The sequence below is a fragment of the Caloenas nicobarica genome, chromosome 2 (assembly GCF_036013445.1).
Source record: "Caloenas nicobarica isolate bCalNic1 chromosome 2, bCalNic1.hap1, whole genome shotgun sequence".
NCBI lineage: Eukaryota > Metazoa > Chordata > Aves > Columbiformes > Columbidae > Caloenas > Caloenas nicobarica.
In genome coordinates, this window is record NC_088246.1 from 53,381,507 (window position 1) to 53,525,685 (window position 144,179).

General features: G+C 41.9%; 3 protein-coding genes across 3 annotated transcripts; 2 read left to right on the forward strand and 1 right to left on the reverse strand.

The window, feature by feature from the left end:
* Nucleotides 1-27,987: 27,987 nt before the first annotated feature.
* On the forward strand, nt 27,988-69,477 carry SUSD5 (sushi domain containing 5). The gene is made up of 5 exons (XM_065629929.1): nt 27,988-28,087; nt 36,738-36,915; nt 49,482-49,600; nt 58,412-58,600; nt 68,195-69,477. The coding sequence occupies exons 1-5, from the start codon at nt 27,994-27,996 to the stop codon at nt 69,475-69,477; spliced, it is 1,863 nt and encodes a 620-aa protein (XP_065486001.1). The 5' UTR covers nt 27,988-27,993.
* A 5,538-nt stretch (nt 69,478-75,015) lies between these two features.
* Nucleotides 75,016-98,457, reverse strand: CRTAP (cartilage associated protein). Its single transcript, XM_065629613.1, has 7 exons — nt 97,891-98,457; nt 94,792-94,941; nt 94,175-94,346; nt 92,234-92,362; nt 90,637-90,782; nt 88,168-88,251; nt 75,016-78,665 (listed from the first exon to the last, which is right to left on the reverse strand). Exons 1-7 carry the CDS (start codon nt 98,329-98,331, stop codon nt 78,606-78,608), a joined length of 1,182 nt encoding a protein of 393 aa, XP_065485685.1. The 5' UTR covers nt 98,332-98,457; the 3' UTR covers nt 75,016-78,605.
* A 7,665-nt stretch (nt 98,458-106,122) lies between these two features.
* Nucleotides 106,123-112,064, forward strand: LSM5 (LSM5 homolog, U6 small nuclear RNA and mRNA degradation associated). Its single transcript, XM_065629165.1, has 5 exons — nt 106,123-106,191; nt 106,627-106,722; nt 106,956-106,983; nt 107,631-107,703; nt 109,498-112,064. The coding sequence occupies exons 1-5, from the start codon at nt 106,146-106,148 to the stop codon at nt 109,528-109,530; spliced, it is 276 nt and encodes a 91-aa protein (XP_065485237.1). The 5' UTR covers nt 106,123-106,145; the 3' UTR covers nt 109,531-112,064.
* Nucleotides 112,065-144,179: the final 32,115 nt, after the last annotated feature.

Sequence of the window (144,179 nt, forward strand, 5' to 3'; positions counted from 1 at the left end):
GGGAGCCTGTGTGTGCGGGAGGCCGGTGCAGCTGCCGGGGGGCACCGGTCCCGGCTGCGTGCCTCCTAAAGGTCTAGCCGGGTGTTGCTGGTGGGGGCGCAGCTGCCTCCTGCCCCTCCAGGTTGCAGCTTTGGCACAGCGGCCGCTGGCGACGTGTTCAGTCCCAGGCGCTGCCTCGTAAACCGGACGGGCTGCCACCTGAGCGCGCAGTCGCCCCTGTGGCAACCACCGGTGTAGATAGCTGGGGATGACGGCGTCCTAAATTGCTACGGAAAAATCCACAAAAGCTCGTCTGCCGGAGAGCCGAGCGCTTTAAAGCGGATGCGTGCTGTCAGTAGGAGCACGGCTGGCTTCTGCAAACACTGCGTAAAACCGCTGTCGAAGCCAAGTACAATATTGCTAACAGCGCACTTGCAGGTTACATCTGTTCAGCGGTCACAGTACCACATGCAAAACCGACGAGGTGAGGAAAATTGGGGAGGAAAAATTATCCCAGCAGGTATTGTTTTCTGTTGATTCAGTCCTTTAGATTTCTAAGAAACGTAAGCGGCCGTTGTAGAATAACGGGAGTTTGCTATTTGGAATGGGCTGAGTTCATTCCTTTAAGGAATGCAACATTCTGGTTTGATTAACAGTAAAAAATAGTTTCTTACGAAAGTGTCCTTTCTCAGAACCCACACGGAAATAGTTGGTACACGCACATACCATTTGTTGACACATCTCTGAATCTACTGTCTTATACTCTCCAGATTCTGGAGAATGACCTGGTTCATTCAGTTGGTCTGGTTTGTATAGTAGGGAAGAAAGCCTCAGAAATGTGAAATATGTATAAACAATTTAGACATGTTCAGCTGAATTGCAGAAGGCCCAGACTAGCAGTTCCTAAATTCTATTAGTTCGCATTAAAAAATATATATATATTATCTCCCTTTTTTTAAAGTTCAATGCAAATCTCTGGACTGTATTATAAAGGTAGCGACAGGTTTTCCTATCACTACAGTAAAAATAAAGAAATTTAGGGAGCTAGAATCAGCTCAAGTTGCAGCAACCTGAAGAAAAAGAAAAAGGAAAAAAAAAATCTGTTTTTTCAAAAAGAAGGGCTATTGCAAAATAATAACTGTGCTCAATGAAGAGTTCAGGATAATTAGCCCGATTGGGATCTGTTTGTACAAAGGAGGCGAGACAGGAGAAAAATGTGCAAGTAGGCTCTCCGTGGTCTAATATCAGCTCTCATTTGATTGAAAACAGTCTGAAGGAGTGGAACACTATAGAATACATTTGAACAATATTTTATGTATAAAAATACTATAGGAAAGCAAGCTCCTTGTTTCATCCCCCAAGAAAGAGAAGACAGCCATCTATTTGCCACCTGTGTACTTGTTTAGGATGTGAGAGACCAAAATCCCTGTCTTTGGATCTGGACCAGCTAATGATGTTATAGTGCCACATTACTGACTTTCTGGACTCCTTTTTGTCTGTGTTATGGTATCACTCGAAAATTCAAGAAAGCCTTACTCAGCCATCTAGATTGGCTTGAGTTTTGTCAAATAAGCAATTAGTTGTGGAAATGAGACTTCAAAAATATATGTACAGAAGTGTATACATCCTCGTCTGTCTTCTCCATTTCTTGTCTGTGGAATGTCTTGGCATACACATCTGAAGTGTTATGAGAATATATCTATGTTTAGTGTCCTGTTTTCAACCAATCCACAGCAGTATTGTGTGATGAAAAATTTTTCTTCCAAAAATTCCCAGCTGGCTTTAATTTTAGCATACTTTAAAAATCAATAGGTTTTTAGATAACACCTTTGCACTGGTCATTTTAGAATGACCAATTAAGTAGGTTATTACTGATGCCTTTTTATATTTTTTAAGCTGCAGAGCTATGTTCAACAACTTGACCTTTTAACTTGACTCTCTGAAGTTCCTCCTAATTGTTCTAGGCTCTTGTTGAATGCTGACCCAATTCCCTCCTTACTTACCTTTTTACTGAACTTAAAAGAAATGAAAAACAGCTTAAATACTTGTCAGAGAAAATGAACAATGCCACCCACAAGAGGATAGGTTAGTAGTATGATTCTGGATGTCTTTGCTCTTGCTAAACAGCAGCTTCAGGGCCTCTGGGCTGTTAGGTCCCAGAGCCAAGAAGAGACTTGCATATTCCAGAAAGCCATCGCAGGGACTTGAGTAGCCCAATCTCACAAAAGGCGTTTTGTTCTGGATTTCACCCATTCATGCTTTCCCCAGCTTCATTCTATAACCAGGGGGATTTCCCCATGAATGTTGTTACTGAGTGATGCCAGGCTGCAGTAAGTGACCTTTTTCAGTGCAGGAGAACACTTGCCATGCAGTAGGTTCCTCTACAGTGGTCCTTTGATTGTTGAACTCCCTAGAGTCTAGAGTTGGTATTCTTAGCAGTGAGCCTGTGCTTATAAATCTACATGAAATTTTTTTCCAGGAATTTGCCTCGCTGGCTGAAGGAATTTAGTTTGAAACAAGATAGTTGCTAGACCTTTCCTTCCCTTTTCCCTGTCTCTCTTTATGTAAGTCAAATTAAAGTATGTCCCAGAGAACGGGCACAATAAATTTAGGATGCTACAGTTGCCAGCTGTTTATTCCAGCTCTCACTTCCACAGCATAGCAGAAGCTCATGAAGCTTGGTGATGCTTCAACCTAACTTGCACCTAGGCTGATGAAGAGCTCTCTTAGGGTCGCGTTAACACAGCTCAGCTGTGAAGGACTTTGACTAGAAGTGTGTAGGTGGTTAACTTTTTAAACGGCTACACTGGATCTGAAGGAGCTCATCTTTCCTTAAGTTCAATGATTGTGACAAGAAGGTCCACAGCTGCTAATTGCCATTATGAGTCAAAAATCATCAAGGGAGTACATCTTATTTCTAGGTTGCTTTTTTAGTATGCTCTGCATGTTCACATTAGAGCATAGATAGGTGATGTTTCACTGTCTGACACAGCTTTTCATGTACTGCCCTGTAAGAACAGATAGATCAAGACTTCCCAAACTGTTTTTCTTCCCTGAGCATGGCGCCAGCACAGGCTAGCTTCATGCCAGGGTTTATACTTCTGTGGTGCTGTTGCCTTTTCAAAATTTGCTTTTATACCACCAGTAGTGCACATAACCATAGGCTGGGGATATCCTGCCCTACCCCAATAATTTGTGAGCGTCCAAACCAGTGACCTGACAAAGTGACACCATGCATCCTCAGCCACATCATTCCCGGATGGTGAGAAGCGTGCATCTTGCTGCCAGGCAGGGCATCCATTCCGAGGGACCTTGGCAAGCTGCAGAAACGGGCTGACAGGAATCTCAGGAGACTTAGCAAAGGCAAACACAAAGTCTTCCATCTAAGATGCAGGAACTCCCCGCAACAGGAGCACTAGAGTGTTTGGGGGCTGTAGCACATGCCAAGCAAGGAGAAACTGTGTTTGTTTAGAGAAGTATAAGACTAGGTGGGATATAATTGCAGTGTTCACAGAATCACAGAATGTCAGGGACTGGAAGGGACCTCGAAAGATCGTCTAGTCCAATCCCCCTGCCAGAGCAGGAGCACCCAGATGAGGTTACACAGGAAGGCGTCCAGGCGGGTTTTGAATGTCTCCAGAGAAGGAGAATCCACAACCTCCCTGGGCAGCCTGTTCCAGTGTTCTGTCACCCTCACTGTGAAGAAGTTGCTTCTCATATTTAAGTGGAACCTCCTGTGTTCCAGTTTGTACCCATTACCCCTTGTCTTATCATTGGTTGTCACCGAGAAGAGCCTGGCTCCATCCTTGTGACAGCGTCCCTTTGTATATCTATAAACATTAATGAGGTTGCCCCTCAGTCTCCTCTTCTCCAAGCTAAAGAGACCCAGCTCCCTCAGCCTTTCCTCATAAGGGAGATGCTCCACTCCCTTAATCATCTTCGTGGCCCTGCGCTGGACTCTCTCCAGCAGTTCCCTGTCCTTCTTGAACTGAGAGGCCCAGAACCGGACACAATATTCCAGATACGGTCTCACCAGGGCAGAGTAGAGGGGGAGGAGAACCTCTCTCGACCTACTAACCACCCCACTTCTCATACACCCCAGGATGCCATTGGCCTTCTTGGCCACAAGGGCACAGTGCTGGCTCATGGTCATCCTGCTGTCCACCAGGACCCCCAGGTCCCTTTCCCCTACACTGCTCTCTAACAGGTTTTTCCCCAACTTATACTGGAACCTGTGGTTGTTCTTGCCCAGATGCAAGACTCTACACTTGCCCTTGTTATATTTCATTAAATTTTTCCCTGCCCAGCTCTCCAGCCTGTCCAGGTCTTGCTGGATGGCAGCACAGCCTTCTGGCATGTCAGCCACTCCTCCCAGCTTGGTGACACCAGCAAACTTGCTGATAGTACACTCTATTCCCTCATCCAAGTCATTGATGAATATATTGAATAGTACTGGTCCCAGAACTGACCCTTGAGGCACTCCACTACATACAGGCCTCCAACCAGACTCCGCCCCATTGACCACGACTCTCTGGCTTCTTTCCTTCAGTCAGTTCGCAGTCACCTACTACTTAAAAGGGGGGTTGCAGAGAAGCAGCAGCCAGGCTCTCCTTGAAAGCTACCTTGTGAAGACCTAGAGACTATGGTTACAAGTTGCAACAAGGGAAATTCTGATTGGATATAAGGAGAAAATTCATGGCAATGAGAGTGGCTGAGCACTAGAACAGGGCCCAGACAGACAACAGAGTCTCCAATGTTCGAGATTTTAAAAACATGGCTGGACGAGGCCATGGGTAACCCGCTCTAACTTGAAGTTAGCTCTGCTTTGAGCAGAAAGTTGGTCTAGGTGATCTTTGGAAGTCACCTCCAACTTTTATTATTCTGTCAGTTCCAAGGTGTAAAATTGTTTGGCAAAATACATACATGTGGCATTTCAAAGGAAGCCACAGGAAGTGCAGACCTCCTTCAAGCTCAGAAAGCAGGGAATATATGCAAGTCTGGACGTGCCCAAGCAGTCGAGTGGACACAGACTGTCACGTCTGTGCAGTCAATCCAGTGTTTCTCAAAAGTCACCAACTTCTGTGCATACGTACATTTGTGGGTATGTCCCAGGTTATCTTAATGCATGGCAGCCTAGTTGTAGTCCCTGTACTGTGACTCTGTGCTGCCATGCATCAGGATATCCCAGACAAATAAGAAAGTCTTCTGAACCACTGTCAGACAGTATTTTCTGTGGGGGACTATGGTGGGTCCATGGATTCCCTGACAGAGCGCATGGGAACAGAGATCAGCCTTGAAGATATTAAGGCCTACCCATGAGAAACATGGGAGTAAAGGAATATCCAGAGATATTAAGGTGTACCTGTGAGAGAGAAGGGATGTACCCGTGAGAGAGAAGGGAGTAGAAGAGTAACATTGATGATAGCAAAATTAGCCAATGAGATGTTACTGCTGTAACTTGTAACCAATAGTGAAGAGATACATGAATTGGTAAATCTGTATAAAAATGCACTTGTGACAATAAATGGCATCTACTACTTTCATCCTGGAAGAACTTGGTCTATGTCGTTTGTCCGTCTCAACCACGACAATTTTCAGTCAGAGAAAGAAGGTATGTTGCAGCTCTGTGTTTAACACATTCCCATAATACCCATTTTTCTTAGTTTTGAGAGGCCAAGGTTGGTCCTTCCTTTGTTACCATTATTTCAGAAAAATTCAAAGAGGTGCTTTTAAACTCAATTCTGTATTAGTGAATCTTTGTGCCAATGAATTACTTTATACAAAGAACAAAGATTCAACCAGGTAAAAGTCTTTGAACTTGATCACATTCACTCAAATAATCATGAATTGGCAATGTTTGACAGTTATTTTCTGCAAGTGAGAGTTTGATAAGCCAAGGCACCAGTCCTGTAAATGCATACGTGGTTGGTTATCCTCACCTACCAAAGTAGTTCAGTAAGCACGAAACTAGAGAGCTGCTATAGAAGTCCCTCTGTATCCAGCTCCAGAATTTTCTGGATATGTACTTCCTCTGACATAGTACGTTTTAAGTGCATTTCAGAGCACACTTTCATTTGGCAGGCAGAAGGATCTCTGCTCAGGTGTTTTGAATTTGATTTCTATCACATTTGCGCTTAGAAGATATTTGTTTGGGAAAACTAGTTTGATAAAAGTTTGGAAAGTTGACTTATATTCCTGACAAGGACAGAGTACATATGTTTAACTGCTGTTGCATATATCTTTCAGCAGTACACAGATACAGACTAACTTTCCATGTGGTACGGACTTGTGGTAGCAGTTTGATCATGTATGGCTTCCCCAGTAGCCTAGTATATTTGGCTTAGAGCTATGTTCAAAAAACAGAAGACAAAATTAGAGAAATAAAAAGTCACTGTAGTAAAATTTGTGCGGTTGCAAATACAAATAAAACTTAGGTTCACAAGTAGAGTGGTATTTTATTACATGTCCTAATCTTCTTCTTGTGTCAAAATAAATTTCAATAAAACTTACTCATTAATGCTTCTTTGAATTAGTTCCCATTTCTTGCTTTCATGTGAAACATATTAGGATGACAGAAGCAGTGATGGAATAGGATACCCTTTACAAAGTACAATAAAATCCTTTGCTTATACAGTGTGCTGCTGTGCTTTTGTCTTGTTTTGTTTTCTTTTCTTTTTACTTTACAGAAATTCGTAAGTCACTCACTAGCAGATACAAATATAAAGTCTTAAAGATATTTTGCAAAGATTTTTGCTTGAGCTTTGTGTTTGGGGGGAATGTGAGTGTATTATTTGCATGAAAGTACCAGACAAAAATTTTCAGATTGTTGCACTCAAATTATTGGTGAAATTTAGTAGATATAATGTGAGTTTAGATTAAGTGTGTGGTAGCATCCAACAGTTCTGCAGTTTGAAAATCATATTTTATAAACCCATTCTACATTGTGCATGTTATCTAGGAATTTTCTAATTATTTTAGTGGCAACTGTGAAATAAAAACCTTTTAATGTGGTTAGTTGTTGGTCAGGTAAACTAAAAATCATTGTATCTGTGTTGTTTTATCAGGTAGAAACCTGAGTAGAGTTTTGTTGGATAAAGGCAGAAGATAAATACTAGAATTTCAAATGGAGAATGAAAATGATTGTGGTCACATGCCTTGGCAGCATGTCTGCTTTCTCTAAACTTGGAATACATGTTGTTGCTTTAACAGAACAGATATTTCATGCCTCTGACATTTCCATTATCATATATTTCTTGTTTGTGATTTCTCAAGTGTAAAAGATGTGCTTGATTCTTTGAAAAAGGAAACATTGTGAAACACTGGACTTTTGGTTAGACTGAAATGCAGAGAGGTCCTTCTCATCTGGCTCACCAATAGAAGGTCGGAGCACAGCAGGGAACTTAGATGAAGAGATAGCACAGATACCTATTTTATGCAGTCTTCTGGTTAGTTTACAGTCATTGCTCCTTTCAGTGAAGATTCCTTCCCAAATTACCACTTTGAACTGGATGCCTGAGCCTTTTGTTTTGTTTTCTTTGTACTCAGTTGCTTCAATACACAATTTTGGACACAGTTGAGTTTTAGGCATTGAAATTAGCTCCTTAAATTAGAAAAAGAGATTCCCCTTACAATGACTTGTGAGAAGTCATGGGGAACCTGAAATGTGGTGCCTCAAGATGTAAATGCAGTTATATGGACAAAATGAAGCATAAATATTAATGTCATCACGATGTTCTTCTGTGGTGTTTAGTGTAATGGGCCCCTGAGTGGGACCACTAGATACCACTGCTACAGCAACGGTGTGTGGGAATTACAGATGTGATGCCCATGTAGAAATTAAGGGCAAGGTAAGATCTTTTTGAAAATTTTGCTTTTCATGGACTCTTCAGATGGCTACACTTCCACTGAAGACCTCAGTGTACTTTTGTCACTGGCAGTTAGTTCTCAAACTACCTAATGAAGTGTTTTGTTCCCAAAGACAGGGTTCGTTTCTATTTTAAATCCAGGTAAACTGAAGTATGGAGGCAGTATGGCCGTGTTCAATGATGTACAGCTGATCAGAGGCAGTGTTAGAACTAGAAAGCAGGAGTTACAGAACATGGAATACACTTGTAGTGTGAAACATGGGTTGCCTGAATGTCCTCTCAAAATTAAATGAACATTTGCAACCTAAGCCTAAATCCTCCAGACTCCCGTTAGTAGGCAGAATACTTGATACTTGGATTTTACAAGAACTATTATTGGTAGCAAGCACTGCCTTGAATAGCAACTGTTTGCAAATGGATCCCTAAATTGCCTTCTATGGAATAAAAATGAGAACTAGAATCTTGAGAGAAGTTGAAACAACTGCTAAACCTATTAATAATGGCTGATTGGAAATACTGTAACATATCCAAAAAAGCGTGCAATAACATAGAAGAACATGCAAAAACAAGGCCATGACCATATTTCTAAATAATTTCCACAATATGCATTTTTATGTAGGAAATATATTTTAAATATTGAATACATGTGATCTAAAAATAGCTTTCAGTTTGGTTTACATCAAATGGTGACAAAATCCTAATGGCAGACTGTCAACTATCTGTTGTAATAAGCACATTAGTGAAGAGAATAATAAATCATGAAGGGTGAATCATACTTACTTCAGATTGGATATGTTATTAAGACAATATGTGGATCCATACAGAATATATTTTTGTGTCCTTTCATTACTAGAAAAATAAAGGCAAATTTAAAAAAACCCCTGTAGCTTTACTTTAAGAGCTTCTTTCCTCAACAGTCACAGAACTAAATTAATCTCCACTGTAATTCTAGTGACAACAATGAAATTAGTTCAAGAATTCATACTGGGAATTTCACTTATAATTTTTTCTTTTGATTATACTTCATACAGAAAGCAGAAACAGCCAAGCAATCCCAAGGGATTTCTAGAAATTCTCAGTGGAATGCCATCTGCTTTCACAGAGGTTATCCATTGCAGTACATAATTCTTTGGTACATCTACCATGATTCTCTTGATTTTTGGGAGGACAAACTCTTTGCAGGAATAAAGATTTTCCAGAGTTACAAAAAATACACACAGCGTACCCCAAATAGAGCAAATCTTTCAAAGATACAGAACGGGACATGTACTTTAATTAGTCTAAGGACAAGGTCCCAATTTCATTATGTCCGTTAGAATGTTGACACTGGAATCAGTGGATCAAGAGTTGGCATGGTTCAGAATTTCCTCAGGAGTCCACGAACATTTTGCCTTCAGTGCTAAGTGGTATAATAGCACATAGCTTTTGTGTGGAGAGGCCCTCTTCTCTTGAATAGCTGCTGTTGGTCCCATCTGACACTGAAGTGTTGTCCCATGACTGAGAGAAGGCAAACAGAAGTCCTTCGGGTTGGTCCTTGAAGAGCCTGAACATCATCTGCCACTAGGAGAAACATGGCAACCATGGACAACATGGACAACAGGTACAGGCTCTCATAAACATCCTGGATTTCTGGCCGTTCTCACCGCTAGTCACTTCTCCTTTCCGACATCGATTAATGTGTTATTTAGGATCACTTGCTGGAGCAAGCCTTACCTCATATGTTCTTCATCTATAGCAGTATTACCAAGCCTGTGTATTTTTGCATCCATTGTGTATGTTTTCCGCAGCAGCATGAGTGGCCTGATGTGTTTTCCTGTCAGTCACAGTCTGGCTAATACTGAAGGCAGAAGCCAGTCAGAAAATGAGCAGGCTTAGAATCTCTGAAACTATGGGAGGAAAAGTCAGAATTTGGAGGAGAGTGAGGATGGAGGGAAAACAAATGTTATATAGAGGCATCATGACAGCTGGGTGAAGCAACGGCAAGTTTCAAGCAGAAAGAATTAACGTTGTTTGAAGTGTAAGATCGATGCTAAGCTTCAGGTGGGTGGAATGTGCCTGTTGCAAAGGTTCTGTGGTAAAATTTGCAGGAGCATAACATTGGGAATTTGAAAGACACGGATAAGCCAAACCAACATATGTGTTTGCACTGTTTAGAGTAGCATTTACAACACAGGGTAGTAGAACAACCTCATTTCAAAACAAACCAGTTCTCCAGGCACCATGTAGATCAGCAGGAAATTGAAGCCTACGCTCAGAAAAAGGCCAGAAGAGAAACTAGTACAGTCTGATGGACAATGCAGCACTGTGCTAGGGTTGTGACAGGAGGTGGCAAGGTAGGAGACGCTGGAAGAAAGTCCTGCTCTTGCAGTACAATTGCTTTTAGATCCCGTGTTAAAATTTTTCATCTACTAAAAATGTATTTTTCAGTAATATTACATCGAAAATGGTAAGTTATTGTGGTGAAAAAAAGTTTATTTCCTTTATTCAAGTTACCTCCTGACAAAAATAAGGTGTTCCTGTTTATAGTAACCAAAGAATAAGTCAGCTCTGGACTGGCACTTGACCTGGTCTGATGTCAGGGTGTGTTACACTTCAACTCAAACCAAGTGTGGTCAGAATCAGGTGTAGCTGTAATATTAATTGGATTTTACCAATTTAGGCTCACATAATTTGGAATGATACATTGGCATCACAGTAGCTGTTTAATTGCAGCGTTATTAAAAAAAATGTGTAGTCATTCAGTATGCCACAGCTTTATACTGCATACTCACATTCTCAGAGATACTATTAAACTTGAAAGTTGTTAATTTCCCTGTAGTTTGAAATAATACAGATAATCCAAACTTCTGCTACAAAATATACATTAAATTACCTAAACCTGGCATTCAAACATCTACAGATCCAAGAGTTGTAACCAATTTGTGCCCAACTTGGGGCACGCGTACTTACCCATAAAATTGCACATGTAACATGTTTGCATGGACATTTAGGCCTAAAGTTTTAGAAGAAATTGCAAAAAAAAAAAAATTTTTTTTTAAATATATATCTATATTGGGACCTCTGAAGTCTGAAAACAAGGCCAGTAGGTAACTGAATAAGTACTGACTTGTGAGTCAACTTTCTGACTCCTCCTGCACATTGTTAGAAAATGGTAATTATGTGGCACTGTAAGCCTAGGAAGGTACAATGTTGATTTCCCAGCACCATTATTTTCTTTCAGAACTACTATTTTCATTCTCTTTTTCACTCTTTCTAATCTGCCAAATTGATTTTTAATGACACAGCTTGTGCGTGTGTCATGCTTTTCAGCCAGAACAATGCCGAAGTGCTCTACGGTCTCTGTATTGTATTAGTGAAGCTTCACAACAAATGCGTTTTTCGATATTGGCACTCTCTGGAAAGAAAAGGACCCTGTGTACATGACAGAAAGTACATGAAGAAGATGAGAGCATGTATATTCACATATTATATAAATTGTTAGACGGAAAGTGAAGATTAATGTGGAACATCCAATACTATCTGTATTAATTTTCCTTTTAATAGTTCCAGTATTTTAATGGCATATTAATTAAGGTTTCATGATTTGTAGGATATTCAGTAGATATTCCAGGCTTCTTCTCTCATAGAAGAAAATGAAGTAGGAAACATAAAATGTACTACAAAAAACTGAAGAATGTCATTCTGAATTCCCCATATAAATCAAGTTTTCGTTTGCGTTTAGCTTCTTTTCTTTTTCTGATAAACAGATGTGTACAATGCTCCTCCTTTTTTTCTGTAATGGGGAAAAGAACACAATTTTCAAATGATTGCTTTGTAAGTGTAACTATTATTGAATACTTTTTTGTTTTGCATTTAACATCCAAAACATTGCAGGAGAATGTGCGTTGTAGTATTGTAAAAGCATATGGTATTACATATAGGTAGGGCTTGCATTTGAGATGTGTTACGTATATTTTCTCATAATTAGTTATGAACTTTGCCCTTCATAAGTCCTCTGTGATATAAACCAGTTGAACTTTGCAGCTATTTATTGTCTCTATGGGGGTTTAAATAAAAATTCTGCATAACAGTCTCTCAATTTGAGGGAATTTCAGTTCTAACTTTGACCCCTGCATCTCAGCAAGGTCTAAACCAGCTTGATTACCTGTCTCCATAATTGCGGTATTTAAAATGCAGCTCTGTATCCTTGTAATGGTGTGAAAGTCTTCCATCTTTGCTTGAATCTGAAATAACAGAGCTCTGATTTGGTAGGAACCCCTGAAGAGATCTACCTTTTCCAAAACTGTGGGGACCTGAAAGTATAGCGCCTCTGCAACTTCCATTTCAGCATACAACAAAAAAGTGGTGCGCACTGTATTTCATTTTCCTCTTTGAAAGGATTTCTGAGCTCTGGATCTGTTTGTGCATCACCTCCAGTAGTTCTTGCGTACCTCTTGCGTCTCTCCCTATGCCATCGTGTGCCCGTGAGTATCAGTTGTTGCACGAGGGACACATTCCCACATGGTCATTGGGACACACCACAGACTTAAATAGGATCTTAACAGCAGCCCTATCATGCTGGAATGAATTTCACCAGCAGTGCCTAACACCAGGCAAAACTCCGAACTCCGTATCAAAAACGGTAGCCCTACTGACACAAATACAAGGTCAGGCATTCAGCATTGTTTCCTCCTCTCCCATGGACAGAAGTGCTCAGTGATATAAGTTTAAATTCCCTGCCACAAGTGTGACAAAACTGGACCGAGTGTACTGTTCTTTGCCTTGTGGTTTTGATTATTTGCTCAAAACTCTGGTGACATTTGCAATGGTGAGAAGGTGCTCTACCATGACACAATGGCAGCCATCACCATCATCCTGCTTAGTGGTTTGCCTGGAAATTGCTTGCAGTTTAGAAAAGCTTTCCTTTTAATTTAGTGCATATGTGAAATAAATTATACTATGGAATGGCGCTGTCAAATATTTATTTAGTATCTCAGTACTTGAACTCACTTGCCAATCAGATAAAATTAGTTTTGAATTCTTTTATACTGACATCATTTTCCTAACTTACAAATTCACTCTCAGACACAGAAGTAACGAATATTTACATTGGCCTGTTGTGAATAGCAGCGATGTTTAGGAATTTTAATGTACAGTTTAGTGTTTTTATAATGCCACTGTGAATCAGTGCTTTTATTTTAGCTAGAGACAACTTTGTCCTTAAACCACTTACTTTGTGTATTTTCCTATTTTCTAATTCAGCTTGAGTGTTAACATTGGCTCCTTTTAGATGATTTGCATAGAGTTTCAAAGGCATAGGATTTCCCAAGACATTACTAAGCAGCATCAGTGGCTGCAAAGCCAAGTGTATATTGCTGGGTCAACAAGATTGGCTTTTAACAATCAAATAAAAAACATAATTGAGAATAATGACTAGTATTTTGAGAATTGTTTTACTATATGCGTTGCTTTGCCAACATCTTTCCACATAATCCTGATTATTATTATATCTCATAAAAATAGCATATTAACTTGTGAAGTTCATGAAAATAAGGTCTGCTCTAAAATTTGTTGGTCAGTACAACTAGTTTAAAAATAGCTTTGCTATAGGATGATAAGATGTTGTGTTATACTGTAAGCATAGCTGAAATTTTGTACAGAATTACATTAACCATGTAGTATACAGAAGTAGCATCTTATTTGGTTTCATTTTGTATTGCTAGAGGTTGGTCAAAAACTAAACTCAGCCAAAAATGAATCTATATCATTTTACTGAATTTGCTTGCTGAAATGCAGTAAATCCTGAAAACATGAGAGCTCTAATAATAATGCATTCCCATTGTGTATTTACCTCTTCTCTTTGTGTTTTGCATGACTGAGAATTTTATCACAGTCAGTTTTCAGAGAATAGAGCATATTTGATTAAGCTTTGCGCAGGTAATGTTAAAAACGAAGAAATACCAAACAAACAAACCAACTCCTGTGCATAAAATGATGGAGAACAATTAATTTTGAACCTCCAGTTTTTCAGTTTCTGGTTGGATTGTGTTCCTTAAAGTCTTGTCTGTGTGGTTGTGTTACTGATGCCTGTGTCACTAGCGAGGGGTCACCAAAGCAGCCAAGTTCTTGGGAGCACTGGTGGGAACGTTGTTGAAGCTGTCAGAGGTGAACAGTAGAAACATGGAAAGGTGAAAACGTCTTTGCCAGGAGAGAAAGAGAATCTCTCTGTATGCATGCTGACTGCCAAGCGTAAAACTTGGAAGAATGAGGTTAATTGGGCAGCTAGGAAAAAAAAGAGAGGTTACTTTCTTAGGCGTTGTCATTTTTCTTAGGCAGAGGCATCACAACAAATCCGTAATTCTGGTGGTTATTTTACTTTTTATTGATGAAAACCCCTAACTGGGCTTTTATAAGGACTGCTTCTGTTTTGAACTGAGTAATACCAGCTTTTTACTAGAAGTTATAATGTAAACAGCAATTAGGTGTAACTGTATACAGTCTAACTCATTAACAGAGTCCAGCTTCTCTGGGGCCATTTGCATCTGTGATCATACAGGACAGTTTCTTACAAGATTATGCAAGAACAGAGGGAGCTCAGGCTGAAGAAATCCCAAAGAGTACTTTTGTACTCAGAATTTCTCAGTCATAACCAAGTATGCAGCTCTTTTTTTCATATTGTGTTATGCACAACCAGACCATAGAACGTATCGCTTCCACCATTTACAGTGAAAAAGGCCAAAAAGAAAAGGCTGAGGAATTGAGGATCTGAAACTGTGGTGTGTGGATGGACTGCAGATCTCTTTCTTGTGGTTCACTGGAAAAAAAAAAAAAAAAAATCCAACCAACATTTTAGAACTATAATATGGTAGATTAAGCTGCCAGCACCAGAAGGGAATGGGGTCTGCAAGTAGATATTTTCCTTACAAAGTGGTCTGCTGACTGAAAATCTGGAGCACCATCAGAGTTCAACTAATCGAGCCAGACAGCTTGTTAGACGGTCTTATAAAAGCTGGATGTCTGGCTAGATAGCTTTTTGGCACTTCGAAGAATAGAGAGGCAGATTTATGAACTGGACAAATGAGCATTACAGTCAGGAATTTTTCTAACAGTTTGGCTGTATCTCTGAGACCCTTTGACTTTCAAAAAGATGCTGCTTCAAAAGGCAGCTCCTGCCAGCTCCTAAATGCACCATTCAGCTGCAGATATTGCTGCTCATTTTAAGCACCTTATCTCCCTGCGCAGCTCACGAGAAAGCCAGGATAAGTTTAGAGTCTGTTTCATCCCCATTTACCCAGTAGCACAACAGCTTCAAAGTGGCAAGAAGCTTCAGGGAAGAGACAGGTGTGCCTGCACATAGAGGAGGAACAGGTTGATGTTAACACACAGAAAGAACACGATGCCCCCCTGGAAAGGTGAACCTGAATGTACATTCTCCTAGCATTGCTGAGGCTTTCGAAACATTCAGCTTCCTCATGACGTACATATACTCACAGTGGGCACGCATCTCTCCCATACGCCCGTAAAACCCTTGCATTAGGTTCAGTTTGGACAGAAATTGCTGAATACCTTTGGTCACTCTCAGCAATTAAGCCCTAACTCAGCGTGTCCTGAACTACACTGTTGATTAGTCTCCATGTCCTTGCCACCAGCAAACAGCCAACAGCAGCACTGCCAAGGTTTCTGCACTTTTTTCCTGCCTCTTCTCTGTTGAACATCATTCCAATTCAGATCCATCAAACTGTGCACCACAGGAACTGAAACATCGTGGGCAGAGGAATACACAAAATCAGAGTTTCTTGGAAAAACCCCAGTTGCTATAATTGTAAATAGCTGTTTTTCTTCTTTGTATCCTATTTCCTTTACAGATTCCACAGTTTCTGATTTCTGACCTTTAGATCAGCTTAGAGTGAAATAGATGGATTCATGCCATAAAATGATTGAAAAATAAGGTAGTAGCTGCACAGAGAGGAGCATGTCATGTGGTATTTCCAGTACAATTTGTGTTAACCCAACCAGAAATACTGTGATACCTACCAGCGTGCCAGACACCTTAGCTACACAAACAGAAGGAAAAAACTGAGAACAGGGAACATCGTCGCACTTTTGTAATTTTTTGGTGTTGCTGCTCCCTCTCCTAATAAAAAAAAATAGAAAATACGGAGCTAATAAGAGTTAAACACTTTTTCATCCATCACAAAGGACTGGTCAAGCTTGGAGAAGATTCTTGTTTAAGCTGAGCCCTTACTGAGATGTCCTTAAGGCTATTAAAAGCAAAGCAAATCAGAAGAAACCTAACACCCCCAGACCCAAGAGGAAAATGATGCTGTGGCTTAGCACGTTCCCTTCTCACTCCGGGAACCTGAGTACAAACAATGCTTACCACTTTCCTGCATTGTCACACTACCATTTACTTTTGTCATTATTTGCTGTCTGCGGTCAGGAGAGGGCACGTGGCCTGGTGGACCAGCCCTAGAAATGAGGCAGAAGAGCGCCTTGGTTTCAGAGCCAGACTCAGAGCCCATCCTCATTTGGGATCCGAGAAAGGAGGAAGCACAGAAGTCACAAATCCCTCTATTCCCCGTTTCGATCACCGTTGCTTCTTTTCCCCAGTTTTCAGGGTGCACACTGCCCTTTTGCTAGTTCACAGGCAATAGGAGAGGAAACAGACTTGTGGAAGAAGCTCAGACTGATTTTTGGCAAATCCTACGTTTGATCTGTGTTGCAGTGTTGCCAGCGCTAAGTGTTCCAAAATCATACATGATGAGGGTGGCTTAAAAATAATCAATTTGGAGTTGCTTTTTATTTGCCTTCTGGCTTAAAAATAATCAATTTGAGGTTCCTTTTATTTGCCTTTGGTTTCTTAGCCTTCAGTGTGTGCTCAGATAATGTTTTCTCAGAAACCACGTGTGCTAGAAAGCTGCTTTTTCTTTTCCAAATAAAAATTACCACTTCTCAAGTCAAGCCCCAGCCCTCTGCTAAGGCTTCACATACCAAATCCCATGGAGATGTGCAATAAGCTTACCATAGTTGCAATCCTTCATCTTATTCCCCACGTATTTTGTTTTGTTTGTTGTTGTCCAGGGTAGGATGACAGAGAAAGAAAAAGTGGATAGGTTAATATGAATAAAAACACAAGAACAGAGAGTTAGTGAAGGAGGGGCAGCAACTTAATAGATGAAATAGAAAAAGGAAAGCAAGGAAAGGAAAGAGAGATGGAGCAGGAGGATAGCAATATTCACAATGGAGAAGGTTTAGGAGGAGAAGGCGGAGCAAGCGGAGCAAGCGGAGCAAGCAAAGCAAACAGGATATATCATTCTGCATATACCCATCCTTCTAGCATAGCAGCTGCTTTAGGGCCTTGGAAGCAATCAGGGCTACAAATAGCTGTGTATTTGTATTTAATGATTGGAAGCTGTGCCGTTATTTAACCAAGGATTAACCCTACCAAAGCAAATGGGCAGCAGCATGTGGACCTTTGGAGAACGGGCGTTTTCGAGATTTAAATGCTGTACTCTCAGGTTCTTTTCCATACATGTGACTTCTGGAGGGTGAAATTAACTTGAAATTCAGAGATCTTTAAGAATTTTGGGCTGGAGGCATACTCTTAAAATTCTTAGGTCTGAAATGAAACCTCCAAAATTTATTTTCTTTAGCAGGTATGTAATTCTGCTGAGAGCTGTCGCAGCCTGCTTTTCCATAGCCTGAATAATTGTGATGCCTGACTTTCAGAAGGCTTGAAGGAGTAATTCAGCAAAACACACTGAAGCCTGGCTATTTCTTCAAAGTAGAAGGTTGTTCTTGTTTTTAGAATTTCTTCCACTTTTACTCCTCTGCGCGTTTTTTGCTAGTGTGTCTCCTGTATCGTTCCTATCCCTTTCATTTGATGTAGAATTGTCTTTTCACTGCTCTCTCTTTTATTAGACCTTTTTACTGTTTCTCTCTCTGCTCTAAAAATCCGAGACATCCTAGTTAATGGACATTGAACTGCCTCCCATCTCCTTTTAAATCTGTCACTGAATTTGCAAGATTTCTGGCTGTGACATGCTCTCTTTGTATCCATCTACTCTTTCTTACAGCTTGTGAAATAGATGTGTCATGTTTAGTCCCTGTTTAGCCACTCCATGTAGTCTGTGTCTCTATGGAATTAAGAGCAATTGATAAGTTATGTAGTTCAGGAGGTTGGATTTGCCTTTGTTGTAGTTGGTGAAATAATGAATAACTAATGAATAACTAATGAATAACTAATAATAATAATAATGATAATGAATAATAATAATAATGAATAACTAATAATAACTAATAATGAATAACTAATAATGAAGTAGTTATTTAATCTAGGGCAAATGGCAGGAATTTTTTCCCCCTTCAAATGCTTCATCATTCCCACTTCAAATGCTACGCTCAAATTAAAAGGTGGTTCTTTGTATGGTCTACCTGGATGGAAGTGTTTTCACTGAGGGCTGAATACAAAAACAGAGAAGTGTGGGGATAACCATGGAAACACTGATGCTATGACTTGGATGGGAAGCCAAGATTGCTCTTGTGGTACAACTCAGACCAGCAAAGAAGGTTGAAACACTGAGAAATTAAACTTCCCTCTATTGCATTCAGAGACACAGAATATTTGCACTTGCATTCATATGCGAAGCTCTTATGCACTCATCTCACCACCCCTAAGACTGCTTGTCTTAGTAGTGAGAATCTGTTGTGCTCCACAAGGGCAACAAATAGACTGAGACCAAAAAAGATCAGTCAGATAAAGAGAAAAGATGAATTGATAAATATGCTATGACCATAGACCTAGCCAGAATGAGCAGGCCTTATTTTAGGCACTGTCTGTGGGTCAGTAATTCGTTGTTGATGTAAAATTGGCTTTTACTGAAGTAGCTTGGTCAGCAATGCCTCAGCTACCGATATTAGGTAATATTTGTTATATAATTAAATACTGTTTTATTTATTCAAATATTTTATCAGATACCTTACTAATTAACCTTCCTATCCGAAACCTTTTTTAGCAAATATTGAGCTTTAAATCTAGCTTCATTTCATGCTTTAGAGCATCTTATTCATATATTTACTGAAACATACCACGTGTTCATGAGGAGCACATAAAAAATACCAAAGTTCTCCAAGTGGGAAACCTTAGCCACAAATCTAATTTTGGAGGTATCACCATATGATTAGGTCTGCAACATCAGATCCATGTCTGGAAATCACCTATTGCCAGATCCTGAGTTGCAGAAATAAAAAAGCAAGGAAATTTTTTCTTTGTTTCTCTTTCTCCCTCTTTCTCATACACCCGCATGAGCACACCCAACCACACATGTGTGTGCCTGCACGTACGCACAAAAAGCTTCTGTTTTGATTCAGTTCTCCCAGCTTCTTTGTTCAATTACAAATTGCAGATGTTCCAAACTTCAGGGCATGGTTCAATTTCATTTGCAAATGAAATATATGATTTATATATTTTTTTTAAAAAAGTCATCTTCTCAATAGTAATATTCAACCCACAGACTGGCCTGGGAATACAGAGTTATTACAAATTTCCTTCTACTTATGGAGCTAAAATGATCAATTCTTTTAGTACACACTGTGTTGATTTTTCTTTTACCAAATGATGGAGAATACTTTTTTTCCTTTTTTAAGTAAATATTTAATATCAAAAATATCCTGGCTACTTCCACTGCTAAGAGTGCGTGTTTGGATGTCAGTTTAAATTTAATGTAAGAGCATATATATATAATTTTGGTATTTTTAAAGCTAATAATATTCCCGTTCTATTTTGGTAGTAGGTAATAAAAATTGATGGTTGCAATGTTAGTGGCCTTGCATTTGTGGCTATACCAATTTCTATTTCTCATGTTATTCAACTCAAACCTGTTTGCAAGAGCTCACCAGTTCAAGAGGCTGACATCAACTCATAGGCTGTTAAGACCAGCTACTGATTTTGGTAGACAAATTATGTTGTTGCCCAGCCCCGGTTGTCATTATGGCTTGTAGGGTGTATTTTAATGCCTGTTTAAGTGTTAGTCAACTCCTGATGATTGGACTTACAGCAAGGACGGTAGTAAACTTTAGATGTCATGGATGGTATTTGATGGGTAGAGTGAATATGGTTTTAATATTGTTTATCCACTTTCCCTGACACGAAGTGAAGTGTTGCATTGAAAGAGAGAAGATGCAAGGTGGTGTTCCCAAAGTGTAACCTAGCCATTGTAGAACTGATGGCAGGTGGGTCTGCTGTTGTAAGTTGCTTAGGTATTCGGTCTTCTTTGAAACAACATTTTCAATATCATTGTACAGCCCAACCCAACTGCCTCCTGCTCATACCTCTAAACGTCTGGTAACCATCGCCTTGCACAGGGCCCTGAGAGTGGCTTTGAATTGACTGCACTTTTCTTGACCCTGTGTCTGTCCAGCAAATCTGGTTCCACTTCTTCAACCTTCATCTCCCAAGGAAGAGCCAAGTTTCAGCATGAGACTGAGAAGCTGAGGAGTTAGAGAAAAGATGCAGAACAGATATAGGAGAAGAGACTGAGAGGAACCTGATGACCATATTTTCTGAAAAGATGGAAAGCCACACTGTGAGCAGGGATGTAGATGGGGGATTGGGAAAACAGAAATCAAGCCTCCCCAGCCTAAGACCTCAAGAGCTTCATCTTTTTCTTTCTGTCCTCCTTCTCTCCATGCTTCAGTGCCCCAGACTCCCACAGTAGCTGGGAATCATCTGCATCCATATTAACTTTTCTGTTCTACTCTCTGTCATGCTAATTCCTCACGTGGTCTTTGAATAAAACCCAACACACATCACCCAGCAGCTTTACACTCCCAGATGCTCAGTTCCACTCTCCTCAAGTACCTGCATATCTTGGAGAGATCATGGAGAGGTGTGAAAGAGGTTGGACTGTGAAAACTAAGTGCGCTAACTGGAGGAAGGGAAGACGTGGAGTGTGGAAGGCTATTTCATTCCCAAGTATGAATGAGTGCATATGACAAGAAAGACTCAAAGCTTCTTCAGCATTTGACTTTCTCATGTTCTCTATTGTCTTACCAAAAAGTTATAGAGACCTTAGTGATGGCAAGCTTGGCTTGTGCAAGGAGGCAAGGCATTTCAAAGATTGATATCAACAGCCATGCCTTCATCTCCCTGTACTCAGTTCGGCTGAGTTAGGAAACATGATAATGTTATCTGAACTCTCTCAGTGTGTTTGTCCAGTGCCACGTTTCCCAAGAAGAACCGGAAAAATACAGCATTTTGGAGTTTGCATAAAACTCTGCTTAAAAGTACTACTGTTTAAGTGCAAAGCACCATCAGAAGTGCTTGCACATACTTTGCAAACTGCACAGTGTCCAGGCCTAAACTCACTTACGTTTCATGACTATACTGTGTCTGGTTACTGTGAGAGCCTGCCATAAAAACCTTTCACTTCAGCAGAGCCCTGTGCTCTCTTTAGCTCAGCTGTTCGTTCCACCTTGACCTCAAACTCCACGTGCTGAGGTGAAGAACTTTCTCAGTTGTACCTCACTCAAACCAGCACTTGGTCACATCCCCAGCAGCTGAGAACCTGTGGGGTGGATCAGAGCCACAGGTTGAGCTGCACAGGCAGTCAATAAATAAGTCTTTGTTGAACCAGTTGGTATTGTAAACCGCTGGGGTTTAGATGGGCTGTATTTCAGAGGTCTGTTGTTTAAATGACTATAGCTGGACTGGTAACCCGCTCCCAGAAGGCACAAAAAATGCCAAGTGAGTTTAGTCAACATGCAGATTTTTGACCATTTAGCATCTGACCGGTCAGATTTTAAACACCAGCTGGGCTTTATGGCAAAGCCATGGGTCTATAACGCAACATCCAGTTTCTGTGTAGCATGTAGCACTAGAGGGCAGAGCTAACAGCTAATGAGAAATTAAGGGTGCCTCAAGGTCCAGGGAACATACCTTATAATGAAGTTAAACAAACTTTTAGGAAATAGCTGAAGAAAGAGGCTGAGACACAAAAGCCGAAATATTAGGTGACTGGTAAAATAAATGGCAAATTAATTGCTATGCTGGAAGCATGACAAACACTACAACCATGGCCTTGCATATTCCCCACAGCCCTGTTTGGGCACGTTTGCAGCTCTGGGAGATGCCGTTTCCAGCTTTCTGCATACTTCCTTCACATGTATTTGTAAGGGTCTGTTTACAATTGGAAGGACCAATTGGAAGGTTCCCTTTGAAAACCAAAGCTGAGATACTGTAGCACAATTCTGCCATGGGAATACAACTCCATGCCAAGTGCCACATGCCAAAGAGATGGCACCTTATAAATTTGCTGGGGCTGAACTCTTGCTGCCACAGGTGCTCTGGCCCTGCAGTATTCCTGAGTCTCCATGCAATGGGGCTCACAGACAGCTGGAGGGACGCAAGGTGGGGGTGGATGGAGAAAGTGTGTGATATTTATCTGTGATAAACGCTGAGGTTCAGCTGTTGCTTGTTGGTCTATGTTGACCCTGTGTGTACAGGTGAAGTATATGTCAGAGCAATGCCTGCAGGGTGGCACCCTGCTGATGCAGGTACAAGTGCGGGTGTGGGCACCCTGCTTCACAGGAGACTCTCAGCATCAGTGAGACCCCTAGAAAGGGACTGTCTTTTCTCTGGTTGTTGCTCGGGGACCGTGAGAAGATGAGCCACATCTTGCTCATGCTGCATGTCCCCAGCATGAGGCAGTCAGTCAGCAGCTCTCAACTAAGTAGAGGTAGGTAGCCTTGAATTTAATTTAATTGCGCTGTCTCATCTAACTGAAGACCATGGCTGATGAAGGTTAGATGGTGTGAAAAAAGGAGGGGGAAACTGTGAAATGGGAGTGGTCCATCTGCAGTCTGCAGAGGGAAATCCAGGCAAGGTATTGCGTTCTGTCTATACCCAGACTTTTACAGATGCCCACGGAGACCAAAGAGAAACCATTTGGCTAAACTTGAATACTTTTTTACACTGCTACATAATTTTCATCCATTAAACTACTGCAAAGTTTTAGAAAAAGAAGAAAGAAAAAATTATTGCACTCCCCCTGGCCAAACAACACCTACCAAAACCAGCCAGATGTTTGGTTCACTTCTGTTCATCAGGAAAAAAAATGAAGTTAATTTTGTATATATCACTAATATTGCAGCTGCTGTTTTATGGCCAGATATCTTCATTATTTTCTTGAGATTGCACAGTCTTCAATAAATGAAGTGTGATTTTTGCAGTTTACATGGCAATGATTTATATGGGGGTCATGGCCTGTCCCATGACAATGTCTGACCCCACGTAATATGATGTAAGTGTAAGAATCACACTCTTCCTCAGGGTCAGCAGCACCATGGCACAGGTCCCTGTGTTTGACAAGCCGCCCACAAAGTGGGGCATATATCTTTTCCTTTTTTTCATGTGTGTGTGGGGGTGTGTGTGTGGGTGTGTGGGTGTGTGTGTGTCAGCTCCCTGAATTACTATCAGGTAGTCCTGCACATTTCTACTTTTTCATTTAATTAGGTGCAAACACCCTGAATAAATAAAATAAAAAGTTCCCTGCAGTTAGTAGACTGTTGCAGACTGCCAGACACTGAAAAATGTTTGTCTCTGTTACTGTTGCTTAATAAGTCACATTTTATAAACAAAGAAATCTTTCTCTCCCTCTTTTTTCTTTCCCTTTTCCAGTTGGCTTTTGGGGGTTAGAAGCTTGGATACAGCTGCAGAATAAGTTTGGATCTCAGTATACAGTAGGTGTACTATCCATGAGTACAATAGGTGTACAGTACTGCCAAGGTTTCCTGCCTGCCTTTCCGTCATACAGGCTCCATATCCTTTAGGAGATGTCAGTCATTGCAGTGCTTGTATGTAAATGCTGTATTGTCTATCAGATGTTGCAGATTCAGATTTCAGCCGAGCCATAATTCTTTATGTCCTTTTTCTGGCAGCAGCTCAAGTCACAGACCTCAGGAAAGCAGACGTGCACCACAATAATGATATGATACTACAAAGATATCTATAAAGAAACGTATGTTGATTTACTAGGAGTATATCAGAATCATGTGCAAAGTTGGTTATCTCCATTTATATGTGAAGAGAAGGTCTGAAGAGGTTGTGCAGACTTACAGGTTAATGTGTTAGTGAGCTGCAGAACCCAAATCCTCTTGGTTTCCACAGTTCTCACTGTATCTAGGGAGAGTCATCACTAGCATGTCTGGCCTGTAGGAAATCAACTCTTTGACAACATTTACATATATCAACTGGTATCTGAAACTTTGGATATGATAACTCATGCCTGGGAATGGATCATCACAAATGGTTATGGAATTATCCAGTAATGCCATCACTATATGCAGGCTCTGCAGCTGAGTGTAGGGCACATAGCAAGCTCTATGCCTCAGTTATTTCTGCATTTATCTCCTTTCAACTTCATATGGAGACAGTACTTCAGATGTTCCAGACTGTACAACAAATTCTAATAATCATGCTAGTTAGAGCAATTTAGTCACCACCTTGCTTGCATATTAATGTAGATCTCTTTCTTTAAAAGAAAAGAACTAAAATTTAGGATGATAAGTAAACCTAGAGTCTATATTCCATTTAAATGCAGTTCTTCAAGCTAAATTATGCAGACTGTCAACATCTGAAGTTATTGCATTATGCAGAGAAACAAGTTAAACAGATTCTCATGCTTTAGTGACAGAGAGGTATCTTTTTTCTGAACAGAAACTTTATTTGTATTGTGCTTTATTCTGATATGAAAAGTGACCTTTCCTATGACTTTCCAACATTCTTCAAAGACCAGATTCTTTGCCAGCTGCAGCACTTTAACAAATCTGCCAACATCTGCCCAGCTTGGCTGGAGATAGTAAGCGTTTCTGAGAGTGTCTATTTGCTCAAGGCCTTAGATTCCTAGGTCCTTATCTTGCAATGACTTAAGGTCATGTGTTAGAATTTGCAGAACTGGAGCCTGTACATCTATAATGTTTGTAGTATACACATTTTTAATGGCAGAAAGTAAGTATTCCTAGTCGTAGATATGAATAGACCAAATACAATAATCTCTATTGTAAATACATGGTCCTATTTTCAAATGTGTCTTTGTTCACCAAGGTGTTTTATTTAGTATCAAAAATCCACTCTAACCTGAGTGACATATTCCAGATGTCAACATATAGAGATGCTCTTCAGGTACTAGATGCCCAAACCATTATTGTGTGCTTCACAGCCCATGAGTGTTTTGCATGTGTACATTCTTACGTGTATGTACGTACTTTATGGCCCAGTGCCTTCACATACCTTACTCTGTATGTGAAAGTTAGCATATAGTGAAGCACTGTTTTATAAAATATCACTGTTGGCACATTCAGTACTCCCAAGGAAGGCACAATCTATGAGTTGTGTGAAGCTGCACATACAATTAATCTTTTGTAATGTGTCATAATACATTGTACATCATACACTGAATAGTTTGACCAGTGTGTTACTGTAGTGCTATGAATGCCTGAGGTTCTGAGCAAAAGGTTATATCTGTTTCTAACCATCTTAATGTCCAGATCTCATTGAAGTTTTGGTTCCAAGAAGCCCGAAATCTAAAGGCAGGATTAATGTTGATTTCAATGCAAAATAATGTGGACATCGTTTCACTACAAAACCTAATCTGCTCAGCTTTATGTAAGTCTTCCAAAGTGCACTAGGAGCAGGGTTTTTTGCCAATAGAAATATTACATTGCAAGGACAACAGTTTGGCAGAAAGGTACTTACCTTCCAGGGGTTAATAATAACTGGTCATTGTCCTTACCTTTCCACACTTACAGACTCACTTTACAGTTGAAGTGGGATGACAAGAGGAAGACAGGTCATCTATGAACTGTTCATGCCTTCAAAAAGGAACAGATCCTCTGGTCTGTTGTAATTCTTTAAAATCAGTAAGATCTTCAAGACTACAAGCTGAGATTTTCCAAGACAGAAGCCAGAGTGGCAACATGCCTTTACATATATCAACACGCCTTTACATATATCAACACAAGGAAGTGATCCAATTATAGCAAAACTAATCCAACAGGCCTTTGGAATTTTAGATGGAAATCTGGAAGATACTGTCCTTGCTTCCAACTGTTTTGGCCAAACTCATGAGGACAGCAAAGGGCCAACGAAGTCATCAGCCCTATGACAAGTGTCAAGGAAACCTGGAGCTATTGCTGTGGTCACATCAAGTGTCTGTTAATGTCTGTGTGTCTTGCTGTAATTACTTGCTCAGTTTCACAGAATCTCTTTGCTATCTCACTAAAAGTGTGTAGATTTAACATTTTCTCTCACCATTTTGTGTCCACTGATTTCTGAAATAGGGGTAGAACTATTGGCCCATTGGAGGGTTAAAAATTTTATGCCATTAGCTACGTCACTATTGAAAAAACACAAGTAAATTCAAAGAATGCTACAATTTTCTGTTTCCTTTTCTGTCATTCATATGCTAATCTCTGTTGTATAAAGCATACAGTTCCTGTTGAAGTAAAATGCAGTTATGTAGTTACATGATGCCAACCATCCCATGTTAAGGATGGAATGAGCAAGAAACTGCCCGTCCTTCTAATTCTGTGGTTCTTAAAAGTTAGGCTGGCAAGGAAACGTAAAGAAACCTGCTGCCATCCCTATTCTCTGGATAAACAGAAAATTCAAAGCTACTTGTCTGAAAGCTTCCAGCATGTACATTCACGTGCCATGCAAGAGTATAAAGAAGGGGAAGAAGCCTATGATTCTTTAAAAGTCAGCAGGATCAGAGCATTATCTGCCCAAATTGATCAAACACAGGTGTTTTTAAAGCTTCAATTATTATGGTATTATTTGCTTCCTTGAATACCATGTACAGAAGTTCCTGAGCTTGAGTCATTTCAGTCAGAATGAAAACAACATTGGGCAGGTTTGTCACTATCAGAGGATGCCTGCAACAGCCTACCAGCACCTTGCCGTGTCAGACACTGTGGCCTCTGGCAGTGAGGAGGGCCAGCTCCTTTCTACTGTTCCTGGTGGCTCAGAGTTTCTAGCAGACTGAGCAATTTTTGCCCAGCTTTGTATTTCTAAGGGAAAAAATTTTAAGAAGCTGAAATAAAAGCAAAATAGGATGGGAATACGAAAACAACATTTCTGAGCCCTGCTCAGTTCCAACAGCAACACAAAACTATTCTGTTTATATATTTAGCGAAATAAATCCTGGCATCACCACCAGTATGCTCCCTTTTATTGTGGGGGTTTCTTTTGAGTTGTGTTGGGACAAATATAGGACAAATGAGAATAAAGGATAGATGTCAGTGCCGTAAGTGCTAGTGGGAGCTGGAAACTCCCTTCATCAGCTGCTTTCAGAGTATTCAGACCTGACCAGCACCTTTTACCTGGACCAGGAGTGCTGACAGAGATCAGCTGGTGGACTCCTGCTTCGACCTTCAGTTCCTCATGCCTGTCCTGAACCTGGGATCTGAAATAGCAGGATTAACCCATCCCAACCCCAATCTTCAGGGAAGCTCGGCCACCAGGGTCCCATGCCATTTGTCACCTTTCCTCAGCTCTTACCTGAAGACCGTCACTCTTGCTGCAGCAGCCCCTGACCTGCAGCCCTCAGCTGTCTCATTTCATGTTGCAGAGAGAAAACGCTCCCCACGTCTGAACCCATCCCTCTGGAGATGTACAGCTAAGCCCACAAACTCACCAAGTACCAGCACCAGCATCAGCTATCTAGCTGCCCTTCTCCTCTCAGCCAGGGATTTCTTCTGTTCGTTGGTTGTCCTTTCCCCGCCTTTTCTCTCCCTCCTGGCTTTTACGTTTTCTTCCACTGTGATCCATTGGGTATTTACCGACGGGGTAATGTGACTTTTCACACCGGCTCTCTGCGTGCACTGCCCTGCAGACCGGTCTGGATAAAGCCTCTCCCCAACCCCAGCTGGCTGGACATCTCCCCCCCACCTTCCCCTCCCCTTCACACTAGCCAAGCCAAGGATTCCTCTCTCCCTCCCTCTTTCTTTTTCCACCCCTCCCGCCTTCAGTGCAAACCCAAGACGCAGGATCCTGCCGAGGGAAAGTGCTCCTTGAAATCATCACCGCAGACCCTGCTGTGAAAGTGCAGAGGAGGAGAGAGAAAAAGCCTCGGCAGCCAACCTCCCGCGGCTGAGGGCTTTTGCAAGCAGGGCAATGGCTTCAGCCTCTCAGAGATCCTCTCTCACCTTTCTCCAGGGCTTGGGATCTGTCTTCTTCATCCTTCAGATCATCTCTGTTCAAGCTGATGGTGAGTCCACCGTTCAGTTTGGGCTGGGTTGCTATGGCTGGAATGAGAGCTGTATGTTGAAATGTGTTATTGCAAAAAAAAAAAAAAAAAAATCCCACTTTTTTTTTTTTTTAATAAGAAACTTAAATACACGCCCCAGTTTGGGTTAGGAAATGTCTGATTCAGAGGTTTTTGAGACTCTACAAATATCCCAGGGTTAAGCAGAGAAAGGAAATAAGTTCCCAGAAGGCTAAGATTATTTTATTACAGCAAAATGACAGGATAGCGAACTTTTCCAGAGGAAATAAGACTAATAAAACAAAGCCAGAACATGAATAAGAAGACAGCTATATTTTAGGAGAGCTCTCCTTATAATTAGAAGTATCTTTTCTCCAAAGAACTTCCCCATCCACCTACTTCATATGCACCCCCAAGCTGATTTATATAGGCAAGTACTTGAGGAAGAGAAGTCAAAGGCTTTTGTAGCCTTTTCTGCTCAGTACCATACATGCTAAAGATGACTGCTCACCTTTCTGCATGCGAGTTTCATCTGCACTTCACTGCCAAGGGATGTGATCAGGACACGAATTTAGCTGAAGCACCAGCTACCCATGAAATGGGACATTTTACTTGCTGATGATAATCCCGAATAGCTGCACCCCTTGAAACTTTCCCGTAGCCTATTGCCCTTTTAATGATTAAGCCTATAGTAATGATGACCAACTTGCTTTAGCAAAAACACAATTTATTTTTAAAATGACTGTGTCTTTTCCTGGGAAAGAATGCTGAATGGCCACATTTTTTCACTTTCACAGCTGTGATAGATTTATGCCTGATCTCAGGATTTTTTTATTTTGGTACACTAATCCTTTACCATTGATGTTTGCTGCATTAGTCCAGAGAACAGCTCTTAAATATTATAGGGCAATAAAAAAACTCTTCTTTTTTGTTCTCAGAATATTTTTCCTCTTTAACCTAAATTTATTTCAGCTGATGACAAAGTATGGCAAAGGAAAGGGAGAAAATTAATCTTACTTCTATCTTTCTACCACTTTGTGTAAAATACCATTTATACAAGAGAACCCTGTCTTGTAAATTTGAAGAAAATTACTTTTCATTAAGAATAAAAGAAAATAAATGTATCAGGCAACTGCACTGTGTTTCAGTAGACAAAACTGCTATTCTGATTTTAGGAAATACTCGTTCCCTAGCAAAATGACTGTGAAATGAGGGGAAAAAAATGCATACCCGTGAAAGAGGTTTCTCCACAGAACTAAAGAAAAGGGAACAGGACAGGAATCATTAATCCTTTGCTAAGAATGCTTCATCTGAAGAATTTTCTTATGTTTTCAAGAGCATCTCCTAATTTATATTATTTCTGTAGAATTAATGGCATCATTTTGGTTCTTAAACGTCCTCTAAAAGAGAAGGGGAAAAAAATGTCATTTTAAGGCAGAGTTCGTGACAGATTTTAGTTGTCATTCAACAGGTTGTCGAATCCACACATGGTAAAGCAATTATAAGAATTAAAGGGTAGAATATCTGAAGTACATTACAGTTGTAGAGTATTATTATAATGCCATAGTTTCCATTTTAATTTAACTTCTAGTATCATTGTGAAAAACATGCCAGTCCTCTACTATCATGATCCTCAGTGTGTTCTCCTAAAATTCATATTCAAGCAAACAACTGTAACACTGTCCTATAAACCATCTGGCTTATTACACAGGGTGTTTCAAAAAAGATGGGCCCAATTTCAAAGCAGAGAGATTTCAAATTGGGCCAATCTTCTTGAAACACCCTGTACATTGATACAGAAGAAAACACTTCATGTGAACTTTAAAATTCACCACTATATGTAGGCTTACATATTTAAGACAATCTGAGAGTGCGAAACAGGATTAATACTTTTTTTATGACAGATTCAGGCCTGATCCAGGTGTGAAACCACCTTCTAGGTTCTCTAAGTTGTAGGTGAAAATACAATTGTGCTACTCTCTAATACATGCAAACGTCACTTAAGTGCAAAGGACCTTTTCTGGGTAACACATATGTATGTATTTGTTATTTTTAACTAAAAGTAACTGACTGTTTTGCAAACCGCCGAAGGGATTTTCAATTCACCTTGTAAAAACTCTGTGAAATTCAGACTGGCCCCCTGTTTGGAAGCAAACCTCTGAAACTGGTTACAATATATGTCCCTAAGGAAGACTTTCGCTTTATTATCTTGCACACAAATAATGATAAAGAATAGGCAATAACGCTGGAGACCAGCAAGGTCTGACGAAGGCGTAAAGCCTCAAAGCTTAATTGATCTCTTTTGACTAGTATTTACCACAGCACATATTGCTGTCGTGCGGATAGACTCCAGAAAGACCGAAGTAAATGGTGAAATCAAAGATAGCTTTGTTTCACTTTGCAGGTTTTTTTTACGGTGGAAATGTTCTTGCTCATAGCTGTTGAGGTCAGGGTCAGATGGACAGAAGGCTTCTCAAGGGCTTATTCCTGCTTTAATTTACGATAGCATGCCACTACTGATAATGTAGTTACTGGAGAATAATATAGGTTATCGTGACGGGTCTCAATTATACCAGTGCAAATGCAGGCTTTTTGGGAATTTCTTTGCATTTGCAGCTCGAGTAGGAGAAAAAGGGTGCAGTTTCATGCATGCTGCACAGGAGTGCCCTCCAGGGTTTTTTTAAACTCCTTTGGTCTTTTCATGGTAGCTAAAGTATCCATGTGTATGAACCATAGTTTTCTTCAGAGTACTTGCTCTGAGACAGAGAATGTCAGCAGAGGATGATGGCGATTAGTCTGCCTTATTACGACCCTCCTGAGCTTAAAAAAGCCCTAATTGCAAAACTTCACTAATTGTTCCAGAGTGAAGTTGGTCTGTTGACTAAATTTGGGTTACATGGAAGACTTGTAGGTCAAGCCAGTCATCTGCTGGTGACCATCTGTAGTGACCGCAGAGGTTGCAAATGGACAGATCTTGAGTCCAGAAAGCCAGGCACAATTAGGTGAGGATCTGAGCTGCATACTTCTGACCTAGAACCAGATATATCTGATGTCAAAGGTAGGATAGGATAAAAAACCCTACTATACTCTTTCCTTTGGCTTGCTTTGCACTTTTTTTGTAAAGAAGAGGGAAGAAGTATGCTTTTTCTCTTCTGCTCTCTCTAGACACTTGTATTTGAGCAGCAGGTGTCTAAGCATTTCAGGCTTCCACTTGCAAAACAGCACATATTCTTTTATGTTGCAAGAATGAATGCATAAACAATTCCAAGTATTTTATCCTAAAGTCTGTAGTAAAATTAAAATCTAAGCTCAAACTGAATTTAGCTGAAGAGGAATTCAAAGGTGACCTTCCAATTTTGCTATTTTTCTGATGATGTAATATTTTAAGCAATTTGAATTAAATAAGACATCTTTCACTTTAGTTTCTCGCAGAAATAAACTCTACATTCGTGAACACTCAGCAGAACTGGTAATTACCCAAATCTCTGTCTGTAATTGTACAGTTTTACTGAATCCTCCACTGTTACTATTACAATCAAGGCCATTGTTACACACAGCCATAGAAATGAAAATTAAATTGCTCTTGAAGTACAGAAGTGACCTTCCCTTCCTCAACTCTCTTTTACCTCAATTTGAAGTTTTTAACATTTAAGTAAAAATAAATTAGGCTCCACATTCGCACATCTTTCACCACATTTATTTTGTTGAAACTGATTAGATTTTATCCTTTGAACTAGTAATCATGTCATGAGATCAGCACACTGGACATGCCTTTTAAAGTGCTTTCATTTTATATTATTTGTGAGAGACATTTTTGTTTCAAAGTATATTTTGCTATACAGTTCTATGTTTCTTTTTCAAGCATGATGCAAATCCTGCTGAAGACATCGAGAACTTTGAACTCATTTCAGTGGGGTTTGAGCCATGCCTATACACCTCAGAAGAACTTAATGTGTCTGTTACTGTATTAAAATCAATTAGCCAAGCTCTGTCTTCTTGGTAAGCAAAAAAAATCTTCCAGTTCCGCTGAGATTCTTTAAAGTATGAAGAAACACATTTTGGACTGGTTTTATCTTTGAAGAATACCTTTTTTAGGCTTCTATATATCTGATTTTAGATGGCTCTTCAGTCTCAAAAGCATAATAAGGTCCAGTTGTTAGAAGCTGAGTGTAGCAAAATTTGAAACTGGAAATAACGTGGAGTGAGAGTAATGAACCATTGGAACAGTTTACTGTAAAGTGTGCTGTAAATTCTCCATTACTTGGAGTCATTGAATCATGACTGGATGCCTTTTGAAAAGACATGCTCTGGTTCAACCATGAATTTTTGGATTCGATGGTGGAATTACTGGGGGAAATCTACAGTCTAGTTATACAGAAATTAAACGAGGTGATAAAAACAAATCCTAGAAGACCTGAGTGCTATGGTTCCATGGGTATGTTTTCAATCAGAATATATTGGAGTACTCGTAAGTAAAATCCAAATTCAGCTATAACTTGTTTACAAAGTTTTAATGCCAAACAAAATTAAAAATTATTTTTATCAAGATATAAAAATATAATCAATATTCTGTAATAAGAGTTATCAGATGATGTTAGAAGTTAGCGATAGAAGCTAGTTATTAAAGACTCTTTTGATTCAAGTGTGAATTTTTCTTCAGAGCTATGAATCCAGCTGTTAATGAACAGTTGGAAGAATTATGTCTTATCACTTATGTCTTACCATTGAAGTTAAAACTTTTTTACTGATTTCAAGGGGAACCTGAAGAACCTTACTGTTACAAGGACATTTTTCATTCTGAACCTGCTAAATTCAAGATGTGCATTAAGCCTCCTGGGAGAGACTACTTTGCATGGATTTTTAGCTTGATCTTGAAACCAAAGGGATTGGCTTTGTTTAAAAGGCTTCAGAAAAGTATGTAGAGTTTTGGGAATAAATGTCCACACCACTTGTCCCATCACCACTTCATGGGAAACAAATGTTATGGGACAGAAATGAAGGGAGAGAGTTAAGAAGGAGTTCAAACATGGTGGCTGTTCAAAGGTACCACAACCGAAGGCATACTATGTTCTTCACACAAATAAACATGAAGATATGCTCCTTCATCTTGTGCCTTATGGAAATATAGAACAGTCTCATATTTAAAATTATTTATTTAAACCAGAATGACAATACATCGCTTGATACTATCTCAGAGAGAAAACTGATTTCAACTGTTCCACATTGTCATAATGTGCTAGAGAGAAAGCGGATACCATTTGAACTTTTCACAACTGCCATACCAAAAATGACTGTGATATCAAGTATGTGAGAAAAACCTTTTTAAAAAAAAACTTTCATTACAACTAGCAATGATACAAATTTTACAAATATTTAACCAGGACCCTTAGATCGCCAGCTTGAAAATGATAGCACTTTTGTGATAAAAAGTGAGAAAAATTCAACACATTAATGTCTCAAGCATGTTAGCCGTGCCACTGTAAGATTCAGAGTTCAATGTCAGTCTTGTAGTCTTATTTATTTAAGGGAATTTCCTGTTTTGATGTGCTTTTGTATTTTTCCTGTCACTGTGCAAGCACGTCTCCTGCATTTTTTTTCCTGTAAATGTCCCTCAGTAATGTAACACAGCTCAGGAGACTGGGGATCCAGCTATTCCATTGGTCAAGCATCTGATAAGTGAACCTTACTTGCTATTATATTTTCTAAGTAAGAGATGAGGCAAAAACATAGGACACATCTTAAAAACTGAGCAGATAGCCATAGAGCTTCTAAAGCTTTGGAGAAGATTCCTAGGTCAGCCTGGTAAGCAGGTCAGCCTTCTTTATCCACTTCTGGCTAATCAGAATTTCCTATAAAGCAGTTCACTGTAATTTTCCCAACCAGTAAGTCCTTCCTAGCTTACCCTAAAACCTACTTGTCTGCATAATTTGGACATCCCAGATACCTTTTTGAAGGACATGACCCTGTTTTGAATCAGCATTTTCATAGTTTCTAGCAAAAAGTTAATTTATCTTAAGTACTAGCAAATGTAGTTAAGGAAAACTGTTTAAGCCTCAGTCTTGGCTAGCTAAACACCTCTAAAAATGTAATTGTTACTTTCTCATAAAAAGACTAAGTGATGAGCTTAATTTCTTCTAATTATATCTAGATGGAACTCAATCTTTAATGATTTTCTTTCTTTAAGTCTTCTAACTGAAATACCAATAGCTGGAAAATAAGGGCTACTGCCATGTCAAACTAACATTTATGATTTACTTCAAATGCTACACAAACTTGCCCTATATGTCTTCAATGATACATCTCAGTCCTGGCAGTCAAATAGTGAAACACAGAATGTGGACAAGTTTTTATTTGGGACAAAGCCTCAGTAAAGAACTACATTTAATCCCTGCTTACCTTTAAGAAGGGAAATTGTTCCGCAACTTAAGAATGGTTCTTTAAAACTATCATCTTTCTGCTTATATTATCTGTCTCCCTACACCATACATATTTCACTATTCATGGCGTTGGAAACAGCAGTCTGCATTAGTCTCGTGTCCATTATTCGGGACATTTTGCAAAGAATCTTGATGTTTTGGTACTTAGGACTGTAGAGGTTCGCTTTTTTTACTGCTCTGTGTAAACTCCTCTGTTCTAATTACAATTCATGATAGTGATTATAGTTGAGAATCAAGAGACCGTGTGGTCTAGAGGTTAGAACACTGATCTATGCTTCTGAGTTGCATTCCTTGGTCAACTGCTGTTAACTTCCTTCTTCATCAGGATCCATCTGTGCTTGCTAGCTAATATAAACACAAATGACATATTTCCTTGAAAGAAACTTTGCATTCTTTTGCTGTAAGGACTGTAATATTTCCAGTGGGTTAAACCGTGCACAGGTGAGAACAGAAAGCTGTCAGGTACAGACCTACCCCATATCAGTTCCCTATATTTAGGATTAGATTCAGATTTATCCATTTGTTGAAATAAGAGGCAGCAGGGGTGGCACTTGTTAGAGAATCAGGCTGAAGCAGTCTGAAGGATTCCTGATATCCATCAATATATCCTGTGAGTGTGAAGCTACCTACATAGTGAACACTCTGTATGTGCTGGAAGCTTTGTGTTCATATAACCACTTCCACTAATCTACTTTTTAATAATACATGGTGTTTCCAGGCATTTACTGAATTTATTCTGTGTTCAGTTTTGGGCCCCTCATCATAAGAAGGACATCGAAGTACTAGAGAGAGTGAAGAGGAGGTGACAAAGCTGATGAGGGGTCCGGAGCACAAGTCTGATGAGGAGCAGCTGAGGGAACTGGGGCTGTTTAGCCTGGAGAAAAGGAGGCTGAGGAGAGACCTGATTGCTGTCTGCAACCACCTGAAAGGAGGTTGTAGCATGGAGGGTGTTGGTCTCTTCTCCCAAGTAGCAAGTGATAGGACAAGAGGAAATGGCCTCAAGTTGCACCAGGGGAGGTTCAGATTGGATATTAGGAAAAACTTCTTCATGGAAGGGTTGTGAAGCGTTGGAACAGGCTACCCAGGGAAGTGGTGGAGTCGCCATCCCTGGAGGCATTTAAAAGGCGTTTAGGCAAGGTTCTTAGGGACATGGTTTAGTGCTAGAGTTAGGTTAGATTATGGTTGGACTCGATAAACCTGAGAGTCTCTTCCAACTGAAATGATTCTATCATTCTATGATTCTAATAGTGTTTAAAAGTTGTCCTGTGCCTGCAAGAAACTCAGTCTTTACCTTTGAAATCTGGAAGGTATTCTGAGGATTGTTATCTTCAGAAAGAAGACACTTATGGCGATTTAAGTGTCGGCACTGTAAACTGTCTCATTGTTTATTTCTTTTTCTGTAGACATCTAGCTAATATGTTTATTCCATAACTCAATAACTTCTCAAGCTTCATTGCCAAAACTCCAGCTTCCCTATTCCCGGTTGCCAAAACCTCTAACTTTCATCCTTGCAGCTTTCACAGTGCTAGATACATTAAAGTAAAATAAACTGATCTGAAAATAAAAATAAAACAATGAATTTTTATGCTAAATACATTCTCATGCTCATTCAAAAAAAGGCCTTCTATTAAGAAAAAAATTCTGTCTGTCTTTCCAGAAAGATATGAAAACAAAGTGGCTTTGCAGCAGCATTTAGGCATACGTTGCCATGGAATTACATAATTTTGGGGTTTGAGAATAAGTATAAATCTATTTCTGACATGGAAGACTGGGTTCCAATATTGTCTATTAGATTTGTGCTTACTTTCTAGATGTAGTTGTTATGAATGTAATCGTAAAATGCTTAGTAATGAATTCCAGTGGCATAGCCTACAGGAGATGTTCTGACTTTGATTATTTATGTGCATATGAGAGAATGTTGTGCTTTCTCTCTCCAGATCTTAAGCATACAGAGGCAAGACAAGCTTCTCATACGGGCTAGGAATGAATAGGGGCTTACTCATATTTGCTTTTCTGTTGATGAACAAAATGAAAAGCTAAGATAAAAGTACTTACAGCATTGATAAAATTACTCATTCTGAGAAGTAGGTTGCTCATTAAAATGAAGTTAGTAAAAGCTGTAAGGCTTGACTTGGTGATAATTTGCAATATTTTTTGTTGAATATGTATTCAGTACAATACCATGATGAGTGACATGTCCTTTCTTGGTGCTGCAGGGAAAGTGTTTGCACTTGAGTCCAAGAACAACTCTCAGGGTCTGGATTTAGCTGAAGCTGAGAAAGCTTGTGTTGACCTGAGTGCTCACTTAGCAACTGCAGAAGAACTGAAAAGGGCTGTTCTGGACTGCTCTTTCGCTGGCTGCACCACGGGATGGCTTGCCGGTGGCTCCTCTGGGTAAGGACAACAGTATAATCCTTCCTGAGAAGTATGGATTGACAGCTGTCAAGCAAGTTTTCCTCCTTGACTATTACTGAAAAACACTGGCCACACTTCAAGCACCATGTCATGTAGCTAAATATGCAACTCTCCCCACAAAATCAATTTTGTACGGCTAATTTTGCAGGGACGCAAATATTTATCAGTCTCTGACCGTGTATTTCACAAATCTTAAGCGATTTCCTCTTTCTCTTTCCTTCTGAATTATGTCATTGTGGTTCCTTTTCACTTGGTCTACAGATGGGTGCTGAGTGCTATAGCAGCCTGCAGGCTGAGGACAGGGTGCTGGAGTTAGTGTTGGTGTTCCCACTAATTCTGTTATTCTCTGCTTCATAAGAAGCTCAGTTTGCTGAGCTTCTCATGGAAACCAGGTATCTGGCTCAGGTATTTGCACATATCGGAGTAGAAAAAAGGTGTGTTCAAATAGGTATGACTTTAAATGTACTTAGATATGGTATGCACACGTGGTAGAGAGTTTGTTGAGAAAGCTCACCAGGGAACTGAGATTGTCACTCAATATACTGTATTGTGTTATTCAAGATAGCTCAGGTCACTTGATGCAGCACTAGACTGAGTTTGCCTTGCATTACAGAAAGTCTTGCAAGTTGTACTGGCCTGGCACAGCCTCTCCAGGAAGCATCATCGCCTCCGTAGACACCAGTTTAAAGCAGGAATGTATCAGTGTCCTGTGATAGAAACTGCTTCCCTCTGTTGATCATAGTTCCAGGAGGCAAGAGTCAGCCTTCATGAGTACTCCAGAAGTCCCAATGGCTTTCAGTGAAATTTAAGATTTTGAGAACGTATGGCCACAGAGGTGCTCGCTATATGGCAGAAGCAGCATGGTCCTGCCACCATGCCATTCTGCTGTGGCTGATGAGGGCTTCCCGAACTCAAGCTCATTCAGACTCATTCCAGTCTTGCACGGGTCCAGCTCTGTGGCACTGCATTGGGCCTAGAGCCTACAATCCAACTGCTCAGTCTCTTCCAAAATGAAAATCTTCACGGCATGCCTCAAGGTGTTGTAGACAGGCTTCATATTTCACAGAGACCAAATCACAGGAAACTCAATTTAAAAAAAAAAAAAAAAAGAAATGGAGGAGCTGAGGGTTGACATGAATTTCTTGTGTCACTGAAGCTGGGACCATACAGGAATTGCCCAGAGGGAGCATGAGTAGATCTGAAGCCCCTTCTCTCTTGAGTCTTTCCTTCAGCAAACTTACCAGTCACAGCCATAGCATAATACATATATTCATTCCGTTGAGGTGCTTTACAAAGTTCTCATGAGTTAGAGGGTGATATCTAATCTACTGTCAATATTCAATGGTGATAAAGTTTTGTTTTATCAAGATACTGTTTTCAAGTTCCCAAACTTCAGTGTATTATTGGGTTTTGTGACAGTTATCAGTTGCTTAAGTAAAAACTGATATTTATGTATTTTTAGTGATAAAGTTTCCAAACAACACAAAGTTGCTACTATTAATGAAAGGTCATATTTAAACAACTTCAAGCAAAAGCAACTAATTCTGTGGCGGGTTTTTTTGTTTTGTTTTGTTTTTCCCCAGGCAAATGAGTGTTTGAAAATTTGTTCGTATGTACTTTGGTCATTAAAAAAAAATTCAAAAATCCCTCAGGATATAAACCAGTGACCTAAACCCTAATTTTTTTTTCTCTGTTATGGAAGTAAGGAATGATGGTGTGTAGGAGAAGAAACTGTCCCTTTTTTATCTAAGCAAATAAGTAAGTCCTGAGAGATCCTCAATTTATTGCTGCAGGCACTGGAGCTACAACTATTGATAGACCAGTTGTGGACCTGTCCCTGAATATCTTCAATATCAAAACTGGATACAGTGATAGTGTTGTACACATCACACCATGATGATGTGAGAATATACACACCATCATATCAATGGGATGGGGAGGAAGGGAAGATTTTTCATCCCTTCCAATTTTCTGTACTCTATTCCTCCAGTAAACCTGTCCTTAACATAGAAGTCTCTATTGGAAAGGATATTGTGTGGGCACATCAGCATGCCGTTGCTGTGCTGTCACCACATCTGACCTTCACTGGAGAGCTTCTCCAGAAAGCGAAGTTCTTCAGAGCTGGAGCTTGATAGTTTCTTCTCTGGGACTATTTTACCCATGGCTGGGCAAGCACTAGAATGTATGTTACTTGGTTCACTGAACTGGATATTTTTGACTTTGGGGAAAAACAGGAAAAGTATAATGCCTGAAAAGGCTATACTGGTTTCACTGCTAGCTAATGCAGCTCTGGAGAAGGAAATTAGCAGCTGAGTGCAAAGGATGCAAATGAGAAAAAGTTATTCAAGTTGGGCAAGCTCAAGTAGAATATAAAGACTTTCAGAGGCATTTAGAGATGAGCAGGCAAAATGATAACAAATGGACTTCAATGATAATATATGCAGGAGGAATATGCAATCTACCTGAAAATATATTGCAGGTTCTGCTTTACCTCTGTCAGCCCAGAAAAAAATGCGAGGACATCACTATGAACAGCACAAAGAAAACTTCTGTCAAACTGCAGCTGTAGTTAAAACAAACAAACAAGCAAGCAAAGAAGTTGCTAGAGTGCTAATGGAAAGGGATGGAGAATATAAAAAGTATATACAAATATACATGCACCTATAGGTCAGTGTAACAGCCACCTTTGGAATACTATATATATCACTGATACGACATCTAAAGAAAGGTACTGAAAGAGGCTCAAAAAAGGGCTCAAGAATGATTAAAGGAATGGAAAATATATCTACAGTTGCCTATCCAATACTTTGGGCCCTTACTTGATAAATGGAAACATGACAGCAGGGATAAAGGATAGCTGGTACACAGAAGAACCTCAATCCACATTCAACTGATTTAACAAAGAGAGGGGAAAGCAGGCTTCACAGCATGCCCAGAAGGTTACAGAAGTAGGGAAAATTATTTCCAAAATAAAGGACGGTTTGCCAAGCACACCTTGTGTTATTTATCTTGATGGACCTCCACATCTTTCAATGTGACGGCCTGGCCCAGGGACAGAAGTGACCTCCCCACGTTTGCCAGGTCCAAAACAGTTCAGGACTTTATAGGCTGGATCTAAAACCTTGGATTCCTCCCAGCAGCTGACTGGCGTCCAGTGCAGATCACAGAGCTTTAGTCTAATATTCTCCCATATCCTCTTGGACCATGCACATCAGAATGTAGATGAATAGGAGGGAACATGATAAAAGAAGTTCCTACTTTCAGGAAGAATGCAGTTTGGTTTACTTCTTTGGTGCCTGGAAAGTATCCTAGTCTTTCCCCTGAAGGAAAATGGATTAGACATTGGCAGTAGAAGTAAACACAAACAAATGATGTGAGTAAAGTCATTATAGTGTTGCAGATTTTCTGACACGGTTCAGTCCTCCTTCCACCACATAGACTTAAAACTGAACAGGAGCTCTAGAAAAGATGTAAGAACCTTTTCACCTCTAGATCGATTTTCCAGGTTTTGCACAATTCAGTGATTTGTTCACTTCTGATGACTATTTTATGGTCTTAGTGAACAGTTACAATCCTACAATCCTACAATCCGAGTAAATATATCCATCACTGTTGGCGGTTGTGTCCTTATTATTATTTTTACAACCAAATAAGGGCCTGGAAACCCATGGGAGTTTCTCCTGTTATGACCAAGGCACATCACTGAGCTGGCATGAGTGTGTTTACACTGCCTGCTCTCTGGGCTATACCTCTTATATGGGCAAAGAGGAGAGTTCAGTCTGAAGAACTAGACCAATTTAGGTGACTGTCAAACTTCTGATGACTCATATGTAAATATGGATCCATATGTAAATATGCACACATTTTGAGATTATAATGGGATGTCTGCTGTTGGATCCAATGAGGTTGTGGCCACCCAGCTCACGCCAGCCTGGTTCTTCCTGACCCACTGCAGTGACTGTTGCCTCCTCAGCTGTGCTGGTAGAGCTGCTTGTCTCTTGTCTATTTTAAGTCAGAAGTGAGCAGGGTGAGCAACCAGCTGCTAGTTAGGGTGTTAAAAACCATTGTTCTGCAGAGAGTGGTGCTGGTGGGAGAAAACACCAGTCTGCTGGTGGAGATGGTCATGTTATGCTCTCTTATCCACTTCAATCCCTACAAACTCGGTTAGCCCAAGCAGCAGGTCTTGACAAATATGGTTCACTTCAACTGACGTAGGATGGAAATTGCTTAAACAAATAGATCCTTGCCAGCAAATCCAAAGAGACAATAAACTGGGTGGTTTTGTGGTTCGAGCAGCCTGGGACAGAACCTCTTTCACAGGCATAAGGGAATGTTTTTGTCTTCTGCCTTCATTTGTTCAGACCAACCCAATTCCAAGTTCAGGGCTCTTCTCACAGGCAAGTCACTGGCAGGTCCAAAGGCTTGGGAACTTTTAGAGAAGAGCCACTGACAAGTAGATAAGGATAAGAGGATGAGGAGGTAATTTCTTCCAGCAGCCCAGAAGTAAACCATTTACACGTCAGTCCTGACATGTGTGACTTATAAGGCATTACACATTGTTACATTTCAGGAAATGAAATGTTGTTAGGCAAGTCTCATTTGTCAGATGAGCCCTAATAGCTATTTATACTAAAAATGAAACTCTCACAACTTATTTGCATGTCAGACAAGTGAGTCAGTAAAACCAGCAAGCGATCTGCCAGAATATAAAAGAAAAAAGGTGGCAGAGTTCTCTGAAGGGCTCTCACTGCTATCTTTTGAATTCAGATGTCATACTGGAAAACCTCGTGTCAAGTCCTGTAGGGTCTTACGTTCATTTCTGGGGTTTTTGAAATTTGGAAAGTGAACATGACGCAATTTTTCTCCTGATCAGCCTCGTGCACAGAATATTGGAAAGCAGCTATTTATTTGAGAAATTGTAGACATCCTCAACAGCTTCTATTAAGATTTTCTTAGCAAATTTACTCATTTCCATCACTTTTCTAGGACTGAAAACTGAAGCTGTCCTATTCCCTATCCCACTGCCTATTTGTCTACAAAAGAATGAAGCCATGTTTCCCTTCTATAAGGGCTTTGAAGCTCTGCATAGACTTTCTGTTCTATGATAGACCTCCTGCAGGGCTGTCAACCTGTTTATTTGCATGAAATTTCCCTGGGCTGGTTCATACCCAGTCCCTGGAGGGTTTATTTCAGAGGGGAGTGAGCAAGCAGAGTCAGCTAGAATAAGCCTTGCTGTGAGACTCAGAAGACTGGGGTTCTTTTCTTGGCTGACCACAGACCAGATGTTTGCTGCTAGGAAAATTACTTCATTTCTATTTTTCCTTCCTTTTGTTAGCTCTTTGGGTTTTGCACTGACTCCTATTAAATGCTTCTATAGTGTCAAACAAAACAGGGCCCTCACTGCAGATGACACGAGTGGGAAATATAATAACAGGACTCAGAAATGACATTTCACAAGAGTACTTACTTCTTTTTCTGCCTACTCTGTGGGACTTGCCCAACATCTGGCAGTAGGGTAATAACAGCACATTTCTTGGGAAAGACAAAAGCAATACACAAGGAATGAAACAAGGGTCAGTCACTAACCCTTGCCAGTCCTCTCATCTGTGTGTGTGTGTAAACCCTTGGACTTGTGGGCCCTGTGAAATCTGTGCAGGTGTACATGCTATAACAGGCCCACTTGCTTATTTGCAGAGAAGCAGTCCTAACGATATGTCAGTATGGCAAGCTCTCTGTCTTATTTTGAGGCTGTGCCCAAGCTGCCTGATGATAATACATACGAATTTGCTCCCAGACATGTGGATGAGATAGATCAATTAATCCCTTTCAAGACAAAAATCCAGACATAGCTGACAGGACATGGTCCAATTCAAAGTGCTAAAATGGCTTATGAACCTGTCTGAGGGGGCCTTGCACTTCATGTCTTCATGTCACATGCCTTCATGTCACAAACTCTAGTCCTGCAACCCACAGCCGGTGTCATGCTCTGATAGAAGATGACTTTGTCTTCTCATTGTTTCTTGTCGATCATCTCAGAAATTCTCATACAGAGAAAAAAACAAACTAATTGTGTTTCAGGAATATGGATTTCTACAAGGAGTTCAGTCAAGAGATTTGAATTTAATGTATGGACATGGCCAGTTTACTCCAAGGAATGATATCACTGAGTAGTGTGGACATGAGCCACTTTGCATCAGCTTTGGGGGGGATGTATATCTTTTCTTGGCACAACCTGAGAAGACAGCCTGGGCAAAGTATGACAGACATAGTTCTTGTAAATCAGACATCCCAATAACTGAAGAGTTTTTTAGAAAATTTACTTTTTCAGGAAAAGCATCATACAGAAGGAAATACATTTTGATGGATTTTCTAGGAAAAGCACCCAAAACACCATCTGCTGAACTGTAGCATCACAGTCCTCAGAGTAGCCATTTATTTAGCTGAGACTCACATTTTTACATTGTATCTTTACTGGGAGGTTCTTTTTTAACAAATTTGAGGGCTTTAGCAAAACTTCAGCAAACTTTGGCACAAAACGTAGGGGTATGCTAGTGAAATTCATTAATGCCAGAGGGTTAGAACTCATTGTTAAGACCAAGGAAAATCACAATATTGAACATGAAGGTAAGCCTGACTTCAGAGATGGAGTAACAGAAATGGGGTGCAATGTAACAGTATTGCACGAAGTCTGAAAGAAATTTCTGCCTTAAGCTTGCACTTGGCTGGAAAAGGCAGAGCAGGAGAAAGAGCTGGGTGTAGTCAGGACAGCAATGAGCTTGTAATAAAATAAAATAAAATAAAATAAAAATAAAATAAAATAAAATATAATAAAATAAAATAACTCACATTTGTCAGTTAATTGTGAGTTCAAATTTGTGAAAAAAATGAAACGCAGTCCTCCTAAAAGACATCCGGCAGCTCTTTCAGAGACAAGGCAGTACTGAAGGGCCTCAACAAGGCACTGGGGAGGCACCACCTGCAATAGTGCAATGTAATAATTCTTGGCACCCAAGCTCAGAAGGGATGAGTTCAGACAAGGATCAGTCCAAGAAAGCACCTCTCTTATCAGAAGTTATTAAAGGCCATCGGTTTGTTTAGCGTAGCAAAACGATGACAGAAAGGGGATATGCTCACTCTTAGCAAATGCACAAGAGGGACTAATACCAAGATTTTAACTTGCCAGTTAGTTCTAGCAAGGTTGATTTTCTAATTTTCAAAAGAACTTTTCATATTTTGCCCCTTTTTTAGAATCTCTGTAATGTTTTGTCCTATCTGAGAGCTCTCTGTCTGCGCATTGATCTTCTTTGTAAATTAATAGCATTCAGAATTTTTTAAAAATTTTTTTAAATGCTTTGGTAACTAATCAATAACATCTGTTATGAAAGCCATGGATTAAACTGGAGCTCCTAAAATCAAATTGGGTAAAACCAACTTTATAGCGACACTTGAGGTGTCTCTGAACACCAAACTAGTCCAGGCCAGGAAGCAACATGATTCTCCTCTACATGCACTAAGAATGCTCAAATTATATGTACATAGTGATATTATAGTAAAATGGCTATATAAAATATTTCATACTAAGCTACAGTATGAAAATCTGCATGAATGAGCCATATTTATTTAATGAACAGAGGCCTTACTATTGCAGTAGTCATATGTACAATTTTAAGTACAAAAGGCTGCATTTTGGTGTATATTTTTAAGAATCTAAAGGATATTGGTTCTGCCTGGGTAAGACCTCATTTTGACATTTCCAGTGGCAGTATTGCTGTTGGAATGTCTTCATGTCACACTTAGCAGCTGCTTTCTTTGGGCCACATCCAGCCAAAATTAGCCTCTATAGTTCCCAGTCAATGGACTTTCCAAAGCCCACCTGTGCTCCCCTTCATGACTTTTCAGGGAAATTTTCTTCCCTTTGGTAATCGTGAACATGTCATTTATGTTTTATTTCTCATCAGAGCCAGCTTTATAATTTGCAGTTTCCCAAACTACAGAAGGGAAAGACTAAGAATAAAAATCCTCTAGTTTGGCTTCCAGACTACTGTTTTTTTTTCTCTCACCTAGTTACTGAAACACAAGTGGTAAAGCTGACCCATGAAAAAAATTAGCATAGGATGTCAAAGATTTATCTTGACTAAGAAAAGTGATGAAGTTTTTAACTTTCTAATTAGGGAAGTCTTGTTATATTATGTTGTGAATCAGACTTTCACAGTGCTTCAGCTAACACATTGTTGATGATGTTCTTCTGAGTTGAATATATTAATATGCAAGATCATACTACTATGAATAAATGTCATAAGACCATTCTGACTCAGTTCAGTGAATTTATTGACTAAGACTACAAAACTCGCCATCAACTGGCAGATAAAGTAGCGACTACAAAGCTTCCCAATCCCACTTACTGGTTTCTGTGCTGATGGATCACACTATGCCATATAAACTCAGCTGTTAACACCATATGTTTTAACTTGGGTTTACTGAAAAATTTTCAAGTATTACAAAACTGCAACATGATTATCTTAGAAAGTAGAAGTACCAGGGGATACTACTATTAAAAATGTATAATTTATATAAAAATATTATGTGTTTATTATATATATTTATTGTAGATGCGTATAGACAATACATAAAATCGGATATCATTATATGGCTTGAATGTATCATTATGATATATTTAATAACATATATTACATAATGGCATATTATGGCATATTGTGAAATAAACACTATTCATGCCAGCTTTTCTGCTATTTCCTTCTTTGAATAGAGGAATTAGGTGAAGTGTGAAATATACCAGTTACTCATTGGTTACATAATGGATTAGGAAAAAAATTAATGAGTTGAAGGAAGTCTAGTTCATACCTTATTGTGCTATATAATACATTTTCTCCTTGTGTGTGCACATGATAAATGCAATATTTGAGTTATGTCGCAGGAAAGCAATGATAAGCTTGGCCACTCTCCGATCTTTCTTTCAGTGTAGGTACAGAGGAAGGACTGTTAATCGTTCTTAGTTGGATGAATTTTATCACACTGTAGGAATTAAGCTGAGGTTCAACATAACACAGAGTCTCTGTGATCTCCTGTTTTCTCACTTGGGAGGACAAGAGGCATCATGAAGCAGGTTGTCCTGCTAGGCTGGGTAGCAGTGGACTGAGAATATTTGTGGTAGTTTTTGGCTTGGCTTGTCAAGGAACCAAAGGAGACACCATCAGGCACCCTCCCACTTTCCATTAGAGAGCAGGGGTTCTTGTCAATGCCACTAAAACCCCTCCTTTCCCAACTATATTTTTACCTTTCTGATAGTGTATGGTATTTACGTGGTCTATAGTGACAGTATGTGTGACTGATTTTTACGAGGTGACAGTGAGTTCATGGCCACATAAAAATAATTTTCAGGGAAGTGTGGATGTTTCAAGATGTGTATTAAATAGACAGGATTATTATGGATAATCTGCCTTCTGAAGTCAGTATGTTTCTTCTCAGCATGTGTACTTTCATAAGAGATCTCTACAGAAGGAAAAATAAAATTGCATTTGTTTCTTAAATACGAGGTACAAAATCATGCTCTACATTGCTCTAAACATCAGATTACAATGAATGCTGAGTAATGAGCAAGGCTGTTTAAGTTCAATTATTACATGAAAGTAGCAATAAATAGCATTAACATTCTCTGCATGACTACATTCTTCTAAATGGCTGGGTAGGTGGTTGTATCCCTAAAATAAGTACAAAATCTGTGGCATTCTCTCAACCATGATGCATGCTCCAGTGCAACAATTCAAAATAGTAAAGAAGCGAACTACACAATACATTTCCACAACCTCTCAGTGAGGTGCTGGAAAGATAGGAAAAATGTACGATTTTTTTTTTTCAGCATGGCAATGCTGCTGCTGAAGAAGTTTTAAAATATATTGACTTCTGAATTGATAGCCATTTTTTGGTCCTCAAATGAAAAATGTAACAAAGTTAAATGCACCAAAACGTACCTTTTAGAACTGAGACAAAAGTGTATTTATGTATTCAATCCATAATTACATATGAAAACCTAGCATTTTAGGATTTAGCGAAACATATACCCACCCTCAAGAACTCAGAGAAAATACTATTATTGTGTATTTTTAGTCATACCTGGAGTCCTACTGGCTGAAAAGAGACTATTTCTATGCCAACGGTGTTGCAGATCTGCTCATTAGACCCACTACTGAGAAATGCTGAGCAGTCTTGATGCTCCTTTCAGCAGCAGTAATAACAGCTTACTGAAGATGTTTAGAGCTTGCAGGATTGACCTTGTGGTAGGAAACTACTGACAGAGAAGGAAGAATGGGAGAGATGAAATTGATTTTTTTTCTGATGATTTATCTCATCTCGGAAGAATTACATTAGAACATTTGCAGTTTTAATCAGATCAATTTTAATATGACAAAAATCCAAATTAAAGTCCTAAGGAGAAGATTAACCAGGGTCTAGTCTGTTGTAGGAAAAAAAGGAATAGACAGGAGGAACAATTTTTAAACTTCATGTACAAAAAAGTTTAGTGAGAAATACATATTTTAATAGGGATACAGAATACAGAATTTTAAATAAAATAAAAAAATACATAATTTTAAATAAAATATGGAATTTTAAAAAATCTTATCATCATTTAAAAGTTTTGTATATAACATTAAATCTATACGCAAGATACATCTTTGTAAGTCTGGTCTCATTAGATAGCTGCTAAGAAATGCTCTTAAAATTAATTAACTAATCAATATATTCTGCTAACTACAAACTTGTAATTCATTGTACATGTCAGTATCTGTCTATTCAGTGTTGTCAGGCATACCTGATCTGGGTACCTAAGTGAGTGAGCAATTATGGGAAAGATTAATGTTGGTAAGTCACCTTTTGAAGGGACACATAACTGTTGCATTCACTTAAGCCTTGTAAGACCTAGTGGAACAAGATGTGAATACATAAAAATATTTTCTAATTGATGGCCTGATTCTCCCAGTCATCTGAACTCACTTTGGCAGACCAAGTCACTTTTGCCTAGGTGCCTGTGCCAGTAATGACTTAGAGGACTCAGACTTTAAATGCATTAAATTCTAAGAGAACTTGATTTTAAACTTGTGTGGACAATATTGTCCTTCAAGTGACCCCCTCCCCCCCAAAAAAAAATCAAGGGTTGTTTTCCTTACAAAAGAAACATATTTGATTTGAAATCGTAAAGGGGCTTTGGTAGGGGATGACATCATGTCGTTTTCCAGAGCGCAAGTGTGGTAAGAACCATTCTTGTACATATGCGTGACCACCACCATATGGCTTGTTTCACATTGCTTTTGTTTGTTTACATTACATGAACATTAAAGTTGCATATTTAACTGCTTAAAAGCTAACACATGCCAGAATGAAGATCGTCTGTACAACTGTAGTTCAGCACACTTGTGTAAATCAGTGGTTATTTAGCAATTAAGTGCATTATCAAATACTGGTTTTTTATTGGATCTTTTCCATGCTCAGTAAATGGGCAGTTAGTCAACATTTGTTTTATTCCCCAAATTGAGTGCGAGACTGACAACAAAATTAGTTCAGCCATTGCACGATACATAATGATGAATTTCCTTCACTGGAAAGATTCCTCTGTGGAAAGCATTTTTGTCTTGCTTTTGCTAAAATAGCTGACCGTGCAATGCTTCTACAAACCTGCTGTCCACAAAAAATAAAACCCACACCATTAATATCCAGCTGCAAAAATTTGGGCTGAAGTAGCTTTTATAGCCTTTATAACCTTCGATGTAACTGTAAAACCAGTGTTTTCTACAACAAACTGTATTCTATTCGTTAGTTTTAAGCAGCCAGTATAGACGAGAGAAGAAATAATTAGTAATCTCTTCCTTCATGTTTAGCATCTACATGGTTGTAAAAGCAAATACAGATTTATTACCCTCATTTAAGCCTATGAAGGGCAACAGGATGTATTAGGTACTGCTGAGTATCAAACTAGAAGAAATAGAGTTTACACAAAGGAGTGGAATTACTGTTTAAAAAAATATAACAGTGTTTCTTCCAAGAAATCAAGATGAATTTTCTGAGCTTGTATGAGTTAGCTTTTGACCAGCTAAATATGCAACCTTAATGGTCTTTTAATGTAAAATGCTAATGATTTATAATCTTTCAGACCAAATCTTGAGTTTTCTAATAATTTTTATCCAGGTGTCATTGGTAGGAATATGTATTACTGGAATGCGAGAGCAAAATGTGGCCTTAAATACTTCAAGACTTGGTCTGGTGTTTAGAAGTATTACAGAATATATTTAGATAAACATTTTTTATTGCTTCATATATTGTGAACTGATCTGCAGCAAACATTTTTTTAAATTACTTCTAATTCTCCATTGGCTTTTTTCATAGATCTTCCCACACTAGTGCCTTATGTGCCAACTCTTAAACAGTTAAGATGAGGCTAAAGCCTGACTACTATGATAAAAGATCTCCAAATTTCACCTGCATGTACAACTCCAGAAGATTTCTGATTATTTTTTTCTTCTTCTTTATTTTAGGACAATTATATGCAGAAAGACGGGCAGCAAACAGCAGAGCGTGAAAGCCATTGATGTTAAAATTGAAACCGATCCCTTTGTGAATGACCAATATGATGCTTTTTGTGTAAAGGATGAAGGTCAGCACTGATATACTATCGCAATAATGCACAGTCACTGCTGTCTTGCAACATTAAAAGTTTTGCCTTCAATTTTTCTACTGCTGAGAGGCAAAGAGGGAATGTTAAGGAGCAAATCTTTATAGTAATTGCCCGCTGAGTGAGCCAACTGCTGCAAGACATTGGTTACAGGAAATAAATTGCATTATCTTTCGTCTTTGCTGCAGTTTAGCAAGTTTGAACAGCACTACTGATCTGGAAGAACCCATTTTGGTGTTCACAGGACATACTTTATGGAAGAGAATATATCTGGCACCAATATAACTGAGATGCCTGAATCATCTCCCATACTCAGCAGCGTAACTGAATGTAACTCAGAAAGCTGGTTTCCAAACACAAAATACCATGCTGTTGCATGCATAGGTATGAGTACATAACATGCGTACGCAAATAATTTCATTGTGTCCTTTTTAAAAATTTTTGTTACCAAGTGTAGATCAACCTGCTAGGGACTCTACATACCATGGATGATTCTGAAAACTGAATTACATCCAATTTAAGTTGATGCTTAAACTCTTTGATATTCAAATGCCAGAACCCACAAGCAAGGATGGATTCTAAAGGCAAAAAGTAAATTGTTACTGACAGGCAGGATTGTGTAAAGAAGTTTGAGAACCCCTAGAACAGATTGTTGATGTCTACAGTGAATCGCAGAACGTTAGGGATTGGAAGGGACCTCGAAAGATCATCCAGTCCAATCCCCCCGCCGGAGCAGGAACACCCAGATGAGGTTACACAGGAAGGCGTCCAGGTGGGTTTTGAATGTCTCCAGAGAAGGAGACTCCACAACCTCCCTGGGCAGCCTGTTCCAGTGCTCGGTCACCCTGACCTTGAAGAAGTTTCTTCTCATATTTAAGTGGAACCTCCTGTGTTCCAGTTTGTACCCATTGCCCTTGTCCTATCAGTGGTTGTCACCAAGGAGAGCCTGGCTCCATCCTCCTGACACTCACCCTTTATATATTTATAAACATTAATGAGGTCACCTCTCAGTCTCCTCTTCTCCAAGCTAAAGAGACCCAGCTCCCTCAGCCTTTCCTCACATGGGAGATGCTCCAAAATTTCACATCTCATTTCCAAGGAAAGCAGGAGCAAGTAGATGGCATTTACAGAGAAACAATAAGTTCACAACACTGAGGGGCATTTTGATAAACAGTCAGTGGCAGCAGTGGGAATGAAAATATGGTTGAAGCAAAATGTGGAAGAGGTGATGCATATTGGATGTGCACCCAGCTATTCAAAAATCACAGAGTTTGACTGACCATTCTCTCAAGTAACCCTCGTGATATCAACTCCAGGCTCCGTGCTGCTATGGGCGATGCCAGCTCTGTCACCCAGTTGCTAATGTTGTCACACAAGCACCTTTGTGCTTTCTTCCATGCTGCTCCTCACATAAAGGAGCAGCTCCCTGTAAACATCAGCAAAACTGTCTCATTGTCTTCCTTCAAATCTCTCTTTTGTCATCATCCCCCCCCTTGAGAAAAACCTTGCAGTGGGTGGGACAGCTGTGGGATGCTGAAATCATGGCACTGGCCACTATTGTTCCATTGTGCACTTGTGCTCCCCTGTGTGTCTCCACCTGCTGCGTCCAAGCTTACACGTAGATGCTGGATCTTGAGGAAGAAACTGTGTTTGCCTTTTGCATTGTGGGTCATGGTAAGGAGGCGGTAAAGATGAAGATACGAACATAGTCTGGCCATGCTTGTTGGAAAGGAGTGCTACAGAGGACTCAGAAACTGCGTAGTTAGAACCCGGGGGAAAATTTGCATTGTTTGCAAAGAGACAATTTATGAACAACTTGTTTTGTACAAGGCAGGGAGTTTCCTGATGACAGAATGGGACCATCATGCCAATGCACTCGCCAAATAGTCCTTCCACACAGAAACATTTCTGGATGACAATAGGGTCCCCTCTCTTTTGAATATATAAAAAAAATTGTGGATGCAGAGTCGATATTTTAATACAAAGACTTAAGTGAAGTTGCATGGCAGAGCCTAGTCTGTAGCTAGCATGAAAAGAAAAAAGTCCAGAAAGGAAATAACCTTAACATGCAAGCGTAACACACAGTAACACTCAGGCCAGCACAAAGCAGTTGATTGATGAAAGAACATCCTACACCTCAGGGATGCCACTTTAAGTTTTGGGAAGTAAATATCCAGTAAGAAGTATCAACAGCAAACCTGGCACCGCAGCCTCAGATGTAGTATATCTGTTCTGCCGTTTTGTACATTTGGCTAATAACAATATACCTAAGTTACAATTAATGAATTGTTTCTTACTTGAAACCTCCTATTTTTTTTTTTCTTTTAGAGAAGTAGATATTGCTTTTAATTGATATAATTTCAGTTATAATACAGTATTACATTAGTAATAAGACCTATAATTGAAATCAAGTACAAAAAGCCAGTTGTTTTGCCCCGCTGAAAGTGATCAATCCCAAGATTCTTACACTGACACCTGTGTCGCCGTGCACAATAACTGCAATAATTTAATTTCTTCTGTAGCTATCCAACCACCAATCTATAGTCCCATGCGAAATTAATCTTGTTCTGTCTCTAGTATTTCTTAACCCCACCCTCTACCCATCATCTCCCCACCTTCAGGGCACTGTCAGTTCCTTGCAGGTCTGGGCATGGCTGGCTAGTCAGGGGGCCACATCTGCTGTGGGAGCCGAGTCCTACCTATGCCCATCCCAATGGAAAAGATGCCTGGCTTTGGCTCTTTCCTTCTTTAATCTTATCTTACCAAAATGAGCAGACACTCAGCAGCTCTGCCTCTTTGTCAGACTTGGCTGAGAGCAGCCAAAGGCTCAGACAGACTGGCAAGTTGAGGACGGACAGAGGGAACAGTCACATCAGCCTTCTTCAGAAACTACATTGATGATAGTAACTCTTCACAACTCTATTTTCAGTTCTTAGGGTTGTGCAAAGGGCATCTTGAACCACGATGAAACTTCTAGTACAAACCATCACAAAATTCCCTTCTTAGGCCTTGATATATAATTAATCATCACTTCATTAACATTTAGTACATGAATGAGTTCTGTTGAATTGCTTAAGCATACACTTCAGCATACCTCAACTGCCAGGGCAGTGGTCAAATGCCAACAAGTTCTGGATGTGCTTACAGAATCAGGCTTCTACAAATAAAAATTATGAAGAGACAGATACCTTTTTTTTGTGCTTCTGAAATGGATTTCTTTCTGTACACACGGAAGAATCACAACTATCTTTGGTACTAAGCGATAAGTTTTACACGGAATTGATACTAAGAGTTATGTTAGACAGGGAACAACGGAGCTGTAATGTTTTATGAATGGTGTGAACACAGCTGCAGTTTTCTCAGTACAGAGAAATGTGTCTTCTCAGTTTCTCATAAACAAATGTTTTATGCAGCCATTAGAGTCAACAAGACAACTCTGAACCAGCTCAGGATCTGCTGAGATCAGAAACTTTCTCTCCTAGTCGTAAGTGCCAAAAACTACCTAAAAATATATTAGATTCTGCCTATTCTGAAAATGGAGTATTGCACGTAAATCAAATCTGGCCCACAGAGTGCGTATTTACTCTCTATCAAAGCTCATAAGAAAATGCCTCAAAGTATAGAAAGATAAAGGAAGAAAAACAGAAAGGTGGAATTTTTTTCTACCAGTCTTATTTTTCTTGTAGGACCACATACCATTTGATTTCGTATGTGTATAATTCTCTCAGTTCTCTTTCTTGTATTTTTTTTTTTTTAATGCAACAAAGGAAAGATCTCTTTCTTAATAGCTCCCAAGTTTTGCTGGTTCTTTTTTCCAGTGACCCACTGATATTTACAGGCAACAAGTAAGATCTCTGTTCCATAAGGCTTTGATTTGCTGCCACCATAGAAAAACTAAACAGGCAGCAACTTGTAAATGCAAATCAAACTTTGTTAAACATGACTGCTGTCTCCAGACAGCCATCAAAGCTTGATGGCTTAGGTACATATTTCAGCTTGCCTGTTTCAGCAGTAAGAAAAAAAATAAATTAGTGTGTTCTTTACAGCAAATACAGTAAATGGACTTTACAAGAGCAAGCTGCAATTTGCTTTATGTAATATTGGAACCATTTCTTTGTCATGGTTTGCTGTGGATATGAAGTTTTCCACTTTTTCATTGCTACAGCTTTCTTTTCCAGAGCTTTGCATATAGTTGACAGTTAATTTCCAGCTACCTGGAGATGTCATTTAAACTAATAAATTCTGACAAGCCCTATCTGATGAAAGAGCTATTGGCATGCTAACATTGGTAGCTTACAAGCAGCACTTATACTGTTGAGTTTTGGTTCTTTGTACTCTATTTGTACTCGGTATTTTTACTCCAAACCAAAAATTCCATATAGTTTACAGTCTCTGCAATCAGGAAGAAAAACAAACATCCACAATTATCTTTCATAGGGCTGAGCATTAGGAGTTGCATTTTCCAGTTTCTTAATGGTGAGATGACATCCTATAAATTCCAGTGGTTCCTCTGGAAAAACTCCACTGAATTGGATGGTTGTAGCAAGGGGTGTTTTATGTTAAAGAGGATGTTTCATGTCGGCTTTCAGAGCATGGTACACAGTTAAAGCAGCAATTGTAGATAATCAGATTTTGGTAGATTCCTCGTTCTGCCAGGTGGCATGGAAGGAGAAAGCTGCATGTTTTTCATGTTGATGGGGGGTTTTTTGCATTGATCTTAGGCTGTCCTTGCTGTAGACAGTATTTTATCAAGACATCTCAAAAAATATTTACAAATTGACAGGATGCTTGTAGCTTAAATCAAGAAGATGCTTCTGGAGGAAACTGGATTGGGGAGGAGGAGTGCTGTGTTGTTAAAGTGACTTGTGTCAACTCTTTGCCAGGAACCACCTGTCACAAACCCCTTTCCATACATGGTTTGGAGTTGAAGTTACTCTTCAGAGGGGCCATAATTCCTAAAAGCCAATCACGACTGAGTGTGTTAACTCAATTAACAAAGGCCATCTTCAATCTCTTGTAAAAAATAGTTACTGAGTCTCCAGAAGGTCTGTAACGAAAGTCATCACTAGCCCAAACATTTCTATGCTCAACACGAAGCTTTGCTGCACCACTTATTCCCACTCCATTGTAAGATGTTGACTATATCCTGATTTCTACTAATGTATATTGAGTTCTTTATTGACTATGGTGGCGATTTTCACTCCAGGAAACAATCTGTGCCCAATTACTGCTGACATGAGGTTCTTCTCTGTACTTCAGCATTGCCTTATATCTGTGCTGTGCTGTCTCGCTGTGTAAACCAGTCCATCCTTGCTTACTGGAGGTCAGCTATCAATATATGGAGCCTTGTTAAGTGTTTGACCTCACTGTCAATATGTGGCAAACTCAGGAAGGGTCATGATGTCCAGGACAGGATTCCACATTTCCAGGTTTGAGATGTGATCTCACACACCAGCAGGCAGAGCATGGGATCTGCTGGATAGGGCCTGAGTATATTTGGGATCTTATTTATGCTTATAAATATCTCAAGCGTGGGTCTCAAGAGGATGGGACCAGACTCCTTTCAGTGGTGTCCAACAATAGGATGAGGGGCAACGGGCACAGACTGAAGCAGAGGAAGTTCCGTCTGAATATGAGGAGAAACTTCTTTACTTTGAAGGTGACAGAGCCCTGGAACAGGCTGCCCAGAGAGGTTGTGGAGTCTCCTTCTATGGAGACATTCAAAACCCACCTGGACTCATTCCTGTGCAATCTGCTGTGAGTGAACCTGCTTTAGCAGGTGGGTTGGAGTAGATGATCTCTAGAGGTCCCTTCCAATCCCTAACATTCTATGATTTTATGATTCCAATCCCAACCATTCTGTGATTTTGTGATTCTGTGATCAAGCACATTAGGCTCTTCTACTAGCAAACATGCACTGGGCTAATTTTTTAGCAAGCACTAAGAATGTATGCTGGTTTGTGGGAGGATAGATGAGGGGGAAAGCAGTGCTCTAGATGGAGAGTTCAGCACTGGAGGAGCCCAGTCCTCATCTACCAGCATCACCACTCTAGGCAATCCCTGTGGTCGCCCTGACAAAGAGCACTACTGTTTCTCTACGTGACAAGCTGCTGCCAACACACCCTCTGTCACGCTTCATGGCCCAGATCTGCCTCCTCTCCTCCAGCAAGAAAATGGCCTGAATGCCAGCACTGAGCACAGGCTCTTGTTCCAAACAAGCCCATGCTTCGCCAGCTCCTGGTATAAAGGCTGCAGACAAAAACCTGAAGCCTGTCCCCAGAAGTGGCTCAGTCTGATGAGCTGCTGCGCCAGTGTCTCTTCTGTACGTGTACCAGAAAGAACAGGTTTGGCAAAAGACTGAGCAGGAATTGTCATAGCAGCTGAGACCACAGCAGGATGAGGAGCTGTAAGATGCTGCAACCTGGAAAATTCCTGAACATCTTACACAAGAGAGGACAGCAGCAAAATGGATGTAGGAACCTGAGTATGTCTTTGCAGGGTATCAATTTTCACTTATGCTTGTCTGTGCTGTCACTCAGTATGCTTTGCAGCAAAGACATGACATTACAAAGTCTCATTTGAGAGAGTCAAAAGTTCCCCATACAGTCTGTTACCACGTCTGTTGCCAAATTTTACAGTAAAGCTCCCTTCAGATTTCTTCTTTCCTGGAAAGTTATAATGTGCTTTCTGAATGTGTTTGCCATATTTAACCAATGTGTTACTTCTCTGCTTCCTCTGGCCACAGGATTAAGAAGCAAGGCTTTGTAGATAAGAATAACCTCTGACATATAATTGTCCCATGTAGGCCTCGGATCAATACTTCCCTCAGAGCAGATACACAGCTCCCATTTGTACCGATGGAAGTGGCTACATAAATAACGTACATGAAATGCAGAGGTCTGTTGCCTTCCTACGAGGCAATAAAATATTTTTCTATCCCTTTCATCCACATCAATCTCTATTCATTGGACCAGTTCACAGGAAAGGCATTAGCTGCTAACTGCTCCTCACTTCCTCGGATGCCAAACCTCCATAAGACTGTACATAAACTGAGCTTTGTATAGCCTCAAGAGCTTATTTTTTCTGTCAGTGTGTGTGTGCATAACTCCCACTAACTTCTGAAGGTGTTAGACAGTATATATGTATATGTACAGTATGGAGAATAGACTTCAAAGCTTTGACTTCAGTAGCATGTCCCTTAAATTAGTGGCAGATGTTTTTCGGCATACCCGGTTGAGAAGTGGTTAGCCAGGTCTGTCAGGCAAATTCTAAAAGAACTTTCACAGAGTGTGGATGTTTATCGCAGGATGTTAATTTCACTATGGGTTAAACAACTGGCAGCATGAATACCTCTTATTTCTAAATAAACAAGTATTTACCTATGCCTGGGTCAGAAGTGGGTAGATGATGCGAAAAGCTGCAGCTGGGACTTATAGGGATCTTGCAGAATGTCCCTGGGGCAGAAGCAGGAAAGCCTGAGATTTTCCAGAAAGCAGATTTAAAAAACCCTCTTCTGTCAAAACTATTGCCCATTGAAAACCCTGGACATGAATCGGTGTCAGTGGAAATGTTGTTTGTAATATCTTGTGCTGAAGCTGTCCTAAAAGTAGATTTTAGCAAAGTAGCAAGAGTGCTCTCTGAAGATGTTTCTCCTTTTGCATGCTTAGGGGCATAGTCTTGGAGGTCACTTTTTCAGCTTCCAAACAAAAGTCTTTCTAAGGAACGTAATCTAAGTAGCTAGATTTTTGTACCAAAGCAAATCGTTTCAACAGGAGAGATCAATACTAGAACACAGACCCTATATTTCCCTTATCCTATATAATGTCTATTCCAAAAGGTACTGTAAAAAATCTGGAGGAAAAGGGGACAAGGCAAATCCCTCTTGAAGAGCCCTTCTGAGAAAGGAAGACCTTTGAGAGAAAAGAAGCTGCAATGCCTAGAAGTTCTCTGGAAGATCTTGACCCACCTTGTTAACAATAACCAAGATTGTTCAAACCTGAAAGAGGGAGCTAAAATTCAGTTTACACTTGTGTTGGTGGTTGGTTGTCTGACTCCTCTCTGCACTTTTTTCATGCAATGAAAAACTCAGATCAGTTTTGTAACTTTAGCTTTCTGAATTTTAGTGCTGTCAGCAGACGTATTATTAAACATCTTGTTAGATTTTATATCCTAACAAATTTATGTTACCCCTGGGTGTTGTTAAGTTGAAGAGCACAAGTCACCATTTATTTTAGGATGTGTCTAACCTAAAAGAGGGGAAATCTGAGTGTCTGGGAAGAAACTTTTGATTTTGAGAAAGGCTAAAAGATTAGAGATAGTCTGAAAAGTAAACTGGTGCTACTTGGACTTTTTCTTTCATGAACATGGGTCATTGCTCAGCCTCTGCCTGTTTGCTGCAGTGTAGTAGACATTAATTGCCAGTCTTAAACAATTTCGCAAGCTTTTCTGCAGTTAAGGAAATGACTGTATCCAAGCTTTTTCTTTCCAGTCCCAACCTACTCAAGCCTTAGTTAGTCTTTGTAGAAGCAGGCAGACAGCTGTATGTTCATGTCCTCTGCCGACTTGTTGGAAACAAAGCCCCTCTACATGTATCACTGTTACACATCAATAAGTATCATCCCAATTACAGCTGAAAATAGTTATGAAGGTCGAGAAGGGCATGGATCTGATGATATGTATTTGTTCTGTGGATGTGAGAAAGTTTATTGTCAGGGTAACTCTTTTAAGCACTGCTGTTAGCACTGCACTTGAAGACTATTGCAAGGTCTCTACAATCTCATTTCTTCCTTTCAGATAAGCCCTGTGGGGACCCGCCATCCTTCCCCCACACCATCCTGCATGGCCACACTGGCTTTGAAATGGGGGACGAGCTGCTCTATGTTTGCGCACAGGGATACGTCATGGGCAACAAGGAGACGGCGTTCACGTTGCTCTGCGACAGCTGTGGGGAGTGGTATGGACAGGTCCAGGCCTGTGTGAAAGGTAAGCAAACCAGCACATGGAACATCCTTCCAGGAGGTCGCAGTCTTCTATCAGCCCAACCAAGATGGTTTCAGGCTTACAGGGGTGTCTCCTGAGCATGTGCAGTCCCGGTGAAGGTCTTGGTGACAAGGTTGTCGGTGTCTTAGCTGGCCCAACAGGGCTTTTACAGCCCGTTGGTAGACATCTCCAGTAAACCACAGGAAAAAGTAACTTATTTGTACTTATATGAGCATAAAGTATCTTTCTGGGTATCAGAAACCATTCAAAATAAAAAATTTGAATTTTTCATGCCATATTCATTTTTTATGTATCTGCTAACCCCATTTCAGGAATTCACTGAGTCTTATCTCAGGGTTATCAACCAGCTCCTGCCTTCCAGTCCACCATCTTCCTTCTTTTTCCCACAATATCCTTTTTCTTTAGTACTGAGCATAATTTTTAATTACTGGAAAATAACCTTTGGGAAGAGGGTTTACCTGTGTATTTAATATCAGAATCAGCCCCTTTCTGGAAATCAGCTGTTCATAATCTTGTATGTGCTCATTCTATTACTGAATGAGCTTTGTAACTTCTCAATGTCTGTGCTTTGTTTACTCAAGGAAAGAGATTAGTATGTACGTTACAAGAAACACTGGAGATATTTTTTTCAGAGTAGTTCAAAAGCCATGCCTAAGCAACATTAGTGAGCCAAAGACATTGTTTACCAGATAGAATGTGCAATGTATGTTTTGTATGCCTTCTGCCTTGTTTATTTTCATGTCAAGCCACAGAGTTGTTGCAGAGCAGTCTACTGAAATGAAAACTTGGTGTTTGTTCTCACCTTTGGGAACCTAGATAAAGTACAGAGAAAAGCTGGTGTAGGCATGCATTAAGCATGGCCTGCATGCAAATAACATCTTTCCTTACCATAGATATGCTGAGGCTGTCCACGGCTTTATCACCCACTCACCAGCCTTACATCTATATGTGATGCTACACCCTGAGATAGAATCCTCCTTACAGAAAAGACACAATGCCATGGTGATACTGTGCCCCGTGGAGACAGGGGTCAATACCTCTCAAGGGCACAGCAGACTCATATGAAACTCCTCTCCTTCTTTATATTCCCTAGGTTGACTTGAGCTGGCCATCCTTTAGGTGTTCTTGGATTTTTATTTGAGATGCAAAATGGGTAATACAACAGCTGTCCATCTTTTAAGACCCAGACTTTGTAAACTGGCATGTAAGAAGCTAGTTTGGCTGATCTGAGCTTTTACTAGACCTTTCCTACTAGATGCTTTAGCACTTTTGAACTTCTGGCCTTACGCATATGATAAAGACTGCTTCCTTTTGGTAGACTGGGAAAATTAAAGACCTGTGTAAGTTAAGAGAGCTGTTCAGCCACAGAAGAAGTCTGTGACAGAATGGCAGAAACACAGCTTGGGTTAGAGCTAAGCAGTCAGATGGAAAAGTTTAAAAAGAGTGTATTATTTTTTAATTTGCCCCAATAAAAAGGCATACGGTTTTTATCTTGTACCATGCTTTTAGGATTTTTGTCTACCAACGCAACAGTAGCTACCCAGATATTTACTCCATTAAAAGGAATGGAAGTGCATTCTCTTACGAAATAACTTGACTCAAATAATCAGGCTTTTATTTAAAACAAACTAACAAACAATAACAAATGGAAACATAATGTAAAAGCTCTGGAAAATTATAATAATGGCATGTCCTTAATTTAAACCTTCAAGAATTCTGCAACAAACTTTTAACTTTCCCCTTGTTTAAACATGAGCTAAATGGTACCATGATTTCAGATGTGCTTTCTCATTCTCTTTCTTATGTTACCATGCTCAATCCATAAAGCTCACCATTTTTCCCATATTTAAGAAAAGTCATCAGAGTATCTTACTATTTTTTTCAGAAGGATATCACACCTTTAAGATGATATTTCTGGCAAAACAGATAAATTTTAAGCAAAGGAACGAGCAGCTGCTGTGTAGCCGAGCTATCTATATGGGCTGGAGTTAGCATATCCATTTCAGAATCTATATATTCCTTAATGCCCAGGGGCTTGCAAGGAGTTATTTTTACCCATGAATATATACCACCAGGCAGTGGATAATCATAAGGAAAGGTCAAATTTGTTCTTAGTAGAAATGGGTCATATCTGTGCACCAGGGAACCAGAATTTCAAAGCCATCCAAATAGGATAGAGATTAAAAAAAAAAAAATCCAGCGTCTTTCTGAACCATTTCAACTTCTAGAATTGTTTTTACAAGCAGCAGTTCAGATGATTAAATGAAATGCTGCAGGGAGTGGAGGAGGAACATGGAGGGAGAGAAGGAAAAAAAGAGTATCTACATCTGATAATCCAGTGGGTCTGAATCTTCCATAATCTGCACCAAATTGACACTTCTTTTTCCTTCACTGAGGTTAGTGAAAAAGATAACTTTATCACACATAGAAATAAAACTGTATTACATCAAAGTAAGGAAGGGAAAGAATCAGGCCATTTAAGTTGTGTGTGTTTCACTGTTTTCCCTGGATAAATAGTCTATTTCCTCTCTTTTGCCTGAGCCTTTCACACAGCCGCAGGGGAGAGAAAAATATTTTTAAAAGAAATAGGAAAGTGTGGCTGTAAAATCACAAACATCAACACTGGAACTTTGGAGCAGATGTAATATTGTGGATTATGATTTTTTAAATGATTTAAATGTAGATTTCCTGCTGAGGGGCTTCCTTTGATTAATGTTTTTCAAACACTCTAAGCAGCTGAGATAGAAAATACAGTATGTGTTCAATTAATAATTATGTATTCAATCCTCATGATCACAATTCTTTAAGAAAGGAGGCTTTATAGGAAGACTGAAATGTACAATGCTAGGATTCATTTTTTTTAAAAAAGTAAGAATTCAGTGATAAAGAACAAGAAAATGGAAATTAATTAAAATAAACCTGATTTACAGTTGACAGATATTTTTGGATCATAGGAGAGAGGAGAATAGTTATTAATTAAGTACTCCAGAAGTTAGCACATACATTGCTTTTTAAGTGCTTTAAGGCAAGAGAGTAACTTCCCTATCATGAAGGTTAATGATGGGACTTCATGGAGAATTTATATCCCTGTTGGCAGAGTGAGCCATTGCTGTCCTAACTGGCTGACATCAGAGGAAAGATGGTCGTGAAGCCACTTCAATGAACATTTAAGTGCTATGTTTAAAGGCTGGTAAGATGATACGGCTCCCTTGCTCTGCATCTGTGCTGGGTGAGCGACTGAAGTGTGAAGTGACGCCGATGCTCTTACACCAACGCAACTGGACCACAAGGACAAAACTCTGGTCAGAGGATTAAAAGACGTAAGACCTGTTCCTACATCTTGCACTGTTTCTGAGACCAGGGGCAAGTCAATATACTGCTCTCTGCTGCTTACTCCACCTCATCCATGAAAGAGCGATGACATTTATCCAGCTTCATAAAGCCTTCTGAGATTTGCGGATGTTACAGCTGTGTATTACTGACCACTTGTTAACTGCCACATTATAATGCTCAGCTGCTCAAGCAGAACATCAAGTTAACAGCAATAACTGGGTTTTTCTCTTGTTTGTGTAAAAGCATTGGGCCTGCTTTACATTCCTAGCTGCTCACCCAGAGCAAGTACAGAGTCAAAGAACTATCATCGTAGTAATGTCTAAATATAGCACTTAAATGTTTTTTGAAGTAGCTTTATGATCATCTTTCCTCTCTCTTTTGTTCTGGTTAGAAGACATAACAGTCCATTCTGGCACCCAGGATGTAAGTGCACAACTGTACAGTTGGCAAATTCATAAATTAAATGAAAAAATACATTATGCATCAATACACATAATGCAATATATGTGGCAAAACTTGGTTATGGGCATATCTGAACAAAGCCATTTCAGGGTTATATTAAGTGGATTATGGATACAGTAAAGTATGTTGGAAATTAAGAAAAGAGTACATTACAACTGCCTTTAATGTACATTGCACAAGCCAGGTAACAGACTGTAATTTTTAATCAAGATGCTTTTTAAGAAAATAAGTGGCTCGGTATAGCTAATGTTTCCTGCAACTTCTCATCATGAAAAGACATTGTGTTCTAACTGGAAACACAGGGATATTCAACCCAACAAAGCAACCTTAAGCAGAGCACAGGAAAATACATTTTTTTTTCAGTTTATTATTTTTTCTGTTTCTGTGGAGAGAACACATTTGTTTTACAAAATATATCCTCAAAATTGGCATTGTAGTAAGGTCTGGAAGCAGATGCATATGTGCCACACTGTGGCTGTCCTGCAGCCACAGAGACTGAAGTGACTGTTGCTAAATGACCTTTACTTTTTTCCTGAAATGAACCATAGGTTCAGTATCAGAAGCATTAATACTAACATTGCAGTGGAGGGGTCAGGGCTGCATTAGGCTGCATTCTCAAGAGTTTGCTCCTCAAAGACAAGGCAGATTAGGTGGCTGGGAAATCATGTCACATCTCTGCCCTAAAACTGGCTAAGAAGAATGTCATATATTTATCCTTTTGCCTTGGCTGCTTTGGGTTTTCCAACTATAAGCTTGTGGTAGGGGAGGTCGTATCTTCTGCACATGTAAGGAAAATCTCCAGTGTCAACACTTGGATACTTGTCAAGTGTGTTCAGAACTGGTCTAACTTTTCCACACTGAGGACCATACTTCTGATTTCAGTGTAAGGAGGATTTGGCTGACTTTGACCACTTCTGAAAGCTTTATCTTCAGCTCCCAGTCTTTTCGCCTGGTTTAGCTATTCTCATTACTTCAAACATTGCTTTCTGAGTTTTCAAGAATAGTATTGATTCACATTCATGCAATCTGTAAGCATGACTAGCCAGTAACATTTAATTATTTTCCTTTATGTTTTTAATCAGGAGAGTAAAGCAAAATGTCTCTGGCTTTTGATCTTATTTCGGAATGCTTTTTTTTTTTTTTTCCCTTCTGAGAGTGCAAAGGGAGAGTTGCGACAGACAGCAACAAAATATGTCCATGGCCTGTCATAATCATTGTCATGACAAACTTTGGTTCTCTTTTCATATCTGTCACTGCACAGTTGTAGTAGGTTAATGTAAAGTATCGATCTGGCATGAACTGATTCTGCCAAATCAAATTATTTTTTAAAATTATGATGGGTTATTTATTTATATTAGCAGGCTTTCTGCTAGAATAAAAATAATCCTCCTTCTTGTAGCTGTTGCAAAAGACAAAAGGCAACACAAATTTGTCTAGCATACTCTGGTTGATTTGAGAGGTGTGTTCATGTGCCTGACCTAAGTCAAACAGATGATTCTTTGAGATGCTGTAGTTCACAAATCTGATTGATCTCAGGCAAATTGGCCTACATGCTCTTTTCCTTCCCACCCTTAAAGACAGATGCTGGCTTGTTAATGTTTGCTGTAACTACTTTGAGATTCTTAGAATAAAGGTGGTTTTATACAGTAGAAATGTTTTTTGATGATGGTCTACATAGAATCAAGTTTCAACTTCCTGTACTCCAAAATACATCCACAAAGTATGCGCTGCAGTTTATGGTTGTCCAAAATAGCAACACTCAAAATAGAGCTCAGATGCCAATATGCTATCTAGAAGAAAAATTAAACTGATCCTAGAGTGTGGAAAACCAGGCTCTTTGTTTTTGTCTGTCTCTATGTTTGGTCACTGTTTTCTCATTAGGATCAAAAGTTGAAGGAGATGAAAGGTTTTTAGGACTGCATGCTTCCCAGATAGGACTAGACTAAATTAAAAGGCTTTTACCTTTTAATTGAACTTTATATATTTGGTAATATTCCATTTCAACATCTGTTGCAGTAAAATGTTCATTTCAGCCTCAGTAATCCCTCAGACAGTGAATCAAAACTCTTGAGTCAAAAATCCTTGAGTCTGCCAGAGGAGGGTAGGGGTAAGATGTAACAACGACCAAATATAGAAAGATTTTGGTCTTGGACTAATTAATATCAGTGCTGGCTCTTCTTAAAACCGGACCTGCCTGGACAGGAAGATGCAACCACTGTTAAATCAGTTGCTAACTGTTTTAAAAATGTGTATAAATAAAGGTTACAACTATTTGGATAAGAGGTGGAGCTGAAGCTACTTTAGTTGCTGCTCTTCAGAACCAAGACTAAAATTCAGGGAGCTGGAAAGCTCAAGAAAGTACTGAGGAGGTGAGCAAAAAGAAGTGCAAAAGTTGTGCAATCTGTTCCTGGAAAATCAAGCTCACCGCTGGCTTAAAAGATTGTCATGGTAACACAAACTCACTAAATACTAAGTCCAAGCCCCATTTGAAGGTCTGAGGCCCAGAAGAAAGAATAGAGTATTATTACTGTGTAAGTCAGTTCAGGATCATATAAATCAAAGCTTCAGAGTAAGGGGGTCTGTATTTCCTTTGATGGTTAGACAGCTCAATAGTTGCTTTCATTCTGGCATCTCATAAGCTAACATTAGTTATGTTGATAGTCTTTGCTATGAACTATACAAATATGGGAGATTGCATATGAAAATACATTACAGTAGCTTTACAACTTGGGCCACAATCTGATTGTCGGAAGGAACAAGACTCCCTTGTGCAGTGACGAGCAGTGCATAATAAGCTCCAATCTCAGGCTCTCTTTAGACAACAATGGGCTTTTCTTTCCTCAGCTGAACATTTAGAAAGCACCAATTCATTTCTATATGTGCAGGATTGGGCTCAAAGACAGCAGGTTTGATGGAGACTTGATTGATGGTTCAACAGACTCTTAATATGTTCTGATAGACTGAGGACTCGTATTTTCCTAGGAGCACATGCCCTTTTCTGATGTGCCTCCATAGGACTTTCTTCTCAAGATCTGAAAGTACACAGCAAGAGAGGCACTAACGGGGAAGGGCTTCAAATTCTATAGAAAGTGTATTGATACTGTTGTCAAGCATTCACAAGTGATCCATATTGGTCAATAAGATGAATACTAGCTGCCCATTCATACTGCTAAGCAAATTATAGGTCTGGAGGAAGCAATACAGGCATATGACTGTAATTTTTGTTCATGGGTGCACTAGAACACCGTAATGTAAAAATCCGTGTCCCACCCTCAGCTGGATTACTGTAGTCTGAAAAGTAAATGAGTGGAAAAAATAGAGGTACGGGAGGAATACAGGTCAAGACAGACTGGTGTGATGGTTCATCTCAAAAAAGAAAATAATGACCACCACATTTGGTAAACGGTGAGTTCTTGCATTACATTATGTTCCAGTTCACATATATCCAATAGACACCTATGGGCTGTCCTCAGAGACACTGGACTTTAGTGAAGCAGTCATGCCATATATCAACCTGTAGCAGGAGTCTGGATGGTAAGTGGACAAAATGGCTTGAGGAACAATTTCCATGTAAAGAGAGAGACAGGTAGAAAAACTCTTAAATGGAAGTGAGACAAGGGACAAAGTGAGATTTGCATTTGATGGCAATTGTAAGTGCTACATAGCAATGGCCAGTGCCACACAGAGCTTCACAAATATGTTGCTAAAATTCTTTGGTATTCAGAGGCACCCTCCAGTCATTAATGAAAGTCTGAAATACTGTTGGAAAAGATTTTAGGATGACTTAGAAAAGTGGGACTCCTACCAGGAAGCTTTCCACTCTGAGTCCTGGATTCTCCAGTTTGTTAAGTCGCCTTTGCACCAAACAGAAGTTTTTTCCTGCTTTGGAGAGGATGGAGAGGACCTAGAGGATTACACAAGCAGATGAGGACACCAGGACCAGAAGGGAGAGAGGTCTATGCTGGTGCTATGGTATCGTGTGCAGGTCTCACCCTACACCCTTGCTGTGAGGTGAGAAGACCTGCTGAGAATAACAAATTCTCCAACACGATAGCTTTCACAGGGATATTAACTCTCCACAGGCTATGCCGCACATTTTGGTTTCCTCAGCATAACTGCTTTGGATTATGGTGGACCCGGACACTATTCCAAGAAAAATACCTTTTGCTAATACTCATTCTGTTCTGGCAGCTGGCTTAAGCTGTTCTGGCAAACAGTAGGTTGGTGTGAGCTGTATCACCACTAAGTGTTTTTGGTCAGACTGGTTTGACAATATTTCTAATCTTTCTTAAGAGTAGACCAAATATGGCTCTGCCAGAAGTCTGGGAAGCAGTCTCCAAGGAGAATGTGACTCATTCAGAAATTGAGGTGGGCTCCAGATGAAAATGTGATTCAAATTTGGTTGAGTGTAAAAAGGCAAAAAAAGATAAGACTTTTATAAATGCATTGATTTGTAACACAGTTTCTCCTATTAATTTATTCTTTCCTGTGTCATGCCAGGTCTATTGCTTCACTGTCTTCACGAAAGACTAAACACTCTCTTAAAAAGAAAAATTCTCACCATGATTCCGTTTGTTTTATTTTCCATATCCCAAGGCACTCTTTTCTAGGACTTTTAATGCCAGCATAAATCTCAGAAATTACATGAACTTTCTATTGAGTAAAACTTGTGTGAGCTGAAAATCAACCACCCTGTCTAGTTTGGAAAATTTTTCATTCAGCTAAGGTTTTATAAGAGTGGAAGAAATATAAATTACAGTGCATTATTTCATTCAAATTCAAACATTTAATTTAATGCTTTGAGTCAAATCTATTTTGTTATCAGTGGTAGGTTGTAGGCATGGGCAGTATTTCTAAATCAAATTCAAACTTTGTGATGAATCTGCCCCTCTATTGTAAACAGTTATTTTTTTTCTGGTTTGGTTGGTTGGTTTGGGTTTTTTTTCCTCTTTTCTTTTTGTTAACATCTTGTTTCTTAAAATTGGATGCCTGAGAGTTGTTTACAGACAGTATTATCTTGATACCCAGGCTTTAAGTGTTGGAGACAGTTTTCTCTCCTTGCCATCATGGATGCATCTTGCTTTCTTCAGAAGAAGATGAGCAGAACTCAGTGTCAGCTTTGGTGGGAGGGGTCTTTCTCAGGCAGCTCTGAAGAGCTCCCATGGAACAAGAAATACCATTCAGTTCACCTGGCCCCAGGTGTTGTATCATTGCAACATCAAGGTCATTGAAGAAAAGTACTGTAATGATAAAATATTGAACATAAGGTACTGAATACAATCCTTCAAAATAGCTGGCTCAAAAGGGGTGAAGTTGCTGTAAAACTTGTAAGTTTGTTGGGTTTTTTTTTACAGTCCAATTAGTAATTGATTACTTTTTGCTTTATATTCCGCTCCACATCCATTTCTTGCTTGATTATGATGAAAATTTCCTCAAGTCTGGCAAAAAGAATCATGTTAGGGAGAGTGAAGGTTTGAGAAAAAAAAAAACAATTGAAGGAAGTTCTATAACTGCAGACAGTACATTATTTATATACATTTTTAAATTTGGAAAAAGACGCTATTACCAGTTAGCATCAACACCTCTCCTGATGTTTTTTTAAACTTAGTATCGACTATCAGACTCTGGTGTACCATCCCCTTCGCAAATAAACAATAACATGGAATGGAAAACACTGTCTAAAAGTCACTCCTCATCGCGCCTTTCTTCTTGGCTTCTTGTAACAAATGAGCTTTTCTGGAGAAAGTAAATGTTGGCTTTTTTTTTTTTAAACTTATCTAGATGAAACTGAGGCGCACATTGACTATGAAGATAACTTTCCTGATGACAGATCGATACCTGTTGTTGAGAATGAACATGTCAATGGCAAAGAGGAAATCGAGCAGGAGCAAGAACATCTTTCCTTCGGTAAAAGTTCAGAGGAAGAAAGAACTGGAAGTACCAAAGTTGTTACTCAGGACACAGACACTTCTGAAAAAGGAAGCAGGGCACCAACTGAGTCCCCTGTGTCACTCCTAAGCCAAAAAAACTTGTTCTGGTTTCCCTCAGAGGCTTTCAGTGAGCCGGAACCAGAGAAAGATACAGATGATTCCACTAAAGCACAGTTTTCTGAAGGCGATAACCACATTGGAGTGAAGACAGCCTATGATGAACCTAGTGCCAAAATGTTTTATGACAGTGAGGATTTCCCCATTGGACCCATTCTCACAACTAATGATACAAAGGCAGAGATAGATGCAGTTGCCATTACTGATGAGTCGTGGTTAGATGGCTACCCAGTAACACAAGAAGTGGTAGAGGATGAGGAAGAGGAGGGGGATAAAATTGATGGATCAATGGGAACAGAAGATGACGTTGTCCTCACAACTGACCAACCAAATCACGTTGAAGTAAGAAAATCAGGCAATGGTAGCCCAGCTCCAGAGGAAGGTTTAACACAGATTGTGGCAGAAACAACGAGGATAGATGATGAAGGGGTGATAGAGATACCAGTACCACTTACGTCAGCGAGTGTTCTAGAGAACTTGAGCATGAGCAGAAGTTATGACGATGCCACATGGGACCACCTAACTACATCTCCAGAAACTGTGACTCAGGAGCCCAGTACAACGATGCTGTTTGATGTAACCAGCTTAAAAACTTCCATGTCAGAAACCTCTGTGATGGTCAGCCCCTCCGATCACACTCCGTATGCAGAACCAAAAGAAACAACTGCCTACCCAGCACAAGTAGCAACCACTGCACCAGCTCCAGATATCGTTACTGACACGTCATCCCAGGAATTAGCTGAGCAAGAAAATCTCACTCAGGGCCTTGGAGAAAAGCCCATCCCCACTTCTGAGCCATGTGAGGGAGAGGATTGTCCCAAGTCAAGTAAAGGTGCTATCATAGCAGTAATTGTGATTCTTCTCTGCTTGTTAGTGGTTGCAGCTGTCCTGGCTGTGTGGTTTTTCAAAAAAAGGCAGCAGAAAAATTCTGTCTATAAACTAAATGGAAGGTGTCAACCCAGACATCACTGCTACCACCACTACCACCACCAGCACATTGAAATGCAGAAAGTCTAACCAGGGATCTTTTTGGTAGAGATGCTGGAAATCAGAAAAAAAACCATATTGATGCTAGAAGGATCATGTGACTCATGGATGCTAAAATCCAGCAGTGCAGAAAGCGGAAGAAAAAGAGAATGCTAAAAGAACATAGAAGACAGAAAAGATTTCATCCTTTTGAAATCACAGTTTAGCATATTTGACCTTTCAGAACTAAAGAATCTTTATGTTTTTACCACAAAGGTCTTTTGGAGACATCAGCAGGACACAGTATGCTTGGTAGTACATCTACGATTTGTTCCGCTTTTAAATTTTGCTCATATTAATAATAAATTAATTGATTAATTTCTGTGTTACCTGGTTATAATGTAGTGGCAGGGCTGGTCAGGCCTTCTTGGTCTATTCTCAGTAGAAGAAGGAAAGAAGGAAGGAAGGAAGGAGGGGACAAGGATGTTTTTGGAGCAACCACGCATTTGGTGTTTGTTCCTTTTTTAGAACCTGCCCAAGCTGGTCAGGATAAACCACCATAACAAATTATTACCTGGCATGTCTTAAAAACTATTTACTACCATACTTTAATGGACAGTATTGCAATGATTACTAAGGTACTTTTCTTCAACGTTGTGAATTTAACCAGCCACAAATGTTGGATTGTTACGCTATTTTTCTGGAAGGTGTTCTTTTAGCCTTAGTGAAGAAGTGCCATTCTTATACTAATCTTTTTATAGAAATCACTATGTCTCCCTGGAATTCAGAGAATACGGTAAGTGCCATTTTTCCTGGAGTCTCAGCAGGAGAGGAGTCAGAGCACCTTTGGTTCAGGGTGTTATGATGAATAGCCTCCTGTTACAGAGCCAGAGAGTGATGAAGCACTTTCCAGGGGAACGCCATCTGAAGTCAGTTGCTTTACTGGACACGATACGAACTGACCAAGATACTGAATTTTAATTGACAGCCAGTGGTACCACTGGCAACTGAAGCCATGTATATAAAACTTCTGCCATATGAACTCTGTAGGAGGACTGATTGTCATCATTCTGCTCTTTCATCAGCAGCTGGAGGGTGTCTGGGGTGGACATCAGGTATGGGAGATGGATATCCATTTTCAGTGCTGTTTATCGTGGTTTTAAAGATAAAGCAATCCTGGGAAAGAGAGAAATTGCATCCAGTTGATAAAATGCAAATACTTGGCTTGTAGACTGGATGTCTGTGTAAAAACACAGAGGCTTTTCCAACTGCATGTTCCATTTCAAATGGTTTTGAAAGAAAAGAGGGAGAGAGGCGAAGATGTTTTCTAGAATCCCTTAACATAGTTCTGGTGCATTGAGTATGAAACACTATTCCTTACCTTTCTGAATGAACAGGAGAAAGACTGGCAACTGTGAATAATCTGCAGGTCAGAAGTAAATTCATCTGCCACTCTATTATATAGCCTTAGCCAAAATACACCAGTTGTTCAACACATCAAAATATTGGAGTAAGAAAAGGTGATCAGGTGGAGTTCACCCCATTTTCATGTTTTGCCTTGAGTCACAGAAGTAACCATCTCTACCTTCATGGAAGGCAGACTTTATGAAACGGAGTGCAGGACTGTGTCCGTCATCCATACAGCCATCAGTCTTAGAGCTGGTAAGGACAACAAAGCATTGTTAGATGATGTCTATACGTTATCTTGGAGAATTTGACCTCAGAGTGGTAAGAGTTGAATCTAATTGTCTGGCAAGAGCTACAATAAATAAAGAAGGATAGAAATTGTACAGATTTGTAAATATTGTGTCCTCTGACATATGCATGACTTTATGCTTTTAATGCATTCTAGACTATGAAATAACCTAGAATTTCTGTTGTAAACTATTTTTTATGCAGTAACTTTAAAAAAAAAAAGACACAACATATTTCACACTGCACAACTTTATGGAGATTGTTAACTCAACTAAACCATACCATTTGTAATCTCATGAAATATGCTGAAAAATAAACACAGGAACATTCATTAAATGTATTGTTTAACTGAAAGGTACAAGTACATGTTACAGTTCTGTGTAACGTCATTCAAAATGAAAAGTCAATACAATTTTGCTCAGGAACTGAACATGTGAAAATGAGACTCAAAATATAATTACAAACATAAACTGTACAGGGATCTTATTTGAGACTTAGAAACACTTGTTATTCATGAACCAGAAGAAAATGTACATTAACATAATGCTTTGGAGGTATTTAAATAAAAACAAAGTTACAAAAAAAGGGAAAGGAAGTGCCTGTGTGTGTTCTTGTGCAAATCATCCAGTTTTTTCCACACATTTATGGAGAAAAGATAGGTCTGTCACTTGGATAATTCTTGTAGAAGACACTTTGATATTAAAAAAATTAGGTGAAAATAGTTTAGCTTAGGCTACTCACCCAATTCTACTCAGAAGACCATTTACATCCTTTTGCAGCAGCATCTGTTTGTACTCATGGTTTTCACTTTACCAGAATGATTCAGAGAGTTTGGGAAAACTAACAGAAAGATGGAGATAAACAGCCTATGAATGATACATTTGAATTAGGCCCCCTTTTGCGTGCGAAACTTGGCTAATCAAAGATAGTAAGGATGGCAAACAATAAATATAGTACAGGAAGTACAAAATCTGAAGATGATAAGGACAAAATACAGGGAGGGATGAGTTAGTGTAGGAATTAAGAGCAGACAGAGCAAGCTGTGCGTTGAAACTAGGAAAGAAAAAAAGGAAAGGGGAAATATCAAGAGTGATTTTGTGATGGTGACATCCAGTCATTAAGAGATTGATCTGTTGCTCTGTGATAAAAGTCATGTATCATCCTCTTCTGGGGAAGCCACATGTTACAACAGCCTGGCCAGAATCAGCTCACAGGTGTTAAGGCTGAGATATGATCTCTCTTCCCCCTCCTTTCCATTATTAACAACTACCTATTAACTGGGCCTCTGTTTCACATGGACCACATGGCGGAGCGTCTGGGCAGAGCCCTGCATCAGTTGGCTGCCAGGCAGGCTGAGAAGTGATGCTGTGGGGTGTAACATCGAAGCTTCTGGCAGTGTTTGGGGGCTCAAGCCCTTGTGACCAAAATGTGTTTGCTTCCCTTCATACAGGAACAACGTGACCACAGATTTTAGGTAATCGGTAACTTCTCAAGTCTGTGCTTGTCCTCCCATGTGCCAGCTAGATGACAGTATGTGGTTCATTGTGCTGTACCACCTTATTGCATGCTGTACCGGAAAAGCTATTATTTTGAGATTTAATAGATTAATTTTCTTTCTTCAGTGAAAAGAATTTACATGGGTTTTTTTTTTTTTCAGTCTCAACTCATAATGCAAGGATACAACATAACACGTAGCTGTGAAAGATCAGAATGTATAGCTATGAATGAACATTTTAAAAATTAGTCATAACAAGAAATGACTAGATAGTTGTAAGACTTGTAAAACTACAGGCTTACCACCAGCTCAGGATCATACTTAAGTGTTTAATCCCTTTTCAGATAAGTCATAGTGAGAATGGGGCAAAGGGAGAAAGCCCCAATTATTTCTTTAAAGTTAGCAGTCACATAAAGTTACACCTCTGACTGCTGTGTTACCATTTGAAAGTAAGGAAGTTCGATTACCTTGCAAAAGAATTAATCAGGAAAAAAGCACATTTGTTACTTCACGCCACTTAAAAGGCCTACCCAAAAGAGACATCAAAGGGAAGAAAAAGTTAAAAATAATCAAAGAAAACTTTGAATGTTTTTTTCTACAAAAAGGTTAGCATTTATAAACTCAAACAATTCAGAACTCTCTGCAGAATTTCATTTCCATATATCATTGGTTCTCTAAGGAGAGAGAGAGGTGAGGAAGGAGAGATGGGTGTCTAAACCGCTGAATATTTCCTTGCCAAAAGTAAATAAATAAAAAGGTATCTATTTATTTTAATATTTTTTCCTAGGCACTGAAGAGGACTTAAGATACAAACCCCTGATTTGCTGGGGTGTGCAACCCAACTTACTTTGGCTATTTCTTGCTTAACTTCTTTTTTGTATATAGCTTAAACTCTCCACACTAGGTCATTCAAGTCTTGAGTCACCAGAAAAAAGAAGTCGCTGTTTAAAGTATGGCAGACGACCAAAAGTTCAGACAGCTGCAATGAAGGATTAGTTGTGGGTTTTTCTCACTGCCTTGCTACAAACTGCATCACAGCTCTATGTTCAAACATTATTAAATGGGAATGTTTTCTCTGGCACTGACTACCTCTCCCCACAGTTTAAGTATTGAATTTTTTTAACTGAAGTAGCTTTGGTTTACAGCTCACATTAGAACTTAAAAACATATTTCCATAGTAGCTGGCATATGCAGGCAACTGTTTATTCTCAGTACCAGCCATAATAAACACTTGTCCTTTTATAATCCAACAAATCTTTGTCTAATCACAACTCCATTTTCAGAGCTGTAAAATTTGCATGCTATTTAACCCATTTTTCATGAAGACTCTCTAGAAAGTGAGATTTTCTAAGTCTGATTTCATCATCAATATAGACCAGTAATTCACTGTAAAGGATGTGGAGATCTGTGGTGGACATTAATTGCAAGAGTGTATTGAGAAAAAGTTTTGAAAAGCGGGACACACTACAGGATTTTCAGAGGAATAGCTTGTTTTGAGGAGACCCGCCTTCAATTCTAGCTCAAACTTATTCTGGCAAGTATGAAAAAATCATTGGACAGACTTTCCAGGTAAACTGAGAACAGCATCCCACTAACTTTTTGGTTTACATTTTAGCATTCCAAAGCAGTAAAGCTCTGGAAAATGGAGAAATTTGAATTCGCTTTTGGCTCATGCATTATCAACAGAACTAATGAGGGTCTGCTTTCAGAATCACTACGGTCAATGAAGGAGCCCAGCAGGACATCTGAATTCCTGTTGAATTTACCAGAACTTATCACTCTGAAAGTATTTGTTTTTCATAGCTGACCTTACTGTCTATTGGAATTGCTGAGACACAGAAGTATGTAGCCTGTAATGCTGTTTTATGGGAACAGAATTAAACTTTGAGCAGAAAAATCACTACCACCCTTCTTCCTTTTTTAATGAATATTGCTATTTACGAGGATTCATTAGTAAGAAGCAAGTACACATGAAGAATTACTATCAGTAAGAGCAGATGTAATTTCAGAAAGATTATATACTTGGCACAGTCTGTCAGATACACTGATTTCCAACCTGTGAATCTCTTCCCTTGCCCAAGCTTTGGGGTTTAGATACAAAGGATTGTGCTGCCAGCCAGCTACCTTGTTTTTCACGGAACCAAATATCCACTTCAGTGTACCAGCATTTGTGACTCGGTTTAATCTTCAGCTTTCAAGCAGTTCCCCTGCATGCAGGACCCCATGCAACAAGAGATCAAGCACAGGACTTGCACTGCATGCAGAGCCTTGTGCCAGCCATCTGCCAGAAGATGGACTTCACCCACCATTCACCTCTGAGTGGTGACTGAACGACATGCTCAGAATTATTGCAGACTTGATAGTGGGCAGCAACGGAGGATCAGAAACCAACAGCAGCTATGCAGATAGCCAGATCTGTTACTAGAAATATGAGCAATTATTAAAAAAGTGTCATTGTACAGCTCCACAACAAGCAATACTACCACCGAGGTCGATATGTATTTCATCTCCAGGGTCTGCCCAGGATCACCAGACACATGATACTGATGCTGCAGTTGAGTCAGTCACATGAATGTGGTGGCTTCATCAAAATGACACTTTCCTGAGCATCAGCATCATACTGGAAGCCTTGTCAAAAACAAGAAATGGAGACAAAATCTAAATATCCCATCAAGTTAGGCAGAAACTGCTAATGTCTGAGGCAGACAACTCAGAACTGCAAGGATTTGGGGGTGGCAGAAGGGAAGCAAGAACCATATTGCCACAGCCTTCCAAGAAGAGCTGGCAAGATCAGAGAAGTGGAAGACAGTAATTTATTGCAGTCATATGTAAATGTTGGCATCTAACAACAGCAGCAGCAAAAGAAAAATCAGTTAAAAGAACCTGAGAATGCTGGAAAAAGCCACAATAAACACTGAAGAACTGGAAGAGGAGCTATTTCTCATTAGAAAAGAACAAGGGTTTGAGAACTACTTGTACTTAATAAGATTGAACTGGCTTGGGACCATATGTAGTGGAAATTAAGCAAGCCAGAAAAAATCCACAGACACTTGAACAAAATGAAAAAGGGGTCATGGTGCCACATTTCAGGAGGCCACAAGAGTATCAGTTGCCTCCTCAAGTTAAATGGAACAGTAAAGGACATCAGACTTACTTAATGTAGGCCTAAGAAAAATCCATCACTGGTTAATGGACATCTTAGCAAATCATGAAATCCCCACTTGAGAAGGCACAATAGGAGGGGATTTTAGCTGTAAGGCCGAGAGCCGAGGAAATGACTGAACATGAAAAAAGAGATAAGCTAAGGAAGCCTGAAAGACAGAATCACAAGCTTACCAGAAAATTGATATGTGGGAGACTTGCGATGATTAAATAACTGATGAATTGGCAAAATTAGGGTTCATAGATGCTAAATGTATGCCCAGTGTAACCCATTGAAGTCAAACAGATCACATAACAGGTTAATTCTGGTGCCTAGTGTTTTACTGGTGGAATGAAAATATTACAATATTGTACCACATACTTTGTTCTTTAAAAAAGATTATAGCAATCTCCAACTATTAGTGCTGGAAAGGGGAAAGGAGTTCTTTAACTGGAAAGAAATCATTCTGGGTGGCAAACCAAAGAGATCCTGGAACTGATTTTCTGTCGTCTCATAGCTACTGTAGTCTATGCTACTTGCTTCACCAACAGGCAAAATCTGATTAGAAGCTTTATGCACACACGTTATTTCCACACAAGGTGTATAGTTATGGAAAACCTCAGGCCCAGGAACTTGAATTACAAGTACCTCTCTCGGAAATCTTTAAGGTTTTGCATTGCAGTACCTACAGGCAGCACACAAGAGCTAGGGTGCCACAGAAACAAATAGGCAGACAACAGAGCACCAAAGTCAGTTTGGTAAATAAGAAAAATGTAAATTACAAATGTCATAAAAGGAAGGCAATGTAGATTGATACATCCACCCTCAACCACTTCCGTGCCATTTAATGGTGGGAATTCTGGGTTTGAAAGCTGGAGTAGCAAAGATGAAGTTATTAGGACATACGATCTTAACATCAATGGTGCAGTTCCTGTTCCTGAGGAGAAAATCTAGAGTTGTCCTATGCAGGCTGGAAAGCAGAGGAACAAGAGAGGCCTCCAGAGCAGTACCCTCTCCCTTGAGCACACACACACTTCCAGCAAGAGAAAACCAGGGACAAGCTGGAGAAGCTACCCCAGCTGGGTACTATTATACATGAATTTAATAGGGAAGTCAGTCATGGTTTACAATCAACGGCTTCTAAGTTTTAAAAGCAAAGTTAAATTCTCGCATAAAATTACAACAAACGGAGTGCTACTATTGTGTGGAACAAAAAGCGTAAGGAAATCCAATGCACCCTCTGTATGTTCAAGGCATACAGCAAGGCAGATTCTGGTCTTGGTACCACAAGTGGAGCTGGGTAAAGCTCCTAAAAGTTAAAAGGCTCTTGATAGATCTTCATTTTGAGAATAAAACAGTCTGCCCATCAACTTCAGTGGATTAGTTGTAATTTATATTAAAGAAATTAAAAAAACCCAACCTGATCTTCCAAACATCTTTCACACACAACTTTAACATTTTAAAATGTTTCATTGCTGTCACAGGCCAGAGGACACTGAAACCTGATCCTGTGGATTCCCCTTCTTGTTCTCTGCAGACACTCAGTAGTGTAGACACTGTACTTCTACAGCATACATCAGCTACAGCAGCAACTACTCAGCAAGGTAGTGTAGATCATGTTTTGCCCTTTTGAAAACCTAAAGCAGATTTTGGTATTGCAATTCACTTCCATTCAACTGAATTAGGGTTCAGTCATAAGGGCACTGAATGCTCTTGTCTACGCTTGACGTAAGCAGGATGAAACCACTTGCAGGACTTGGTCCTTAAAAACAAAGGAGGAAAGCAAAAAGGATGAAATCCTGGATCCTCCTCTGAGGTCAATGGGATTTCTGCTGTTCAGTAGGCTTGTGCACTAATTCACTACTCATCTCTAACATGGTACTTCTGTGGCCTTCAAAGTATTTCTGTACAGGACTCTGCCATATAGCTAATAAAAATGTAAGGAATTCATATGCAAATATTTTTCAACAGTCCACTTAAAATTGCTTCGGTCTCCACCTGTACTTAGTTTTGGATAAAAAATATGCAGATAGTCCCACCAGACTGAAAAAAACCCATGCAAACTGTTTCCTACAGAAAAGAATACTAAATATATCAACTATCATTATTTTATACAAAATTAGCCTCGCCTCACACAGGAACCACAAGTTGTTTCAACATGAAGAGTAAGAATGGGTAAGAAGAGGAATTATTTATTATTCAGTTCTATGTGACCTCAGATTCACATCATGGAATTTAATTGAGTTTTTAAGAAAGACCAAGACGGCTTAGAGAATTATTTAAGCAATTTTTACAAGATCACCAATTATGCTTTTTAAAATCATCTGATTTCAGCTATTTAAATGCATCTTAACATCTTCCAGGTGCACTGGGATTTGGTACCACTTTATTCATCATCACAAAAAAAAGACATATATAAATAATACAATACATAGCTCAAAAAGTCTAGAGGAACTGTTATGCCACCTGTGGTTCATAATCTGACAAAAGTTCTTTGGAATTTAGCTGTACTATTATAACTTAGTAGAACAGCACCAAAATGAGGAACCTTAGTGTTAGTTCAAAAAATACAAATAGTCTGTCATGTTGTGTTTGTGTAAAGGAAAGAAAGCTCAAGAGGAAAACTCATATGCACCAGTTCTGTCAGTGCTCAGGAAAAGCCATGCTCACAGAAGGGTCAGTGCAGCATGGAAGTGATCTTTCAGGAGTGCAACTTGTGACATAAGGTGGGGCTTAAAGGAGCAGCTTTGAGGTATATCTAACTGGAACTACAGGTGACCAAAAACAATAGTAAGGAGCAATGGTGAGTCTTCACTTTTATAAAACACTCTGTGGTGGCTTCACTCATCAGGCTTCCTTCTTTTCTTCTACTTCTAACAGCTCATCAAGGAATTCCACAACTTCACCCTAGAAAGGATTAAATTTAACAGAAACAAGTTAACCCTGTACTGCAAAATTGGTGGAGGCATTTTAATCAAAACAAACTGTTAATAATAGGTGTCTAAATATTTTTAACACCCTTCATACAGAAGCAAGCACAATAAGCCTATAAAATGCAAGTAAATGGCCCATACAGGGGTAGCGCAAGTACTTGCGGTAACATACAGACATTAAAAGAAGGCAACGTTATATACTTCACAGTAAATCCTCGTACTTTTTCAGGCGTTTAAATAGACAATGAAATCCTCAGATTTAGAAAATAGTAGCATAAATGTTTAAAGCATCTGTTGAATTAGGAAATTGTTCAAGTAGCACAAAACATTAAAGAAATTTAGAAAGCTTCAAAATTCAAAGCACAAGTGTTTTGTAGAACCATAACTTTGACTTGGCATCTGTCTGCTCTAACTGTTTACATCCTTACACCCTTCAACACACAGCTCCTTCATTTTCAAAAACAGATCTTCACATGCCATGCTTTGACGAAGCAAAAAGGTAAAGAACCAGAGCTACTAGAATGTTTTCCATACTGGAAACATATACACTGAGTTTAGATTCAGGCCAGAAGATGTTCTATTCACAAGCTTCGCTCTTCTAATACAGGGTACCAACACAACATAACAACCCAACTTTATTTAAACTGCTCATGATGTAGTTGCACGTCATATATCATAGTCAAATGTCTTACTGCAGTCAAGCCTGAGTATTTTGGGATGATACAGCCCCATCAGCTGGAATTTACAGCCTTGTCAACCAAGCTACAGTAACTGAGCTAAGACCTGGTGTAATCACTTTCAGCCCAAGGTAACATCTTCAGCAGTGAAAAGCAAGAGGGTAAGAGCAAATGTGCAGGAGCATCTCAGACTACTCAAAACTGCCCATAGCAGCCTCTCTGCTGGCACCCACAGAAATACCAGTATTTTCTGCTTTGCCTTCCACGCACAGTTCAGAAACAACACTGCCTGAGATGAGAGACCTGTGGCAATGCCTGTGCCTATTTTCACTTTTTGATACAACTCAAATGCTGAGCTGTAAGAGAGATGTGGATGCTCAACATTACATTTCCAACCTTTTATTCTAATAACTACAATGTTCTGTTAAACTGTTTTAAATTAACTGGATTTTTTTTAACTTTCCTGTTCTTCCTTTCTTGACATAAACCTATGTTCTAAAAAGGTCCTAAGATGTCATTTAGTTCCAGACACATGCGGTTTGCGACTCAAAATTTCACAGTTTTCTGTTCTGGTGAGGAAAGGGTATTAAAACCTCTGTCAGTGAAAATAATAAGAGGAAATTTTTGTCTATTTTGAATACAACAATTGCATTACAGATACGGTGATAAAACATATTAACATCAAATTTTTCAGAAGTGTGATTAGCAAGGAGAGAAGTAATGAGAACCAAGCAAACAAAAATAAAAGTGGGAGGAAAGCTGGCTGCAATAGCTGCTGCTCTTGTTTCCTGCTTCACAGCTCCATCTTAAAACACTGTTGAGCTTCTGCAACTATGAAGTGGTTTTAGCAAGTCCTGAAGGACGGCATTTATTTTGCTTTGACTTTGTTCAAAACATTTAAGTATCCAATTCAATAAAAACACAAGAAAAAATGCCAGCACTTTCATATTCCCTACTTGTCTTCCTGGTTGCAGGAAGTCTGGCAACGGGAAAACAGGAATTCGACATTTCTGCAAGTTTTCCTTTGTTAGAAGTATTTTGATTGCCTAAGGAGCCCAATCATGGGAGGAACTCCATACCACTTCAGAGATGCACATGAAGAAAATAGCCACTAGGTCCAACAGTCACTATGCCAGCGTTTGGAAGATAGAGAAACAGAGGCACAGGGGACTTCAGGTCAGGTTTTATAGCACAGGTCCTTAAACTGTGGGCACAAGCATTGGGTTGCCCCTTGAAGGACTGCAGACAGGCAGGTCCCGTCAGCTCTGAACAGTTACAAGACTGAGAATACAGGTGTCTACTACAGGGGTGCCAGATCTAATTCAGACTGATTCTTTAACACCTCAGGATCATAGTTTAACAAAAGAATAACAGATATTTAAAAAGGATTTCTCTCCTCAGTCTACCTGTAAAGACAACACAAAGGTGACAGTCTGAGAGGTAGGGTGAAAGGTATAAACATCTGGCTGGATGACCCAGAATTAAGCATAAGGAAGGCATGAGGATTTCAGTATTGTACCTTTGGTAACTCAACCACATGGGAAGTTAATTAAATTCATATTATCGTCATGCTCACAAGCAAAATAGGATATTTTAGAAGTCACAGAAGATTCAGGCAGAATTCAGGGTTTTTTTCTTCTAGTATGTTTTCAAATACAGAAATACATACAAAGTCCAAGTTTTAAATGGAAACGATATTTAAAAGCAACAGTATTTGAAATAAATTTGACTGAAATCTGAAATCTCCAGTGCCTGAAAATGATCTCTAAAGGAAGGTATGACAAAGCCTTTGTTGTCTACTGAGAAGTATTAGGGAGTAAGAGAGGTTGAAATATGGCAAAAATATTTTAAAAGTTGCCAAAACAATACATATACATAAAATATGCTGTAATGCAACAGAATAATTGCCTGGATGTTGGTTATTTTCAAAAAGGCAAAACCTCCAGATTACAGTTAAAGACAAACAAAGCTCATAGTTAAAATATTGCAAGCTGTCCATACTGTTGTTGGCAAGCTAATGAAAAGGTGATAATGCTACGTCAGAAGAGCTGATCATCACATTGTCACACTAACAGCTACGACCAGATTGAGCTCTGTCCTTATCCCATTAGCACTCACTTGACACCACATCAGGCATTTTGCACGACTGAAGTCGGCAAATATTTCACAGGTGTTCATTCCAGGGTAAAAGCCTCCTGCCCACTGATATCTAATAACTTCGTGTTGGCCTGTAGACCTGGAGTCTAAAAATGATTCTCTGATACGATTTAAGCATTCAGGGTGACAGAGTTCCTCCCGTTATCTGGTATGCTCTTCGGCTGCTACCTATCTTAATAGGAAGAACGTTGCATTTTACATGCAAAGTCGGCTGCAAACCCATCATTCTTTCTGCTGCCAGCTACTCGATGGGACAACAGCCACCCAGCTCTAATGCAGGTTACATAAGTGTGCTGCTCAGACACAGTGCTGATGTAAACCAGAGTTGAGCAATATATGGCCCAAAGCGGGATGTAGCTGTCTGGCTGGTAGCTAGTAAATCAGTATGTGAAGTTTGACTAAGTCCAGGGAAGAGAACGGTTTGCCGCCAGACCAGTACATGTCTGATAGTTAGGCAGCCAACAACTGGGAAGTACACACATGCGGACAGCTTGGTCAGCTGCAGTGAAGCACGTCCTCTTTGGCAAGCTGGCCCTCAGTCCACAGTCACTGCCTCCAGGTTTGCATTGGGGGTCAGGTACGTACTGCAGGTACAACAGCTCTGCTGGCATCCCATGGTCTCCTTCCCTGGGCTACCAACCTCTTCCCTCTCCGAATCCAGGGACAGTCAGTGGAAAGGATGCATGGGAAAAGATGGGACAGGTATAGCCTGAAATATGGGAGGTATGGTATCAAACAGCAGCAGGGGAATGCTCCCAGACTGGTGTGAGTGGTAGGAAGACTCAGAGAAGTTGATCTGATCAACTGGAGCCTCTAATTATCTGTCAGATATACAAACTGAGCACCCTAGGCTTAAATTAACAACCAAACAGAGGCACAAACAGAAAGAACAAGTTTTGTACCATAGTAAGTAATTCCAGGTTTTACAGAGGGTATATGAGTAGGTGGATTATAATAAAAAATAATTTTAAAACAGAGTTCTTGGTCAATTCTGAATAAGGTCACCCAGGATAGTGAGACTGGTGCACTATTATAAGTGAGGCTCCAACATTTGAAAAAATAAGTCCTAAAAAGGAGAAAAATGCAGAACTCCTCAGTTACTACCGCAAGCTGAGTGTCCAAGACTGAGGTACACATTGGGCCAGGGATTGTTGCTGGCCCTTCCTTATGCAATATTAAATGCTGCATTCACACACACAAAACACAACCTTTTAGAAGAAACATCTGTACTTTGGAGACTCCTAGCCAGCTATTAAAATAAACAGAAAAGAGAAAAAGCTACCAATACATGGCTCGGTTATGGCCAATTCGAGACTGATGGTGCAGCACCAACTTTTCTTTCGACAGCAGCATTTAAAAATAGTAGCAAGCAGTAGGAGTCGTATTGCTCACTGACAGACCCAGACGCTTTGCCGTTGGTTGCAAAGACTAAGCATTGCCTTCTGCGTAGCAAATATTAATCATTCATGGGTCTTTGCCTCCACCTACAATCTATTATGTCCTTTCTCAATGTGCACTGGAAAAGTTCTGGGAAAAAACAGCTTTCTTGCAATAACCCATACTTTCCATGCAGATCTGCTGATGGCCTTTTCTGTAGGGATTCCATTTGCACTGCAGTGGGATAGCCTGTTCTTCAGGGAAGTAGCAAAGAATATTAAAATAACAATGTTCTAGAATGAATTAAGATCTACAGAAATATATTAGTATGGACATGCTTTCATAAGTGATTATCAGTGAATGAATAAGAAACAGCCTTTACCCTAACTCATCCAACAAGTTGAGCCTCAAGAGACAATCCACACAGCAAGAACTGGCTGGATCTTTGTTTCCTTATAATCTATGACCTAGAAGGAAAATATTTATCCCACAAAATACCCCCCAGCTGTCCTTCAAGGCAAAAATTCAGATTTTGCTAAAGTTCAAAGATATTAATGACTGGAAAATCTGTTCAACAGTGAGAGTAACAGATCTGATTCCCTTATGTCTTGGGCGTAGGTGGCAAGGTTGTGGTAGTGGGAAGGGTTGCAGGGGTGGCCCCCATGAGGAGGCCACTAATGAGTAATTACTAATGTAACTAATGAGTAATTGTCCTGTAACTACCCTCGTAACTAATTTGAGCAATAATGGGAGTAGTGACAAAAAGCTGGGTTACGAAAAACATTGGATTTTGTTCAAGGATGAATAGCCATCTTGCAAGAGTGAAGACAAAGGTTTGATGTGGATGACTATAGAAGATACATGCTCTGTGGGCCTGATAGAGCCTGCAAATGCACAACATGCAACCCACCAGCCAGCGATATTTCGGGGGACACACACGTTATTTCTGGATAACAGTAAGGCATGTGTCAACGAGTGGCTTAGCCTGAAAGGTTTATTCATCCTTCGACCAAGGAAAAGTTCCTTGATCCAATCTTCAGTTAAAACACGCGAGTTCACTGTAACCACCTCAAAGCCCTCCCAGATCCTCCACGAGCAGTACAGACCAGGCTGGACATTCCTCACATTCTAGCAGGGGAGAAAAAAAAATCCCTTCATTCTTTGTGCAGAAAAATTATTTGGCCCTTCCTTAACTTGTTTACTTTTCAGATACTTAGTCCATAGTGTGACCCACTGTCACATGCTTTTAGGCGTTTGGGTTTGTTTTGTTTTCAATATTAAGAGACCTTAGTTTTTCTTTACATGTATACTAACTACTTTCTCAAATATTTTTCCATTTCACTTTTTAATGATACATTCTGAACATGTAACTGTTCCCTTCCTGTATACTATAGGAGATTGCAGTACACTGAAGTTATTACAATAGTATTTTACAGTAATTCAATAAATGTGCTTTCCTCTTAACATTTTTATAATGCCTATAAAACATGAGTTGACTCAGTTTCAGAGGAACTTCAACATTGCTCCCATTACCCTGAAAACAGAAGCCTTCTAGCAACTTTGGTTTTGAACCCTATTTATGCTCTCTTGCCTGCTTTATGCACCATGCAGAAGCTTAAGGAAATCTGGGCAGGTAAAAATTCCTCCTAATGTCAGTACCTGCAACTTGGGGACATCCTACCACAGAAGCCCAACTATGTTCACAGCTTCCCATGGCAGGTGGTTTAAATGGGAGGAGGAACACCTTTGACCAAGACACATATCCAGTGGCAAAGAAGCAAGAGGGGAACGGAGGAAGCTTCTGGAGAGCCAGCCACATGGGCAGTATCTCTGCTAGGAAACGATGAAAAAAATCTCCTTTTCTTTTTTCCATTAAAGAAACCTATGCTGAACAGGGAACATAACAATGCCAAATAGCTGCCTGCTCTCTCTGAAACAGCTGCCACCAGCTCTTCTCAGCGTAGCGGTGCTATTCCAGTCGTGTTGGTCTGAGGTCACATGCAGGGCAGTGTTTACAGGTCTGCATTTACAACTTGCTCTTATGAGCGCACTTCTATGAATCATATGAACATATGCAAAAAGCAAGCTAATAAAGCCAAAAATATGTTGTTAGCAATTCCTGAACAGAAAAATAGGCTGAATTCAGATTACTATTTGCTATCAGCAGTCTACTGGGCCCTCGTGCTTTGATGCTATTCCATATCTTGTCTTTCCACTGGTCACACTCATTCAACACATATTGTCCTTCGCATCACACTTAGGAATGGAGTGTTTGAATTTCAGCTACTATATAAATGGACACACACATTATATACAAATAAAAAGAATGAGATGCCAAAATAGTGGGTCAAAGCTGCCAACGGCTTTTCACCTACTGATTAAGTAGCAAAAGAAAAATTGCACTGTAGGATCATCCTGGCCAAATATTTGTGGTTCTTATGTAATTTAGAACAGCTAAGTAGCTATCCCTAAACAAAATTCCTCAAGAACACTGAATTTATGGGCCAGAAGCATGTCTCATATAATTAGTGTAGTGCTGAAGTTATATCTACACTAGCCAAGTATCTGGCTCTTAATGCCATTTCAGTTTGCTATTTAAATCTGTGCAATACTGGGAGTTATATCTATTATAGCCTTTATGCATTACGCATCTGAACAGAAATCAAGAAGCCTAACTATCCATGGCCAACTAAGATGACAACACTGTTTAATGTTCTTTTAATGTCACTGTGGAAAACTGTAAGGATATTTAATAATAATAATTACTTTTAAGAAAAAGTAATTTGTAGCTAGTTGGCGTTAACATTCTCTGTCACCTCTACTGTGTTTAATGTTTGAACTAGAGTTTTTCATTTCCTTGTGGAAAAAACATGAATAAAGTAACATGAACAGGACGGTATTTCTTGTAGCAACATGTGCAAAAATCATTACTGCATATTCCAGCCTCTGCAATTACTGCAATGTATTATCGGAAGAAGCCACATGTTCTCACTTGTTTTGCTAATGGGATTTAAAAAGATACATGGATGATCTGGGATACGGGAGCAGTGAGGAGTCTAAATAAAGTGAGATTCTCCACTTGGGAATAATGACATATTCACATAGGAAGAGATCCTTTTGCCCCATCAATCCTTTTGCTTCACTCAAGAAAAAGAGAATGGTATTTTTCCACAGATTATTCTATGGGTTTCTTCACAGACAGCAAACATGGACCACAGAAACTCACAAAAGGCATGGCCTATGGCCCGAGAAGCACATGGTTTAAATAAACACAGTGCACTAAAAAGAGTGGTTGCCTCCATCCCTAACAATTTTTAATAAAGCTTTTACTGTAACACCTTATCTGAGTTTTTCATCAGTTTTCAGCATTCCTACAGAATAAACTTTTCTGTCCGTGCCAGGAGAAATATTAAAAAAAATTCCACTTATGCTCCCAGGTCCTGCCCATATAGCAGAAACTGCAAGGTAGCGATTTTACCTTTGTGCTATTCCTGCTCTGTCTGTACTCCCTCGAAGGCTCCTGCAGCCAAAGAGAAGTTCTGGCAGCCAGGGATTTAATGAGTTCACTACCAAAAGCCAGAGCCAAGCCAGAGGCATGGGCAGCCTCTGTCTCTCCCAGGTTCTTCAGCCCTAGTAAGGGCAGGCACAGAATCCCTCAAGCTTTTCCTCGGGAGAGGAGAATGATAACCTTCATATACAATGAGAGTGTGGGGTAGGGATATTTGTGGCATGACCCGGCCCAGTTATCTTGGATGTTTAACCCAAACATGCATTTCAGTATAATGTCACTTCCTTGATACTTTCCCAAAAGTTTAATTGACATTTCCACTGTACTTTGCTCTTGTAGATTGCAAGGTCATTTATAATTGCACTGGTGAAATGGGCTACAGGAATGAGTGCCAGCAAATGAATGCTTGTTTATCCTGTACGCAGTGCTTGAGGCTGAAGATTGTTTCCATAATCCCTTCTTGTAACAACATATGGGGGGAAAGCCTTCACAACTGACTGCTTCTCTCCTTCCTTGATTACTCATCCTCGTGTTTTGAGGCAGCAGATGTGGAAGAAGGAAAAAGTTACTAATTAAATCTATGTCGAACACAGAAAACATTATGGGCAAAGCACAAACCAATAAGGGAATATAAAAAAGTGCTCAAGCATTTCACACCCCTATGAGAATCCATACAGACTAGTCCTCATCTAAGCTCAATCTTACAACAAGCTTATTAAATTGTCTTTCACAGAGTTTTATCACAATGGAAAGTCTTCCTAAAGTCTGGTAACCTTGCAATGGAATTTTACATATAGAGTTGTTTTCAGGTCACTAGCATATTGAAGGCAGTGCAGACATGTTATTACTTCTCCATTATAAAATATTATCTCTCCCTGTGTGCTGGATATAATAAAAATTGCAAAGGTGATTTCATTTTTTTAACATAAACTGTCTTTCTCTTTTCTAACTAAAAAAGACCTCAGCAGTGCTCATTACAAGAACCCTGTCACATGCCATAATGTAGCTCTTTGCCAATGCCAACAATGAACTATTCCATCATTTGAAGATTTTTTAAACCTTTAAATGAAAGGTTCTGAAAACAAAGCAAAAGAAAAGGCAACCAAAAGCCTCCACAATTTATACTTCAATTTCAGTTGTGGGAGACAAAGAAATGCCCTTCCAACAATTTAACTACTTTTCTTGCACAAAAAATCCACTTTACATATTTCTAGTCTAATAGTAGTCATTATATGTTATTTGGCCATGAATTCCAACCATTTAAGAAGCAAGACTGGGTGACCAAAATGTTACTGTGCAGAGAAAAAAAACAGATAACGAAACTTCCTTTTGACAAAAATTACAATTTAGGCGGTTATTTCTGGACAAAATTATAAGGATCTTTAAATCTAATTTAAACAACATTTCAGAGAAAAAAAACAGGGAAAAAATGGTTTAAATATATATATGCTACTCCTCTGCCCCCTGGTGTTATAGCTTGCAAACTGGATTTTTTTTTTTTTTTTTTTTTTTTTGGGGTTCAGTGCATTATATTTACCCTTTAATACTGACCTATATTTTTTTAAATGGTACATGATGTTCTTTGGGTTTGTTTCTTACATTCCATTTACAAAAGAAAAAATTATGATAAAACTTGGCCACGGTTACAAGAATATTTTTCCATATTAGTTAAATCTTGGAATTAAATCTATATATCATCTTCACTTTAAGTGATTGCTGTTTTTGTTCAACCACGATTTCCTTTCTAGAAAACTCACCTCATCATCATCCATCAGATGTTCCTTTGCAAATTCATACATTTCCAACTGGAGTGTGGTTATGTTGTGGTATCGAACTGCCTCCTATCAAAAATCAAAATTTCTGTGTTACTTCAGGGTAACATACATGTCATCATATGTCATGTGAAACTACTCCAGTGAAGTCTGAAGTGAGACCCAAAGTTAGCAGAAGGCAGATGCCAGGGAGGGCTATAATGTTCGAGAAAGGAAACAGCAGAACAGTAAGCAGCATATCCAATGTTTTCTGTGGATCTTTCTAAGCACAGGCTCCATTGCTGTGAGAATAACAAAGCACTCTTCTCTTTCTCATGTTTCAAAGCACTGGCGAGTCTGAGAATAAGGAATGAGACTGCCAGAGCTGAGCAGCAGCCTGTGCCTGCATTCCAGCGGGCTTTGGACGTGAGAAAGCCTCCCTCTGGCTGGCGTATGGCAGCAGGCAGTTCTGGGAAAAAGAGACACTAAGCTCTTTTGCATGATAATGACTCACCACCCCAGCCTGAGTCTGGGGTGGGGAAATTCTGCAGGGTCACCCACCTGTCCCTCCTCACTTCCCTGGCTGTTTGCCTGGACAGCACTGTTTAGCTCAGTCACCTGCTCTCACATTTGTGAATACCAACAGCAATCTACTTTGATTATCCCATTTAACTCTTTTTAGGGAGAAAAACAGGAGACTTTCTCTTTCACAGAAACATCTAAAGCTTAGTGCCAGAGCCAAATCCTGCTGTCATCCCATCCCACCTCGTGAAAACAAACCAGAGGCACTATGGGTTTCACGGCAAGTGATTAGGACAGCAAGCAACTTCTGTTCATAGTTACATGGATCAAAGTACAAGAAAATACAGCTGTGTGCATTTAATGTTTTATATACAAAAGTTGAATTATCTCTAGTCCCCAGCTCCTGAGAAGTTATCAATGAAACATTCAGAGTTAATGTGTAGGGACCCTGTTTCCGTCCTCCCTGAACATGTATGTCAAACCTGTCTGTGGTTTGCAGTTTTATACTGTTGCTACCTCTCACTCCCACCAGCAAACGTTGTCCCCAGTATGGCTACAAAGCACAGTTCTGTTCCCAAAAGTGACAAATGAGTGGTCCCTTTCCCCTGTGAGCTAAGACTCACTGTTGCTGCCTGAAAGAACCAAACGCATTTTCACTCTTTTCTGTCTCACTTGACCCTGCAGGCAGGCCTGTGTTTTCAGTGTTCAGATAAGGAGGTGTGTTGCATATAACCACTGTCCAAAAATAAAAAAGACTTAACTCAAATGGAGTGGTATTTTTGACTTGAGCTGGCGGGCCTGAGAGGAAGGAAACCGTAATTATCAAATCACTGCAACCTATAAGGTGCATACATGAACTTCTCTGCAGTGTTGCTCCAGATAAATCCAGTTGCCTAAGCACTACACATATGTACTGAGCTTAATGCAGCTCAGGTCTCGGTGACAGAGGTGTCTGAAGAAGCAACACAGGAAAGGCAACAGGCATGGGGGGTGCCTGCTGTTGCTTCAGCTAGGTTAACTTAAATAACTATTCGACGGAGAAGTCATGCCCTGAGAAAAAGAGAAGGCACTAAATTTAATTTGTGGAACATGTATTGCTAATGACCACTTGTACAGCACATACCACTGATACCTAAGGAGTCACTCGCGTGTCACAAAGCAGTTAAATCAGTTGCATGACACAAATCCTGGTAACACGAAATGACAAAAAATCCAACTTGATTGTCAGAGTCCAGGCTGCAGGAGTCCAGGAACACAGCAAAGATGCTTTTATACGTAAAATTTCCTTGGACATGGAAATTTAAGAACAGCACAGAAATTCATTTTTAGAGTTAGTTTTCAAAGCAAGAGTACAATCATTGTTGGATGGACTGATGTTTACTGTTGGTTCTCTGCAGCAAGTATTCTGAGATAAATAGATACAGTATGGTCCTGAGCCTTTTTCTGTCCTCATCCACCCAATTATATTCTAAATGGGCTAAGTGGAAAGTGAGTTTATTTGGGGTTATCATATCCAGACACATTCCAATGCCCACAGAACCTGAAGTAACAAGCAGGTGGGCAACTACATGTTGGCAAATAATAAAAGCCCAAATGTCACTAGAGTGATCTTTTCATCAGGAGATTTCAGCGGTCAGCTATTTTATTTACAGAAGTAGATAAAGATATAAATATGAATAAGTGGCAGACAAGTACCAGCAAGAATTTACTTGTCATCATATCATATTATATCCATTTGTAGTATATTTCAACAGAAAAGGAAGAACTATAATGACATTCACTGTCACATTATGCAGTACATCTCTGCATACAACTTTCTATATGGTTTTCATAAAACAGGATATGTTTAACGCCAGAATCAATAGACAAGCCCCATTTTCCCAACCTCTTACCTGCTGAGTTTCAGGGAAATATCTGAATGTGTCTAGAAGACATATAAAGTAATTCACCTACCGATCTGGGCTGAAAATCCTCTTCTTTAAGTCCCCATTTGTCTTTATGATACTGATAATAGACCATGTTCTGTTTCATTACTTCATCTTTCTGGTCAAACAGAAGGTAACTAGCAGCACAAGAAGCTGCATTCTTCATGTCATTCACTAATAAATAAACACACAAATAAAATCAAGATAATATCAGGAATTTGTTTATTTATCTTATCTAAGGTCTGAAAAACTCAGACGGAAACAGGACCCATTTCCTACCTCCCCACTGGCTGCATAGAAAAAAAAAATGCTTCTCAGAAAGGATAAGCTGTTTTTGTGTTCTCAAATAGGTAAGGCCTAGCTTGGTGATCCCCATTGGGGTATTTATTAAAAAACAACAACAAAAATTTTTTAAAACCCCACTTCTCTGTGCTAGAACTGACAAAGAGAAAAGAGTCAATGCGTAAAATGTGTAGTCAAACAACAGAAGCAAAAGTCACTCATGGCTTGGTGCTACATGGCTGGATGTGCCTGCCCTCCGATGTTAGAGCCTGCAGCAGCAGCTGTAAGGGCCACATGCATTCTTTACAGGGCAAGTAGTTCCTCAAGAAACCACAACATTCGTGGAATGATTTACCTATCAAATGCGTAATCACTGAGCACCAGAACACAGCCATTTCTCTTAAGTGGTTCTAACAATTTTAAGAGTCCACTAGGAAGAAGCCAATGGTATGAAATACTCTGTAGGTTTGTCTGTGGAAGCAATTCTGAACAGTAAATTGAAAATTTATTATTTATTCACTAGAATATGGGGTACCCTGTTAAACGTGTTGCCTTGAAGTCACAGTCTTTCGTCTCTTTAACTGAATGAGTTAGAAGTGTAAGAAAAATCTTCTTATTAGAGCTATACATTCAGCTCCCTAGCAACCATGTGGGCCTGACAGCTTGACCACCATGGCTTTTAGGCACAAAACATGTTTTTTTGTACACAGGTGTATCAAATGGGTCTGTGTCATTGCATGAGTTCCAATGTATAGCAAGTGACTGACACCGTTTACCCTAACATGTTATGAGTTGCTTCAAACAGGCAGAGGAATTGGTGTGTCATTTCAACATGTCAAATACATACGATGAACATTCATCTTGTACACTAATATTATTTATACGAAACTCTGAAAAGTGTCAGCAATTGGTGCTGGCAGTAGGTGTCACATAAAGAACGAAGGACAGTGATGGATCAGATCACACTTACTCTGAAACCACCTCATTTTTCCAACACCCAGTGAAGATCAGTCACTATCATATATAACTTAAAACAGAGGCGCCTGCCCTGGGCAACATCCAGCCCTTCTGGAACTGATATTCAGCAATTTATTTTATCATAGACAATTTGATGAACACAGGCTCTATACATAACATTTCTCCCCCTTGCCTGTTAACCACAGTTATATAGGGAGAAAAGAGACATCAGGCAGCCCAGACTTTGTCACGGAACAGGTTTAAACTGCAGATTCTGGAGACCACTATTTACATCCTAAAGCATTAGAACCAGAGGGAAAAGATGATGAATGCAAACTGTCCCACATCATCCCAATGTTATTTAAGCACATTAAATCGCTACTTACATTTATAATAAGCAAACTGCAAGTAATGGTACATGGTGGCCACAAATTTCTCAACAACAAAGCCTCCTATAATGGGTGTCAGATGACTCTCGCACTGTACTTTGCATGCAAGGACTTCAATATAATGATCTAGAAGGAAGAAAACAACACCACAGGATATGGATAGACCACAGTGAATGGTTGTAACCCTTCCCATCAGCTATCCATTAAAACTGAGCCTTATAATGCTCTCCTGGGTCCTGTGCCTCTGGATCTTGCTGCTGGAAAGTACTGAGCAGCTACAACTCCATCTGAAGTACATATCAAGTACTGGTACTCAGCCCCTCTGAAAAATCAGTGCGGTCTGGACATGGTCTATGTCAAAGCTAACTCCAGAGAACTAAGCAGTTATCTTCGACTGACACCTACAGGCAGTCTGTGGTAGTACGTTTTACATAGAGAGTTTTTTATATAGAGAGTTGCAGACTATCGCATTATTTCCTAACTGTGAACTTAACACTGCTAATTTATTTAATTTTGACAGCTTGGTAATTTCATTGAATTATTGCATGAATAAGGTCCACGTGCTACTGAGTACAACTGTGTCACAGAGAAATACAGCAGGTGATTGCAAAATAAACCTCCAGAGACGGCTGCATTTTGTGCCTGCAGTTTGGATGTTCTAAAAGACAAAACAGACACTAACACTCTGCTCACTAAAGAACACCTTTCCACCAGGAATGGTGAAGTTCACAAGCTCACGCAGTCTACAAAAGCTTGCTACAATGGGACAGGACTACAAGTAATCTTCAAGAAAATACATTCCAATAAAACCTCTGTCAAAAGAATTACAAGTGTGTTCAGGATATATAACATTATATAACGACATCAAACAGAAACATTTCAAAGCCTTAGTTTCCCTGTTAGCCACGTTTGCAGGTGAAAGTAAGTTATCTAAGCTTGTGCAGCAAGTCTCTGACCAAGGTAAACAAACAGCAATGGCCCCCTGCTCTGTTTTCACCTCTCATGACTCCTAACATGAAGAACTCTGAAGCTAACTAAACACGACTGGCCAAATGAAATTACCAGACCCATCTTCTACAAGAGCAGTGGAGTCTCCAGATACAGGAGTGTTCAATTCCAGCCAGCACTGAAAGCCAGAGAGGCAAGTTCCTCAGTGAAGTGATCCCATGCAATGAGGACAAGTGGCTTCCAAATGCCTCGTGCACTCATCAAGTACTTCTAGTTAATGTTTTTGCTACATCTCCTTTCTGCAGAAAAACCTCGGACGCACAAGTTCCCTCACCAACACACCTGATGGCTTTTGGACAAAAAGTTGGGCTGGTTTTCCTTCTGGCAGCTTAGAAATGCTGAGGCAGTTTCCATGTTTCTAAGTTTGTGGAGAAAACATGCAGGCATTGTCTACATAAATATTGTCAACAACACTGAGCCCAGAGCACTAGAGAAACTACTTATTTTTCTATCAAACAGCATAAGAAATGTCTGTGCACCATTTTGACAGCAATCAAAAAGGTGGTGACTCTTTCTTTGCAAAACAATGGATTTAAAGATACAGACTAAAGAAAAAGAAATCCAATCTGCTAGAAAAACTCTGCTGTAGGAAAGATGAAAAATAGGCAAGAGAAATTTGCTAGATGGATACAGCAGTTACTTATACTTCTCTTTTATTCTGACAGACACTTAAATTTCCATTGTAATGTAAAAACTCTCTGTTCTGATTTTCTGACAGCCCTCATTTCCATTACCGAAAAGAAGAAAGAGTAAAGCAGAAGTCAAGCAGATTTCTATGAATCTAAGAAATTCGAACTGGCGCAAAGTGAGCAGGGGCACCATGTGCATTTCACACTGTAAACTGAGGAACGGGACTTTGGTAGCCGATCCTAACGATTAACTGAAATGCACTCTTGGGACATCTTTCCCTACTGTTTCCTAACCACTCACCTGCAATGGAGAGATAGAAGTCTTTAAAATCTTTGATCTCTCGGGAGCCTTCACAGGCTGCTGTGCAATCATCGTAGGCTTTGAAGAAATCAGGAAGAGCCAGTTCCATGTCCGAGATGGACGTTCTCCAATTCTCACCGTTGTATGCTCGCACAGCCCTGACAAACAGATTCTGAAAAATTGGCAGGAAGGAAAACCAACAGTAACTGCTCTGCAGAAAGCGTGTGTAAATTCAAATCTAGTAAATGATGTCTCTGCATTTCTGGATGACTACGTGATCTGTTTCCCAGTTAATATGAAGACAACAAGTACAGATGGCTAATGGATTTTACCAGATATTTCCTTGAACGTAGAGTACATAATTCCATTTCAGATCAACAGAAAAGCCTGCTGGACAGAGGGAACAGAATGAGTCTAAAGCACAGGCTTTGATAAAGTCCCAGAGGTGAGAATTACTGAATGCAACAAGAAGACACAACAGAGATGATGGATAAAAACAGCAAGAGGGAAAGGAGAGGAGGAGCAGAGAACATATAAGCAAATGAGATCCTCGAATCTCACCCAATCAGAGGAGTAAAAGAAGAGTTCCGAAAGACCAGACTGAATAAAAATCATACCTCGTAAGCTTTTGTCTCCAAGTCTTTAATGTGCTCCTCAGCATCAGGTATGCTCTTATAGTAGGCCATATTTCTCTGCATCATTTCATCATCTGGATGCTTCAGAAGAAATGTGTGAGCTGCCGCAATAGCTTTTGGAAGGTTATTAGCCTAAGGAAGGATGGGAAGAAGAGGAAAGGGGGAAAAAAAGTTAATTGGGAAAAACAAAATCAGTTTCCCAGTTTCTGTCAACAAACTTTCCTGCAGCCTATATATTCCCAAACTTAGGTCTACTGAAATCACAGTCTCGGCAGATACAATGGTACACTAGAACTGATACAAATCTTTTGTGTTTTACTACTAGCTGCATCACTAAGAACATGTTTCTTTTAATGTTAAAATCTATTATAGTTGCAGATAGCATAGATAAGTTAAAAAGAAGAGTATTTTTTCCCTTCCACAGGCCCTGTTCATAACGCTGACAAGGCACAAGCATATACTATTGCTCCCGTGTGGGATTAATCTCACAACAATTACTGAGGTCAATCTATGACTGCTGAGCAGGAGCCACCACTGCCCATGTTTACATGGTGTTTGTGTCACTTCTTGCCCTAGCAGCACACAAGACAATATTCTAATAATGTATCTGCCTGATGGTGTTACAAAGTTAGAGCAAACAGCAGGGACTTGCTCCATCATTGTGTCCTAGTGTACTATGTGATTTCCCGTACCCGTTTTTAAACTAACTTTAAACCCTGTTAGAGATCCTTGGTGAAGTATGTATTCCTCATTTACAACTGCATGTGCCAAATACATATGTACTTCTGTGTGCATGCATTTATATTTTTTATTTTCTACATTTACATATTTTTATAAACTATATAGTCTGTATACACATATTTAGGAAGGAGAGAGAAAGAAAAAGTCTTCATTATTTGTGAAATGTTAAAATCTTTTCCCTTGTAAGCCAAGATTCAGATCAACCCGTTCAGCATATTGATGTGTAGGTAATAAAGTTCCACCTCACATCTGAAATAGCTCATGGAAGTATATGTATAAAACTATAAGCAAGAAGCACATGCATGTATGCACATGCACTCTGCTGTTTGCATCCATAAAAGGTATCTTTTCATTTCAGAAAGAAACTTGAGAGATGACATCAAAGAAAGGCTGCAACCCTAACATGAGCTCTTGCTGCTGTGCTGCTATAAGTGTCCCAGCACTGGAACTCGGCCAGCTGCCCTTCCTGGCTGTCCCAAAACTATGTGCTTCCAGTCAGCGCAGGCAGTGCTAAACGCGAAGGGAAATCTCAGCGGCACTTTCGTCAAATGCCTGGTTTCTTTTGTGCTTTATGCTTTAACCCTGTTTGTTCGTAAGCTGACAGCTCTCTCATTTTTGCTTAGTCCATAATTCACTCTCGGTTTCAACTTTCACCAGTAAAAAAAAGTTTTGTAAAAACACATCCCGAAGTAAACTCAGTGGCTATGAGAAGGCTCCCTCCAGAGGAGCAAGCAGCAGCACAGAAATATCCACCCCCAGGATCTAAGACGTGGCAAAATTTCACTGTTGAACCCACCTGAATAAACACATAATCACACTAAAAAAATAACACAAAGCGTTTCCCTCCGCCTTCTTCCTATATTATACACGCTGTTGGGAGGGTGGGGGATGTGACATTCCTTTATTCAGAAAATCGCCAGCCAGGAAAAAGTCCTTTGTACACAGCAGTTTGAAGCAGTTTGTACCCCTAGAGGGGCCGTTCAGACCTCCCCAAGTCAGTGAGAAGAGCTCAGACCTGGACTACAATCTAATAAGAAAGACAATATGAACTGACACTAAAGGCAAACCCCCGTCATCTGCACTGCACAAACCGGCTGCAAATGTGGCTGAAAAACAGTTGAAAGGGAGAAGGAGGGATTTCTCCAATTTCCCTCTCACATTGCTATTTGTCAGTTACTTTATCAGAAATGGGAAGTAGGGCTGATTTCTGCTGTGATCCATACATTGCAAACTTTGTATATACCACAAGAAGGGAAGGAATAGTTAAAGACAAGAAATGGAAACAAGTAATTGCAGTATCTGAAGGGAGTGCATGAGGGATAGACCTTGCCTGAGAGAAGATGAAGATGAGAAGGAGGAAAAAAATTTTCAGCTAAATCCTGGGCAGAAGGATGACAAGAAGCGAGAAGAACGGGATGAAATCTGTTAAAAGAGGTATGTGTCCCCAGTCTTGGCTGAACCAAGAGCAAAAAGTAAATAGCATTCTAGGGCTAGCATCAGCGTCACACTTCAGCAGCCAATTTTTGCTTGATTCCTTCCAGCGGCTGTAACCAAACTGGAGTTTTGCAGGCATTGGGCTGTCTGTGAGTTGCAGGCAGGGGGCTGCTGCACTTGAAAGAACTGGAGCAGAAGAGACCAAGAGAGGAAGACAGACACACCGAGGGAGAGGAAGCAGCAAAGAGCGCCTGCATGAGCAGAGCATGACATGAAGGGTCTGGAAAAGGTTTCAGAGAAAGAGGAAAGTAAGGCAGGCGGAAAGATGAGAGGGGCAGCGGTAGGAACAGCACAACCACATGCCAAGGAGGCAGCAGCCAGTGGCTGGGAGTCTGGGAAGAACTGGAGAGGTTGATTGAGGGGATGTGCTGGATGAGTTGTGGAACAACTGGTGAAGAGTGAACTGAATGGTAGGAGGTGGGAAGAGGATGAAGTGCAGAGCAAGCAGCCCAGGAAGGGGTAGGGACCAGGGGACCTGACTGTGGAGGGGGAGTGAGAGGAGGTGGGAAGGATGCCAGTTGGGGGCTAAAGTGCTGTGGAAGAGGCGATGGGGAAGAAGGCTACAGTCCACAGTAACCTGCTCTGAGGGCCTGGTGAGAGGTCAGCACGACAGGAGACTTTCAGCGTTGAGTGCATGGGGCACCCGTGTCCATCGAGGCTGTGCAGGGACACATCACACTGTGCCCCCTCCACCCCGACAGTGACAGGCAGACTTAGCTTCGCTTGGCTTGGCTGGAGGGTGATACAGCCCTAGGCAAGACTTTGGGGAGCCAAGACTAGAGGGGGAGCGCAGGCTGGGCAGAGAGATGAGACGGGAGGGAAGAGGGATGAAGGACCGGGCCTCACCTTGAAGTAGGCGAACTGCAGGTACTTGTAGGGCTCGCGTTGCTGGAAGTCCTCGAGCAGGTCGCGGCCGGGCTGGGCCTGGCGGAAGGCGGGCAGCCCCTGCTTGCAGCGCCGCAGGCACTGGGCCCGCCGCAGCACCCCGGCCAGGAGCCGCAGCTCGGCCAGCTCTCCCCCGGCCGGGGGCTGCCCGGCGGGGGGCTGCCCGGCGGCGCTGCAGTTGCGATGGCAGAAGGCCTCGCTGTCGCGCAGCAGGCGGTACAGCCGCATGCTGACCTCCAGGTAGTTGACGCTCTCGGGCCAGTTCTCGGTGCTGTACTGGTCCAGGCCGTAGCGGTAGGCGGACTCGAGCGGCATCAGCTCGTCCCGCGGGAAGCTGCGGAAACTGTAGCGCTCGTACTGCGCCCCCGCCGCCGCCAGCAGCGCCGCCAGCGCCAGCCACATGGCTGCGCCTTCGGCCGCCGCCCGGCCACCACGTCGACCCCACCGGGAGACGGGAGCGGCTGGGCCGGGAACGGGAGCGCGGCCGAGAGAGGGGCCGGGCCGGAGCCGAGGCAGGGGCGGGTCGGGGGCGGAGAAAGCCGGTCCGGCTCTGCCGCGGGGGGAGTGTGCGTGGCCGAGGGGGAAGGTGGGTGGTGGGGAAAGCGGGGCCGGGCCGGGCCGGGCCGGGGCAGGAGGCTCAGGGCGGTGCTGAGAGCTGTGCTGCAGCGGGGCCGTGTGCAGTTACACCAGCGTGAAGGTGCCTCATCGGGGAAGCTGAGCAGGGGCGGCCCTGGTTACTGCTGGGATGAGAGACTGCCCGGAGACACCCGTTTGCCTCTGCCTTTTTCTGCTTGGGGCTCTTCCCTCTTGACGTGGCTATTGTCGTCCTCCTAAAGCCTCCTCGACACCCCGTGGAAATTGGCCGTGTGGGTGGCAATGGGTGTGGGGACATCTCCCACCTCCTTTTTGTCCTGCTGACAACATCGTGGTTTGCAGCCTCAGTGCCTCTGGTGCTGGCCTGTCAGCAAGGAGAGGCATCTTCCACCTCCTTGGGCTGGGGTGGGCAGAGGTGCGAGAGGGCTTTTCTGTCCTGCCAAGGTGGAGGGTCTCCAGCAGTGTCTTCTGGTCTCTGACAGTCTCCAACAGTGTCTTGTGTCTCCAGTGGCATTGTTCAGTCTCCGATGATCTCCAACAGTGTCCTGTGGTCTCCAGTGGTGTCTCTTGGTCTCCGGCGGTGTCCTGTAGCCTCAAGCGGTCCCTGGCTGTGTCCTGCGGTCTGCAGCGGCTCCACGGGACTCCTCCTGGTGCTCTGGGGCTGCCGACCAGAAGATGGCAGCGGCTCTGCTGGCCTCTTCCCCAGGCCCCAGGGCAGAGGAGATGCCCCGGCAGGAGGGCTGGGGGTGCAGGCTGGGAAGCCGGGCTCACCTGTGGCTCAGCAGCGGCTGATCTTCCCGTCCAGCCTGCCGGATGTCGCTGTGATGCCACCTCTGGCTGGTGGTGGCTGCGGGGGCGGCAGCCGCTTGGTGGGAGCTGCTTTTGGAGAGTCTCTCAGAGCCCTGGCCATCCTGCGGTGCCTGTATCCGGGTATCAGTGAGGAATCAGCACACAGCTTGGTAATCCCTACTGGGGATCAAAACCGAAAAATCCCACTTGTTTGTGCTAGAACTGACAAAAAGTCAATGTGCAAAAAGTTTAGTGAAACAACAGAAGCAAAAGTCACTCATGGCTTGGTGCTACATGGCTGGATGTGCCTGCCCTCTGATGTTGGAGCCTGCAGCAGCAGCTGTAAGGGCCACATGTGTTACTCACAGGGCAAGTAGATCCTCAAGAAAACATAACATTCGTGGAATGATTTACCTATCAAATGCGTAATCGCTGAGCACCAGAACACAACAATTTCTGTTAATTGAAATAACTTGTTTCTTTTGCTACCAAACAGCATAAGAACTGTCTGTGCACCATTTTGACAGCAGCAAAAAAGTGGTGTCCCTTTTTCTTTGCAAAACAATGGATTGAATTTTAAGCTACAGACTAAAGAAAAAGAAATCTGATCTGCTAGCAAAACTCTGCTGTGGGAAAGATGAACATTAAGCAACAGAAACTTGTCATATTTATGAGAAAGGAGATGCATATCACCAGACAAAGAAAGCAGATTTGGAAGGCAGGCTGACCACTGAGCCTCAAAGACAGCCAAACATATCTTGAAATGATGGTCAGAGACCTGTCTGGATAACTATTGCTAGCTGAGTGGAGTAGTTGTTATTACTTACAATTCTCTTCTGACAGACACTTAAATTTCCATTATAATGGAAGAACTCACTGTTCTCATTTTCTGAAAGCCCTCATTTCCGTTTCTAAAAAGAAGAAAAAAGTAAAATAGAATTCAAGCATTTTACTGTAAATTTAAGAAATTCCAACTAGCCCAAACTGAGCAGGGGCACCACGTCTATTTCACACTGCAAACTAAGGAACAGGACTTTGGTAGCTGATCCTATGGATAAGACCAGACTGAATAAAAATCATACCTTGTAAGCTTTTGTCTCCAAGTCTTTAATGTGCTCCTCAGCATCAGGTCTGCTCTGACACTAGGCCACATTTCTTTGCATCACTTCATCATCTGGATGCTTCAGAAGAAATGTGTGAGCTGCCACAATAGCTTTTGGAAGGTTATGAGCCTAAACAGGGACGGGAAGAAGAAGAAAGGGGAAAAAAAAGTTAACTGGGAAAAAAAAATCAAAGTTTCCCAGTTTCTGTCAACAAACTTTCCTGCAGCCTATATATTCCCAAACGTACATCTACCAAAACCACAGTCTCAGCAGATACAATGGTACACTAGAACTGATACAAATCTTTTGTGTTTTATTACTACCCGCATCACTAGGAGCATGCTTCTTTTCATGTTAAAATCTAGTGTTGTTGCAGATAGCACCATAGTGATTTTAAGTTAAAAAGAAGACTTTTTTTCCCTTCCTCTGCTACTGCGTTTCTATTTTTTATAGAGGGAGAGAGAAAGAAAAAGTCTTAAGTATTTGTGAAATGTTAAGAAACTTTTCCTTTTTTAAGGCAAGGTGCAGATCCAACGGTGTCCTTTGGTCTCCGACGTTCCCCAGTGGTGTCCTGTGGTTTCCAGCGGTGTCCTTCAGTTGCGGACGGTCTCCTGCAGTCTCTGGCGGTCTCCAGTGGGCTCCTGTGCGCAAGCATTTATAGTTTTTATTTTCTATATTGACATATTTTTATAAACTCTATAGTCTGTATACACATATATAGTGAGAAGGAGAGAGAAAGAAAAAGTCTTAAGTATCTGTGAAATGTGAAAACCTTTTCCCTTTTTAAGCCAAGATGCAGATCCAACGGTGTCCTTTGGTCTCCGACGTTCTCCAGTGGTGTCTTGTGGTTTCCAGCGGTGTCCTTCGGTCTCCCACGTTCTCCTGCAGTCTCCAGTAGTCTCTGGCGGTCTCCAGTGGGCTCCTGTGCGCAAGCATTTATAGTTTTTATTTTCTATATTGACATATTTTTATAAACTCTATAGTCTGTATACACATATATAGTGAGAAGGAGAGAGAAAGAAAAAGTCTAAAGTATCTGTGAAATGTGAAAACCTTTTCCCTTTTTAAGCCAAGATGCAGATCCAACGGTGTCCTTTGGTCTCCGACGTTCTCCAGTGGTGTCTTGTCGTTTCCAGCGGTGTCCTTCGGCCTCCCACGTTCTCCTGCAGTCTCCAGTAGTCTCTGGTGGTCTCCAGTGGGCTTCTGTGCACATGCATTTATAGTTTTATTTTCTATATTGACATATTTTTATAAACGCTATAGTCTGTATACACATATATAGTGAGAAGGAGAGAGAAAGAAAAAGTCTTAAGTATCTGTGAAATGTGAAAACCTTTTCCCTTTTTAAGCCAAGATGCAGATGACATTGTCCAGTGGTGTCCTGTGGTTTCCAGCGGTGTCCTTTGGTCGCCGACGGTCTCCTGCAGTCTCTGGCGGTCTCCAGTGGGCTCCTGTGCGCAAGCATTTCTGGTTTTTATTTTCTATACTGACATATTTTTATAAACTCTGTAGTCTGTATACGCACATATAGGGACAAGGGGAGAGAAGGAAAAAATCTTAAGTATTTGTGAAATGTGAAACCTTTTCACTTGAAGGCAAGACCCAGCTCCAGCGGCGTCCTTGGGTGTCCTGGGGTCTGTGGCGGTGTCCTGCGGTCTGCAGCGGTGTCCTGCGGTCTGCAGCGGCTCCACGGGACTCCTCCTGGTGCTCTGGGGCTGCCGACCAGAAGATGGCAGCGGCTCTGCTGGCCTCTTCCCCAGGCCCCAGGGCAGAGGAGATGCCCCGGCAGGAGGGCTGGGGGTGCAGGCTGGGAAGCCGGGCTCACCTGTGGCTCAGCAGCGGCTGATGGTCCGGCCCATCCCCCGGAGGTGGCTGTGATGCCACCTCGGGTTAGCGGCGGCTGCTGGGGCGGCGCCGCCTGTTGCGAGGCGGCTGTTTGGGGGGTCCCTGAGAGCCCCCGGCCGTCCTGCGGCGCTTCGGGCGCCACGGTGCTGGAGGCAGCCCGGCCGTGGTGCTCTGGAGCCCCAGCAGCCCTGCCTGAGGTGGATCCACCTCCATGGGCTCCTCCTCCTCCTGCAGGGGATCCACCTCCATGGGCTCCTCTTCTTGTGGAGGGTCAACCTCCATGGGCTCCTCTTGCCCGTGGGAGCTGCTCCTGCTCCCGACAGGCAGCTGCCGTTTTCTGGGCAGCGGAGCCATCTTCAGAGGTTCCCTGAACCTCCTCTTTCTTCTTCCGCTCGATGCGGCGCTGTCTTTGCTGAACTCTTCTCTCCGAGAGCGATCAAACTGTGGCGCAGCTGGCAGAGCTGTGTTCCAACCGCTGTAACGGAAGGCTGGTCATGGCCCCAACGGACGCTGCGGTGGCCGGCATGGCGGCCCACAAGGCCGTGAAGGCCCCATTGCGGGGCCATTTTGCTCTGCAGAGAGAAAGGCCGCCCCTCAGGCACCGCGCCTGCCCTGCAGCTGCCCCTGTGTGCCCGGGGCTCCAGCCCCCTCCTCGTCCCCTCACGGGACAGTGGCCACAGTGTCCCAGGAGGGTTGGGGGGTCTCCGTGACCCTCCAGCCGCTCGGCTCCCTGCCAGTGCCGTCGTCCCCGCAGCCGGCGGGAGCCCAGAGGGGCAGAGGGGAGGAGAGGCCCTGGCGTCCTGGGGTTGCTGCGCAGAGGCCACGGGGTGTCCCGTCCCCATAAATGAGAGGGGAAACGAGCGGCCGAGTCTTGGAAACTTAGCTCAGGTGAAACCACACACGTTCCAAGTTACAAGTTGGCAATTTATTGAATACATGGTCCTGCAACAAGTTGCAGTCCCTTTGAATCAAGCCTTGCATCAATCATTACAAATGCTTATTGTACTTACAATGTTGAAACAAAAAATCTGTTGGACATGGATCAGCCTATACTGCACAAGCATGGAACATTGCTCGCATTCAGACCCCTTTGCTATTTTATATTTATAAAACATGCTTATATCATAGTGCTACTTGTACACAGTTACATTTAAGGGCACTATGTAGGCCATGGGGAAAGATAAAACATGACCAGTGGGCCTTGAATGGGTTGATTGTGTGAGCCCTACACCCCTGTCTAGGGGGTGGCAATATGTATACACTGCTATGGATACTGTGTCAGGACTAACTTCAGAAGAAATGGAATTATTCACACCACTGGGTTGTGAAGTGGGCCTGCAGCCTTCTAATCTAGATGTACATCCTTTACTAATGTCAGATTGTCGAGTTCTTGTGTTTCGGGTATCTTCAATAAATACCTGTATTTTATTGAGAGGAGACAGCGTTGGAACAGTGTTATTGGTGTCAAGAATGCAACACTGCATTGACGTTCTATCTGAAAAGGCACAAGCCGCAGTTCTCCAAACTGTGTGGGTAATTATCTCACATCAGGTTATCAGACCCAGAGTAACATCAGCTGCAGGAGCTGGAGCAACGTGTGTGTATCACTGGAAGGTGATGGCACTCCTGTTTTCTTTCCCTATCATAGGCTGGCTCATCATACTTTGTAATCTTGTACAACAAGCATATGCCCTGGATATGTTTCCACAAGACCAATATGGAAATACTTAGATTTGGTTTGCCTCTACTGTAACTAACTCATTTGCCTTTTGTATTAAGGAAAGACCAACAACTGCAGATCTTTTGACAATATGTTTTACCAACACGCCAAACCTGGTAGCTGTATTACAGAAGAACAAGTTGCAGTCCCTTTGAATCAAGCCTTGCATCAATCGTTACAAAAGCTTAATGTACTTACAATGTTAGAACAAAAAATCTGTTGAGCCTCTAAGAATTATATCTTAATCCAAATGATGCATTTATCTCAATAAGCTACACGGATTCACCCAAACACCAACTTTAAAGTGGGGTAAGCCTTACGCTGCCTAACAACTTGAAGAGAAAGGAGGAAGAGAGAGGCAAAGAGATCATCAGTCCTGAGAGAAAGAGACACAGACAGAGTGACCCTCTCCTCATGAACTTGCCCCTGTTCATGGGCCCCACGTTCTTTTATCAATGACATACCTAAAGCTAATAGATTTTGCAAAGTCGTTTTTCACACCTGTTGAATTTGTACATTTATTTCTTCAAAGACATATCTTGTCCAACTGCTCCAAACATGTACTTGCCAAGTTCTCCAAAACCTATTCTTGTTTGCAGTAGTTACACTGTGTGCAATGTTTGCCTCCATTTTTAATGCAAACCTTTGTCCAAATGTGTAATAACCATGTATATGAATTCCCACGATTCCTTCCAACAAACCTTGTATTCACTTCAAAATAACCACCTTCAGAGGGGGAATCCCACCACGGTGCTATGGTGCGAGGAACAGGAACAGAGGTAACATAGGACCCATCCCAAGTTTGTTTCCACAACTCTCCCCGAGTACAGGATGTCATTCTGTCGGGGTTGGCAATTAACAGCATCGGGGAACTGTGCTGGGGGACCAAATGTCAGTCATGCATTAGGTGCAGACAGGCGGCTTTCTGGAGGCTCTCAGTTAAACGAATATAGGAGGGGGGTCTTAATACACAAGGGGTCACCTTTTTCTAAGGGATCTAAACCCCCTGCCCATGAAGCAACTCTTTGAGTTGAAGACCAGGGTTCCCAGTCATCACGCAAGCCCGCGTCCCAGCTTCAGTGCCAATACCCAGGTGCTGCTTTGGGGATCCTGTGACTGGCGAGGTAACAAAAATACATGTACTCTTTGCATTTCATCTGTGGCTTTGTGGTTGTTCCTGCGACCTGCCTGCGCTGACTGGCACAGTCACTGTCACTGCCCCAGCTGGCACTTCATGCCCCTCTGCTGCAGGATGACACACCAGCCCTGCAGCTCCGCAGCGAGTCAAGCCCAGCGTTGCATCTCCCTGTCCTGGTCACGGCCAAGGGCTCCTGTGCCCAGCCCAGCAGGGCAGCAGCATCAGGTGATTGCAAAAGTTGTATTTCACTTCAGGAGCAGAAAGCCCAAGTGTTCGGAGTTACCCGGGAACTAAGCTCGTTTGAGAACCCAGCCAGCAGCCCCGTGACCCCAGCAGCTGTCCCTCCTCTGAGAGGTGGGGGCACTTCTGGAGGGAGCATCACCCTCCTAGGCAGAGGACAGAGCTTATTAAGGCTCAGTTCTTCCGGAGTCTGACCCGTTACAGAATGTGCAATGGCTCTAGAAGTCGAAATACCGATTTTCTTTAGGGCTGTAGCATTAAGCATGCAAACCGTGTTTGAACAGGCAATGCTTTTTTAGCTCCTATCCAATTATATGTATGGTAAAAGGTTTCCAAAAATCCTTCTTGTGACAACCCTCTTGTGAATTAATGAGAAAATATGGGGGAAAAAAATATCAGCACATAAAATACCTGTGACATACAGCACTTAAAACTCTCCACCTGACACTCCACACAACATAAAAAGACCGATTTAAGGGTGGGGTGGCACATCGGGGCCACCGGGCTGTTTGCACCGGTTGTACCGGCGGCAGCCCGGCTGGAGAAGAAGGGGCAGGGGGCGGGAAGAGTTTTTCCTTTAACGCCCTATCGGGACACAGCCAACACGGACGAGTCCCGCAACACCGGCGTGGCGCGACGCCCGCTCCTTCCCGCATTTACCGGAACACGGGGCGGGGCCGGGAGGCGGGGCCGGAGCGGAGGAGCGACGGCTCTGCCATCCGCTCGTCGGGACTGCTGGTTTGGTCTCTGCGGGAAGCGGTAGCGATTGGTCGGGTCTGGGTCCAACATGGCGGCCAACGCGACCACCAACCCGTCTCAGCTCCTGCCGCTCGGTAACCGGCGCCGCCGCCGCGACGCTTCCGCGCTCTCCCGGTGCCCGGGCGGGGCTGCCTGCGATCCGTCTTGTGCCCGGCGGGCGGGCGGGCGGGGAGGGCGAGGCCGCTTGTGGGCACCTGTGGGTGGCGCGATGGGCGCCGCCGCCGCTTGGCGGGAAGCTGGAGCCGGGGGAGCGGGTGTGCCCGCCGGGTCCGGCCGTGCTGGCCGGTACGGGGAGAATCCCCGCCGGGCCGAGGCGGAGGGGCCGGCGGTGCGGGCGGGTCCTCCAGCTGCGTCTCGTGTCTCTTTTTTTGTTTTTTTTTTAAGCCATCGTTTGTGGCAATTACTTCTTTTTTTTTGCCATCGCAACGTCAGGGGTTTTTTGTTCAAAGAAATGTATGTTCTACAAAATAATCTCTTGTACCTTTCGTTTTATTTTATACTATTTACAGAACTCGTGGACAAATGCATAGGTTCGCGCATCCATATCGTGATGAAGAGCGATAAAGAAATTGTTGGAACGCTTCTAGGGTTTGATGACTTTGTCAGTATCCTGTGATGGAAATGTTTAAGGCTGTCCGCTTTATGCTTTGGCTCAGTTCCCTTACCGCTTTTGAGAGGTTTGAATTCACTGGGTGGAACCCTTTTGTGTGGATCGAGTGTATTATTCTGATACTTTTATTTTTCACGTAAATTCACAGCTTGGTATAAAATGAAAATACCATCAGATGTTTTGATTTTAAAATGCCAGGCCTTGTTTTCCTTGAAAGTGCATTTTCAGATATGGTACTAGAAGATGTTACAGAATTGTAAGTATTATTTCTGCTTGTTGTTGATATTTAATTTTTTGTTTCCTGAGGGAAGACTTTCTGTAAGATCTGTAAGCAAAATGTTTTTATGTGTTTTGAATATTTGCCAGCTGAATTGTTTGTACCTTGGACTTAATCTATAGAGGGTGATCAGTTCAGCGCAGCCATGTCATAGAGTAGCCGTTGCGTGTTTTATACTTGTAATCAGGTTCCTAATTTGTAGCCTTTATTTTGCTTGGGTTGTGTGTTGAACTTCCCAGTAGTTTGTTTGGTTTTACATTTCCTTAAGGTCTAGGCAAAGATTAAAAAAAATATTGGGCCTAAGGATAAGTATTTATTACTTTGTCATGCCATGTTGCTATTTGAAACCTATTTTGAGTATTGGTGGTATTCAAGAAATTGCTGAGATTTAGAGGGGAAATCTTTATGCGCTGAGTAGAAAAGTGTAATGGATCTTTTTAGTTGCCAGGTAGCTTTCTTGACCCATGTGGCCAATTTATCAAGATTACACTGCAGTGTGGCTAATCTATTTGTTAGTTCCAGCAAATGTCATCTTAATACAGAGATTTATGTCAGTTCTGCAATCAACACTGCAGTCATTGTCCCTGGCTATGTGTTCTTACTTCCTTTTTCTAATGCTGCTTCAGTGAGATTACACCTGAGGGCAGAAGAATCACAAAGCTGGACCAGATTCTGCTAAATGGAAATAACATAACAATGGTAAGTCATCATTGTTAAAAGGCTGCATGCATTTATTTTTTCTGCCTGTAAACCAATCAGTAATTTAGTTAACTACTTCAAGCTGAGCTTTCCAGACAGGTCTATTACATAAGCTACTTTCAGGTAGCTTCTGGGGCATATATGTGTGTGAGTGGTGCTGGAAAAGTGATCTTGTTGCCTTACTTGGTACATGTTACAGTTAAAAAACAAACAAACAAAAACATGAGGGGAGCATAGCCCTAACTTTATTTTGGTGGATGCTTTTCTGGTCTTCAGGTGTGCAAGGGAGTCACTGACTTTGTTGCCCAGTCTGTAGGCTGGTTCCTACAGTTTACGAGTGTTTGCCTGCATAACTGTGTAGGGTGGGATACATCTACATTTCATCCATTATCGTATGTATAGTTGTATTTGTAGCAGTTTGGATGTTTATGAGCTCATCAAGTCATTTGGCAATTATGACACCGTGTGATGCCCAGAGAGTTGTACCTTTACGTGCTCTGGAAAGAAAATCTGGATGTCTGTTGGATTATACCAATTCAGAAGCATTACAATTTTTAGTTTATCGTGAGCTGATGTATGTAGATCAGTACTGAAGCAGTAGTTAAATATTGTGATTATGCATCCCTAACCTGAATTCTGCAACTTCCTAAGTACCAGAAAAACAGTCCCACAGTAGTTTTTTGCTTGTCTGCGTAGATGGCTACAAAATCTGGGTTTCCTACATTAGGGCATTCCTAATTTTGTGGGAAGAGAAAAATAAGACTGACTTGAGTCTAAGTCAACTCTGTGCGAATGAAGAAGGAATAATCTCCATTTCGTTGTCTTGTCCACCTTGCACCTCCTCACTGTGTGTCTGAGCAAGTGCCATCTTGACTTAATCTTGAAGCCTCTTTATGCTCTGCTTATTGTTCTTAATCCTTAAGGGATGGTGCATGTTCTGGCTTCTTGTATGGGGAAAAATTACTACGATCCAGTTAAGCTGGTGGTGTGCTGCTCTTGAAGCAGAAGCTGGTGATTCTTAAGAGTGCAAATTTTCAGCAAGACATCAACATGTTTCTGTATTAGATCTTGTGTCTTTTGAGGACACATTTTCCCACATGGAAACCTGTGCTTTAGGCTTTTTCTTATGTCAGTCCCAAAAGCAGCTCAGCTCTTTGTCTCTAGAAGTGTTCAGCTTATTATTAAGAATATGTCAGTTTCAGGAGAGACTCTCCTTTTTTTCCCTTATCCGTGTTTTTCCTTTTGTATTTCTTTTTCCATTGGTCAGTTCTTTACTTTCTTCACAGGAAAATGCAATGCTAACTGTTTCCCTGCTGCCTGTAGAAGGGTTCAGGCTCTTTATTACTTGTTGGACTGTGTACAGCAATAGAAGTCGAAAAGAGGAAACCACCTTCCCAGTGTAGTGACAGTCTGGGGAAGAATCAGTGACTGGAGAAATGCGTCATGAAAGGAAGCATGTTCTTTGTCCTTTTAAAAATCAGCTGTAGTGTTTCTAGACAGAATTGTTTCCTTGAAGTGAATAATGAAGACAAAAGCCAAAATGTGTGTTATCTAGGAACTTATTTCTGTTTTGTTAAACATTCTTTGTATTTTGGAGATTCTTTTTAGCATGTGTTTGGCAGTAACTGACTTCATCTGTTGGGAGAGAAGGATAATATTGAATATAAAAACCGCTTTTGTGGTCAACCATGAAGTCTCCATCTGCTAAAATGTTGTAAAACAAGAACTGTCGCATATGGGTTTGTAGAACTCAAGTGCGTAGCGCTAACAGAAAATTGTGTTTATCTTTTATAGCTGGTTCCTGGAGGGGAAGGACCTGAAGTATGAATTCAACAGTTGTCATCTGTGAAGACGTTATATATATATATGTATAAACTAAACAGAGCTTTGGGGTTTGGGTGGATTTTGGTGTGGGTTGTTTTGTTTTGTTTACACACTTTTGCAGTTGACATTTGATAAAAGATGAGGAGTTCCTCTTCAGGAAAGGTGCGTTGCTAATGATAATACTGACTTTGTATGTTAAACTCATGACTTCTTGTAAAGACGCACTGATTTATTCTGAATAAAAGACTTTCTTTTTGTTAGTTATTGTGTTCTGTTATGTAAGTGCACAAGCGATAGGTAGTTTTATAACTGGTTGATGGAATGGAAAAATAATAGTTCTATTTCAGCTGCTGTAAGTCTTTAGTTTTTCTGTATCTGGTGCATTTGTTTATGGCCCAAGTCTGTAGAAAACAACAGTTATGAGCTGATGTTGCTCTTCTTTGGGGTACAGGCAGATAATAAGCTGGATCATTTGTTTAAACATATCTTCAGGCTGTGTCAGCAGAAGCCACGTGTTGGAGTGCTGTAGAATTCTGAAAGCTCCTCAAAGTGGATGCATCTGTGTATTGCTCAGCAGCCTTTCATTCTGCTGGCCTTGAGGTTCAGCTCTCTTCGACTTCTTTTGCTTGGTAGCTCTACTTTCTTATAGTGAAGGCACTGGAATGATATTTGGCAAGTTAGGTCAGACAGACCAGACCAAGTTCATGTTCAGGGGGTTAAAAACCAAAACCAAACCTAAAAGAGGGCTGGTGTTAAAACTTCTCCTTCATGTCAGTGGTGATTCTGCTTTCACCACCAAGTGGTGCTGTATATACTTAATTACACTGGGAGCTGCCTGTGCCTGCCTGTGTAGTTCAGAGCAGTATTTTAGAGGAAATGTTCTTTGGGCTGCATCTGTTCTCCTGTGATATTAAAAACTTGCCAGATATTGGGAGCAACTACTACTTCAGGAGAATTTCTATGAAGTAAGGAATTCCTGGTTTTATTTTGTCATCATGGACAAGAAAAGAACTGATTCTAAATCATGTCCACTGCAGCTTATGCTTCTGTGATCCACTGCTCCACTCCTCTCTGTGCATAAATGTCTTTGGAGAGGAATGGCAGGTGCTGGCTCTTCCCATGGACAAGCAGGATACAGTGTGGGCTCCCAGGGACAGGACACACTTTGCCTTCCCGTCTCCAGAAGAAAGAAGAGTTGAAGGGGACTCAGGAGTGAGAGACCGCAAAGAAGTTACTGCACTAGATCCTTTTGTCTTGCTTTATGTGTCAGAACAGCTGCCTTCTGCTCACTGCGTCTTAGCTCAAAATACAGTGAGATCTTGCTTGAGGCTGTTAAAGGAGAAAGAGACCCTTCCCTATCCCAGGGAGCGTGTGACTTTTGACTCACTTGTTCTGAATATGCGAGCTGCAGTTACCATGTTTGGATTGCGTGGTGACAATCTATACCACTGAATGGGTTTTCATTTCTGTCCCCATTTCCTTCTCCAGCATTTTTCAATACATCAATAAAAAATTTTTTCTTAAACTTAGATTTGATTGGAACATCATGTTGATTTTTGGCCTCAAAGGCTTTGTTTCCTAGGAATAACTTGAGTCTTCATCAGAACACGTCAAAGATTTCTAGCCAGTGTAGAACTATTGCATTGCAGTTTTCGTGAACATGATTCTATACCTGTTCCGGTGTGTGCATTTAATTTCTACTTCACTCGGTATTTTGAAAACAGTCTTAAACTGAAGAGGGCTTTTTCAAGCTTGGGAGAGAAAAAGAGCAGATCTTGACTCAAAGGTCTGCAGACATCACTCTAAAGACAGTTTCTGTGCATCCAAATGCTGTTAATCCTTCATAATAAGAAAGGAAAGATGTGCAACTTGGAGCTGAGAATTCAGAGTATTCCAGATGGGTCTAGTTTGCTGTGTATTCAATATTCCTGTAGCCTGCTGCTTTGGAAGTGCAGGTAATAAGCCTTTCACTTGAGTAAACAAGAAGTGGTGGGTTTTGTTTTTCTTCCCCTAGAAATCTAGTGGTTAATCGTACTGCTCTGTCCTGTAGAAGTTGTGGACACCGGTGTTCTCCAGAATGCTACTTAGGGTGCCACTACAAGTAGGTCATTTAAAATAATAACCTAAAGCTTTAAAAAGATGTAAAAGTTAATGATGCTTGAAGATTAGAGCAGGGTAGTCATCAGGTTAAAATAACTTCATGCTTATGAAATGCATAGTGAAGGTTCCTTTCAGATGGCTGTGGTTGCAGTGATCTTTAGTTTTACTATGTGACTAACTCTTTTAGTACAAATGTGTTTCCTTTCTGCCTACTATTTCAGTTTCCTTCCAGACATAGTTAAGGTAGCTGTTTGGGGCTGTGGAGTGAATATATATGTTTGTATGTAAATAATAAGTCCTAAAGTGCCCTCCCCACATCCTTAGTTTTTGCTGACCTGCATTTCAGTGTTATTAAGACTTTAAAACTGACCTGAGTATTGCTGTTGCAAATGTTCCCATGTTTGTTGAACTATTCTGATGAAATAAATAAAAGAAATCAAAACACTACATGTGTTATGCCTTGCCCTATAGCTATATAGGTTTTCCCTGTCTAGTATCCCCTTTTTTCAGGATTCGCTCTTTTTTTTTTTTTTTTTTCCATATGAAATGGAAAGAGATTTCTGGCTTATGGTTGGCTTTTAATAGATGTTTTGTCCTTGGGGAATTGCCCAGTAATCAATTCATAGAGTTTGGAATTCAATTGATGAACTTTTGGTATGCCTGTGATCAAATACTGAGGCTAACAAGCCATCATACAGTTCATGTTCAGAGCTTTATGGATACTTCAAGAGAGGCAATAGTCTTATTTTTTTTAATAATGCATAATATTTTTCTCTTTGACAGGAGAAAGCAGGTCTGTGGGGTTTTGTAGTACTTGCAGCTTTTCCTTTTCATCAGACTTTAAAAAAGGGAAAACCTGTATCAAGTACCCAGTTACGATGGTGATTTTTAAAAAGCTCAGCTGCAGAACAGTCTCAGGAAGAACATGTGTGGCTGTGAGGGAGGGTCTGTGGTGCAGCATTACTAACACTTGCTAAAAATAGTTTAGAAGAATGAAGCATTTGCTTTATGAAAGGTACTTTAGGACAATTTCTGATGCTGCTGAAGTTTGCTGAAAAATTTGCACTGATTTCAGTGGTTGTGAGATTTGATTTCTGCTCATGCATTAAATTGGAGGAAAACAGAGACCTACATTTGGAGGAAGTTTGTTTTTGTTTTTATGAAGGGTAATGAAACCAGTAACCTACTTTAAGAATTATTTTAAAATATTTGGAGCATCAGTTAAAGGTAAATGAGCTTATGCTCCTGCATAAGCTGTGACTATTGAATACGGTCAGCCATCCTCATCAGAACTTTTTGGTGTCTGACTGGAACAAGTAAGTTACGAGACTTCACCTCCATGAGCTGATGGGCCGTGGTGTTCTCAAAGCCTAGAGTGCTTTAAGTTTAGTTTCTTGCATGGCAGTCACTTTTTCAGTATTAGTAACTATGCAACAGGGTAAAAGACAAATTTAGTGAATAATTGTGGAGCTATTAAAATAGCTGTTTGCATTTCAACGTGATGCAGACCCTTTCTATAGCGGTAGTGTTAGCACATGTCTTGGGATTTGGCTGATCCTCTCTTGAACTCACTCAAATTTTTGGCTTCCACTACATCCCTGCTAATATGTTTTGCAATGGAGAAATTCTTTTTTTAAAAAAAAGGAGGAAAGAAGAAGAATGGGTGGAAGAAGTAGGGACAAAAAATCCGTTGTCTGCCAATGTCATGGGCTGCTCACTCATTTTTCCCTACAACTAATTTTTTATTTAGTGTTGGGTTTTGGGGTTTTTGTTTGGGTTTGTTTGGGGTTTTTTGCTTGTTTGTTTGTTTTAAAATTATTTTTCTACCTTAGCTTATCCCCTGCACCTCTGGTCATCTCCTGAGGTTTGTCTGTAGTTTCCTACCTTAGTTGGTAAATGTACCTATTTTATTTTATAGAGCTTTAATAGTCTTTAATAATCTTTAAATTACACAAGGAATTTAAATCTTGGAACAAATGCATTTGCTTATTAATTTTTGTGAGTACCTACGAAAATATTATTTATCAGTTGCCCTTTTAAAAATATTAATAATAAAAAATAATGTTAAGAAATATATTGAAAGTAAATATTAGGTTCCTACTACTGCTCAAAGTTGAGAGACTGTGGGAAATACAGGATATTTGTATTAAAAATTATGAACACTCTCAAAATACTTTTCCAGGTCTGAGGCACACTGAAAGATTTCTTTCTTATGGTGATGTGTTTGATTTCATTGACTTCAGCAGAATACATTGATTTAAACTAGCTGAGAATCGGACTATAAGATTTTATACTCTGCCTAATGTCATATTTTGATGACTTGTGATCTAAAATCCAAATTGTATTTGATCTTCTTAACAGGGGGCTGGATCTTTGATCTGGAAATTACACTGATAGTGATGTTACAGGATCCATGCTCATGACTTCAGTGGCTTCTTGCAGCCCCTCAAGGTCATTAAGGACAACAAAGACCCGTTCTTTTTTGTTATGGTGCCATCATCAGTGATGGAAGTACTACATTGTCAGTTGTAAAATGTGGTTTAACTGCTGTTGGATTCTGCTTTTATGCCCAAAAAACCCGTTGATTTAAATGGTTTTGCACAGCTTATGCTAATTATATGGCTGGAATGGAACAGGATCTTGTGTAGCCTGATGTAAGGACTGTATACGGTCATGGTTTGTAGCTGGGGGTGGGGATTGGTTCAAGTTACTGCTCATTTGCACAATTTAATGTCTTAAATATGAGTGAACATTATAATTGGAACAGTTTCATTTTTACAAGAGGAAATTTACATATTGGTTTTATCCTGTGTCAGAATTAAGATACATATTTATCAAAGACAATGAGTCTAGCTCTAACACTGAAACGCCTTGGTTTTGGGTACACTATTAGAACTTTTAAAAAACTTTTGAATCAGGATGGTCTGTCAATTTATACTTGTTGAGTCTGAGACATTACATGATGCCCTATGAAAAGGTAAATATTGATGATAATTGATATTTTCTTTGTAGACTATGCCTTTTTTATGCTCTAAAGTCACATGTCAATGACTTGATTGTATCCTTTCGTTTTATTTGTAGAAGTTCTGTTCATCAAACCATATAAGCACATAACTAAATTACAGTGCTAAACTTCACGAATTGCTATAAACGATTGTGTTGCTGTGAACTTTTTGGGCTGATAAACCGAAGCGGTCAGCTTTGTATTTCTACATGTGCGTGTGATTAATACGCAATAGCTCAGAACAAGTCACCAGGCAACTGCACGCTCCGGCTACATAGGAGGCGCAAAGCACCTGGCCTGTTCCTTTTAATCAGTGACCTGGGTCACCCTGTCTAACCTGTAGATAAGAGTATTTTTATACTCCTCTCATGGTGGGAGAAATACAGTGTGTGTTTCTGCCACGTGTGAGAATCACTTTACCAAGACTCTTACTTGGGGGAAAAAAAACCAAACCAAAACACAACACAAAACCAACAAAAACAAACAAAAAAACCACCAACCAACAAACCCAAAAGAAAACAAACCCCAAACAAACCACAGCGCCCAAAACAAACAAATGAAACAACATCATCATCAACAACAAAAAAACCCCGAACAGCAAACAACAAAACTCAATTTTAAAACTAATTTAACCTAAGACAGACTTCAAGATTCTCATTCTTACAAGTTATTTTACAATTGTATAAACTTGTAGACTGTACTGTGAATGAGTATTTCGTATGTGACTTATTTAAAAGTTTCCTTTTTGGTGTCCTACGCACTTCTGCTGATTGTAATGCCTTCATTTGCCAATGGCAGCTGGTGACAGATGATGCGTATTGGTTTCAAGACACTGTGGAACAGAAAAGGTAGTTTGCCAAGGCTCTGACTGCTGTTGCAGACATCGTTCCAGTGGATTGCAATAACACGTTCCAAGCACCTTTTCCTACCATTGCTGCCTATTTTTTTTTTTTTTCGTCTGGGAGAATGTTTCTGTACTTCCCTTCCCCATAGGGGCACGTTGATCTGGGTTGCATCCTATTGAAGAGTCCTCAGTCTACCAGTTACAGATCACTCCTTTCAGTTCTTCTGCATTTATGAATGTGTGTCTATCTATATACCTACTAAATCGTAACATTTATTCAGACAAATGTGCATCTACAGAAGTCAGCTATTTTGTAGTTATGGTGTTTGCCCCCAGTGTGGGGTCCCAGTTCAATTTCAGACTCAGGAAGTTTCAAAAATGATTCCAAGAGTCAGATTAAGACACAAACAAGGTCAGATGCTGCTAAACAATCTTATTTTATTTTTATGCCTAAAGACAGAGTAAAGACAATCTATTTCATTTTCACAACTAAAGCCAGAGCAACAGAGAAAAAGGTGGGGGGTAAATTAGGAGGAAAGTTAAGCAAGCATGCAAGAAAATAAGCAAGAGATAGTCACTGCCAGGGATCCAAATGTCATCTCCTGTGGGGCAGCTCTCAGGTTTCAGGCCTTGGTAGTGCTGGTAGTTCGTAGGTCTTGGGTGGTACCGGTATCCAGGTCCCGCTAGGTGCTGGCAGTGCTTGGGTCTCAGGTCACTGTATTTAGACCTTTACAGCAGGCCCAATTAAGCAAGCAGCATGAACAAGCATTTCTCTGTAACAAGCAGGCCTTAAGCATATTATTTTAGCAAGCAAGCTTTGAGACAAATAATTCACAATATCTCAGCCTTCCACACTTATGCCGTGTGCTAAGGGCCACCGTCTCTCACACACACTCAAACCATTTGTTAAGAGCCACCATCTCTTACACCCAGTCAGTTGTTTTACTATTTAATAAATACCTGATGACAGAGGTGGGGAATGTCAGAAAATAGATGTTAGGCTTTTTATTAGAAATGGTTTTCATAAGATTTAAAAGAACACAATTTTGGAATAAGGATTTACACGCTGATTTGTTGGGCTAATGTTTTACAAGAAACTGAGATATTTAACTTTCAAATGCTGTTGATGTAAATTGGCTTACCTATGAGTAATCGTCTTCAAATGCATGTAACAAAGGAATCATTTCGCGTATGTAGACGTGCATATGCATACATAATTGTAGATGCACAGCTGGGGATGATGCTTGTGTGATGACCACGGAAAGACACAGAGGGACAGCAATGAGGAAAGAAGAACCTTTAAAGATAGTCTAGTGTTGCTCACATCCCAAAGGAGGATGATCAGTTTTCTGTATCATTCTATACAAATGCTTGTCTAATTCATTCTTTAAAAATTCCTGTAATTATTACTGCTGTTGCAAAGGTTGCTACATACCCTAAGTTTTTCAGGTTTTTAATTTAAACCTCATTATTCTGTGTCCTGTGTGCAGTGGATGTACACAAAAGTTTTTCTTCATAGCTACCTTTTAGATGTTTAAACACACTTGTTTCTCTTCACTATTGCCCTTTACAGGTTAAGCAGCTGGTTTTCAATTTACACTTTGAAGTCAGACTTTTGTACCCCTTTGGACTTTCTGTAGAATCCCAGCAGTTGTACTACACCCTTCTTGAAAGGTAAGACATCATCTGGAGGGTTCAACAGCTAATCTGTGCAAATACAGTGCTGCAAAAATAATGCATGGATGTACTAACTGAAGTGTCATGTGTGATGAGGAATCACTGGGTGTTTTAATTAGTGAGAAACAGTACATAACAACTTGGTGACAGAAACAGGACATGAGGCTGGCATACTGTTCTTCAAACTTGCAGTGCAGATCTGTGGGCTTTGGATGACTAAAGGAAAGCATAAGGCACAGGAGAGAACTGCTGCTGGATCTTAATGAAAGATGGTAAATGATTTGGAGAGAGGTTTTCAAAGTCAGAAATGAAAGTCAGGAGCCCAGTTCCAAATTGCCTGTGAAATCACTGTGTAATTCCTTCGCTTGTGTAACTTTGTGTATTGTCTGGCAGCTTTCATTTCAAAGTTAAGAAAGTTACACTTGTATGATAGGTGATCTCATAATAACAGACATAATAAAAGTAATGGAAAATGTCAGTATTCAAAACAGAGCCATGGTAAATTATTAACAAACTTATACAACTGTCGCTTACCGTGCCTTCCATGTTACAGTTGTCTTAGTCATTGATGCTGTTTCCTCGGACTTTGAGCTGTAGTATCTGATTTTTGTTTCAGGGTGTGTTCTGAAGTTGCCGATGGCACTGTCTTAGTCCTTTGGCTAAAAAGTGTAGCAAATATTTTGCGGATTATCAGTATGAGCAGCAGTCAAACAGCATTCTTTTCAAATCAATAGGGAAGAAAGATGCACCAGTTCATCTCAGTTCCCTAATACCAAAGGTCTTTTTCACGTTTATTGATCCTTTTGTATTTTGCTCCTTCTTTAATGTCAGTTGATGTCTGGAAGGAACTGTCACATCTTTGAAAACTCCTTGTAACTATGGAAAAGAGATTTGGTGACTTCCTTGGGTGATAAGTAGACATTGAAGAAATTATATGCTGCTCACCTCTAAGTCAGAGATAGGAATTAGAAAGGAATGCGTTACTGGAAAATAAAATAGAACTGGGCCCCTTGAGACAGAAATATGTCAATGAAATTGTGTAGTATTATTAACCAAGACATAGCGACTCTTTTGCCAGCTAACAAACAGATCCTATGCTAAAATAGTGTTTGTTCCAGGTAATTCTCATCAGTCTCTCCAAGCAATGGATCTACTTTGCAAATGAGAAAATGTGGACCTAAATATTGAAATAATAAGGGCTGTTTTTCTTCCCTTGGTTCAAAACCAACACAGCAGAGCCCATATAGTTTTCAAATTGATAGCAGCTCCTTCACCTACTTGCTATCATACAGAGCAGAATCTGTACTTTCGCCTTCTGTATGGCTCTTGAAAGAAACTTGGCTGCACTTGTTCACTTGTTCGAAAAAAATGGGATGTTGATCAAGTGCCACTGTAGCAAATACTTTCTTTGCTTAAACAAATTAGAATTTTCCTGTGTTGATTCTCATCAGAAAAAAATCAAAACTTGAAAAAAGATACTTTAAGGATTAACCTATAAGATTGTTTAAAAAAACCAAAAAGGAACATAGTTTTACAGAAAGTAATTTTCAATTTTCATAGCACTTTGAAGTGAGGTAAAATAGCTGTTTGTAAGCACAATTCTGAAGCAAAAGATATGTTGTCTCTGTTATTCTTTTTGTGGCCTTCTAAATGAAAAGTCTGTGTGAGCTCTTGTTATCTGTGTTATAGAAAACAGATCTGCTTTGCAAGCTGAGATGATTCTGAAACAGTGCAAAGCAGGAGAGACATGATCTTCTCATTTTGGTTATTATTGAGTAATTTAAGCATACTATGTAACAGCCAAATCTTTTTGTGATTTAAAAACTTCATTTAACTGCATATAGGATGAATGTGCTGCATGAATAGTTTCTTGTGTTCAGACATATTGCCAGTGTTTTACTACTGAGAGAAATCGTAGTGATTGTGAACAACTGGATAATTCGTCAGAAGCTCAAACACAAAGGTATCTCAAATAATTTTTGTATCACAGCTAGTCGAATGCATTAACTTTTTATGTTAGGAGATTTTCTATAATAATCTATTTCTTGTTTTATGGGATAGACAATGACTGAGTTTCTTGAAATATCTAAAATGAAATGTTGGATGAGAATAGAGCAGAGACAGAAAGCATTTTTAAGTGCCTATGCAATATTATAGATTGTCTTCAAGTTTGCAGAGAAAAGAATACTTTGGTTATGATACCAAAATATTTCTCTTCCACATCTGTAAGCTACACTAATTATTTCACGCTTAGAAGCTTAAAAGATCCTGAGAAGTTTATTTCAACTTCTTAATAAAGGCTTCTTGGTGAACATGATATTTTTCCATTTGTGTGGTCTAGATTAACTCGTATCTTTCTCAATAGCAACTGTTGAGCTGAAAGTTTTATTTTCACGTATCCTGGGTATCAGAAATTATAGGAATATGTAAATTGTCAGAGGTTTGAATTTACAAGTCTACTGAAGCTTTTAAGTGCCTGATTCAGGTTTAAGAGCAGAAGAAACCCTACTGAATTCAAGTGGGACCATGTTTTTGTGAAGCAGCAAATCTAGTTTCAGTACACTCAACACTCATTTAGAAATGCTGTAACTACATGATGCAAAACAGTGAAATCTTGTGAAGTTGCTCTTCTAACATTTTTTGTGAATAAATTTCGAATGAGCAATTTCTCCTAGCAAACTCTGTGATGGATCATGTACTGTCTCCTCCCCCACAAAGTGGAAGAACTGTCATAAATATCAGATTGTAAGTTCTGGCTCAATCAAAAGAAATTTGCTTAAACCTCAACAACAGGAAATTTCAAGTTTTAGGTGATCCAGCAGTGAACAGATCTAATCATAATGAAAATTGAACTACAGTTTCCACACTCTGTTGGAGTGAAGCCAGAATGTACAGTACTTACACATCCAGCTTAGCTGTAATCAACTGGTTTTGCCATATTGTAAGTAATTATTTTTATCTCATGTTGAGTTTCGAAGTTATTGTGAATAGTAAGCTGTGTGTATACCATAATACAGTATGTTTAGTAAGTTGAAATGGATGTTTCCTAGCAGCACAAGAAGCAAATGACATCTAGCATAGCATTATAATTTACCCCAAAATCACGACATGAGAATTTTGCCTGGGAGTATTTGTAAGAGAAATCCATGATACTGACAAATCACCTGTTTTCATCACAAGTGAAGATGCAAATTTTCAGTAAGATGTGGCTAAATGAAACACATAGGCAAGAAAGCATCTGTTATTGAACACAGAGGAATTAATATTAGACTGAAGTCAAGTTTTCACATAAAAATTCACTGTGCTTGTTCTTAAAGTTTCGGATTACATAAAAAGGAAAGGCATGTGTCACACTAAGTCAACAGGCTTTTTCTAAGGTGTGTACTGAAAGAGCATGTATTTCTTGCTCCAAGGTTAAACTAGCATCTTATGCAAACAACAGGGGCAGCTTTAAAAGTGAAATCCTTCTGTTTCATGCTCCAAGTCATCCATGCTGTTAAGCCTTATAAATAGTTGAAATTGACACCAAATTTAAAGCTAATAGTTTCCTCTTGCGAATGTTTAACTGTACCTTTGGGAAAAGTTGCTTCCCTTTGAGATTAAAAGGGAATTACTTCTGTGGACAACAGCTGCATATAATGTAAACTTCTCGGCCATGTATGCTAGCTGCAGGACCCGTGCTAATCTACAGAAAAGCAAACAAATTCAGTGAGTTTTCTCTACAGACCAAAATGATGTGAAAGACTAATTTTACAAGAATGACATTTCTCAGCTACCTGTAATAACATTTGTTGTCTCATGTTAAACATTTAGCTGAAAGTAAGCTGCTGTTCTCTGCCAAACTCTGGTTGTCCTCTGCACCGAGAGTGGAATCAGGGGTAAGAACTGTCTGGTCTGGAACCTTGGTCAGAGCTATGGATGTGAAGATCTTGGGGAAGAGCTGTTTTAATTTAATCCATGTTCCTCCTTAGCAAATGAGAGATGGCACTTTACTTGCCACTGATTTTTGTGATGTTTCTTTTCCCCATCTTTCTCTTTACTTTTCTGGCATGCTGGGGTCTCCCAGAGGATGGGATGGTGTCATGAGCACTCAGGCAGAGCATATCCACTTTAGTTCAAATAATTGGCATGTGTTTCTTAGGTTGCTGCCTATAAAAAGCACTTAACTATGGCAATAGTCCCAAGTGACAAAGTGGATGGGTTTGTTGGTTTAATTAAACCTATCTTGCACTGCTAATTCCTGCCCCCCCCCCCATCCCCCATTAAGCTTATATCAAAAATCAAGTAACAAGGCAGTCTAGAAATGGAAATGTGAGTTTTAAGGCAAGGGGAACTGTAATTTAGTCTGCGCTCCAGTAGGCCATGAAAGAGGTTTGTGCCAAGCAATTGCTAAATCAAACTTTGTGTGATTGTTATTTATTATGGCAATGATTAGGGATGAACCAAAATTACATGATGTCTGTACAAGTGTAAAGCAGTAGCTGAATTTCTGTACTGGATACACATTGTTTGATGCATGTGTATAGCTAATACTCACATACTTAAGTAGTGAATTGCTCTAGCTTGTGTCTACAGACTGTCAAATGACTCAGTGCTGGATGTGGTGAATATTTTGAGAAATTAGTGCTGAAATTCTGAACTTGCAGAAGAGAGCTACCATCTTGAAATATTTCTTCAAATGGAAGACATCCACTAATACTACAAGTGTTGTTTAATCAGAATGTTACATTGTGGCAGTTTCTTTTGATATTGTAGCGTAAGATTAGGATGGTGTTTCATTTTTTCAAAGATATTTCACAGCTCACAGAGAATGGAAAGCTCAGGAAGACAAAAGTACAAAAGCTTCGTTTTGTAATATGAATATCTATAAGAAAGCAGTAGGAAAATATCCAGTGGCAAACATATCTTTGTGATATATCTTTACTCCTCTTTGGTTATCTCTCTTCTGTTAGTTCTGCAAAACCTTCCAAGCATTTTAATTGTCTACTCTGTGTGTATTGATTTGTGCATTCATCGTCTAAAATTACATGTACATAACACAGAGGAGTTTTGTGTTATTTGAAGCTCGTGTAGCTAAATGTATAAAATAATATCTCGGGTCTAAGAGCTGCAACATAGACAGTTCACTTCATTAGCGAAGATTTATTATTCAACCTATGCCACTGTGTTCTTAGGGATTATGAGTCTCTGATCTCATTAGTATAATATGCATCTAGATAATAGCTCACAGCTACTTGTGTTAAAGAATTCATTCTTAACATTTGAGATCACCACTGCTTCTGAAATCAATACAACTTTGTAAAATATAGTAATAGCACACATATGGATGAGATGTTGCCAGACAACCAATAGGCAGAATATATAATTTTAGAATCTAAGAGTCAGACTGAAGTATCAGAAGATGCCCTTTTAAAAATCCTGTTAGTTATCTAATCCTGTTTGTTTGCAAAAGTGGTTAAAGACATATTGTTTTAAACACCCCAGAACTGCCTCAGGTTATCTGACATATTTAAATGTTACTTCTGCTGAGAAGGTAATAAGTGAGTCCTGCTGCATTCTCATGCCATCACAGTGAAGGTGTCTGGACATGAGGAAAATGAGAAATGGTTGTCTAGAGAGGGGAAGAGGGTCTTGAAGTGTGGCCTGCATGCTCCTGGAAAAGGACTCCTTAAACTACCCAGATCTAAAAAATTATTGAGTTAAACTGGTTTTACCGTTTTGTCGTGGTTTAACCTGAGCTAGCAATACAACCACGATAGCTGCTCACTCACCTCCTCCCCCTATCCCCTCCTCAATAGGGAAGAGAATCAAAAGGGAAGGGAGAAACTTGGATTGAGATAAACACAGTGTAATAAAATAATACTAATACACTACTAGTAAATATATATATAAAATAGAAATAAAAGGTATTCAAGCCAATTACCACAAACTCTGTCCACACCGAGTAGCCAGTCCCAGGAAGAGGCACCTGGTTTCCACAGTTGATCCTAAAGAGATAAAAAAGGAAAAAGGCAGAAAAGCCCAAAAGCCTCTGCAAAATGGCAAAGGGCTGAACAAAACATCCCGCACCAAAAACTTCCCTGGCTCTGACAAAAAAAGCGCTAAGGAAAAAAAACTATGCACGCAAGAGAAAGCACCGGAGAGAGAGTGAGAGATCCCCTCCCTCCTTAAATAATTAGCATGATGCTATACGGGATCAAATACTCTTATTGATCAGCCTGGATGTCAGTCAAGCTCTGCCCCATCTGTGTCCCACTTCCTTGATACGTCACACCTGTGGGCAGAATGCTCAGAATGACCTTGGCTCTCAGACCAGAGTACTTAAAAATATTAGCTCTGGGCTGGGGTGTTATCTCTTGTTCTCAAAATAAGTCCAAATAATGACTGTGCTAGCTATGAAAGAGAAAGGTTTCTAACTCCATGAAGAAAATCAATTCACTTTCAGTCAAACCAGCACAATTTGTTAATAAGTACCTGCAAACAACAAAACCCACATCCCTTCTTATGTGTGATCCTTCTTCTAAACCTGCAGACCACCATTATACTAAGAAGGTAAAGAAGAAAAATGATGAAGATAGGGTTTTGGCATCATCTACCAGGTACAGTCCCTTCATTATTACTGATTTCCTAAATGAGCTTGCGCAAATCCTTCTTGTGTGCCCCAGATTTCTCATCTGTTTAGGAATGATAATATTTACTCCCATTAAAAACGCTCCAATCTGGGGATCTGTTAACTGTTACGATTAGAAAACCAGCAATAAGTAGGGTCCATGTTCAATAGAGGGGAGTAATCAGCCTAATCGTGACTCTTTTTTGCAAAAATAGAGTGTGGATTTGTTGCCAGTCCAGCCTTACTTCCAGTAGCGCTACTGCCTGTGACCATGTCCCGTTCAATTAAACGAAGGTGCCTTCTCTGTGGCACTCGGGGCAATGACTCGCTGTGTTTTGACATTCTCTTGGTTAGACACCTCCTGCCTCAGGGGCTGTTTGGGCACCGATGGCTTTGGGGACTCGGCGGGTTTTCTCTCTTTGGCTGTTTCACACTGGGACCTTCCTACCCGTGCCCTGTGACCGGGGCTTCCACAGCAAACTGTTTGCTGAGGGACAGTTTGCAGTTCAGCCCTTCCCATGCGGCTATTGATATAGGTATGTGATGGGGAGAAGGTAACAGTGTAATAATTTTCATTTTGTTTACAGGCATTTTGTTTACAGCCATTATAGCGGTATTTCTTGATGCTCTATACAGATCATGTTTGGGGGGCTTGCTTTTGCTGGAAGCAGCCACTACTTAATGAATAGTTGAGAAACAGTCTGCTATAAACTCATACCAAGAGTTTTCTAATTGAGAAAACGTTAGTGTCTGGCTCAGCAGCTCTCCTGGATGGAGGCCTCAGGGCTCGGTCAGGGCTTGTCCCGCAGAGCTCCAGGCATCACAGAGCAGAACTCTTCTGTTCTATTCTGTTCTATCCTATACCCTCACAGCGAGTCAAATAACAAAGAGACTACTTGCCTGAAATGACAGAGGGGTTTTAGCTCCAGAAACACTTTCAAGGACACATGACACACTGGCTACAAGTGTTTGTTTTGTTTTATTTTAGTTTATTTATTTTTAATGTCCTAATTTGTTGATTTAATTTATTTTATGTTATTTGATGTGATGTTTTTTCATGCCATTTTATTTCCCTTTCTGATTCTCTTTCTGAGCCAATGCTCAGAAGCATTAACACAAGGCCATGTGTAGCCAGGAGCAGGCTGATGCATTCTTCAGTTTAGCTTGAAAAAACATCCCTTGCAGGCTGGCAAAGGCGAGTCCCAGAGCTGCAGAGAGCAGCAGCAGGAGTAGAGGCCAAGCTGTCCCTGGTTCCTGAAGAGGGAGAACCTTGAGAATGAGGCACGGGACTGACCATGCCCAAAAGAAGAAGAAGAGGAAGAAGAAGCAGAAGCAGCAGCAGAAGAAGAGGTGTGTGGTACCGTGGGATCTTTTGCAAAGCATGACACGTAGCGCTGACGAGCAGACGTTTTGCCTTCCAGTTGCTCTGAGTTGTTTTGGGTTGTTTTTGTGAGGCTGTTTGTTGGAGGTTGGTTGTTTGACACTATGAGGTTGTTGGTGGGTTGTGTGTTTGTAGGTCACTGAAGGCTGGTTGGCTTAGGTTGTTGAAGGTTTGTTGAGTTTGGTTTAGGTTGGTGGTCTTAGGTTGCTTGTTTTAGGTGTGATGGTTTAGCCTGGTTTTGGTTGGTTAGTTTAGGCTGGTTGTTTTAGGTGGTTTGATGTGATTTTGTTAACTCTGATCTATGTTGTTTAGTTGGAGAGGTTTGTTTTTTCTTGTTTTTGCTGGGTTGTTTGGTTGATGTTGTTCGATGGAGGTCCTCTAGCGTTGGTTGTGTCAGTTTGGTTCAGGTTTTTTTGTTTCGATGGCTTGGTTGGGGTTGTTGAGGGGGTTTGAGGCTGCTTGTTTGAGGCAGGTACTTTGAGGGTGGTTGTTAGAGGCTGTTTCTTGAAGGCTGGTTGATGCAGGTTGCTTGCTGTAGGTGATTTTTGGTTGAAGTTGTTTTAGGTGGTTTGTCTGAGGTGGGGCATCTGAAGTTGTTTTCCTGTAGGTTGTTCGGAGTTGTTTGTTTTAGCTTGGTTGAGGTCCTTTGGTTGAGGTTGATGCAGGGTTTTTTTGGGTTGCTTGGTTTAGCTTGGTATAGGCTTTTTGGCTGAGGTTGGTTTAGGTTGTGTGCTTTAGGTTGGTTTCCGCAGCTTGAGTTTCTTTTAGGTAGGCTATGTTTTAGGTAATTTTCTTAGGTAGGTTTATTTTCGCATGTTTAGGCTTGTTGAGGTTGTGTTTTTAGACTGTTTTAGGTTTTCTGAATTGGTTTGGTTTGAGTTGTTTCTGGTAGGTTGGTTGAGGTGGTTTATTTTTTTGTGTTAAGTGGGTGGCTAGAGGTTGCTTAGGTTGGTTTAGGGTGTTTGTTTTGGATTGGTTGAGGTTGTTTGTTTTAGGCTAGATTGGGTTTTGTTTAGGATGGTTTGGGTTGTTTGTTTTAGGTAAGGTTCTCTTTAGGTTGTTCATGGTTGTTTTTTTTAAGCTTATTCAGGTAGATTGGTTTAGGTTCTTTAAGGTTGGTTTAGGTTGGTTTAGGTTTAAGGTTGGTTTAGGTGAGTTGTTTTATGTTGGTTTAGGTGAGTTGTTTTATGCTGGTTTAGGTGAGTTATTTTATGTTGGTTTAGGTAGGCTATTCTAGCTAGGTTTAGCGCCATCATCGTGGAGCATGAGCAGTAGGCTCCCAGCCCAAGTGGCCCAAAGAAGCCGTGGCAAGGGGCCGTGCTCAACGCTGCAGAGGAAGGCAAAAAACCCCCGCAGACACTTGGTGTCCCACATGGGGGGGAAAAAAAAGCCTTCCTCCCCCCAGCTGCAGGGCACGAGAGGCCATCTTCCTGGTGCTTGAGCAGCAGGCGGGAACCGAGCCAAAAGGGCCCAGAGGAGCTCTGAAAAGTGGTCACGCTCAATGCTGCAGAGGAAGGCAAAAAACCCCCGGGGACCAGTGCCAATCTGCCCCGGGGGGAAAAATTCCTTCCTGACCCCAGTGCTGGCGATCGGCTATCCCTGAGCATGTGAGCCAGACCTGGCTCCTTGTCCCACAGGCTGCTCGCGCCTCCCAGGACCTGCCCAAGCCCTATCCTCCCTTGAGCTGGAGCCATCTCGGGGACTTGCCAGAGTGCCCAAATGCCTCTGAGCTGATGGACCTTGGGGGCAAGAATCCTCCCTGTGCCTGTCAGGACACCGGTGGGTGTTCCAAAGCACTGCAACCCCTTGCTACCCCTCTACCTGCTGTTTCTTACGGCTCCTGAGCCTGTCTGCGCATGCGATGAAGATGGTGAGCTCTGCAGCGCTCTTCAAGAAGACATCATTCCCTTGGACTTGCCGCTGCTATCCAGCTGAAAAGGCTTTCCATCCATCCATCAGATGAGCTTGGAAGGTGGCCCTGGCAGGCGCTGTGCCATTCCTTCCCAATGCAGCGAGTGACATGTGCTGCTACGCTGTCATTGATGGTGAGGCTGTCTGCTTGGCAAGAAGGCCTGAATGGTTTTGTGCTGTATCCCATATCTTTCCTTGGACTCGCTAGCTCTTTTCCTGCTTTGGCTTTCATCCTTGCTATCTTCCTTGAAAGTCATGGCAGCCCTCTCAGGCTTTGTCTTGCTCCTTGTAGCCGTTGTCTTCTTCTGTAGGCCCTCCATGTTCCTAAGCAACTACTTAGTCTTGGCTTGCTTTCATCCCAGATGGACTTTATCTTTGCTGAACGCCAGGAATGAGGAATGTCCCTAGTGGTCCAGGTGAGCGGTGCCCAGGGCTTTGCACAAGGCTTGCCTTTCCTATGGCAATGCCTTGCCTGACACAGCAGAATGCATTTGCCTGTATCACATTGGTGACTCACAGTCACGCTGGGATGTACTCGTGCCTCCAGGAGTATTTTGCTACTCCGATGTGTCCAACCAGCGCCAGAAACTCGTGGTGCTCCAGCTGACGTCGTGTTCCCTACTTCTAGCCTGCAGATCTTCACACAGGGTTTCTTGATGTAGGGGCTATCTCTCGTGTCAGAGCCTCAGCTGGGAGGGAGTATCGGGGCTGGAGAACTACACTGTGAGCTAGAGCTTCTTCTGGTTCATGGATGCTGAGGACCTGGGATTTGTCTAGACTGGAGAAATGTAGGCGGAGAGGTGACCTCATTGCTCTCTACAGCTTCCAAGGAGGGAAACTGGAGAGGGAGCTGCTGATCTCTTCTCCCTGGTACCCAGTACCAGGACCTATGGGAACAGCTCCAAGCCGCATCCATCAGCGGAGCCTTGGAGTTGACAAGAGGAAACTTTTCTTTCCCACGTGGGTGGTCAAAGCCTGGAACAGGGTTCGCGGAGAGGTGGTCAATGCCCCATGCCCGGTCAGTGTTGAAGAGGCATTTGGACAACGCCCTTAATGCCATGTTTTAACTTCTGGTCCACCCTGAAGTGGTCAGGCATTTGGACTAGATGATCATTGTAGGTCCCTTCCAGCTCAAGTCTTCTCTGCTCTCCTTCTGTTCCTACCTCCTCCTTTCCCTTGCAGCAGTACCTGCTGGGGAAATGTCTCATGTTGTTGCTTCCCATCCCTGCACTAACAGAAGGCATTGAATACCTTTAAGCCTGTCCCAGCTTTGCCTCTGTCACCTTGTGGGAAGGCGGCACCTACCTTCTGATGGGGGTGAGAGCCCTGGGCCCCCTTGCAACATCTGGGCATCCCATTCTTGCAGCTACTGCCCCTGGCTCCGCAGGGGATGAGGATGGTGAGCTCTGCGGTGCTCCTCCGGAAGGAATTCCCTTGGTCTTGCCACTGTTCCTCAGTTGAAAAGGATTGCCATGCATCAGATGAGTTTGGAAGGTGGCCCTGCCAGCAGATTGTCTTGCAGTGGAGAACCTCCAGCAGCCTCATGCAAGGTCTTCCTCCCTCAGCCCCTGCCCCGTGATTCCAGCAGCTCCTCAAGTGCTTCCCCTGGGATGTGTTGGGGCTGCCCCCGGGCCAGCTCTGGCACTGGACACGGGAGGCTGCTCCTTTTGATGCTGCCCGGGGCATTGTGACCGCTGCGTTGCCGGGTGCTGGCATTGTGACATGGGGGTGACAGAGCCACACGTGTGCAGCCCCGCCCGCCCCCCCCTCCGCCCAGCAGCCTTTGGAGGAAGCCTTTGGGGTGCTGGCCCCAAATCAGTCCCTGTACCTACAAGACAGGGGAGTCATCAACCTAATGGTGTCCCTTTTTTGCAAAAATACAGTATGGATTTGTTGCCAGTCCAGCCTTACTTCCAGTAGCGCTACTGCCTGTGACCATGTCCCGTTCAGTTACACGAAGGTGCCTTCTCTGTGGCACTCAGGGCAATGACTCGCTGTGTTTTGACTTTCTCTTGCTTAGACAGCTCCCGCCTCAGGGGCTGTTTGGGCACCGATGGCTTTGGGCACTCGGCGGGTTTTCTCTCTTTGGCTCTTTCACACTGGGACCTTCCTACCCGTGCCCTGTGACCGGGGCTTCCACAGCAAACTGTTTGCTGAGGGACAGTTTGCAGTTCAGCCCTTCCCGTGCGGCTATTGATATAGGTATGTGATGGGGAGAAGGTAACAGTGTAATAATTTTCATTTTGTTTACAGGCATTTTGTTTACAGCCATTATAGCGGTTTTTCTTGATGCTCTATACAGATCGTGTTTGGGGGGGCTTGCTTTTGCTGGAAGCAGCCACTACTTAATGAATAGTTGACAAACAGTCTGCTATAAACTCGTCCCAAGAGTTTTCTAATTGAGAAAATGTTAGCGTCTTGCTGATTTTCCTGCAAATTGCAGGCGGCATCTTGAATGAAAAGGCGAAGCTTGGTTGCGTTGGGTTTAGCGTGACTTGTGCAGGAGCGAGGCTGATGAGAACAGGCCCGTGTGTGCGTGTGACGCCACCCGTCTCTTTGCCGGCAGGTTGGTCAGTCCCCCTCATGGCCAACTTTTCCCTCTGTGCCTTGTCAATTTTTAGTGCAGGAGAGGAGGAAAGAGCCAAGAGGTCCCAAAGCTGGGGCTGTTTTCTGGGGCGAGGTGGCTGCGTGTAGGAGAGAGCCCTGGCCGAGCTGCCAGCTGGGCTGGACCATCGGAGAAGCCAGAGTCCCCGGCAGCTCAAGCGCGTCTCCCAGCGCTCAGGGAGCCGGCTGCTGTGGGCACGTCTGCTGCCTCCTGGAACATCTCCTTTTTCTGAGTGCAAAGAGGAGAAAGCCAACATTTCTCCAGGGAACCTGCACTTGGTATGGTGAGGAAGCACAGCAGGGTCATCGATGTAACCAGAAGTATGGTTTACAATCACTAAATGACCACCTTTTTCCTTCTGTGGCTTGGAAATATTTGGAAGTCGCCTTCTGTTGGGGTCCTGGGGGTGCTCCTAGGCCTCAGTGGCTGGGACCGGCTGTCCCGTCCCAACAGACGGGCTGAGGGACGAGTTAACTCTGAAGGCGACACGCGCCCTGACTCAACAGGCGAGACCAGGTGTGAGTTGACTCTGGGTTAATTCTGCGCGGTTATGCCAAGTGAATGACAGACAATCACTCCAGGAGTCCAATTCAATCATGAGTTTTAGTAAAAGTATGTGTTGGAAGACCAGTTAGAGCGAATAGTGGCTTGGCAAAAGTCTGACAGCAAAAAGTCCTTGTACAAGCAATGTATTGGCAACCATGAGTAGCTAGAACAGAAAATTTAACAAGAATCCAAGAGCAGAGCTTAAGATGATGTTACTCTTGTATGTTCAGAGGGAAAAGAGAGAAAGAGAGTGGTAGAGAGGGAAGGAAAACTAAGGTATAAGAGAGAGAGAAAGAGAGTAGGATATCAGCACTCACGGAAGGAGAGACAAAGAAATAGGGATATAGAAAAAAGGAGAGAAGGAAAGAGCAGAGAGAAAAGAAGAAAGAAAAGGGTGAGGGATCCAGCCAGTCTTACGGCTCCGCAGTGTGGCTGACAAGAGTTGGATGATGATGTGTGGCCTCCGGTGTCCCACGGTGAGGATGCTGGGGTTTGTAGTTCAGGAGCGCAGCGTCCTCTGGTGTCGGGTGCAGTTCCCGCGGCGAGGCTGGTGGGCGGAGGGTCCTCAGGGTGGCGGGTTCCCTACCAGTGCTGTTTTAGGTGAGGTTTTTTATAGCTCTCCGAGTAGAGGAAAGTCTGGGGGGAAGGGGTGATTGCGACAAGTCTCGACAAGTCCCGGGCGGTGTTGAAGGGTCTCAGCTTTTCCCCTTTGTGTGCCAAGCTGGGCATATCAGAAGATGGAGCTATGTGCCCTCCGGCACATCCCTCACCTCCGGTATGGGCCAGCCGGCCTGGGCTGTGGCTCCTTAGCTTGTCGTTGACATGTACATCTCAGTTCGTCCTATACTGAATGCGTCATCTCCTGCGGCTGGATGAACTCCTTTCACCACAATGTTTTGGCCATGATCCTTATCAATACACGAGACTGGCGTCCCCTGGGACCCCCACCCACCGCCACGGTCTGGTGCCAAGGGCCCAGGGGCCGTGTGTCAGCTCAGCCTGGGGCCTTGGGTCCCTCCCTGAGCCCTGTTGTAGGTGTGTGCGCCCGTCTCGTGTCTGCCCCTGTCCCTGGCTGGGCCTGGGCCCTGCCCTGCAGAGAGCGGCTCTCCTGGATGGAGGCCTCAGGGCTCGGTCAGGGCTTGTCCTGCAGAGCTCCAGGCATCACAGAGCAGAACTCTTCTGTTCTATTCTGTTCTATCCTATACCCTCACAGCGAGTCAAATAACAAAGAGACTACTTGCCTGAAATGACAGGGGGGTTTTAGCTCCAGAAACACTTTCAAGGACACATAACACACTGGCTACAAGTGTTTGTTTTGTTTTATTTTTGTTTATTTATTTTTAATGTCCTAATTTGTTGATTTAATTTATTTTATGTTATTCGATGTGATGTTTTTTCATGTCATTTTATTTCCCTTTCTGATTCTCTTTCTGAGCCAATGCTCAGAAGCATTAACACAAGGCCATGTGTAGCCAGGAGCAGGCTGATGCATTCTTCAGTTTAGCTTGAAAAAACCTCCCTTGCAGGCTGGCAAAGGCGAGTCCCAGAGCTGCAGAGAGCAGCAGCAGGAGTAGAGGCCAAGCTGTCCCTGGTTCCTGAAGAGGGAGAACCTTGAGAATGAGGCACGGGACTGACCATGCCCAAAAGAAGAAGAAGAAGAAGAAGAAGCAGAAGCAGCAGCAGAAGAAGAGGTGTGTGGTACCGTGGGATCTTTTGCAAAGCGTGACACGTAGCGCTGACGAGCAGACGTTTTGCCTTCCAGTTGCTCTGAGTTGTTTTGGGTTGTTTTTTTGAGGCTGTTTGTTGGAGGTTGGTTGTTTGACACTATGAGGTTGTTGGTGGGTTGTGCGTTTGTAGGTCACTGAAGGCTGGTTGGCTTAGGTTGTTGAAGGTTTGTTGAGTTTGGTTTAGGTTGGTGGTCTTAGGTTGCTTGTTTTAGGTGTGATGGTTTAGCCTGGTTTTGGTTGGTTAGTTTAGGCTGGTTGTTTTAGGTTGTTTGATGTGATTTTGTTAACGCTGATCTATGTTGTTTAGTTGGAGAGGTTTGTTTTTTCATGTTTTTACTGGGTTGTTTGGTTGATGTTGTTTGATGGAGGTCCTCTGGCGTTGGTTGTGTCAGTTTGGTTCAGGTTTTTTAGTTTCGATGGCTTGGTTGGGGTTGTTGAGGGGGTTTGAGGCTGCTTGTTTGAGGCAGGTACTTTGAGGGTGGTTGTTAGAGGCTGTTTCTTGAAGGCTGGTTGATGCAGGTTGCTTGCTGTAGGTGATCTTTGGTTGAAGTTGTTTTAGGTTGTTTGTCTGAGGTGGGGCATCTGAAGTTGTTTTCCTGTAGGTTGTTCGGAGTTGTTTGTTTTAGCTTGGTTGAGGTCCTTTGGTTGAGGTTGATGCAGGGTTTTTTTGGGTTGCTTGGTTTAGCTTGGTATAGGCTTTTTGGCTGAGGTTGGTTTAGGTTGTGTGTTTATAGGTTGGTTTCCGCAGCTTGAGTTTCTTTTAGGTAGGCTATGTTTTAGGTAATTTTCTTAGGTAGGTTTATTTTCGCATGTTTAGGCTTGTTGAGGTTATTTTTTTAGACTGTTTTAGGTTTTCTGAATTGGTTTGGTTTGAGTTGTTTCTGGTAGGTTGGTTGAGGTGGTTTATTTTTTTGTGTTAAGTGGGTGGCTAGAGGTTGCTTAGGTTGGTTTAGGGTGTTTGTTTTGGATTGGTTGAGGTTGTTTGTTTTAGGCTAGATTGGGTTTTGTTTAGGATGGTTTGGGTTGTTTGTTTTAGGTAAGGTTCTTTTTAGGTTGTTCATGGTTGTGTTTTTTAAGCTTATTCAGGTAGATTGGTTTAGGTTCTTTAAGGTTGGTTTAGGTTGGTTTAGGTTTAAGGTTGGTTTAGGTGAGTTGTTTTATGTTGGTTTAGGTGAGTTGTTTTATGCTGGTTTAGGTGAGTTGTTTTATGTTGGTTTAGGTAGGCTATTCTAGCTAGGTTTAGGGCCATCATCGTGGAGCATGAGCAGTAGGCTCCCAGCCCAAGTGGCCCAAAGAAGCCGTGGCAAGGGGCCGTGCTCAACGCTGCAGAGGAAGGCAAAAAACCCCCGCAGACACTTGGTGTCCCACATGGGGGGAAAAAAAAAGCCTTCCTCCCCCCAGCTGCAGGGCACGAGAGGCCATCTTCCTGGTGCTTGAGCAGCAGGCAGGAACTGAGCCAAAAGGGCCCAGAGGAGCTCTGAAAAGTGGTCACGCTCAATGCTGCAGAGGAAGGCAAAAAACCCCCGGGGACCAGTGCCAATCTGCCCCGGGGGGAAAAATTCCTTCCTGACCCCAGTGCTGGCGATCGGCTATCCCTGAGCATGTGAGCCAGACCTGGCTCCTTGTCCCACAGGCTGCTCGCGCCTCCCAGGACCTGCCCAAGCCCTATCCTCCCTTGAGCTGGAGCCATCTCGGGGACTTGCCAGAGTGCCCAAATGCCTCTGAGCTGATGGACCTTGGGGGCAAGAATCCTCCCTGTGCCTGTCAGGACACCGGTGGGTGTTCCAAAGCACTGCAACCCCTTGCTACCCCTCTACCTGCTGTTTCTTACGGCTCCTGAGCCTGTCTGCGCATGCGATGAAGATGGTGAGCTCTGCAGCGCTCTTCAAGAAGACATCATTCCCTTGGACTTGCCGCTGCTATCCAGCTGAAAAGGCTTTCCATCCATCCATCAGATGAGCTTGGAAGGTGGCCCTGGCAGGCGCTGTGCCATTCCTTCCCAATGCAGCGAGTGACATGTGCTGCTACGCTGTCATTTATGGTGAGGCTGTCTGCTTGGCAAGAAGGCCTGAATGGTTTTGTGCTGTATCCCATATCTTTCCTTGGACTCGCTAGCTCTTTTCCTGCTTTGGCTTTCATCCTTGCTATCTTCCTTGAAAGTCATGGCAGCCCTCTCAGGCTTTGTCTTGCTCCTTCTAGCCGTTGTCTTCTTCTGTAGGCCCTCCATGTTCCTAAGCAACTACTTAGTCTTGGCTTGCTTTCATCCCAGATGGACTTTATCTTTGCTGAACGCCAGGAATGAGGAATGTCCCTAGTGGTCCAGGTGAGCGGTGCCCAGGGCTTTGCACAAGGCTTGCCTTTCCTATGGCAATGCGTTGCCTGACACAGCAGAATGCATTTGCCTGTATCACATTGGTGACTCACAGTCACGCTGGGATGTACTCGTGCCTCCAGGAGTATTTTGCTACTCCGATGTGTCCAACCAGCGCCAGAAACTCGTGGTGCTCCAGCTGACGTCGTGTTCCCTACTTCTAGCCTGCAGATCTTCACACAGGGTTTCTTGATGTAGGGGCTATCTCTCGTGTCAGAGCCTCAGCTGGGAGGGAGTATCGGGGCTGGAGAACTACACTGTGAGCTAGAGCTTCTTCTGGTTCATGGATGCTGAGGACCTGGGATTTGTCTAGACTGGAGAAATGGAGGCGGAGAGGTGACCTCATTGCTCTCTACAGCTTCCAAGGAGGGAAACTGGAGAGGGAGCTGCTGATCTCTTCTCCCTGGTACCCAGTACCAGGACCTATGGGAACAGCTCCAAGCCGCATCCATCAGCGGAGCCTTGGAGTTGACAAGAGGAAACTTTTCTTTCCCACGTGGGTGGTCAAAGCCTGGAACAGGGTTCGCGGAGAGGTGGTCAATGCCCCATGCCCGGTCAGTGTTGAAGAGGCATTTGGACAACGCCCTTAATGCCATGTTTTAACTTCTGGTCCACCCTGAAGTGGTCAGGCATTTGGACTAGATGATCATTGTAGGTCCCTTCCAGCTCAAGTCTTCTCTGCTCTCCTTCTGTTCCTACCTCCTCCTTTCCCTTGCAGCAGTACCTGCTGGGGAAATGTCTCATGTTGTTGCTTCCCATCCCTGCACTAACAGAAGGCATTGAATACCTTTAAGCCTGTCCCAGCTTTGGCTCTGTCACCTTGTGGGAAGGAGGCACCTACCTTCTGATGGGGGTGAGAGCCCTGGGCCCCCTTGCAACATCTGGGCATCCCATTCTTGCAGCTACTGCCCCTGGCTCCGCAGGGGATGAGGATGGTGAGCTCTGCGGTGCTCCTCCGGAAGGAATTCCCTTGGTCTTGCCACTGTTCCTCAGTTGAAAAGGATTGCCATGCATCAGATGAGTTTGGAAGGTGGCCCTGCCAGCAGATTGTCTTGCAGTGGAGAACCTCCAGCAGCCTCATGCAAGGTCTTCCTCCCTCAGCCCCTGCCCCGTGATTCCAGCAGCTCCTCAAGTGCTTCCCCTGGGATGTGTTGGGGCTGCCCCCGGGCCAGCTCTGGCACTGGACACGGGAGGCTGCTCCTTTTGATGCTGCCCGGGGCATTGTGACCGCTGCGTTGCCGGGTGCTGGCATTGTGACATGGGGGTGACAGAGCCACACGTGTGCAGCCCCGCCCGCCCCCCCTTCGCCCAGCAGCCTTTGGAGGAAGCCTTTGGGGTGCTGGCCCCAAATCAGTCCCTGTACCTACAAGACACGGGGAGTCATCAACCTAATGGTGTCCCTTTTTTGCAAAAATACAGTATGGATTTGTTGCCAGTCCAGCCTTACTTCCAGTAGCGCTACTGCCTGTGACCATGTCCCGTTCAATTAAACGAAGGTTCCGTCTCTGTGGCACTCAGGGCAATGACTCGCTGTGTTTTGACTTTCTCTTGCTTAGACAGCTCCCGCCTCAGGGGCTGTTTGGGCACCGATGGCTTTGGGCACTCGGCGGGTTTTCTCTCTTTGGCTGTTTCACACTGGGACCTTCCTACCCGTGCCCTGTGACCGGGGCTTCCACAGCAAACTGTTTGCTGAGGGACAGTTTGCAGTTCAGCCCTTCCCGTGCGGCTATTGATATAGGTATGTGATGGGGAGAAGGTAACAGTGTAATAATTTTCATTTTGTTTACAGGCATTTTGTTTACAGCCATTATAGCGGTTTTTCTTGATGCTCTATACAGATCGTGTTTGGGGGGGCTTGCTTTTGCTGGAAGCAGCCACTACTTAATGAATAGTTGACAAACAGTCTGCTATAAACTCATCCCAAGAGTTTTCTAATTGAGAAACTGTTAGCGTCTTGCTGTTTTTCCTGCAAATTGCACGTGGCATCTTGAATGAAAAGGCGAAGCTTGGTTGCGTTGGGTTTAGCGTGACTTGTGCAGGAGCGAGGCTGATGAGAACAGGCCCGTGTGTGCGTGTGACGCCACCCGTCTCTTTGCCGGCAGGTTGGTCAGTCCCCCTCATGGCCAACTTTTCCCTCTGTGCCTTGTCCATTTTTAGTGCAGGAGAGGAGGAAAGAGCCAAGAGGTCCCAAAGCTGGGGCTGTTTTCTGGGGCGAGGTGGCTGCGTGTAGGAGAGAGCCCTGGCCGAGCTGCCAGCTGGGCTGGACCATCGGAGAAGCCAGAGTCCCCGGCAGCTCAAGCGCGTCTCCCAGCACTCAGGGAGCCGGCTGCTGTGGGCACGTCTGCTGCCTCCTGGAACATCTCCTTTTTGTGAGTGCAAAGAGGAGAAAGCCAACATTCCTCCAGGGAACCTGCACTTGGTATGGTGAGGAAGCACAGCAGGGTCATCGATGTAACCAGAAGTATGGTTTACAATCACTAAATGAGCACCTTTTTCCTTCTGTGGCTTGGAAATATTTGGAAGTCGACTTCTGTTGGGGTCCTGGGGGTGCTCCTAGGCCTCAGTGGCTGGGACCGGCTGTCCCGTCCCAACAGACGGGCTGAGGGACGAGATAACTCTGAAGGCGACACGCGCCCTGACTCAACAGGTGAGACCAGGTGTGAGTTGACTCTGGGTTAATTCTGCGCGGTTATGCCAAGTGAATGACAGACAGTCACTCCAGGAGTCCAATTCAATCATGAGTTTTAGTAAAAGTATGTGTTGGAAGACCAGTTAGAACGAATAGTGCCTTGGCAAAAGTCTGACAGGAAAAAGTTCTTGTACAAGCAAAGTATTGGCAACCATGAGTAGGTAGAACACAAAATTTAACAAGAATCCAAGAGCAGAGCTTAAGATGATGTTACTCTTGTATGTTCAGAGGGAAAAGAGAGAAAGAGAGTGGTAGAGAGGGAAGGAAAACTAAGGTATAAGAGAGAGAGAAAGAGAGTAGGATATCAGCACTCACGGAAGGAGAGACAAAGAAATAGGGATATAGAAAAAAGGAGAGAAGGAAAGAGCAGAGAGAAAAGAAGAAAGAAAGGGGTGAGGGATCCAGCCAGTCTTACGGCTCCGCAGTGTGGCTGACGAGAGTTGGATGATGATGTGTGGCCTCCGGTGTCCCACGGTGAGGATGCTGGGGTTTGTAGTTCAGGAGCGCAGCGTCCTCCGGTGTCGGGTGCAGTTCCCGCGGCGAGGCTGGTGGGCGGAGGGTCCTCAGGGTGGCGGGTTCCCTACCAGTGCTGTTTTAGGTGAGGTTTTTTATAGCTCTCCGAGTAGAGGAAAGTCTGGGGGGAAGGGGTGATTGCGAAAGATCGACAAGTCTCGACAAGTCCCGGGCCGTGTTGAAGGGTCTCAGCTTTTCCCCTTTGTGTGCCAAGCTGGGCACATCAGAAGACGGAGCTATGTGCCCTCCGGCACATCCCCCACCTCCGGTATGGGCCAGCCGGCCTGGGCTGTGGCTCCTTAGCTTGTCGTTGACATGTACATCTCAGTTCGCCCTATACTGAATGCGTCATCTCCTGCGGCTGGATGAACTCCTTTCACCACAATGTTTTGGCCATGATCCTTATCAATACACGAGACTGGCGTCCCCTGGGACCCCCACCCACGGCCACGGTCTGGTGCCAAGGGCCCAGGGGCCGTGTGTCAGCTCAGCCTGGGGCCTTGGGTCCCTCCCTGAGCCATGTTGTAGGTGTGTGCGCCCGTCTCCCTGTGTCTGCCCCTGTCCCTGGCTGGGCCTGGGCCCTGCCCTGCAGAGAGCGGCTCTCCTGGATGGAGGCCTCAGGGCTCGGTCAGGGCTTGTCCTGCAGAGCTCCAGGCATCACAGAGCAGAACTCTTCTGTTCTATTCTGTTCTATCCTATACCCTCACAGCGAGTCAAATAACAAAGAGACTACTTGCCTGAAATGACAGAGGGGTTTTAGCTCCAGAAACACTTTCAAGGACACATGACACACTGGCTACAAGTGTTTGTTTTGTTTTCTTTTAGTTTATTTATTTTTAATGTCCTAATTTGTTGATTTAATTTATTTTATGTTATTTGATGTGATGTTTTTTCATGTCATTTTATTTCCCTTTCTGATTCTCTTTCTGAGCCAATGCTCAGAAGCATTAACACAAGGCCATGTGTAGCCAGGAGCAGGCTGATGCGTTCTTCAGTTTAGCTTGAAAAAACATCCCTTGCAGGCTGGCAAAGGCGAGTCCCAGAGCTGCAGAGAGCAGCAGCAGGAGTAGAGGCCAAGCTGTCCCTGGTTCCTGAAGAGGGAGAACCTTGAGAATGAGGCACGGGACTGACCATGCCCAAAAGAAGAAGAAGAAGAAGAAGAAGCAGAAGCAGCAGCAGAAGAAGAGGTGTGTGGTACCGTGGGATCTTTTGCAAAGCGTGACACGTAGCGCTGACGAGCAGACGTTTTGCCTTCCAGTTGCTCTGAGTTGTTTTGGGTTGTTTTTTTGAGGCTGTTTGTTGGAGGTTGGTTGTTTGACACTATGAGGTTGTTGGTGGGTTGTGCGTTTGTAGGTCACTGAAGGCTGGTTGGCTTAGGTTGTTGAAGGTTTGTTGAGTTTGGTTTAGGTTGGTGGTCTTAGGTTGCTTGTTTTAGGTGTGATGGTTTAGCCTGGTTTTGGTTGGTTAGTTTAGGCTGGTTGTTTTAGGTTGTTTGATGTGATTTTGTTAACGCTGATCTATGTTGTTTAGTTGGAGAGGTTTGTTTTTTCTTGTTTTTGCTGGGTTGTTTGGTTGATGTTGTTCGATGGAGGTCCTCTAGCGTTGGTTGTGTCAGTTTGGTTCAGGTTTTTTTGTTTCGATGGCTTGGTTGGGGTTGTTGAGGGGGTTTGAGGCTGCTTGTTTGAGGCAGGTACTTTGAGGGTGGTTGTTAGAGGCTGTTTCTTGAAGGCTGGTTGATGCAGGTTGCTTGCTGTAGGTGATTTTTGGTTGAAGTTGTTTTAGGTGGTTTGTCTGAGGTGGGGCATCTGAAGTTGTTTTCCTGTAGGTTGTTCGGAGTTGTTTGTTTTAGCTTGGTTGAGGTCCTTTGGTTGAGGTTGATGCAGGGTTTTTTTGGGTTGCTTGGTTTAGCTTGGTATAGGCTTTTTGGCTGAGGTTGGTTTAGGTTGTGTGCTTTAGGTTGGTTTCCGCAGCTTGAGTTTCTTTTAGGTAGGCTATGTTTTAGGTAATTTTCTTAGGTAGGTTTATTTTCGCATGTTTAGGCTTGTTGAGGTTGTGTTTTTAGAGTGTTTTAGGTTTTCTGAATTGGTTTGGTTTGAGTTGTTTCTGGTAGGTTGGTTGAGGTGGTTTACTTTTTTGTGTTAAGTGGGTGGCTAGAGGTTGCTTAGGTTGGTTTAGGGTGTTTGTTTTGGATTGGTTGAGGTTGTTTGTTTTAGGCTAGATGGGGTTTTGTTTAGGATGGTTTGGGTTGTTTGTTTTAGGTAAGGTTCTTTTTAGGTTGTTCATGGTCGTTTTTTTTAAGCTTATTCAGGTAGATTGGTTTAGGTTCTTTAAGGTTGGTTTAGGTTGGTTTAGGTTTAAGGTTGGTTTAGGTGAGTTGTTTTATGTTGGTTTAGGTGAGTTGTTTTATGCTGGTTTAGGTGAGTTGTTTTATGTTGGTTTAGGTAGGCTATTCTAGCTAGGTTTAGGGCCATCATCGTGGAGCATGAGCAGTAGGCTCCCAGCCCAAGTGGCCCAAAGAAGCCGTGGCAAGGGGCCGTGCTCAACGCTGCAGAGGAAGGCAAAAAACCCCCGCAGACACTTGGTGTCCCACATGGGGGGAAAAAAAAAGCCTTCCTCCCCCCAGCTGCAGGGCACGAGAGGCCATCTTCCTGGTGCTTGAGCAGCAGGCAGGAACTGAGCCAAAAGGGCCCAGAGGAGCTCTGAAAAGTGGTCACGCTCAATGCTGCAGAGGAAGGCAAAAAACCCCCGGGGACCAGTGCCAATCTGCCCCGGGGGGAAAAATTCCTTCCTGACCCCAGTGCTGGCGATCGGCTATCCCTGAGCATGTGAGCCAGACCTGGCTCCTTGTCCCACAGGCTGCTCGCGCCTCCCAGGACCTGCCCAAGCCCTATCCTCCCTTGAGCTGGAGCCATCTCGGGGACTTGCCAGAGTGCCCAAATGCCTCTGAGCTGATGGACCTTGGGGGCAAGAATCCTCCCTGTGCCTGTCAGGACACCGGTGGGTGTTCCAAAGCACTGCAACCCCTTGCTACCCCTCTACCTGCTGTTTCTTACGGCTCCTGAGCCTGTCTGCGCATGCGATGAAGATGGTGAGCTCTGCAGCGCTCTTCAAGAAGACATCATTCCCTTGGACTTGCCGCTGCTATCCAGCTGAAAAGGCTTTCCATCCATCCATCAGATGAGCTTGGAAGGTGGCCCTGGCAGGCGCTGTGCCATTCCTTCCCAATGCAGCGAGTGACATGTGCTGCTACGCTGTCATTTATGGTGAGGCTGTCTGCTTGGCAAGAAGGCCTGAATGGTTTTGTGCTGTATCCCATATCTTTCCTTGGACTCGCTAGCTCTTTTCCTGCTTTGGCTTTCATCCTTGCTATCTTCCTTGAAAGTCATGGCAGCCCTCTCAGGCTTTGTCTTGCTCCTTCTAGCCGTTGTCTTCTTCTGTAGGCCCTCCATGTTCCTAAGCAACTACTTAGTCTTGGCTTGCTTTCATCCCAGATGGACTTTATCTTTGCTGAACGCCAGGAATGAGGAATGTCCCTAGTGGTCCAGGTGAGCGGTGCCCAGGGCTTTGCACAAGGCTTGCCTTTCCTATGGCAATGCGTTGCCTGACACAGCAGAATGCATTTGCCTGTATCACATTGGTGACTCACAGTCACGCTGGGATGTACTCGTGCCTCCAGGAGTATTTTGCTACTCCGATGTGTCCAACCAGCGCCAGAAACTCGTGGTGCTCCAGCTGACGTCGTGTTCCCTACTTCTAGCCTGCAGATCTTCACACAGGGTTTCTTGATGTAGGGGCTATCTCTCGTGTCAGAGCCTCAGCTGGGAGGGAGTATCGGGGCTGGAGAACTACACTGTGAGCTAGAGCTTCTTCTGGTTCATGGATGCTGAGGACCTGGGATTTGTCTAGACTGGAGAAATGGAGGCGGAGAGGTGACCTCATTGCTCTCTACAGCTTCCAAGGAGGGAAACTGGAGAGGGAGCTGCTGATCTCTTCTCCCTGGTACCCAGTACCAGGACCTATGGGAACAGCTCCAAGCCGCATCCATCAGCGGAGCCTTGGAGTTGACAAGAGGAAACTTTTCTTTCCCACGTGGGTGGTCAAAGCCTGGAACAGGGTTCGCGGAGAGGTGGTCAATGCCCCATGCCCGGTCAGTGTTGAAGAGGCATTTGGACAACGCCCTTAATGCCATGTTTTAACTTCTGGTCCACCCTGAAGTGGTCAGGCATTTGGACTAGATGATCATTGTAGGTCCCTTCCAGCTCAAGTCTTCTCTGCTCTCCTTCTGTTCCTACCTCCTCCTTTCCCTTGCAGCAGTACCTGCTGGGGAAATGTCTCATGTTGTTGCTTCCCATCCCTGCACTAACAGAAGGCATTGAATACCTTTAAGCCTGTCCCAGCTTTGGCTCTGTCACCTTGTGGGAAGGAGGCACCTACCTTCTGATGGGGGTGAGAGCCCTGGGCCCCCTTGCAACATCTGGGCATCCCATTCTTGCAGCTACTGCCCCTGGCTCCGCAGGGGATGAGGATGGTGAGCTCTGCGGTGCTCCTCCGGAAGGAATTCCCTTGGTCTTGCCACTGTTCCTCAGTTGAAAAGGATTGCCATGCATCAGATGAGTTTGGAAGGTGGCCCTGCCAGCAGATTGTCTTGCAGTGGAGAACCTCCAGCAGCCTCATGCAAGGTCTTCCTCCCTCAGCCCCTGCCCCGTGATTCCAGCAGCTCCTCAAGTGCTTCCCCTGGGATGTGTTGGGGCTGCCCCCGGGCCAGCTGTGGCACTGGACACGGGAGGCTGCTCCTTTTGATGCTGCCCGGGGCATTGTGACCGCTGCGTTGCCGGGTGCTGGCATTGTGACATGGGGGTGACAGAGCCACACGTGTGCAGCCCCGCCCGCCCCCCCTTCGCCCAGCAGCCTTTGGAGGAAGCCTTTGGGGTGCTGGCCCCAAATCAGTCCCTGTACCTACAAGACACGGGGAGTCATCAACCTAATGGTGTCCCTTTTTTGCAAAAATACCGTATGGATTTGTTGCCAGTCCAGCCTTACTTCCAGTAGCGCTACTGCCTGTGACCATGTCCCGTTCAATTAAACGAAGGTTCCGTCTCTGTGGCACTCAGGGCAATGACTCGCTGTGTTTTGACTTTCTCTTGATTAGACAGCTCCCGGCTCAGGGGCTGTTTGGGCACCGATGGCTTTGGGCACTCGGCGGGTTTTCTCTCTTTGGCTGTTTCACACTGGGACCTTCCTACCCGTGCCCTGTGACCGGGGCTTCCACAGCAAACTGTTTGCTGAGGGACAGTTTGCAGTTCAGCCCTTCCCGTGCGGCTATTGATATAGGTATGTGATGGGGAGAAGGTAACAGTGTAATAATTTTCATTTTGTTTACAGGCATTTTGTTTACAGCCATTATAGCGGTTTTTCTTGATGCTCTATACAGATCGTGTTTGGGGGGGCTTGCTTTTGCTGGAAGCAGCCACTACTTAATGAATAGTTGACAAACAGTCTGCTATAAACTCATCCCAAGAGTTTTCTAATTGAGAAACTGTTAGCGTCTTGCTGTTTTTCCTGCAAATTGCACGTGGCATCTTGAATGAAAAGGCGAAGCTTGGTTGCGTTGGGTTTAGCGTGACTTGTGCAGGAGCGAGGCTGATGAGAACAGGCCCGTGTGTGCGTGTGACGCCACCCGTCTCTTTGCCGGCAGGTTGGTCAGTCCCCCTCATGGCCAACTTTTCCCTCTGTGCCTTGTCCATTTTTAGTGCAGGAGAGGAGGAAAGAGCCAAGAGGTCCCAAAGCTGGGGCTGTTTTCTGGGGCGAGGTGGCTGCGTGTAGGAGAGAGCCCTGGCCGAGCTGCCAGCTGGGCTGGACCATCGGAGAAGCCAGAGTCCCCGGCAGCTCAAGCGCGTCTCCCAGCACTCAGGGAGCCGGCTGCTGTGGGCACGTCTGCTGCCTCCTGGAACATCTCCTTTTTGTGAGTGCAAAGAGGAGAAAGCCAACATTCCTCCAGGGAACCTGCACTTGGTATGGTGAGGAAGCACAGCAGGGTCATCGATGTAACCAGAAGTATGGTTTACAATCACTAAATGAGCACCTTTTTCCTTCTGTGGCTTGGAAATATTTGGAAGTCGACTTCTGTTGGGGTCCTGGGGGTGCTCCTAGGCCTCAGTGGCTGGGACCGGCTGTCCCGTCCCAACAGACGGGCTGAGGGACGAGTTAACTCTGAAGGCGACACGCGCCCTGACTCAACAGATGAGACCAGGTGTGAGTTGACTCTGGGTTAATTCTGCGCGGTTATGCCAAGTGAATGACAGACAGTCACTCCAGGAGTCCAATTCAATCATGAGTTTTAGTAAAAGTATGTGTTGGAAGACCAGTTAGAACGAATAGTGCCTTGGCAAAAGTCTGACAGCAAAAAGTTCTTGTACAAGCAAAGTATTGGCAACCATGAGTAGGTAGAACACAAAATTTAACAAGAATCCAAGAGCAGAGCTTAAGATGATGTTACTCTTGTATGTTCAGAGGGAAAAGAGAGAAAGAGAGTGGTAGAGAGGGAAGGAAAACTAAGGTATAAGAGAGAGAGAAAGAGAGTAGGATATCAGCACTCACGGAAGGAGAGACAAAGAAATAGGGATATAGAAAAAAGGAGAGAAGGAAAGAGCAGAGAGAAAAGAAGAAAGAAAAGG

Excerpts from the sequence above, each read along its gene's own strand:
- SUSD5 (XM_065629929.1), top strand. The coding sequence starts at position 27,994 with ATGGCTTCAGCCTCTCAGAGATCCTCTCTCACCTTTCTCCAGGGCTTG. Across the intron at positions 36,916-49,481 it reads CTTGCCGGTGGCTCCTCTGG|GACAATTATATGCAGAAAGA; the intron begins GTAAGGACAACA and ends TCTTTATTTTAG. Across the intron at positions 49,601-58,411 it reads TTTTTGTGTAAAGGATGAAG|ATAAGCCCTGTGGGGACCCG; the intron begins GTCAGCACTGAT and ends TCTTCCTTTCAG.
- CRTAP (XM_065629613.1), bottom strand. The coding sequence starts at position 98,331 with ATGTGGCTGGCGCTGGCGGCGCTGCTGGCGGCGGCGGGGGCGCAGTAC. Across the intron at positions 94,347-94,791 it reads TGGAGACAAAAGCTTACGAG|AATCTGTTTGTCAGGGCTGT; the intron begins GTATGATTTTTA and ends CCAATTTTTCAG. Across the intron at positions 78,666-88,167 it reads ATCTGATGGATGATGATGAG|GGTGAAGTTGTGGAATTCCT; the intron begins GTGAGTTTTCTA and ends AATCCTTTCTAG.
- LSM5 (XM_065629165.1), top strand. The coding sequence starts at position 106,146 with ATGGCGGCCAACGCGACCACCAACCCGTCTCAGCTCCTGCCGCTCG. Across the intron at positions 106,984-107,630 it reads CTAGAAGATGTTACAGAATT|TGAGATTACACCTGAGGGCA; the intron begins GTAAGTATTATT and ends ATGCTGCTTCAG. Across the intron at positions 107,704-109,497 it reads ATGGAAATAACATAACAATG|CTGGTTCCTGGAGGGGAAGG; the intron begins GTAAGTCATCAT and ends TATCTTTTATAG.